Below are 138,617 nucleotides of genomic sequence, written 5' to 3'. Positions count from 1 at the left end.
CTATAAAAATTTGTAAAGTTTTGACTATTTTTAATGTGGAAGTAGGTTGGACAGCTTTAAAAAAAAAAATGGGAAATTTGCATTTATTTGAAGGATTTGAGGATGTCAAAATAAAGCATAAATCAGACATTATCATATTTAATGATTAAGATATTATTGCAGTTTTTTTTGCCTCCTCAATTTGAGAATTTATCTCATGATTATAATAGAATAGAAAGTAGATAGACACAGCCTTTTAATAAAATGGATGAAGCTTTTATTAAAGCTTGTAGAAAATAGTTTTTAGATTTTAAGAACTTTTTTTTTGATGAGTGATGGAGCTTTAATGTGGTAAATGTCAAATTAAAGGAGACACATGGCATAGAAAAGGTGATCAATCGTTCCTGAACCAATCATAACACTAGATTGAAGTCAACTCCAGTCTCAGGACAGCATGACATTGAATTTAAGACAGAAAAACTTTGATCTTGTTCTTGATTTGATCAAATATTGTGTGTTCTGTCCTGGATTCGGATTCAATTCCTAAAAAACAAAGAGCATGCTCACATTAATAAGCTCTTTGTCTGTTAGGGGATGAAATCTGTCTCCAGGTCAGAGTTATGTCGACATCTCGAGCATTCAAGGATCATACTTAAAAAATTGAGCATTCTCGATTTTATTGATTGAGTATACTCAATTGCACGCTCATTTCGGTGAATATGCAGATTGTCTATTAGAGTAGGAGACCCGATTTTCCCATTTACATAAAGGTGTATTTTCTAACTTGACAATGTGATGAAATTCGATCTTTCCCCAGAGTGAGAGACTTTCAATCCCAGGATTAAAATGTACTAAATTCCGGGATTTATCACAAAATTACATACAAGTCACTCCTGAAATTTAATGCTCTACCAGAAAGTAACACAGTCCCTAGTCAAAATTATCGCCTTTTCTACAACCATGTGTCTTCCAACCAACATCTTAAAGCATATTAATGCTCCATCCTCAATATAAAAATGCTAGGTTTACAAAAAAAAAAATAAAATTCATTTAACTTACGCAAATTCATCCTTTAAACCTCCAGATAATCAGCAAGTATTCCATCAAATAAATGTTCAGCCTTACGAAAGATCATTATACTCCTTCAATTAGGTGATATAATTGTAACATGTAGAATATATTAAGTATAAAGACCAAGTGTGTTTGAGTAATAAATTAAGAAGAACAAAAAAAGTTGTAATCCTCCTGTAATTTTATTAAAAATTAATAAAGAAATTTCCTATAAAATAATTTAATTTTTTTTTCTTTACTGGATCTTTTTATTTCAACTTCTCAAAAGGTTATTTGCCTCAAATTCTTTTCTTATATATTTTTTTATGATTTTTTTTTTATCTTTCAGGAATCATTTTACAATCAGTTTTAAATTTTTATTAACGTGAGGATTTACTAAACATTTAAAGCCATTTTTCTTTTGGGATCTATTGAGAAAATATATAGATTATTTTCATTTACTGGGGATTTATTATGTATTTTTAAATGATTTATGAGTTAGAGATTATAAAGATCACAATTTTTAAGGGACTGTCGACAATTCAGAGTGGATTTGATCCTTAAATATTCTATATTCCAATGAAAAATTACACCTGTTGTACAAGATGGCAGCATGTTGATGATGGGCCGGAAGATCTCGGCACTACAGATCACCCACATTGATTTGAACAATTTTTCGTCCCCAATCGCTAAAAACTTTATCTCTTAATAAACCATCATAACCACATAGCATAGCAAATATACACATCGTATAACATCAATAAATATGCGAAAAAAAAATATGCGATCTTTATACCTCCAAATGTCTCATAAATTATTCTAAATTTCTCTCATTTTTTCTTTAAACTTTTCTTTATATCATATATGATTTCTATATATAATGTAATGTAGGTATTTATGTATTTTTAATATGATTTTCTTTTTACTTCTCTTAATTCTTTGTATCTTTCAGGATTTGACTTTTCAGTTTATTTTAAAAATTGCTGGTCTCTAGTTTAGTTTTGTTTTGAATATTAATCAAAGTTAATTCATGTGGATTGTTTATGAGAGGGAGGGTTTTTGTTATTTTATAGGAGAGTCTCAAGTAGAACAGACAGAACTTAGTCGACCGTATGTCTAGTCATAAGCTTAACATGTAATGTAAAGTTCCAAAAACGTCATGTTTATAACTGGACAAACGGTCGACTAATCGAAATCTGCTCCATTCGGGGTAGATCGAATAGAAGTGTATGATATCGAATCAGACATTATGACTTTTTTAGGAACTTACTTTGTTAGAAGTTTAAATCAGTTGTAATCATTGAAGCTATGAAACTATCCTGTGGGTTCTCGAGATCGGAACTTCGAACAAATTCCTTGCAGTCTCCGTCAAGAATATTCATCAAAACCGAGATTACTTGAAACACTATTTTGCAGCTTATTAGCTTTGAATATAAGTATGCCGGATTGTTTGATCAATGTAACCTTCAAAAACCAGATTCTATACTTTGTTTTGAAGGCAACTGTCTGAGCTTAATGTGATATTCATTTTAAGTTTTAATGGATCTCGTATGGGTTCTATATGACTACTTTTGTCTATGTAGTGTCATTTGAGACAGTCTTCATCGAAAGATGGATCATGGATCTAGGAGTTTAGATTTTGAATATCTTTAATGTCTGATGAAGTTTTTGGGTACTTGAACGCAAGGATCATCTAAAATCTTATGTTAGAATCCTCAGCCTGAACAGAAATTGATTTTATTTACTGAATCTTGTCAATTTGAATTTTCAAAACAGAACCAATCTGTTCAGATCAATATCGTAATTGAAGAATATCGAATTTACGAATGAGTTCGTTCACTTCTATATTCCTGCTAATTAACATCTTAATTGGACAATTCTTAAGCACTTAATGCCACTGTAACTCCATCTAAAATAACAAAACCTTCACCTCTCTCGGTATTGATTTTTGTTTTAAATTCTTTAAATTTTACGGAGGACAAGAAAGGGAAAATTTCATAAACTTTCTTCTTATTATTTCATTTTAAATTCTATTACTTCTGTTGAGCTAGTGACGATTTTTAAGGGAAGTTCTTTAATTTTTTTCTTTAAATGATGAGAAGCAATAAAGTGGATTGATTTTGTATTAAATTTGAGAAAATCCTAGAAATTTTGATTAATTAGACATTTTTAGACAGTAAAGTAAGTTCCTACATGCGAATTTCGATTGGCTTTTGAGAAAATTTTTTGGAAGATTTATCCAAATTTTAAACATACTTATTGAAAGCTTTGAAATGTTGATAACTTGATTCCTATTATCATTTGGCTTACATCCACTGAAACTGACTACATAGCAAACATTAAGCCACAATCTCATCAAAATTACACCACTTTATTGCCTCTCATTAATAATAAATTTTTTTTTTTAAATTTTGACTTTTCTTTAATCTTTCACATTTAATTAAAATGCGATCGTGTTGTTTAGTTTAATAAATGAATTTTTTACGGTTTTTTTACAATTACTTGAGGCCCTTCTTCATTATCATTTTTTAATCGACTTACAAATTATTTTTTCTCTTTTTTATAATTACAATAATAAATTAACAAAAAAAATTTTTTCTTTTCTTTTTTTAAAAACTTAAATACAAAAAAAATGTTTTTTGACGAGGCTTTTTTCACTTTCATAGAAAACTTTTCATCACCTCTAAATTAATTAATTAATTAACAAAAAAAATATATATGAACGAAATTCAAAATAATATTTTTCATATAATCACTTTAAAAACTTTTTTTTTTTTTTTTTAATTCTTAAAAAGTCATCGGGTCTGGATGACATTAGCGCACTTTTTGGATTTATTTTTGATCAGTAAATTGGAATTGTTTGTTGAATTTTGAATCTTTAATTGGAGATTTTTGGAGTTTTTGAGGAGGTCTTAAATCTAAAATTCACGGTAGATAGTGGTCAAATTAATGACTCAAACTATAGGAGCATTAGTAGCATAAAAAAGATATAAATTTTTTATACGGAAAATTTGGATTTTTGTCTCCACAAATGCTAGCAATTGAAGAGTTTTGTCTCTTCAAAGGGAGAAAGTTGATCACAACTTCACTCTCCCTAGATTTGCTTTTGACTCAAACTTAATAATTATGGCCACCAAAAACTTTTTTTTTAAATTTCCAAAATGGCACAATGACAAATTTCTATTTAATTTCTTTAATAATTTTGCTTATAGTATCTCAAAGTGGAGTTTAAATTAGACAAACCTCGAGATTTTCAAATAACTTTTGAAGAATAGGATTGTCTGCCAAAATTTTGCAAATTTTAGAGCTAAAAGCTTTTCTTGAGCCATAATTAGAATTCTATAGCTTTCGAATTTATTTCCTAATATTTTGCAAACTAGTAAGTTTTCAGATAGGCAATTTTCTTGAGCCATACTATCTTACTTCTTTTTAGCTTTTGCCTGCGATTCTAACTTTCTTAGAAAATTTAAATTTAAACGTTTTCAGGTTAAAATTTTAAATTGAATTTTTTAAAAACTTTTTTAAAGTTTGGTCAATTTTAAAGGATGTTAGAAGCGTGACTTAATCAAGTTTATGCCAAAGTCATGCTCATGCCATAATCTGATGAAGAACTCGAAAAAATTGACTAGAATTTAAAATTCTGAATTTTACATTAAGTAAAGTTGACTTTTCCATTCAAAATCCCAGTCAACTTCGAGCTCTACACTGAATAACCTCCTCAAAACTCCATTTGACTTAATTCCATCCTAACTCCCAATGTTCATCCCTATCACAAGTGAACATACCAATAAGCATAAATTTCTCCAAAAAATGTGCATAAAATAAAAACTTATGTTGCGTGCATTGAGTTGCAAAGAATTTCATAATTTTTCTTTAATTATTCTTTTTTTCAAAAAGTGAAAAAGTCATAATAATATAAAATCATACATGTTTTTTTAATAATAAATCACAAGTAAAAAGTTGTGGATAATGTGTTTGAATGATAATGACTTACAAAAAAAAACTATTTAATGATGTAAGATAAATCATGTACAAAAAAAATTTGAGAGATTAATTCATTAAAGGCCTAAAAGGTTAAATTACATCATTACTAATCATAGTTTATCATCATCAATTTTTTCAATAAATTTTTTAAATTTTTATATCTCATTACATTTTAGCACATCACTCATACAAAGGACAGAATGTAGAATGTCATTAAAGAAATATTTTTTCAATTTCAAAAATGAATAATTTTTTATCAAGTTTTTAAAAATTAAAAACAGAACCACTTTTAGTGTACATTACAATTTAAAAAAATGTAAAGTCTTACAAACAATAATAAAAAAAATGTTTAATAATTAATTAAAATATATAAAAAAATTTTAATTCTTTTTGGTTTCATTTTGGAGCGCGCGGGCGAGCCGTTTATGTGCAACTTAAAAATTCTTCATCTTTGTGTGTTTCTATCGCTTGTCAACTTCCAACTTTATACTTTTATTATATTCGCAAATGAATCTTTCTCGTTATGAATGAAAAATTAACGCTTTATGCATTAACATGTCAAGATTTTCTGGGTGGTCTTGTTGGTATACCATCCAAATTTTCATAAGCTGAAATGGACAATGTTTTGATAATTGTTAAAATTTGTTTTTTTTTTTGTATATTTAATTGACGAATAAGATTCTAATTGTGACGGTAAATAAAGGAATATTTTGGTTTTTGAGACACCTGCCAAGTTGAATAAATTTGAAATTCATTGACTTTTAAGGATTTATCATCCTATTTTAGTACTTACTACGGTTTGCAAAAACAGGAATTCCCGGGAATGGAAACAATTCTCAAAATTTCACGGGAACGGAAATTTTGGAATCCCTAGTAAATACATGCTTAGTTCCTTGATTGCTAGTACAGATCAATTGCGATCCATGACCTTTCTAAAATAACATTGAATATTTTAGTACAAATTGCACAATTCAATGAAAATCATGATTTTCGAAACCAAAACCAGCACTTCTCAGTCTCGGTTTCAAGATTCACCGTTACCAAAACCTCGAATTAATTCCTTTTATCCCAAAAACATTTTTGAATGAAACAACATTTCAGAAATTGTGAAATTGATCAATTTTTATTAACAATCTTCAGGTTTTAGCTTTGAATCTGGGTTTTAGCTTTGAATCTGCATGAATCAGAATAGAACTGTTTACAATTTTGAAAGAACACTTTGAAGCTTTCTGACATGAATCAGAATTGAGATATTTACATTTTTGAAGGAACACTTTGAAGCTTACTGACATAACAATTTTAAATAATTCTTAATATAAGCAATAACAATGGAAACATTAAAAGAATAAAATACATGAAAATCCCCAACAAAAAGCCTGCTTATGAATCATGTTTATCATGAGATGAATAATTATCAGCAGCCTGAATTTATGTCACATGCATTTGCATTATAATCTATATTTGGCTGAATTAGTCATCAGACGTTCCTGATTCTGATGATTCATTCGAGTCTGTAAAAATTATGATGAAATAAAATGTGAGAAGCTTAGATCATGTAAGGAAACTGCTATATATGGGTAGTCTCCTTCTCGTGATCGAGACCAAGACTTCCGAGAAACTTCGAAGTATTCCTATGCAGTCTCAATTTCAAAAATTCATCGAAATCGAGACTTCGGGAAGCCCCAGAGCTAATCAAAGATTTAGCATTAGTCAGTAAGATCGGGAATCAGAATTTTTTGAATCAAATTTTCCTAGTCTACAGATTCCAAAACTTTCATTGTTAATCTGCAATATTCCAATGTAATTAAGTTTTCTATTTGATTCCTTAATGCAATAGCTGCAAATTGAAGTAATTTAACAGCAATTTATGGAAAATTCAAATGAAAAATATGCAATTAGCCTTAAGTTCTCACAGACTAAATAGCTAAATGACTAATTAGTTATTTTGATTGCTATTTCTTCTGGAAACTAATAAATCACACGCAGTGGAAATTTACAACTATTAATGTTTGTTCCTTCATGTGAGATATCAGTTTTGTGTAGAAAATTGCGTCTCATATTTCAATATTTAACATGAGTCATTACAACAGTGGTGGCAACCAGTGTGGTGCGACACTTTAGTGTGACGACAACATTTTTTTGGAAATTCCATGATTTGTATGCTGTGTGCGGTTTCGGTCGAGGCCCAAGATGTGCCACGAAAAATAAAAGGTTGCGCACCACTGCATGCACAACAAGGAAACATTAGAACTATCTTTGTCACAAATTTAGATGTTTAGGAAATGTAATTGAAATAGAATATATTAAAAACGTAATTAAATACCTGATGAATTGAAATCAGAGATGAGTTGTCGCGAAGGAGGAATCGGAACTACTCGATGATGAAATGGTAATGGTTCAATTATACTCGATGATTGCTGGTATATGTTACTGCTAGTTGAGTTATTATTATTATTGTTGTATAAACTCATTTGGTTTAGTTGAGGCAATGGACTACGAACATCGTCATACCTGATATGAAAATATAATGATACAAAAAAAAAAAAGAAGAATTATAGGAAATTATTGAAATAACTAATAAGAATGAATAGAATTGCCATTTTATTATTATAAAAAAAAATATATTAATGCAAATATAGCAATAGCAGCAAAGTTATTATAGAGAAAGAAAATTAAAAAAAAAAAAATGGCATTAAAATTTCATTCACATTTCATCGATCATGACAACATTAAATGCTTCCGCGTGACGAGTCAGGCATTTAAAGTCGAGGTCATTTCTCTATTTTAGAACCGATCAAAAATCATGCATAATGCTGCAATTTAAGACAAAAAAATATAAAAATTGGAAATTCTAAGCGTGACTAGAGACTAATGTATGCAGAGTTATCGAGACACAAACGATACAACAGGAAAGCTTAAAATGTCACTTGCATGCTCAAGTTTGAGGTCGTAGTCGATAATAATAAATAAAAAAACAAAGCGTGGTGACAGGGTGACAAAGAATATCATGTATGCTGCTAATTACATTTATTTTCCTTGTATAAATTAATGAATTTATTGGGATATGACTCTTTATTAATGAGCTAGAGACAGACCTTTAAAAAAATGCCATCATCATCAATATTTATTTTAACTACTTTATTTGCTAATACTAGTATTAATGACTTAAAATAACGTTAAACTAAACATAAATTTCGTGATTAAATGCAACATACTTAATATTCGTATACTCTCGTCCGACTTGCATTGATGCTTGCTCAGCCCGCTTACGTTGTAGTCTTGTCTGAATATAATGCTGTACGGCATAATACACAAATTTATATTGAGCTTCAGTCTGCACCATACCGGATCGCTGTGATCGCACCATTAAGATTGTTCGATGAATATCAATTTCACAATCGAGTCCTTCGCGATCGATTTGGTCGAGAATCATGTCTATCACAATAAATGTTCCCGTTCGTCCAATACCGGCTGAACAATGAACACATATACTGCCTGGATTAACGCCATCACTTATCAATTGTTCTTGTCTTGCATTGACGTCTTGTAGGAAGTTTAGGACACAGCCGGGTTCGGCAACACCATGATCTGGCCATACGAGGAAGTGATATTGAAAAACTTTACGTTCTTCACGTCCACGCCATGAGAAGAGCATTTCACGTAGTGTATAGTCATTTGCCGATGTCTCATTAAGACATGTCACTTTCGCATAACCCCATTGCTGTGATTGACCTGGATCCGGCCAATACTTTTCACACTTTTTCTTTGTTCTTTCAATTTCTTTTGTTGTCATAACAATTACACGTGTATTCTCTTGCCATATCATATTCCAAAAGTCTTCTATCGTATTTGGTAGACATCCTTGAGTTGCAATATACGTTTTACTTACAAACTCATCACCACCTTTCTTTAAATTACCACCACTACCGGCTGTCGATAGTGAACTAAAGTTTGTACGAATTGATGTTAATGATTCGGTACGTTTATGCTTATTATTTGCCATACTACCATTATCAATGGCACATTGTACGCACATTTTATTCAATAGTTGACAATTGACACATTTACCATTGCCATGATTACTTAATGTTGCATAAGATGAATTTAAATTCTCTAGAGATGCCATTGAGGTTATGTCTGTATTTTGATCGCCATCCATTAGTCTAATGTAATTTGCATTAATATAATCTGCTCCAGGTTGCTGGTCTACGTCTCTCAGTATTACACGCGTATGATCGACTTTATTTTTTTGTAAAGAAAATAAAAAGATTATGGATTATTAGATGTTATTTTGCAATTTAAATTAATTAACATAACATTTAAAGTTGAAAAATGTAATAAAATGCACAAACAAGTGAGACAGAATTGCATGCACAAGAGATATTATCAAGGATAAAGAAATATTTATTTACGGGTTAAAAAATCATCAGTTTTGAAGGTTTGCATGAATTTTTCTTTGTATTCAATAGTCATAACCTAAGACAATAAAACCAGTTTCCAAAACTTGACTTCGCAAGCGATAAAAGACATAAAGTTGTCAGATATCTGATTGATTGAGATAAAAATTCATTAGAAATTATCATCGATTAGTTAGCAAGGTGGAAACTCATTGACACGACTAAAGTCTACTGTAATTAGGAAGACGTTAACTAATCATTTTAGCTTCTATAAAGTAAGTTCCCTTATAAATGATTCCCATCAATTAATTATCATATTTAAGTGCTATAAGTTCAGTAAGCTAGGAATAAAAAAGGCAGCAACAAAAAAATTTTATGACTGACGAATAAGGAATTGAATAAAATGTGCAATAGCACAAAACTAAATCCAACAGCAACCTTGACATTGAAATGTATTTCATAAAAATAATGCAATTTGTTGCCTGTATGCCTCATATGTTTGTATATCTACACTTTTTTTTACAATAATCATAGATGCATTTGCAATAAAAAAAGATTGAGAAAGCAAGTCGTAGATACTCACAAGGTAGAATATTTTTGTATCGATTTTTGCTACGATTCTCTGGCTTTTGTCCCTCGTGACGCGAAAAAGAATGTCGACATTCTTGTTGTTGTAATGACTCAAACTCTTCCCAGAAGCCTCCTTTACCAAAACATGATCCAGGCCCGTGATCTCTTTGCAATATTTCAACACGTGAATCAATACTCGCCGCCGTTATTCTTGTCGCATTGAATGGATGACGAAGTTTTACGACTGTTCCGGATGTCTCGACCATTGGATTCTTTTTATAATGTTCGATTAGTTCACTTAATGTTGAAAATTGTTCACCTCCGCCCACGTCGTAATGTCGGTTGTCCTGATATGATAAATAAATTTATTAATATTGGTCAAAAAAACAATAGGCAAGCGTACGTGATTGGAATCAATGATTTTTGATGTTGTTTATTATTTGCTTGATTGAAAACAACAACGGAATTGGATGGGAAAGTTTGGTAATTGTGTGAATTATTGGAGACGCATTTGAAAAGAGTCTGTGGATTTTAAATCGTAAATGGCAAGGTCAGAGGATGTCTAAATGGATTCAGATCCTTGTGGATTCCGAATGAAGTCTTTAGTCGCATTGAATGTATTGTCTTGTATGCTCTAGAAGTCTTTGATCCAAGCACATGTATTAAAAGCGGTTTACATTAGCATTCAAGACGAAGCTGGTTAAATCTAGTAGAATTAATTAAGAATTCAAAATTCTATTTTTATGCGGAACTATAGTATCAAAAAAGTCTATATAGAATTATAATTAAATGTCTAAGGATGATCACGTTTACTGGATTTCGATGAATCCAATTATAACCCAAATGGCTACGCTCATGATTTTCAAGGTTGTCCAATAAATCATTCCACAAAAATTACCCAAATCTATTTTAAGAAGTCCAAAAAACTGTTAATTATTGTAATCCATCCAATTATCAGCTTAACAAGCAAACAATATGAAGAAATTGAATCCCCAATTTCACAAAATACCTTCCAATTTTCCATAATTGTATTAATTAAAACAATGTGACTTATTATAGTATTCGCGGAATTTCCGCACTCACCTGCCATCGAATCATCACATGCGTTACTTTATCGTCGTTTCTAACTGACAAGACATAATCTCCCGGCTTTGATTGAGATTCACGTACCAAAAATGATCCGTTACGTCCACGTTCGAGAATTAATTTTTCAGCATCACGTCCTGATAAATTACCGTGAAACCACCTATGAATGATACAAATACAGATAATACCTTGTTAATAACTGGAATTTTGTTTACAATTTTTAGTTGATCAATAAAAATTGAATATTCAATGTTATGTCAGATAATGGAAGTAGAAAGTATCAAGGATATCAATATCGTTGGGATTATATTTTTTACGATTGGAATTTAATGTGTTTACTAGCAATGGGTTGACTATTAAAAGGACAAAATATGCATGAAAGTCTCTCAAAAAATGATAAGAACATGACTAGCATGTAGTCAAGTAAACATCATTTTAGTCACATAACAAGAATAGTTCAAAAGAGGTCTAAATAACACAATAATTAATTTACAATAATTTATCTGTCTCCCTCGATACAGTAGCTCTTATTTTTGCCCTCGTCGACGTCGTTTTCGCTGTTTTTATGTCGAATAACTCGACAACATAGAACCAAAAATCCCAAAAAAAGAGATACTAAATATACACGACAACAGTTTTATTTTAATTAATATGTTTTCACTACGAGTACTGAATTGAAAATGAAAAAAAAGTTAAATAAATTCACTCTATGATGCATTTTAATGGCAAATGAGAGAAAAAAATATAAAAAATCCCCTCCGTAGAGTCTCTTTCTACTATATTTCATTTGTACTCGTCATTTAAATTCAAGTTAAACGTGAGAATTGATTGTAAGGTGAAATAGAATAGAAATATGCAGTGTTGTTAGCTTAGCATGTGCTTAGGAAAGTTGAGTTGGGGAAATGCTTAATGCATTTGAGTCGAATCAGGATAGACTGCACATGTGGGATCAGAACTTAGATTGGGGCTCATGAACTTGCTACATTTGAAGAGGGGAAAGGAAGTCAAGCGATTGCGATTTAATAAACTAGTTGCAAGTTGGTTAATCGATCCAAACTTTACCATGAGGTCGGCGTGGCTCTGGCATGGTATCAGACTAAAGCAGAATCGGATGTCAAGTCAGAGTCACGACGTTTTGGTGTTGAATTTTGGATCTAATACCCGATTAGTGCTATTCGGGCAAGCGGTAGCCTGATTCAGGCACTGACCATGGATCACACTTGATCTGTACAACCAGCGAAGTAAGTAAATAAGCTTTTCGTACTCCATATTTTTTACAGTTTGAGAACCCCTGCATTCTCAAATCCATATCACCAACTCTGCATATAACTTAATTATTAGATCTTTTTTATATGAAATTTTAGATCGAGTCAGGAGAAAATGAGAAAATAATTTATATCTACATTAAATTGCAATCTTATTCATTTCAGGAATTAATACATGAAAGAAAATAAAATAAAAAAAATTCGATCTTGACAATAGATTGCAATGATTTATGCGAACATTACATTAGAAAAAAGTATTTCGATTTCTAGTTTATTGAACTTTCGTCTCTATGTCTGATTCTATCTGTGATTGAAACTTAATAACACAAAGAAAATCAATTTAGAACTTGAGGGAGTTAGTTTTTTATGAGGTAGGTGGATGTTACTTGATGAAGATTGGGATCTACTTGACGCGAACCTTAATTGCATTAAATGTCTTTTCGAGACAGAGAGTTTTCTAATTGAATCCATAAACACATTACTCATCATTTTTGCCGACCGAATATTTATATTCATAATTCACGAATTTCCAAGTAATTCTCAAGAATATCCGCTAAATAATCTGTTGATCATTCTCGCCACATTGTCAATTTTTTTTTTATTTTTAGGAAGTGTTAATTCACAAAAAAATAGCCATCCGGCGAGTTCTCCTCTTATCATACAAGCCGATATCAAACAACAACAAAGAAGACATACATGCGTATCAAAAGTTGTTTCTTTTTTTTTGTTGTATGCAGAAATAATAAAAACATTTCGAAACCAGTTAAGTGTCTAGCTATAAGCTAGATCATCTGATATTTATTTTTTATTACTTCACATAATACGTTCACTTTTATTCCTCATTTATTTTCATGTAAATTTATTTTTTTGAAGCTTTTAAAAAACTAGCACTTTACACAACGGCATGGATCTAAGTAGCACAGAGAATACCTATGAAATTATTTCACTACTTTGCACTTGACAGACGAAAATGGATAAAATTAAGAGTTGCTAATAAATAAAATTACCATAAAAAAAATGTGTAAAGATGAAAAAATAAAGAGTATCGCGCAATATTCCCATCTTAAGTGACTTTATGTATACTGTACATTCTTATATTTCTTTGTGAAATCACAAGCAGTGAGCGATAAATGTAAGCGCTTTGACTGAATAGACATACGACTTTATTGTAGTCGTTACACGAGAATTAAATATTTAAATATGAAAATGATTAGAAACGCTTTGTGGATTGTGGAAATCAGTCCTTCAGAGTCACTTAAAATCAAGGTTTGAGCACTTGGTTGGTTTTTGGTAGGACGCATGGCTTGGTCAATTTTTTTGGGAAGTTAGAGTTTGCTTACTGGGACGTTAACATATTATGTTATGCAAAAACACGAATTTTTAGAATCTTATCACCTTTAAGTTACAAAATTCCATTTCTTAACCCTTCCAGCCCATAAAAAGAGACCCTCCATGCTCCCTAATCCTATTTAGTCTCAAGAAAACGAATCGCACACTATTCAGATCTAGCAATTCTAAAATAGCGTCTACTCCTTTAACACATGCAGCCAAAAGCTTAATAGGGTCTTATTTGTAATACAAGCAAATGCCTGATTTTCCTCGGTAGTATAGTGGTGAGTATCTCAATAATTTAATAGCTAAAAATTACAAACAGCATGCCTGATTATTTAATTCTGTAAATCGGTTATTTACCCTCACTTTAAAAACACATGCATGCAATATGTAAGTTTTAGTAATACAAATTACTTCTCTTGACATCACTTAAATCCTAACTTTAATTCTAGCAAATAATGCGTCTCAACTCAACTTAACCTTAGCTTGACACAAACATTTTCTCAACTTCATCTCTTTTTCTACATTTTTGGTAAAAAATATTTACATTACAACTTGTTAGGTAGCTTTAAATTGACTAATAAGCTGACTGCTCGTCGAGTGTCGTGCAAATTGCAATGGATGAACTCACAGGTATTGGTAATAAATCACGTGAAGCGTGATTGCAAGGTATGAGAGCAAAATTTTAAAATAAATACAAGAGAGATGGAAGTAAATATGTTTTTTTATACACATAAGGTGCACTCAACAGATCAACAGAAGCTCCGCGATTTATTATAACTTAAAGATCGTTTAAATTTATCATGTAAATTGTAGATAGGACAATACTCAACTCGTAATCAGCAAACTCCCTTATACAATTATTTATTTTCCTTAATGTTGGTGCTGATGTCTCAATTATATCACAGCCGAGACTTTTTTCATCATCCAAATCACAAAAGTTATTGAAATATTCATCACCATGACTTTCATAAGGCATTTTATGTCTGAGTATGGCACGATCTGTTTTACTGTCACTTAATTTATCATTATGAAAATAATTACGATTAATTTTCAGTCGTTCATCGCGCTTCTCGATGAGTGATTTTCTACGATTATTTCGTTTCATTGGTACATCTTTCAAGACATCATCAGCAATTGACAGACTAACTGATCTACCATGCGGTGTCGATCCACGTCCAATAAGATAATTTTCAATAAATAAATTACGATTTAATTCATTTTGATCGTAATTGCTATCGCATTCAACTGATGAGCATCTGCTACTATCACCACCATCATCACTTGTTGATGATCTGTTACTTTTTGTCGGTCGAATATAATTCATTGTATTGAATGTGTTGCTTACTTTCATTGCATACTTCTTCAACATTTTTGTGTATTTTTTTTTTTTACTTCTTATATTAATGCAGTCTTCAACGTGAAATTACAGGAAAGGAAATAATTTCTCCGCAAAAATAAAAAACAAACACCAACAACAAAGTCACTGTGACCACAGGAAATTACGAATGAATGAGTTCTGCTGGTCCACCTGCTTACTTCATACTTCTTTTCTATAGAAATTTGTCAAGTCTTGTTTTTTATGTTTTCGCTGAATTTACACAAAAATTCACTGTAAATATGCTTGATTCATTTAATGTCTCTTTTTTGTTCAACTCCTACGACAATTTAATAAATTCTCATATAGAATTTCGATTTCTACGTCTTAATCTACAGCAAGTCGAGTTACAATTTACTTTAATTCTCACTCTCGCAATGCTGGCAAAAACTTATAGACTTTTTTTTTAATATGTTTTTATAGTTTTTCGTCTCTAGTTTACCGAAATTTTATCGTGTTGGCGTTAAAAATTCAATTTAATAATCGCCATCATCATCATTAACAATAAACCATGCGGAAAGTTTAAAATGTAATTTTTTTTTATTATTATTAATTTTTTTTTTTACTTCGCGACGTTAAAAAAAGTTAATTTTCTTTTCAATTTATTATAATTTTGTTTATTAAAACTTTAATGACTCAGAAAAATTTTCACAGACAAATGCTAAAATTTGATTCCTTTTTTGTCCTTAGAACTTTTTCCTTTAATTATATTTTTTTAAGCTTATTTTTTCCCGATCCTACTCACGCTAATTTTGACGATCGACTGAGAGGTTCTGAAATATATTTCTTACTTTTTTTTTCCTTTCGCTCTTTGTCGTTTGTCAGCACAGCGGCAATTTACTCAAGTTTTCGTGAGTTTTGTTTTATTTTTTTTTTTTTATAATACACATGGAGACATGAATGATCGATAAAATTTAAAGTATTTATTTTTTTCTCCAGTTGTGTGCGCACAAAAGATAATACAACTTTTTTATTTCCTCTCAGCACCTGCGTGTGTGTAGATGAGATTACTAGAAATCATGCTCAGTTAAGCTTTGAAGAGAAACGTGAGTTAATGCTTCTAAAGCTGTGATTTCCCAAAGTCTAGTTAGGAAAATAGATTGTTTGAAAATTTTTATCTAAAAGAATGCTGTTTTGTAGATTCTCTCAGATTCTCCGGCAAAACACCAATGGAAGTATTCATGGACGGAGGAGTTTAGAATCAACCCAACCTAAATTCAATCCAATCTCAAAATATATCATTAAGCTAGTGCCAAGGGCTCTCTGGGTAGTGTACAATAGTGATTAAGCCATTTTTTCCTGGAATCTGGCCAAGGCTTGTACCGAACGACCTAGCAAAGGGAATAGAGAACCGAAGTATCGACGTGTTGATGACAGAGCACCAAAATGATAAGAAATTGTTTCGATGACACTTTGTTGGCAGTTTTGTTCGCATTTTCAGGACGAAAAATGAGATTACCCATATTGCGCCACTCAAATTAAGTCTAGACATAATCAAAAACCAAATAGCATCTAAAATATCAAACATTGCTGCATAAAATTAAGAATATTCATTATAAAAGGTCATTAAAATCGCTCTACAACAAGCACATGCTTAAAACTAGTTTTCTTCTTTTGCTCAACTACAATCAGTGGAGCAGATTATTTGGAAAATATAAGCATACGGCGACAAAAATTCTAAATAAACTTTCCCGATTTCCTCATCACTTTGGAACGATTTCTTTACAAAATTTAGTTATTAAAAAACTGTATTTAATACGTGCGATGTTGTTCATATGTCATGACTCATTTGTTAAATAATGCACAATACAAAAATTAATATTTAAAACAATATACTATTCTGTGAGATTAATAGTTGATTCATAGAACTCATTGTAACTATTACGTCGTGTATCAGATCATTTTGTGTGTAAAACAAGCAATGAAAACTATACATTAGCACATATTGTATAAGAGTTGTGCGTTATGCATATTGTAAACTAACTAACAGTGATGATGATGACGGTTAATGATGATAGTAGGAGGGATATTATGAGTATAAAAAAAGTATCAAGTCTCTCTGTTGACAGTGAGTAAAATTAAAAGTGTGAGAGAGACTAATCGTTAATCAACAGGTTTCAATGTGACAAAAAACGCACGTTCTGAATTGAATTATTATTATTATTTTGTAATTTACATAATAAAAAATATTTAATTTGAAGGCATGATAAGAATGCCATTATGCATTACTGCTGATTTATTTCCTATTTAACAAAAAAGTTTATGTCAATTCTTCCTTTATTTACAAGGAATTTCCTGTCAAAATATTATTTTATTACCCCACAAAACTAATTCAGCTATAGCAATAAAAGAAACACATAAAGAAGCAATCAATCACACTACTATTCTAGTGCACGCGAACATTTTTATATTTTGGAAAACTTTTTTTTTTTTTGTATTTTAGTTTTATTTCAGGCAACGTAAAGTGGAAAAATATTCATGAATGAATAAGAAAAAAACCAAAACTTGTTGCCTTAATTCCTCGACTTTGCGGTTAGAAGCAGCCAAGTTATCACTTTAAATTATATATAAATTTTTGTTTTTAAAATGTTAAGTTCAATCAATTTTCAATTTTAATTGAATTGCCGACGATGACAGGCTTATACTCAGGTATTTAATAAAAACATGTGAACTGCACTATCAATAGATTACAGTTGAGTAAACAGAGTGAGCAATATAATTATTTAAATTTTGCGAAAAAAAATTGTTTTTAATTTTATATGCCATATGAAAATGAGGTAATGCGGGAATAATGGAGATTTAATGAGCTACAGTGTTATTTATTGATTATTTTTTTCTGGATGGAATTCATTTAGATATTCAATCAAACGGATGCATCAAAAAGCTATAAATCGACTTTTTTTTAAAACAAAGTTTCTAGAAGGCGTTTATGATTATTTTATTTAATCAATGTTTTGACAGGTGGAGGAGTTGTACTTAAATGATGACACTGTTGTTGGTTTTGGAATTTGAAAATTCAAAATTTATCAAATTATCCAAAATGAGTTAAAATTGAGTAAAGCTGGAACAGGTTTCTCATAATTCACTTAGAATTTGCCATAATCTATATTTACTATAGGATATACTAATACGGACTAATATTAGCAGGAGGTGTGCCATGAGATACCGGCCTTCAAGGCGAATTTGGACTTTTTATTCGATTCCTTGAGATTAATTCACGTATTTAAGGGTCCTGGCATAGATAGCGAATGACTGTCGTAATCAAAACCAACTTCAGGAACCAGCGCCCCTAACAGACAATGAGTATACTTATCTAAATAACAGTGCTCATGAATATACTCAATCTGAATAATTGAGCAAGTTCAATTTAATGAGCATGCTCATGATGTTGCTCATTGTCCGTTCATTCCTTCAATTTGTGTCACCCTCAAAGACAAAATTTAAAGGAACCTTAAAAGTTTATGAGCCCACGTCAAAATCAATACTCAATAATAATTCAGGATATTTTAAAAACTTTTTAAAATGAAAATTTAAGTGGCTTTGTTTCGTTTCTGTGGCAACTTGAACGAAGTCCAATAATTGTCTTCAATTATCTAAAAAATATTCACAAAAAATAACATCTGTTTTTGCCTTTAAAGTACCGATTGTTATCTAATTTCGATAACTAATATTGAGTAATTACTTATTACCTTAAAAACAGCTATAAAACATGTTTGAAATTGGAATGCTTCTATTTATATTTCACATGCTTTGTTCCTCCAATTTCCATAAAAAAAATCTATCTTATCTCAATTATAAGCTACCTTATAGCGTTTGAGTTATGAATGAAAACTTAATTCTATCTGGTTTCAATACGGCCCACATCCATAATTACCTTACTATAAGTTTTTCCACTATATTGTCCCCTTGTTGTTGAGAAAAAAAAAACATTTTCATTCATTTCTTCATATTCGGAACAGTCAACAACGTGTAGTATCATACAAGCGAAAGCACCATGACAATAAAAAAGTTCTGTTTTATTTCATCGTGACTTATTCTTATTTGATTCAAAAAAAAAGAGACTGAGAGAAGTCTTGTTTGTTCTTTCAAGTGTATCGCCTCCGTTCAATAATGAAGAAAAAAGTATTCAAAATATATAAAAAAAAAAAAAATTCGCCGGTTAAGAATGTGATATATATCAACGTCAAAATGTTCATCAATACCACGAAAGATGATGATTCTCTTCTTCTTCATCAGAAATCAATGTGACTCTCTTGTCCACCCACATGAAATATTTTGTGTAAACAACGTAAGTCAATTGATTTTTTTAAGAATTTTGTTTTGTGTTTTATTTTGTTGGAGTAATCGATTAATACTGTTAGTTTGACTGGTTGACTATTTACAAAATTCCAGATTGTTTACTATTTAAATTATTTTTGAATGAATAATAATTTATAAGGATGGAAATTTTCCGTTCATTGGCGAACTCAGATTTTATGATGAATTCTTTTGATAACATTAGAGAATTAGAGGTACTTGGATGGTGAAGCTTTATAGTTTTCAATAAGACATTTGAGGCAAGTTCAGATTTAGGTTTATATGTAGGCGAATCAGTCGAAGCAAAAGAAAGGCTTCTTGTAAACAAAATGTTAGCCGTAAGGCTAACGTAGCACTTTTACAGACCTGTGGGTTCGATTCCTATTAGAAAGGCGTCGTTAATTTATTACAAAAAGTAAATTTTGTTAAAATCATTAGAAAATCACAAACGTCTTCTTCTAATAAATCGAATTTAATAAGTGAAGCTTAAGTACTGAATCCTAGCACAGACTTTGCCACAGCTCTAGTCAAAAATATTCGCCCAAAGTTTCTCTAACGAGTGGAACAATTTGAAAAAATAGTCGACCGCATGTCTAGTTATAAACTTGGCATTTTATATAAAGTTTCATAGACATGTGGTCGACTGATCGCTGCTTATTTCACTAAGGTGTAGATTAACTAAGAATGGCTTTTAGAAGCCAATTTTTAACTCCATTTTGCCATATTCTATATTACACAGGAATTCTATCCCTACTGATTGAATCAAGATTGTTTATACATTGATAAAAGCCTAAACATCGACAAATTGTCTATAAAAATTTAATCCATCGACCTTTGACTCAAAGGGAATTTAATTAATAGTCACAGTCAAGCTCTGTATGATTATAAATCTAATCTTAAATAATAAAAAATTATTTTCCTCGGCAGTATACCGGTGAGTATCTCATTTGATCATACACAAAACAGATGCGCTCTGTTCGATCATACAAAATGTTCAATTTTAAATTCTTTTATTCATAAAATAAAATTTCATTGACGATAATGATGATGATGATGACGACAATACATAGACAGAAAGAAAGAATTCCATGTTAGGTCCATCGACTTTAAGAACCCATTAAACTTTTAAGAGATCTTAAAAATATTATTTTTTTTTTTGCTTCTTATGGCATGAAGACCCAAAAAAAATGTTTCTGTATTTGCGACTTAGTCGTGTTGATATCAAAAAAATATGTATCGTGGAAAAGAAGGAATCAAAAGAAATTAACATAAAAACTCATTTTCAGGTTTCTTTAAATCGCATAATTTAATACATTTTAATTTTTGTGAAATTTTGTTTTCTTTGGATCTTCGCTTGACAAAAATCCCTTAGAATTAATTCAAATAATAGATCAAAATTCCGTTCATTCTTTTCATCTAGTCATGCATTGATTCCCACATTATAACCATATTCAATTCTGATATCCTTTTCACATATTTCCCTTTCACATTTTCACAGTTTAGGTGTGTATGAACGATAGTAAATTAATAAGACAAATTATTGACAAAATTCATTGTCACTATCGTTGTTATTGAACTTGCATATGGGTGGTGACATGTTCCAAAGTCTTGTACTATTATGAAAGGTAAACAGTAAATATGTAGCTTTTTATTCATTAGAATATTGGTGGAGCAAGAGGAAATGATGAATTGTTTGTATTAAGTATGTAGATTAGGGGATTTGGAGAAGCGGTTTGTTTGAAGATATGTCTTCATAATGAGTTTTGATGGTTGGTATTAGTGTATGGTTTAATGTAGAGATAGTTAATCGTTCAATCAAACATACATTCCCTAACAGGCAATGAGCATGATCAGAGTCTTGATATCCTAAAGCAGTGTTGCTCAAACTGTGTTCTCAAACTGTACAATCAAACATACATTCCCTAACAGGCAATGAGCATGATCAGACACATTACCTGGTTTGACCAAATACAATACACGGCGTGACCCAATACAATACACGGCGTGACCCAATACAATACACGACGTGACCTAATACAATACACGGCGTGACCCAATACAATACCCGGCGTGACTTGTTTTTAGTTCGTGAAAGTGATTTTGACCTGACTTAGAAATGACTTTGCTGATCCAGAAAGTCCAAAGTCATTTCCACGAACTAAAGTAAGATCCAGTAAGGTTAAAAGTTACTTTCTCAATCAAATAACATGATCCAGTAAGGTCAAAGTCACTTATACGAACTAAAATCAAGATCCAGTAAGGTAAAAGTTACTTTCCCGAACAAATAACAAGATCCAGTGAGGTCAAAGTCACTTCCAAGAACAAACTGTGTCGTGACCCTGGTGTCACTCTGATTAACTAATTACAATCACTGAACATGATCTATTGATTACAATCAGTTATGATAATTTAAAAATAAAAATGATAAGGTCACTGATTGCGCTCATCAGATAGTTAATCGTTCAATCAAACAAACATTGATGTATTGCATCAGATAATAACATGATCAAGCTATGTAATTCACAAGATGTCAATCGTTGTATTACGAGTGTTATAAGTAGCAACAACGAATCATCCAAATCATCTTATTGAGTTAGTTTTACAAATTAGTTAAGTGACTACGTGATGCTACTAAAAATCTACTGCTAAGTAATGATCATATATTAATGACCCCTTTAAATTAAATTTTATCACCAACAAATGACGCATTACAGTCTCGTTTAGATTTGCGTTGCAAAATAAGTAAAATTTATTATTTATTTTTATATATCTGTCATATTTGTCATGAAATGGAGGTCATGGCACTTAATTTTAGTTTAAGATTCAAAAACTTGAATTGATAGTCTTAAAAGTAGAACTAAACCTTCCTAAAGGACTAGCAAAATGTGAAAACAACTTTTGGCGCCAATTAATCCAAAGCCACCGGCACAATATCAAGCCAGTTAATTAGTCGGCACATCAACAATAAAGCACTGTTGTTCCCTTCAATTCAAATCTTACGTACTTGAATATCCAAATTACATTTTATTACAAAAATAGTGTGCTTCACGTGAATTCGCACCAAAATTCATAACAACAATAGACCTTAATTTATTGAGTAATCATATGCATCATACAAATTCGATGAATGTCGAATAAAGCTAGTGTAGGCAGTTCTAACGGTGCAATAATCCGTGTGCATTTTTAAAGAGAAATTTCGCCTACACTTTTTGAATGCTTTTTTTGTTTTTGTGATCATATGTTTTAAGGTTAGCTAAGAAGGTTGCGACTTTCTCTAGATCAAGTTAGAGTTTTTCTCAGACATTAGACATAGAAAGTGAAAGACGATTATTAAGGATGAGTAAAGCTGCAGGCAGAATAATCTCATTAATTGTCGACAATATTACAAATCCAAAATCACATAAATTACAAGCTTAAAGAAAGTTGTCGTCTACAGCCATCCTCCCACAACTTGCATAATATTTCATACAACTTGCCATTCCTGTACATCATGTCCAATTATAAATTCGGAAGTACATTTCTCTTTGTCAATAAATTAGGGACTTAATTAAAGATACATACATAATAATTACAGATCAGACTCATTAAAAAAAAGTTGTGCCAATTAATTATTATTCAATATTTTTTTGTGCTAATGACTATTTCAGTTCCTATCTATAATTTTCAATCATTATTCTACTTGACATTCAGCAAAAAATTCATCAATTAAGCATCAATGACGCGTTTATAGAGAGATCACTTTCATCTCATCATTGTCATTGTAAATCTCTATCGTGTGCCACACACTCGTCAATGAAAAGACACGTACAAAATTGAACATTTAATGTACATTATAATAAATGATAGTTGATGATTTGTGTAATTACAATGGCTCGAGCGTTGAAAATTGTTTGAATAAAAAGTCTACAATACATCTATTAATTTATTATGATGAAATTTGTGCTAATTTGCATAAATGATTATAATTTTTTTCATGAAATGCTCATTATTATCATTGTTAACAAGAAAAGAGATTCATCTTTGCGCATCATGTATTTGTGATAAAATGGATGGCTTGTACGCAGAGTTGCAAAACAGGCACCTGTCACAGGCAAAAACCGTACAAATTCTTGATAATTTGTGTGGCTTTGTAGAAAAAACCATATAAAATTATCAAGAATTTGTACGGTTTTCGGCTGTCACAGGCACCTGTTTTGCAACCCTGCGTACATAGGCACAGACAAAAACCGTACAATTTCTTAATAAAAGTAACAAAAACCATACAAAGTGTACGGTTTTTATCGATGCCTGTTTTGCAACCCTGCTTGTACAAGCCTATTTTACTGATAATTAAATGTTAACTTAATTTAATATTAAAAAGGGAAGCACTTTTTATCACTAGGTATGAAAAATCTCATTCCATAGCATTGACTGAGAGCTTTTTGAATATTAATTTCTAGAAGTGAATCTCTCGTCGGTGTAATTATATTAAGTGTGGTGCCTGTGTCTCAAATACGTAGAACGAGTTTAAAGTTCGTCAAATTGTAAATGTTGTTTCTAGTTTTAACAAGTTATTGGAATTGTTTATTATCTCGTTCGACTACTGGTCAGTTCCAGTTAGAATTTTTGAAGCTTCAAATGATATTTCGGAAGTGCATTTTGTTGTCAAATATAATTTATAAGTCATCAGGCACAATCCTTGGTCACGTTTTATTGACAACACGTTGTACATCCAAGGTTATCGTTGATAAACCTAGTTTATATTTTGGGGAAGAAGTGCAGCATTTGACACTGAATATGTCACCTTTGCTTTATACATAAGGATATATTAGCATTTAAATGACTTCTTTGCAGCATCTTGATTGTCAAGATTGTTGTTACTAGGTACACTGAAAGGTCAACTTGAAGAACTAAACAGGATTACGGCACTAGCATAGCTGAACAGTGCAATATGTTTGCTAAGGTACGGCTATGCCATCGTATTAACGGTAAGACACGAAGTTTCCCTGACGGTATCGTGACGGCTGATTGTTACTCTCATATGAACTAATATCATGGCACGGTACATGCAAAAATCATGTGATGGAGGTCCCGCATTGATTTGTTATTTGAAAGGATGCATGTCAGATTCGAACCTAAGCATACTTAAGAGCATTATGTTCTGTTATCTGTTTGTAAGGACATAATATTTCTTTATGAAATTAAATAACTCAAATAAAGACAAATTCTACTGATACTAGGAAAGATCTCAGTATCTCTAGTTCACCGACCATCGCGTATTATTATTATTATTATATATTGATGCATATCGATTAAAACTTGACAACAGTTAATACGAGTTCTTATACGACCCCAAATAATTTATGACTTTTAAATCATCCCAATCACCTGAAAAGCTCTTCATAAATTTAACGACCAGAACAAAGGCGTCATTTACTGACGGTATATGAGGAAATATCCACTAAAAAACAATCCCATCATTGCATTATAAATTAAACAGAATATTTTAATAATTAATTTTGTGCTTAACAATATGATTAACTCTAGGAATTTCTTGGTCTTTAAATAACCTGAATGTACGTGCTTTAGTTACATAAATGACAGTATTGGATAGAATCTCTAGCTAATAAATTTAATTTGTAGCAAATTGGAATTTTAAATTTCACTTTTTGAGTCAATGACTTTCTATAAAAGATTCACAAAGAATTTGTTTTAGTGCTGAGAATGCAGAAAAGAATCAGCAATAATAGCTGTTTAATTGTTTAGATTATTGACATAGAAATTGTTATTCAGGAGCTTTCTAACTACAGATTCAAATGACGTCAAATGTTGTGCAACGGCTTATGCTTCTCATTTAGTTAAACGATTGTTTTTTGATTATTGAATTGCTATTGAATTATGCTTCACAATTGTCTGTCGTTTGTTATTTAATTGAACAGAGTAGAAAGTTGTTTTAGTTGCTTTCTGTACGATTGAATTGTCAATAGAATTATTACGTAATAAAAATCATGAGATAAAGCTTGAATTCATTCATATTAGTGGATTTTAGTGGGGAATTTGGGAAGCCGAAGCTTCGGAGTCAACCGACCAAATGTCAAGTGTATACCTCGTGGTTTTCCCTGATCTAGCTAAATACACCTCTGATGACCGAACTATATGCCGGGATAAGTCGATTAAAGGATAGAGTAAAAGCCGATCCAAGTCACCTTGTCTGAAGGGTGGCAACCCCCCGATCAGACTAAGAATGGTAAGACTTACAACCGACCATTTCCGAAATCAACTTGTACAAAGAACGAAACTTAAGGTAACCAGAACTGAAGCAAATTTTACTAAGGATGACACGCAAATTAGTATTCATTGCCTTTTAATTAATTAATACCCCAGAATACAAATTACATTACATAAACAACTGCATAATTGACTACTAAATCTCAACCAAATATTGCATTTTAATCCCTCAACCTCAAAAAATTCAAGACAATTATTTCATTAGCTTTACTACAAGCTCATTCATTGTTTCGTACAGACATTTAAAAAAAGCTTGTATTTCATCGTCAAGGTCGCAACACGGTGACAAAAAAAAAGAGAAGACGCTTTTAACTATTTACGTTTAAAATAGCAATAAATGAATAGAACAAACAAATCCCATTGCGTGACAAGAATCCACAAAAAAAAGTGCAGTCGTTGGGGGGAGTTGAATAGAGAAATATTTTAATTGAAAGAAATTTTAATGGACATAATCGTTTCATACACGAATATAATGTTCGCAACAAAGGAGACAGAATTAATATTTTATACACACAATCCACGACAATCGGTAGCGATGATCGTAATAATAATAAAAAATGTTTATGTAAATGCACATCACGATGTTAAGAATCATTGGGAAAATTTTCACAAAAAAATTACTCACCGTTCTGTCGTTGGCTCAATTGCACAGCTTAATGGTTGTTTTAGTTCGATTATAGCGCCGGTCTTCTTTTCCCTCAATTGTCCCGGATTCTCCATGTAATATTGAACGAGCTCAGATAATGTTGCAAATTTCTCGCCTATATATATTTTTGGTCGTTAATTTTAATGGACAATCAGTTGAGAAGTGACATCAAGATTTGAAGAAGTAGAAAAAAAAAGATCGCGGCATTTACGAAAATGAATATGAAATAAGAGAATAACAAAAAGGCATACAATGTAGTTTTTTTTTTACTCATTCTTTAAGCTGTGAATTTGATTAATTGTGAGTGTATGAATAAATTGACGACAAGAGAGTCAGACTCACCTCCATAAAGATCGAAAAAATCTCCATTGTTTTGAATTTTAATATGTGTCACTTCTTGTCCTCTTCGTACGGATAATGTAAATGCACCGGGATTTGATGACGATAATCGAGCTAAAAACGAGCCATCCATGCCACGCTCTAAGAGCAGTTGTTCGGCTTCAACTCCCGAGATTCCTTGATGAAACCATCTGTAAATTAGAAAAAGACAAAAGATTTATGGTGCTGTTTTATGCTGTCTATGAGATTTATTGCCCATTTTTAACCATTCCTATATAATCACTTTACATAAAAAATCGTGAGAAAATTTTGTGTGTCACTCCCATGCTGATACATATTTTCATTTATTTATTTCATCTTCATTACAAGCTATATTGATGACAATAATACTGCATGAACTAAACTAATTCATAGATACTGTTTTTGTTGGACATTTTCTCTGAATAGTCATATTATATACATGCATGACTAGTGTGATCTGAATCATTTTCACAATTTTTAGGCTAATTTAATCATTATGTAGATTTTTCAAGTTTTCAAAGAATATTGTGCTATTCTGAGGAATGATTAAGGCGAGAAATTAGGTCAGAATTCCTAAAACTCATTAAATAATTCGCAAAAAACTTTTTGAAGTGGAGAAAATTTTAAAAAATTACAAAATTTAATTTTTGAAAGTTCGTTAAAATTTCAAAGCTGATTTAAAATGCGTTTATTGCTCTTAAAATCAAACAGACAAAGCCTACTCAATTTCTCATTAATCCAGTCTCTAAATCATGAGTAAAACTAATAACATAAAAAGTTTATTTTAACGAGATGTAAAAAGCTGAGCATTCTTGTTCATGTTTCATACATTAAAGCACATTTAAGTTCCAATTATATCTCGCGTACAATAAAAAAAAATGAAACTAAAAACGCTTTTCATGTATATTTATTATTATTCTTATTTTCCTTTTGTAAGTTGCCTCATCTCATAACAAATGTAGCAACAACAACAAAAAGCAGCGGGAAAAAAAATAGAATAGAAATTGAATGGGAAATCTAAAAACTTCATTTGCATCACATAGCAAAAAAGAAAACGGCATCATTTGGCATCGTGCAGCAACAACAACAACGTAGAAAATGTAATTAGACGAGATGTGAGAACCATCGAATTGGATCTGTGTGACTCTTTAGAATTAAAAAAAAAAAACGAAAAAGAAATCAAATACTATGTGGAGAGCATACATCCAGTAAATTGAGAATATATAAAATTTCTATATGCAATGAACGAAGCAGCTGTTGCATCGATGGCCTTCAAATTTTCAAATTTACTCCTTACATTGATTTTTATTACACAAAATGCTTTACCTTGAAAAAGTGCACACATATAGCTATGGTTGTTATGCACGATAGAAAAACATATATATGTTATGTTGAGTACTGTGAGAGAGAGTTCATATGTTCAAAATACAATTTACGTAAATAACGGCATCACACAGCAACAGTATGGCTAATTAAAAAGAAATTTAAAGCTTTTCGACTTGCATTATCTTATCAAATTTAATATTAAGTAACTGATTATGGAATAAACTTGCATTTTTTATTCGTTTTTCGGATGTTTAATTGGGGTCATGTCATGAAGGACGATATATATAGTAACAATATAGAGTAGATGGGGATGCAAGGCAGATGAAAATGAAAATTGGGTCAAAGTGTCGTGCACATATCCACAGATTAATGGCCGTATAATTTTCTGGAAGTTTATTTAATGTTTTTAATTTCATGACATTTTTCGTATGACTTTAAAGCTTAATCTCTCATGTTCTATTGTGATAAATCGTGCAAAAAAAGACGACTAGACTACGATGAGGAAAAATTTTTGTTGTTGCCTTTACGTCCAAAAAAATGCACATTTTTTCACTCACTAATTTTTTCTCATTTTACACAAAAGTACAGTATAACATTCGACTGTAATTTAATATATCCATTAAACATCATTTAAATTTACCTTCGAGTTGACATTTTTAACTAATTTGCAGTGGGTCTGCAGATTTTTATTACAAAAAATTGCAGTAAAATCTTAAAATTTACTTCACACTCAATTTTTCACATTAAATTCATTAATTCATTATGTATCTATAAGCACTTTAATATCTTTTTGTTACCGTAAATGATTAAATCACAAGGAAATTCTTTTTTAATTTTTTAAACACTAATTTTCTTACTTTACACAGAAAATAATAAGCAGGACCGAAATTGGAAGTAACTTTGAATGATTTATGGCCGTTAAAAACTGTGTTGACTATCGGAATTTTGTTTTTAATTTTTTAACGAAAACGTGACATGCTATGATCTGTTTTGATTCATAATTCCTTTTTAATTTGCATTTATTCCTTCTAATTATCATTACTGGATCTTACTGCTTCATAAAATAATACATTTTATTTGTCACCTGTTGACTGGATTTTTCATTCAAATATTCAATCGATTTTAAGAAAATTCATGCGATTATTCCATTATTTTAATACTTTGTGTATTACATTCTTTGATCAAACTAGCATTTTCGATTAAACAACAATCACTGGATATCAATTATCGATGAAATATCAGCAAACATGTGACAACAATTTAATAAAACTTCCAACGAGTTTTAATTTTTCAAATTTTGAAAACGTTTTACAACAATCAACTAAGCAGTCAGGGGAAAATCAACAAAAATAATCACAATTGTCAACAGAACATCCAGTGATCAGTGAAAAATTTAATTTTAAGTATTTGTGGCTATAATTAAATCTCAGGATGCCGCTTTTTGAAACAGTATTTCAAGAAAAACCAGCCATTGTTATGGAAATTGGTTCAGCATACACAAAGTAAGTTAAATTAAGGAAAAGTGACTGTTTTAAATTATTCAACAAAATTTAATTTTCTGGATTTTTATAGAATTGGATTCTGTGGCGAAGCACATCCTCGATTCATCCTGCCAACAGAAATTGAGTCTATTCGTGATGTTTTGATGAAAACAGAGAAGAATCTCTACGATCAAGCTGTTGACTTTTTCAACAAAATTTTCTTTGAGTGAGTCATCAATGTTGTTCTTGTACAATGTACAGTTTTGACTATTTTCAAGCAGTTGTGGATTATAGTTAGACTTTGCTGAAAATTAAAACCGTGATTAAATTAAAAAATGTTCAAAGTCATTATTTGTGTACGACTTTGGTGTTCTAATTATAACTTTTGATAGTCTTGCAAGTTAAATCAATAGTCGTAGTTTATACACGACTTTTGTATCACAAATCATTCATCAAAGACCTAATATCTCTTTTCTCTATTTTCCTCAACAGCTACCTTCTTGTTAGTCCAAAAGACCGAAAAATATCATTTGTCGAGTCAACAATTGCAACACCAACAATCATCCGTGAATGTTTTGCAAAAGTGCTGTTTCATCACTATGAAGTCGCATCTATTTTGTTCCTTCCATTGCATTTAGTGTCGCTATCAACATTGGCAATCGATACAGCATTAGTTGTTGATATTGGATATAAAGAGGCAGTTGTTATTCCTGTATTTAATGGAGTTCAGATATTAAAGGCATGGCAAGCACAACCATTAGGAGGTGAATCAGTTCATGACGAAATTAAAGCAAGTTTGATCCTTAATGGAGTTAAGGAAGAAATTTTATCAGAACGAGTAATTGAGGATATTAAGGTACGAACATGTTTCGTCACTAAGCAGTCTAGAGCATTAGCACATAGGAATAATGAAAGTCTACAGTCATGTCCGGATGTTGATTATCCTGTTGATGGATCTGATGTAATTAAAATTCCTGGAAATTTGAGAGAATTTGCATTTGAAGTTCTATTTCCGGAAGATAATGATCATTTAGGATTACCGTACATAATAATTGATGCAATTATTAAATGTCCTGTTGATGCACGAAAGGAACTTGCTGAAAATATTTTATTAATTGGTGGAACATCAAGTATCATGGGAATTAAGCCTCGATTAAGAGACGAACTGAGGAGTCTTATTAAATCTGATTTTTATAAAGACCGACTTTATATTGATGATGTCAAGTTCCACAATGCACCGGCTAAGCCGAACTTTACTGGATGGCTTGGCGGGTCCATTTATTCAGCTACAGATTTAATCTCGAATTCAATTACTCGTGAAAATTACTTAAAGCATCCGAAAATTCCTGACTGGATATTTTATGATGGATCGTCGACAAGAACTCAAGGTTGAAATTTATAAATAACATGCAATTATTATATTATTAATAAACACATTAAGCTTTTATTATTTAACAGTTATTGTGTTTTTATGCTAATCAAATTGTCTTAAAATCATTTTCATTTCTACTATATTTTCACATATTCATAGTAATTTGTTACAGAATTGTTGCTTTGGTCTTGTTATCTAGTCGTTAATGCTTTAATAGCTGCAAAATTGGAATAAATTAAACTTTTAAAATTTAACGGTTTTTTGGAATTCAAATTTCAAGGGAAGAAATAAAAATGGACAAATATTTCACACCCCGAATTTTTTCAAATTTAAAATTTAACGGTTCTGGAGGAACTAAATCAGCAATAACTTAATATTCAGTACCAAATCACCAACTCTGTAATGCTCTTTAGACTCATTTATGCATTCCCTAGACCTTGTTGGAACTTTAGTTCTGCTTGTTGTTTCTTTAATGCTTCTTGCATTTCAAGTGCCTTTTTCTTAAACTGTTCAGCCTTCTTCTCGTTCCTCTCAATTCCATCACCTTTCATATACATTTGTGATAGATTAGCACAGGCATAAACATTGTCCAGATCGCAGGCTTTTGTTGCAAATTCAAATGCCTTTTTCATGTCCTTTTGTACAGCAAATTCACTTGGATCTGGTGTAGCTGATTTCTTTACATCGTCATTTTTATATACACCGGAAATGTACATTCCAGATAGATAGAAACAAGCAGTTCCGTTATTAAGTGTACAACTTTTGGTAAGTGCTTCCATTCCTTTTGCTATGTTTCGTTCAATTATGGCTGGTTTTGTTTTACTAATCATAATTAATCCACTATGAAGACAGCAGTCAGCATCATTTAGCTCACATCCTCTTGTGTAGTATGAGAAAGCTTGTTTTGCATCGCCTTTCTCCGAACTTGATGCTTTACCTTTGCCTAAGAAACTGTAATGTCCAAATTTAAGACACGACTTTGCATATCCATAATCGTCACAATTTGATCGAAAAACTTTTCCAGCTTTCTCAAAATCCTTCTTTATACTTTCTAGATAGTCGCCGAGTAAGTGACATACTGTAAATTAAATTTTCAATATGAATTGTGTAAGATCAGAGCATGAAAAAATTAATAATTTACCATCTGGCTTTTTCTCGCTATAACATCCAAATCGATATTCTATTCCTAACTTCTCCACATATTCCTTAACATCTGATTCATTTTTCAGATCGAATGCCATTTAGTCTATTTGTTAATTTCACAATTTTTATCTTTATTTATGTTGATCACGATTTTTTTATTGAACGCGGCTTTCTCTGATTGGTAAAAGATTTTGACATCTTGGAAGGAATTCGCGTAAAAAATTTAAATTTCAATTCAGCCGTTATGTCATCTCGGAACATGCTCGTATAGTTTTGTAAACATTGAACATAATTAATTAAAATGCCGCTTTGCTTAATCGTTGGATGCCCAGCATCCTTAAAATCAACAAGAGCCAGTGAGATAAAGGAGTATTTCGAGAAAGAGAAGCAGAAAACCGTGCATATAATCAGTGAAAATGCTATAATTAAGAATTCCGGGATTCACAAGAATCAAGTATACCTAGAATCAGGCAAAGAAAAGATGATTAGAGCTGAATTGAAGTCTGATAGTTTAAGACTATTGAATAAGAATGACTTGATTATTATGGACGGATTGAATTACATTAAAGGATATCGATATGAAATTTATTGTGCCACAAAAGCTGCTAGGTAATGTATTAAAGGCTGTTGTACATCCAGTTGTGCTATATGACTGGTAATCATATCAATATGCTTCATCAGATCTAGTTAATATCATATTTTGTACAATTTGCTAAATTCACTGGATCTTATTCTAATAAATTCCATTCCTTCCCATAGAGCAACACAGTGCACAGTTCACTGTTCAGTTACCAAGGAAAAAGGTTGGGAAATAAATGAAAACAGACAAGACAAGGACGAAATGTATTCAAAAGAAATGTATGACGCACTTTGGCTAAGATTTGAGGAACCAATATCCACAAATCGATGGGATTCTCCGCTATTTGCCGTCACAGACTATGAGAAACTTAATATGGAGGAACTATACGAAGCACTGTATGAGAAAAAGGCACCAAAACCAAATCAATCGACACAAAATCCACCGACCCAAGACACTAACTTTTTATTCGAATTAGACAAATTGACACAAGAAATTGTCGCGGAAATAGTGTCGGCAAGGAAGCTTGGATCTCTTGGTGCTGTAAAAGTCAAAAATTGTACAGAAACTGTAAATATTTCATCAGACATCAATGCAAGTCAACTGAATAGAATGAGAAGACAATATCTGAATTATAGTAAGCTACATTTGGACACAGCAGGCGATTTATCGAAAGCACCATCCTTATTCGTTCAATACCTTAATTCCGTTTTAAGTGAATAATAATTTTATTTCATTATTTAAAAAAAAAATTGTTTTGGAAATACAAAATTGAAACTGCTTATTTTTGTTGTTGTTGCTGTTGTTGAGCTAATTTCTCCTTTTTAGCTGCTTCCTCTTCAGCCTGAATCTTCTCATACTTGGCAATCAACTTGTCTACTTCAGCATTTGAGAGAATCTTAATTTTAGTTTCATCACCATCACGTTGTAAAGTTGACATTTCAATCTTTTCTGATGACAATTTAGTCATGTCTAATGTCTTGGCGAGGACCTTAATTGCTAAATCCTCTGCATCGGCTAATGGAATTGGAGTTTCATTCAATTCTTGCTTGAGTACGGACACTGCAGCCTAAAATATACAAAAATCATTAGAATTACACATGAAGGAACATATAGCCATAACTTACAGCAGCATTATTTCCAATGCAAGTTGCTTTCCATCCACTGTAATTTCCACTTGGATCAGACTGATACAATTGATATCCATAATGCTTATCCCATCCCATATATAAAATTGATACACCAAATGGACGCTTTCCACCATATTGAGTATATGCTTGCTTCAAATCACATAAACTGGATACGAGCTGTTCAACTGGAATCGGCTCATCATACTGAAGTTGATAACGTTGTGCAATGACTCGCAATTCATTTGTGAGTACATTGGCGTCGGATGTAATTCCAGCAACGGAACACACCATGTCTTCATTTAATCTGTAGATCTTTTCAGCAAAAATGCTATTATCAAGCAATTTATTGATGTTTCGGCGTTCAGCAGCTAATAAGATTCCATCTTTTGCTAAAATTCCCAAACAAGTTCCAGCATGTGAAATAGCTTCCATAGCATATTCTACTTGATATAAACGACCTTCTGGTGAAAAGATTGTTGTTCTTGAATCATATCGTCGTGCCTGGAAGTAGTTTAATTAAATTTTATTTACGATGATTTTGCAAAATTTTTGTAACCTCAATCGGTTTTTGCTGATTTCATTATGAAATTCAGGGATTTTTGGGAGACACTTACCATTTTTGATGATAATGAGATGTGATAATCACTTGAAATTAATTAAATTAATGAAAATAACTTGATTTCCTTAACAATTTTAATAATTCCTAAAATTTTTGTTTTCAATTGAATTGAAAAATTGTAAACAGTGAATCTACAAAATTTGAATTATTTTTGACAGTTACAGGGATTTTGAAAAAACAGCACCGATTCAACTGTAATTTCAGGAAACTGAAGTAATTGTTGTAGAAATTGTGTATTATAAGTTACAGCTATGTTAGTTAAGTATTGTACAAGATAAATCAACTTTAATTTTACTTGAACTTATCGAAATCTCATCGCCGAAATTTAAATATTTTTTGACGATTAAACATTTTGAAATCTTAGTGATCGTTGACACTATTTTCTTGGAAATTTCAGTTTGAATTTTGCAAAATGTGTTGTGAATGAATTGTGTAATTTTAAATAGTTAAACAGTGAAAAGAATATAAATAGACGATTGACAATAGAAGCTATTCATAGGATGTTCAAGTAAGTCTAAAATCAGATCAAATTACCAACAATTTTGAATGAAAAATCATAAATTAAGATTTAACAATTTAAGTACTCTTCTTGACTCCTAATTCTCTTAAATTATCCATTAAACAATCCACCAAAGTACAGAGACAGCATAAAAGCTCATTTTAAAGCTCCAAGAATTTTATAAAAACTCCTTAGTGTAATGAGATTATGAATTATTCATGGAAAGCTGTTGTTCATAATTTGTTGCTTTTTAGCAATCACATAAACAAAAAATTTTATATAGCAATGAATATTCAGTGCTCATTGAGTCTACTTTGCATATTTTCTTGTATCAATTCTGTGAAAAATGGAAAGTTTTTTGCTTGTTTTGATAAAATTCTTCATGAATTTAAAAGCGTGTGCTTAGTTGTGGGAAACGTGATGATTCAGTAGGATATGACTAATAGGGAAGTGATATAAAGGAAGTATTAAAGCTAACAAAGGATGAATATTCTCAGAAAATTTAAATAATTAGCAGCTATCGACATCAATTGACATAAATCATGACAAATTTCCTGTAAATAATAATCCATACTTAATCCTGTCGGACACCACCCCCAAAGATAAGTAAATTACCATGCACGTCAGCTGTAAACAACAATACAAAACATCGACACGCACAAAAATTGTAATGACAGGAATTAAGTACTTCACTTCCATGTAACTGCAATTTATTCAATTAAGGATAGGCCTTAGAACCATAAGTCTGTTGTCATCCAAAATAAATGTTACTTTTATCTACGTGATACTAAAGATCAAAATGTGTAATTATGTTTGGTCGTTTAATGTGGTTGATACAAAAAAAAAGTCTACATGACAAAGGATGAGCATTAAAAAAGGGATGAGGCTGTATTTTACTGAGACTTGAATAACATCAACAAAAAAAAGTTAAATAAATTGTTGCACGACATGAAAGTGTCTGAGAATGATATACAAAGAAGATGCTGTCTGGCATTAGCTGGATATTATTTTTGATCAAATTAAATATTGTGTGCTGAAGACGTCATTGATGTCTTTAGATATATGTGAAGTTTTATTGCGATTAAATTGATTGATGAATATTTGGAGATGCTTCTTATTTTGTCATGGACATGTTGAAAGGATGTCGCTAAGGTCATGTAAATGGAAGAGTTGTTTGGGATTAGAGCAGTGATGAGCAACCTGTGTGACATCAAAAATCTAATCATCCCATGAACCGCATGCCGTATGCGGTTTCGGTCGAGGTTTTCCGCTTAGATATGCCGTGAAAAATAAAAGACTGCCCACCACTGGATTAGAGGGTGAGTTTTTACGATTTTTTTTACTGAATAAGTAAACATAGAGTAATGCAACTGTATGTTTTAGAAGAATTGTGGAGACAAGTGTGGGGTTAAGAATCACATTTCTGTTTTAAATACGTAATAAAAATCTTTATTAAAAGACTAGAGTAAAGACTCATCAAGCATGGGTTTGAAGGTTTTTACTTGACATCTTCTTGGGCTTCTATGGGAATTTGTCTATTAAAATCGATTTTTTACGTTATTTAGCAAGTGAAGGGTCCCTTGGCTAAATATATGAGATTAAAATTTTGTCGTAAATTTGTCGGGATTGGGGAATCGGGAAAGACTAGTCGAAACGACTCAAGTCGACTTTTCTACATGAAATCGATTTCAAACTCTAAAACAATCTATCCGAATCAAATCATAATAATGCATCACTTAGAGTGATTGTGTAATTCATACTGAATTTTTCATATGTTAATGCATCGATTTTAATAATCTCAAGCGTCACAAATAAAGAAGGCTCCGCCACAGAGCTTTTAAGGCTCTGCTTAACCTCCTATTAACACCAATTGGAAGCCGTCTATTTTTGGAAGCCAAATTGATGCCAAACGAAGACGGCTTATATTTGGCGATAGTTAAGAAGGTTTAGCGGACCCTCTAAAGTTCCGTTGCTTAGCCTTCTTCATTTGTGTCACTCAGAAATATTAGAATCGTCACATTAACATATCCAGAATTAACTATTCATAACATAATCACTCTAAGTGATGCATTAATGTAATAAGTAAATAAATACGTCACTTAAAATCCCATTCATAATTCCGGATAGATCAATTCATCATCCTCATTCATGTAATTCTTGACTGACCCTTTTGTACCCATCATTACATTATTATATTACAATATAGTCCATAACAGAAGATTATTTCATATAAAATTTAATAACAAAAAAATGAAGTATGTACATTGTATCCAATATGTATTGAATATATCATAAATAAATGTTGTAGAAAATTCAATAATGGTAAAAACCAATTTCGACTACATAAAATGGAAATGAAATAAACTTTACGGGCAATAAAGCTTATCTTGTCATGTTTGAATTTTCAGGACAATTTAATAACTTTATTAAACCTCCTGTAAAGTTCCCAAAAAAAAAAATATGAATGAAAAATGTAAACATGAAAAGTCAATTTTGTATCAATCAATTATGAGTGTCAGACATTGTAAAATATCAACATGGGAGATCTGAATAAGCTCTGGCGGTCAACAATGTTGAGTAATTCCGAAAATATTTTTTATCTACATGCGAGAATTGATATCAAAAATAACTCGTGGAACTAGTTTCATTAATTGAAGCTAATTGTCGTATTTATTAAGTCAGTGAATTCGTTTTTTGTGATAATATTCACAATTGGATGTAACTTTGAACTCAGCCGATCATCAATAAAAGTGAATTTATGATTTTTCTTCTTGTTTTCCTGTTGTTTTGTTGATTTTTTATGACTTAATTTATTCATAAGAGTTCGTCGCCAAAACAAAGTAATAGAAAAATAGACCTTGATTGGCCTTTGAGTACGTCTTGATGTCTCCTTTTTATGGCAAATGTTGTAGTGTGGGAATTAGTACTTTTAGATACATGACCAAAGTCTGTAAATTGATGTTAGATTCTAAATTCCAATAATTATTGTAGATCTATAAATTATAAATTAAAATATCCGTCCATTGACACTCATCCAATTCCGATGCACTCTCGAATGAAACTGAAACTGTGAAGTAAAGTTGATGCTTTCAATGCGAGGAAAGAACTTTGTTGTAAACATTTTCATTCCTTTTTATTTTCTCATCCACAAATTCACATTCGTGTCTCAGACACAGCGCATGACATAAAAATGTGTGTTCGTTGATGTTGCTTTGCTCTCTCGTTTGTCTCGTGCGACACAACAACTGAACTTGAAATTCATTCGTACGATCCAGGGATGAAAAAAAGCACAACGCGACTTGTTGCACTTTTTCATGTTCTATTTTCTCTCTCAAAATTTATTATTTTTGCCCATAACGGTCAAGGTTTCTCACAATTTTCATCATTATCGGAATCGTCATCATCATTAAAGTTTGTAAAAATATTTTCTTTAGTTTCCGTTTTAATTTGATGAGTGATTTATATGGCAACGATGAATATAAAATTATGGATGAGAAAAAATAGAACTTTTCCATTTCTGTCACCTGAATTGACAATGAAAATGCAATTATCTACGTTGTGGCAAATGTCTATGGAAATTCAAACGTAGAAATGCAGTTCTTTATGCAAAAATGATTTTTTTTTTTTCTACCCTTAATTAATGTGCTTTTTGCAGAATGTGAAAATGCATGCATTGATATGAAAAGAAGATAATGGAAAATGAGCATACCGACCCGAGCTGCATGTTAGTTGATGCATATGAAGACATTTTAATATAAATTGATGGATTTGTGCATTAATATGTCCTTAATAATGATTGATGGATGATTCATTAGATTGCCTGATTGTTGATGATAGTTTATGAAATAAGAGATGATAAAATCAATAATTTACAGAATTTAGATGCAGAATGTTGGGTTATTTGACGTCAGAAATTAGATTGTGGTATTGCATTAGACATAAGACATTGCATTAGGATTTGACAGATGGAATGTGAAGATAGAAGATGATTGAACAGTGTTGCTCAAACTGTGTGTCTTGTCACACCTTCGTGGTGAGACACGACCGAAACACAGCACACTTCAAACGTGCCGCTGCTCGCATGTTCACTACGACACATGATCATAAACCTTACGAAAACTCCTGCATTACTCGGTATTTGACATTACGGTTTCACAGCAAACAATGAAAATATTCCAATGAACAAAAAAAAGTTCTAATGTGTTTATCATTGAAAACGGCAACAGCAAGGAAAACATGTGGGGATAAAAAAGAGAGAAATGATGAAAACTTGTTGCACATTTGTTGCGCATACATAAATATATATTTAAAAATATGTCATTAAAAGCTTATGCAAATAGCTTTAGATAAGTATAAATGTATGTCAAAAAAAAAATCCCGAAAGCCCTGAAACTTTTGTTGACATTCAACAGTTGATTGGGGAAATATAAAACTTTTTTAATTATTGTCGGAAAAAAATGTGTTTGACTATATGCAGATTTGATGAGATTTATACAATATAATGTTACATTTAACATTTAATTTTTTTTGGAAGTATAGATTGATTGAAATTAAAATTAATAATAAAACTGTCAATATTTTAGTAGTTTAATGTGAATATATCAAAATTATTTAATAAGCTTGTTTTATGGTATTATTGAGAGTGTTAAAAAGGATTATTAAATGTAAACTAAGGCTTCAATAGTCACTGCTCGAATTGCACAAGACGATTAACCAATCTAAACAAAAAAACATCACTTACTCAGAATTACGCCGGAATTTTTAATCAATTAATCGATTTGTAGTATTTGAGCTGATTAGTTGTCTTAAAGTCCTTAAATCATAAATTTCTTGAATAAAAATAACGATTTAGAATAAAAAATCAAATTCTCGATAAAGTTTTTCTGTCCAAATAATAAGTTTCACACACTTAATCCTATTAATTCTAAAATTTGGGAAGAAATAACAGTTTAATAACAAAAGTTATAACAATTTATAACATATAACCACAAATAACACCTTATCTTATCTTTTTCGAAAATCGAATATTTCATGTCGAATTTCATTATTGAACTTTTAATTGCAAACCAAAGACGTATTTTTTATTTCAATCAACATGGAAGAGGGCAGTTTGATTATTATTTTATTGATTGTTGGCATTATTGCATACCTTTAGTAAGTAATCATAACTTTGTGAGAATAATATTACTAATTTGATGATTTCATAAATTTAGTCATAAAAATCAGCGTGAAGAAGTTATTCAAAGGCTTCAACCAATTGAAATAAGGGACGATATTCCCCGTGGAAATGGTGGATCACATTATGAATTAAACCTCAACTTAGGTGGGATCCGATTCGGTGGAGGTCGTAGAAGTAATCGTAATCGTGATCGTGATAGAAACGCTAACATTATTGGTGGTCTAGCTAGTAGATATGATCCAGACCGAAACAACATATTCAGTCTTCTCTAAGATACTTCTAAAAATTTTGATGATAATCATATTGTAATTCTTAATTTCATGTTTAAATCAGTGGTTGAAGTCAAGTCCAGTTGAGTCGAGACGAGCCGAATCGAGTCGAGTCGAAATAAGCGAGTTGAGTCGATACGAACTAAGCCGAGTCGAGTCGAACTAAGCCGAGTTGAGTCGAGCTAAACCGAGTTGAGTCGAACTAAGCCGAATTGAAATCGAGCTAAGCCGAGTCAAGTCGAACTAAGCCGAGTCGAGCTGAGTCGAGTATAGTCGAGCTAAGCCGAATCGAGTTGTGCTAAGTCAATCGACTCGACTTCAAGCTCTGGTTTAAATGATGGAATTTTAACAAGTATTCTCTTTAAAATAAAATCATTTCCCAAATTGGAAAATCTTAAGTACTTTGCAATTATTTTATAGAAATATGCGTCATCCCACAATCGCATATTATTACCAATATAATCAAACACTTTTCGCACACATGCATTACAGGAATCATTTAAAAAGCTCATTATAAAACACACATTAATGTAGACAAATTTTCTATTAAACAACGAAACTATTCATGCGGCTTTATTTTTCATTTATTCGCAAAATATAATGTAATAATAAAAATAATTTCTGTCGTAATTACGATTACGTCTATTCCTCTCACTCGTTCTATTTAGTAAGGCTAATTTGATTTAAATTTGTTTTGATTGACATGCATTCACATCAATGGCAATAGATGTAATTGTGAATCAGTTCATTGTCCCATGAACATTTATTTTAGAGCGTATTATTTAATTTTTTTTTGAATAGTTTCACAATGCTTTATATGATCTGTAATTTGTTTTAGTTTTATGGGTATGTTTATGAAAGATTTGATGGGTTAATTATAGATTTTGTTGAATGGCATAACATTTAATAATGAAAATGTAATGAGGCACACTAATAAAGCAAGTTTGATTAAAATTATGTTGAATTTGATCCGAAAAACAGTTGTTTGTGACGCTTTAAATTAGCTTTTTAAAATAATATTTTTAACGGTTTTTCGAAATTCAAATTTCCGAATTAAATCTCTCACTCGCAGTCAACTTCAGGTATGTTTACAAATGAAATTAAAATCATTAATTATCGAATTTAGGAATGATTACAAGATTTAAGATTATTCTTAGAGCTTTTAATGTTGTATGCCACACCAGTGTGTCGCGACACACAGTCTAGAAAACACTAAATTATAATGATGAGCGGAAAATTTCACATCTATGTCAATTATTGCTTCAGATTTAGTTATTTCAAAATAACCATAAAAAAGAAGATTCAACAAATAATAAAATTAGCATTATTTCGTCAATTGCCACCTTAATATTTTTTTTCTGTGTCCAACAAAAGCTATTATTGTGAAATAATAAGATCAAAAAATATATAATAAAAGAATATTGTTCGACGATGCTTAAATATAGTGACTCATTTCACAGAAAAATTGTTGAGTGGAAAATTTTTAGATATCACGATTGAGTTCCTTTTTTCGTACGGGAGTTTCTATATGCGACATTAATTTTTAAAATTAGAACATGCTAATTTTTTTGGAAAAAAAATTTAATAAAGCTTATAATAAAACTGATAATTTTTGTGGCCTTACTAGACGATTCACCTTTTTATTTATTATTTGTTTGCTAATTTCTCATCAAATTTTGTTCTTTGTTCGTTGTTTTGAGAGATTTTTTGATTTGTTGAGTTCTGATGGGAATTAATGATGTAGGAAAGTTTTAGGATTGTAAAATATTCAAAAAAATTTTTAACGGTTTTTTTTTATTTTTAAAAAGTAAAAATTAGGAATTTAAGAGTGATCCAAATTGAACAATTTTATTCAAAAAAAAGAGGGTTGCCCCCATCCTTGACCACTCCTTGATACACCCCTACCAACCCACCACTCAAATATTTCCAAGAATCAAACACCCAATCTAAATCATCCATCTCACCAGCTTCTGTTATTTTAATTTTCAAAAAAAATAAATACTTTTTCAGAACAAAAAATTCCATTAATTTATTCAAATTGTTTTAAAAAAGCAACTGAATGAATTGACTTTAACAAAATAGAAATCACTTAGTAACGAGCTTGGCAAAAAAAAGGCTAAGAGATCTAAAGAGATGAAAAAAAAAAATCGCGTAAATATTCAAGCTATGAGGCTATTAACATTGTAAGGCGCCTATAAAGCGTCAATCATAATTGCTGTTTGTTTATTTATAATTAAGGCCTCTATGTCTCCACATTAAAAAGACATTCTCTCCAAGTCTCAAGACAGTTCATTTAAATATGGATAGAGAAAAAAAAATATATTTAATAAGTGAATTGTGGAATGCTGCAAAGTTGAAGATTACAGCGCAGAATGCATGAGAAATGAGTGACTTTGTTGTAAGTTTGAGATGGGATTTGAAAGTTGGCTTTAAGACGCTTTATAATTAAATGGGTATAAAGATTCATAAGGGATCTTGCAGCTGCTTCTGTGATTTTTCAACCACATTTTGATAGGTTTCTGATGAGCATCTGATTGTAGTTGTTTGGGATTTCGATTCAAATAAGGCTTCGGATATGATCAATCACATTTTTACCGATTTTAGATCATTTTGATTAGTTCCACAATCCTATATTGAAGAATCTTAATCATTTTAAGAATCTGTGCAATTATTTTCTAAATCTCAATATTTGGGTTGCTAATTTCAGCCCAAAAAGTTAATGTCAATATGAAAATGTGAAGAGAATACTAATGCAGTAATTGCTCAGTTGGCAAGACGCGCGAAAGTAGATGCTTGATTCGGACTCTTTGGTTCAAATCCTACTACCATCTCAGTGACTTTACAAAAGCTTACATACTTCAGCTATCTTAGATACAGCAGTTTAAAATGTTATAACTAAGAATTGAGCAACCAGATATGCTGAAACGAGTCATGAATGATGTAGTTAATATGCGAGAAAGATATGAAACCCTAAATTCATAATTTGAAGGGCCTTTACTAGAACAGACCTGAATACGTTCGAACTGACTGAATAATTGAAATCAGTCCTGTCTTAGACACAAGCTCAAAAATCTAGAACTTCTTATACATCATAATATAGTATTAACTTATCAATGTAGTGCTTAAAAGTTGTAAAACACTATCGCACGATTTAGAATATGTAATAAATAAATATATGTAGCCATGAAGGCTATTATAAGGCTCGAACTTGGTATTCGTTGTCAAGCTAGAATCCTTCAAAATCACTATTAATTGCTCGCTCATTTAACCATTGCCTAGCAACATTTAAACCGTCATCATCCGAAATTTACTTTGTATTAAATAGTTAAATACAAAAGACATAATATCAACTTATTATTCACAATTAAATCATCATTAACCATCATTACACAAAAATTCTTATGTATTTAAATTTCAATTGTCTTGAATTTCATTGACGTAAACAAAAATAATTCTCATAAAAAACACAACATCAAGTAGGTGTTGTAACTCTTCATCATGCGTTAAATAAAAGTTCAAAGTTGAAATGAAATAAATTCTCATCATACATAGAAGATGATAAACACAGAAAAACTTGTTGAAACCTCACACTTATATCTCAATTTTTTGATCTAAACCATAAATTATTTAATTAATTATTTTTAAAAAGACAAAACGAATGAGCTAATCAATAAAAATTTATGCTAAAATGATCATAGTTATTGACTCTTATATTATAATTTACTTCCAAGCGCCACCAATAAATTTTCTATTTTTTTTTTCTTTCTTCTTCGCATATTATTCGATGTCAAATGAGACTATTAGCCACATCAATATATCTAGCTTGACGCTCTCTCAACTTTATAGATATAAATGTGGCATGTGTTGGAAGAATAATTTAAATTATGAAATGAAAAGAAAATGCAGAGTTGGGTGTTTTTACCGTTTTGAAGGTCATTTGATGTTTTGAAAGGTCTTTGGCCTTTGATGAATGAAACAGGAAAAAACAGAAGTGGCATAGTGGTTAGAGTGTTGATCGTGTTGATCTACCGACCCTAACGACACGGGTTCGATCCCTGGGAAAGTCTAGTCGGATTTTTTGTTGCTTTTAGTTACACCAGCTTGGTTTATGTATTCGCGATACACAGGATTGGGACTTTGGAAGAATTTTGAAATTTAATCTGAAATCTGAATTTGAAAGAGGTTGAGAGGTTCTTCCAAAATTGAGTTAGGAGTTTTTGAAGAGCAATTTTGCTGGGGAGTAGGGTGAATCCTCTCAAAAAACTTGGAACTCAGACATAAAACTCCAACGACCTATAGATGAGATCTCAGGGGCGTCGCCATAGGGAAAAGAGGGCTCGACTGTTTTATTGAAATCTATGTTTACAATCATCTGCAAAACAGAATAGAAGCAAGAACATGAATGTGAAAAAATCTTACTAATGATCCTTCCGGGATTTTTAGAAAAGAGGGGAGGGGGAGGAGTGTCAGTGTCCCCCAACACACTCATCCTTCCCTCCATATCAACGCTTTTGATTAGAAGACAGTTTATCATTGAATGTGAATGGAAAAATGTTATATTTGTTGTTAAAAATTAAACGTTTATGTCAAAAATCAAAACAAATCCAAATCTCACAAAACTCCTTTAAACTCAAATCATTTAATCAACAGCATAACATCTCCAAACCAACTCTGTCTAGAAAGAAAAGAAAGAGTAAATTTATGTTCATATAAATTTTTTTATCATCGTTCTTATATGCTGTTTTTTTTTCTCCTCTAGTGCTGTATAGCTGTAGTATATAGACATTAAGTGAAAAGCTAACTGAGCATTTGGTTTCATGTGGTCACAGTAAAATACATTTTAGCACATATTAATACATTTATGGCCTTTTTTTTCTTCTGTTTTTGTTGGAAAGGAAGAAAAAGAGCGGAATGGAATTTTTTAAAGCGGGTTCTGTGTTATCACTTACAACTACAACCGCATTATGTGAATTAATGCGAATATTTGTATACAACAATATGGGTTTATATATATAAAGTTTTAATTGTATGTATTTATTTATTTATTTTTTTTTTTCATTTTGAGAGATGAGATTGAGCTCAATGTACGTAAAATTCTCTTGTAAGTCCTCCTGATTAGTGATATTTCTACTCTCAATTGTGTTTGTTTTCTGCTTTACAAGCTCTTATCTTACAAGTACTCAAAAAAATTTTAAACAGAAAAAAAATTGTATTTTCGTGACGTCACGTTTGACGATTAACAAAACAACACCAAAAAAAAGAGTTCTCTGAAAATGTCAAATAGTATCAAAAAACAGTAAAAAATTTATTGAATTAAATTTCATCACTTAAAATTTGGTTAATTTTAATGAACAAGTGTGCAAATTGAAAACATTTTGCGGGAGACGTGCCAAAAAAATTCTTTTTTTTGTGTTATTTTGTTTTCTTGCTCATCGTAAGAATATGTAGAAATTGATTTTAATTTGCTTGATTAGAACAAACTTGAAGAACTATGCAAACATTTCATTTTGATCATGAAACAGGGTGTTGGGATTCAATTTGGGGAATGTCTAATCGATTATTGATAATCAATAAAAATTTGAGTAAGCGTGCATGACTCCATCATGCCGTTAAATGACGTCAGGTAGGCGCCAGATCAGGTTTCCATAAGTTGAATATTCTTTATTGTTGGGAAGTTAATCTTCAGTTTTGATTTTTTTTTTTATTGACATGTCATAAATTTTTTGATGAGAATTTTTCGTAGTAAATAGTTTTTTTTTGGGATTTCGCTCTAGGCCAGCTTTGGGTTGGTTTGGGTTTGGATATCTCAAATTTAGGATAATCAGTTTTCGGAATTTTAGAAGAGTGAAGTAGTTTTTGGGAGTAGAATTGAATTGTCCGAATAGCACATTCGGTTAATCGATCAAAAATCGGTGACTTGATGCCAGATTCTGTTTAACTCTGACTTGGTGTCGCATTCTGATTGAATTCAACACCATGCCAGTCACTTTGATCAATCAACCGATTTGTTCTTTTCGGAGTGATTTTTACATCTCGAACACCTTAAACCCATACAGTCAATGAATGCATCCACATGGTAACATGATCGCAATACTAGGATATTTCCCAACGAGCAATGAACGCACTTACATGGATTGCACCATGATCGTAGCAACGTACCATTCGAGTGTACTTATTGCTCATTAGAAAATATCCTCGCTGATGCATCGCTATGTTGGCAAGTGTACGGTTTATATCCAAATGACATTTAGGGATTATTGTAGTAATTGCTTTTGACACAATTTGACAGCAAAGAATGAGACAGAATGAGACTTATTCAAAACTCGTGCAGCACGTGTATTTTAGCAGAAATCTAACTAATTTACAGCTTTTTGGATGGAATACCCTAGAATTGCTGATCTACTTTTAACCACAAGGCACTCAAACATCATTTATAATTAATAAACTAAGCAGGAAGCTCAGGTTCCTATAAATGTTTATTAAATTCCCGAAAAAAAACAACATTTTTTTCTAATGTTTCCGCCAATTAAATTAATTATTGAACAATCTCACACTAGTACCATAAAATGTCAAGATAATTTCACGCTAGATTATTTGCTTGCTAATTAACTCTTTAAAGAAGAAACAAATATTTTAATATCAAATGATTAGAATTTTATTCAAGTGCGATTTTATACTCACATTGCCCACACTTAATTTCGTCAAAATATTTCGGCATGACGAGAAGATTCTCTAATTATTCTTTTTTAAATGATATTGACTCGCATGTCCGAGAGATGAGACAAAATAAAAACAACAAAGAATTGCGTATTTTTGATCTATTTAAGAATGCAAGTGACGACTGATTAAATAACGTGAAGGTGAAGATCACAAAAAAAAAAGATTTGTGAGTGTAATCAGCATTTTGTGAAGGTAACAAGGATGTTGTGGAAGAAAGGTGTCTGAGGCTTATGGATAAAAAAAATCAACAAATCTGTCAATTTAACTCACAACCACATGCTTCAATATATGTCGTCTGCAACTTTACATTTTTCAAATATACACGATTATTTATGTATAAATACGCGCCACAGAAAAAATATAAAAAAAAAACTACATTTAAACCGATCAGAAAAATGAGAAAAGAAAAAAAAAACTATCCAATACATATAGAGCAAGCTTAAAGTATGAAAGAATAACAATATTATTATTATTTTTTTCTTCTCACAAAAAAAAAAAAAAAAAAAAAAAAAAACGTTTTCAGTCAGTCAGTCAGTAGGGTTTCGCCACAGTCCTCTCTCCTCTGTTCATTATCACATTCGCTTGTTTGCGGTGATGATTGTCAATTTATAAATATTAAATAATTAATCTATGCACAATAAATAAATAAAATATATATAAAGTGTAATTGTGGAAAAAATTTCTCGTGTGATGCAGAAAGAATTGAAAAAAAAACAAATTTTTTTAATCAAAAAAAATTTAAAACAAAAGTGAATCATTAAATTTAATTAATCGTGTGTTAACCGTCTGAATTAAAACTCGGTGAAGGTTTAAACTCTTTTTTTTTTCGTGAAAAAAAAATGTTTTATCAAATTTGACAGGTTAAATTTGCAATTTTCTTGTCAGAACCGCCTCAATGTCGGGTAAATAAAGAGTGTCATTAAATAATCGTGTGCAAACTTCAATGAAAAGTGGAAGGCTCTATAGAATGTGTGGATAGGGTGTCTTTTGTGTACGAACTCAATTCAAATATGTTTATTTCGTTTACATTTTATTTTGATAAGAAATGACAATTGCTATGAAATGAAAGAAACTATTAAAGTTGATTTAAATTAGTCGTTTTGAATATAAAGGCAAATAACGAGCGCCCCAATGAGTTTATAATTCATTTGAGGTCAGTGTAGAGAGACATTTTTCGCAAGAATTGCGATTTTTTTTTTCATTTTTCTCTCCGATTTTTACTGTTGTTGCATGCGGTCCGCCTGTATCATGAGCTATATACAATAAGATGAGAAAAAAAGTGCATTGAAGCTTTTATAGCTGTATGTGCATGAATGTGTATAAATATATATAAAGAAATATTTAGAGAGAAATTATGCATCTTACAGATGTCGCTAAAGTGCGTGAAAGTGAATGACATTGTGATCTAGAAAGTCAGAAAAATGTTCGAAAAAAAAAAAAAAAAATCTTTAAATATGCAACATTTTCTAGTGAAAACTGTGTAAAAAGAAATCGAGAAAATTATCATAATTTTTATATGGTTTGTTACTGCAGTGTAATGTTATGTGTGTTTACATTTTTAATGTAAAGATAATCATCATGATTTGCTCTTTTTTTTATTGCGTTATTTGAATAATTTAAAGGGAGTTTTTAAGAGATTGATGGTTCTCTTTTTTTTGTAAACAAATGCATGTAATTTGATAGAATGAATAAAGTTTTTGAATTTAATGATGATGAGTTTCTATTGAATTGCTGTGAATTATAGGACAGACGAGAGTCAAATTAGCCTTTTTGTTGATCAAAATGAGCAGTTGTTGAAGTTTTTTGGCTGAATATTGATACAAATTGAAATAATTAATGTGAATTAAAATTAAAAAAAAAACATCAACAGATGCATTTGCTGAGTAAACTTTACTGAGTCAATCAATTTTACTTCAATTAAATTGTAGTGATGCGCATTTAATCGACTTTAATTGATGTTTACTGTTTGAATTGTGAAACTGTAATTAGTATTTATTTAAAGGGGAGTGACACTAAGATTGAATGATAAAATTTAAAAGGGGAGTGACACTGATCATTCAAAACTTGTTTAACCGTTATTATGTTCAAATTAAATTCAAAGCTATTGACCTTATTACAATGCAGCAATCTAAAGTTTTGTTATAACTGCCAATAGTAATTTTGAGTAGGTCGAAAATTTTCCATCCGAATCATCTGAATTTATCTGGTTTTTCGCAAATTATACAGGAATTATAAGATTAATCAAGCAAATCTTGAAAAACAAAATTAACAAACAATAAAATTCACATGTTCTAAAACTAGACAAGCGGGGAAAAATCTGACCAATTCTTTTGTCAAAAAAGAGTAAGAAGGAAATTCATAATTAGACCCTCTCGAGTCTAGACAACCACAAAAATTAACTAATAATAACTTTTAAAGAATTGATTTATAATCAAAATTGATTTTTGGGAATTTTCCATACACCTTTCTTATTTCCGAACATTTTTCTGATCATCAAGATCAACATGTGATAATAATATTTATTTATTTATATAACAGTTGTTGAACGATCAATTTTCATTCGTATTATCGCGTGCTGACAATTTTTTTTTTCACTTGGCAAATGGCAACAAACACAAAAAATTAAAAAAAAAGATATAGAATTTTTATTTTATAAACTTTAAACCCCTACATTAATCACCTTACACACATTAACATTGTGTTTGCCTTGATGATAACAAGAAGAAAAATTTCAAAAAAAAAAATTAATTGTGCGAGCGAAAAAAAAAAACATTTATTTTAGTTGCGCGTAAAGCTGAAAAAGAGTGTATGAGGACGGTGAAATAAAATATAAAAAAAATACACGACACAGAAGTGGCGAGTGGAATTGAGGAATGTGCTTCTTGAAAGATGACTTTTTCTTGTTTTTCTACTATTTTTTTATATATATATATACACAATCTTATATATGCCACATATTATTCGTGCTGATCACGAGCTAATCAAGTAAAAATCGCGCGAGACATCTTATTTCTTCTTATACCAGGCACTGCCAACACCGTAACACCGCGCGCAACAAAAAAAAAAAAAAATATGTGATGAAAAAATTCTTGTAGAAAGCCATCAGACAACCTTGATAATTTGCACAGTCGACAGTCAAAGAAGGCAAGAGAGTTATGTGTATAGTTGTGTGTCTAACTCTTTTATTTTTATTTTTGTAACTCGAAAATAATAAGAATGCTGTGAACTTAAATTATTATTATCGTCAATTTGTGCATTATCAAGTAAATTAGGACTGTAAATAAGTCAATAAAAAAGACTATTGTGAACTAAATTAATGAGAATTTATCTAATAATTTGTGGAATTTTTTTTCGTGAACATATGTACACATTGAGTTGTAGATTATTACATACATATATTCAGATATATTTATCTTTTTTTATTCATGTATACATATAGATACACCACATATGTGATGTGGAGCAAAGAAGTGCGAGATCGTCAAAATTCCGGTTAGTGAACTGTGAAAGCTTGAAACATAATAATGAAATAAAAAAAAAAAATACAGAAATAATAATAATAATATATTAAAGAAAAGAAACGTGTGTACGTACTCGAAGAGTCTATGCGAATTGTAAATTGTGTGTCTTGATATCTCATCAATTGAGTACCAATTAATTTCACTATAATTGAGGATAAATATTTGAGAAAATAAAAAAAATAATATCATATAAGTGAATAGAGAATTCAAAGATATAGCAGCACACAACAGAGTTGAATATCTTTTTGAACTGGTAAGTGAAGAACACAGTTTTTTTTCTTCTCATTTTATACATCTCGTGTGTATTTTTTTTTTGAAGAATTCTCCTTCTTATGCTTTGATCCATGTTCTATGGATTGTGTTGTGATTTTGTTAATTTTTGAAAATTCTATTTAGACATTTTTAATGTCATTTGTCATGAAATGCAGTTTCTTACTTCGCTGGTCATTCAGATCAGCTGTGATCCATGGCTTCTCTTAGTTGCCGTCCTAATCTAGCTCCATTGCTGGCTGCACTTTGTCAATTGCCAATAACAAGTGCTACACTGTCTCTATCAACAGACTTCTTCCAAGAATGAAGCTTCTTAAATTTAAAAATATTAGGGATTCTTCACTTGTCCTTTTATGAATCATGTGCATTGAAAATTCGGTTCACAGCCTTTCTTTGTAGACAATATTGAGTAATATCATCAAAGGAGTGATTTCGATCTCCATTATAAGCTGTAGGTGTACTTAGTGCAGAAATCTGGCACACCCATTAGCCATGACTCGCTTTAGCTCAGTGATCTGAATATCTAAAGCAGTGGAGAACAGTCTTTCATTTTTGGCGGCAAACTTTGGTGGTAAGCCACAACTAAAATCCTACACGGCATTTAGTTCATGACATTTTTAACCATTTTTGGCGACACACAGTTTGCCCTCCACAGAGCTGCAGGAGTTTTTCAACATAAATTCAAACAAGAGAGTCTGCTCAAAAAATTAAATTCAGGAGTGCAGTCAGAATATCTACTTTTTTCAAAAGTCACTTATCTAAAAATTTTATAAAATGTTTTTTTTTTTTTGCGATAAAAATTTTTTTTTGTGTTGTTGTTTGTAAAACCAAAAAATCCAAGTAAATTGTTTTTTGAACTCCTTAAACTGATAAAAAAAATACAAAAAACAAGATATGGATAAGAAAGTTTTCAAATTTCATTTTTTTTACGCATGTAGTATTTAATTTTTTTTGAAATGTGACGCCAATGTTCATTTCCGCATTAGAAGAATTAAGTGAACGTACATTAATTACGACAAATAATACTGTCGTAGAATTCTAAAAGCCTACATTCTAGATTATTTTTTCAAAAATTCAATCAGTTGCTAACTGCTACAATTGAAAGTAATACGTAAAAGATTATTGGATTGTGAGTAAGAATAGAACGACCATGGACTGTGATTCGACCGAAATACTGTTGATAACTTCTACCATGTAATCTCTGCTGTATCCCGACAAAGCTCCAAAATTTCTCAATCACTCGAATATTCAAGACAAATTTCAACATTTTGGATAAATAATAGAATACTTTACTCTATTCTTTAACTAATAGAATAGAATATTAAATTGGGTTTGCTTAAATCAAATCGGAATTGCGATCTGTTGAATCATCCAAACGTCTCTATAGAGTGCATATGTCCTTGATGATCTAAGTCAGTGGTGACCAACCTGTGTGCCTTGCTAGTGTATTGCCAAAATTTTTCGAAAATTTCATGAACCGTATGCCGTGTGGAATTTCTATCAAAGCTTAACACCACTTAACACGAGGTGTGCCTCAAAAATTATAAGGTTGCCCAACACTGAACTACATAATCTAACCTTTAAATAATCAAAAACACCAAATTTCACAAATGGCTCATTGTACTCATGCAATCTTGCGGGGGTTATAATTATTTTGTTTTCAAAATCCGGGATCAAGGTTAGAACAGAACATAATCTTATCAAAATTTTGATTGTTTTGACCCTTTTTTTGAAATTTTGTGACGCAGTTATTCGAAAGTTGTGACTCAAAATTGTCCATCTGTATTGACTTACTTTAAAATGCCCCAAATTTCTTCAAAAATGTCTAAATATTTTATGAGAATCAGATAGTCACCCTAACTAAGAACGCCGTGAATTATCTCAAGATTTAAGCTTATCTTGACATAATTTATTGAGTATGTCCTGTAATAATTATTGCGTATTATGTATAAGAAGTCAAAGTATGTTTAGTACTACTAATGAAATAATTTCAACAGCTGATATCTGAGTCAGCTGTAGAATAATAGATAAGATAGCTATCATCCTTAGCTTTACTGGTTCAGTCTGGTACAAGTCGGGTTTCAAGTAACATGACAAAATTTTGATTATTTTCTGACTAAAATTCACTTTAAAATTTCCACTCCAGAATATCTGGATTTATCTTATTCCACACTTTGTTAAATATTGTGAAGATGTGTATGAAAGAAATCGGAAAGAATTCCTTTCCGTGGAAAAATAACAAAAATAACAAGAATGTAAAGGTCATTTGGGAATTCTCTCTCATTTCGTGTCCGATCGAGTCACATTTTTTTTTGTTTTTGTTGCTTTGGAAATTCTTTACCCAATTGCACGATCGACTGCTTGAATCTAACGATTTAGTGCGGAATTTTTGACCTTCTTATTTCATTCACCAACTAGTTGTCATTATTTTTTATGGAATTTTTATTTATTTTCATTTAATAGATCTTGTTCGTTTATGGAATGGAACTAAGAGATCATTCACATTTTTAGTGATGAAATATTTGCGAGACTCTTTGTTTATTTTTACTGTACTTAACTTAAATAATCTTCTGTCAATAGAAATGTAATGAACTGCGATTTAATTTTATTTTCTAGTTTATTCTTCAAGCTTTAAAGTTAGTTGGATAGCCAATTTGAGAAAAATATTCTTCTGGACTTTTCTTTTAAATGCAATCAAGGAAAATCTTGAATAATATGAAGAGTTTAAAGCTCATTCATCAAGGATTTTGTTGTTGCAATGGAAACTGGGATGAGTTGAGAATGGTCTGGATTGAATGAGTGGGGAATTCTTGGTAGTACTCTGATTTCCTTCAATTTTATGTTCATTGTCTCTTGTTTGCTTACTTCGCTGGTTGCACAGATCAATTGTGATCCATGACCTTCCATGGATGGCGTCTGAAGCTGACTCTATCACTGGCTTTCATTTGACAATTTCCAATGCTTAATCCATAAGATCATGGATAACCAAAGAACTCTTGAAATGATGCTGTCGATAGAGACAGCATTGCATTTGCTTTTAAAAATTGGCAGATGAATGCCATCGATAGATTCAGCTTTATTCACTATTTGAACGAGGTCATTGATCTCAATTGATCTGTAAGGCCAATGAACTACCAGATTGGTATATTCTATATAGACTAAATTATCCATATTATCGTCCTTGCCATACAAATCATCTTGTTAAGTTTCAAACCCAGTCAATACCCATAATATAACTAAATTAACCTCCCAAATATCCCATAGAGCTTACATGTTGCTTCAATTTTCGTAATTCAAATTAAAATATTTTTCTTTACGATCTTGTCCCTAAGATAGTTCAAAAAACTAAAATTCTAATGAAAAATTTTAACAAAAATCTAGCACAACTCACAAATTACATCAATTAAGATAAAAATATATATATTTATAATAATAAAACAAAGTCCCTAAACAAAGAGTGAAAAGCTTAAAAAGCTAAGAAGATTTTAATGAACGAGTTTCATCTATCAAAAGAATCTCTTAATTGCTATACATTCAGAAATTCATTGAACTAAAATCCATAAATAAGAAATGAGGAACAAAAAACTCTAGAAAATTCATTACACTAAAAAGAACCAATTATTAAACTATTAAATTGTCAATTATCGTTCAACAACTTTTCTTGTTACAGAATTTCACAATTTTTTGTTGTGAATAAGAATGATGAGCATTTGAAAACATCACAAACATATTTTTCCTCAAAAAAAAACTTTTTTTTTCTAAACTATTTTCATTAAAAATTCAATTCAATCAGATGTTGTTGAATGTGCATTTTCAAGTTGATGAGAAGGAAAGTAGGGAAAAAAAAGTATTTTCTCTTCTCGATAGATGCACTTGAATTACTTTAGAGTACTTCGAATTGCTATTGTAGTGGAGGTTGGAGGTAAAAATACTTATTTATAGAGCTTTGTATTGAATTAATTTGTAATATTGAGTTTATTGTTACGTTTTCAAAAAGTTTTGGGTTTTTACACGATTTTATTTTTATTATTACACTATACTGATAAGCTACATGTGAGATTATCTTGACATATGACTTATTTGTAGGAGATTTTTACTTATTTTTGTGTTTTATTTTGAATGGGGGAATTATTTAAAAGCTTTGAGATAATTTATTGTTCGAACCTAATTAAAACTAAGGTTGTAGACTTAATAATACTAATACTAAGGTTCTACAGTCCTCTCAATTGCATCTTATGTGGGCTAACCTACTGAGCTAACTGGGGTTGCTAAAACTTATTCATAGAATTGAATAGCAAGTTCCCCGCGTGGCCAATCGTCATAACTTGAGTAGGAATTGAACTAGTTCTATGTCCTCTAATGAAACAATTGCATGTCAAGTGTGTCTAACCTATGCTGAGCTGTTACCACTATAGGGAAGTTTTTTGAACAGGTGCTACAGAGTGTGGCACAATGAAATCACTTAGAATTGAAATTTTCAATCCCGAGCGATAGGTTTTTAAGTTCCAGTACTCCTGTGGAGGTGACCATGCTGTTTAAAATACGTTTTGAACTGGTTGATTGCATGTTCAACTTAAATTTATCATAACTCTAAAACGGTAACAGATAGTATAGACATGTTATATATTGTTGGAATTGACATCCAAAATTCTTTTTATTTTTAACCGTCCACTCGGGTTCATATTGATACAAATGATGTTCAAATGCTCGCTTAAACTTGAAACTGTGTTCTTCTATTTCATTTTACAGTTCATACAAGTCAACAATTTATATATTTGGTACAATTTGAAAAAATGTGATTTATATGCAAAACAAAATTTTATTAAAAATGACAGTACTCCGTAATAAGCATTGAAATAGCATGTATTAAGTGAAGGCAAGCTGTTTAGTCTAAATCATTCTAGAATATTTACTTTTCTATAGTTTTTACATTTTAATTGTTTATTGTAGGAGATCAATCGAAAAAATTACAGTCCTGACAATGTTAGATTAGGGTTTGCAAAAAACATGAAGCGTCAAAAATCCAATAAGACCTCCAGTATTACTGTTCGAATGGAATATTGACTGGAATTGGAATTAGAATTATGAATATTGAATTGACAAAATTCTGAGAGTATCACGTTATGTCTAGACAAATTCTTGCATTAAATCTTCTTGTTAACTTTCATATGAGCATAGCATCCTAGTTGTACCTAGCATGCTCACTAGCTACAATAAGATGCTAATTGTCTATATCATAGATGCTCGTATGTTACGAAAAGCTGCTCGATCGAAGTCAGAGCTTGAGCTAAAGTCATTGCTACAGGACATAAATTTTCACAAATTTCATTTGAAATCTATTATTTATTGGTATAGTCTATTAATCAAGCCTATACAATCCACCCACATATCTTAACTTTCTAACTTTTTCCGACCCTTAAGTAAATCCTACTTCATTCAACTTTTTGAAAAAAAAAAAACAAAAAATTTTTGTCCGAGAGACTTCTCAGAAATCCCTAAAACAATTCTACCTTCTGATGTATTACTTCTATGATCTGTAACGACGGATGAAGATGACAGATATGCAACAAAGTTTTTTAATACTGAAAAAAGTTTAATGGCGTAATTTCTTCTTCTCGATTCTCTCTTTTTCTTGCTGTTTGCTTTTGAAAAAAAAAGTTTTCTGCTGTGCAATTTTCTAGTTTTTTTTGTAATTAAATACCTCATTCATTTCTTATCATTAAGCAAATTAATTTGCAATTGCAATACAAACTTCCTAAGTGCACAAAATGTGCAGATATGAAATGCAAATGGAAATAGAAGTTTTGAGTTTTCTTTTGTTTGTTGCCTTGAACTTACAATTTTTATGATAAAATATGAACATTCATTTCCCTTTTGTGAATATTCTCTTTGCTCGTTCTTATGAAAAATTAAAAGAAATATTTTTTTTCCTTCTGTTTTGTGGTGAAATTCACAACAACAAATGAAGAAGAATTCCACAACATAAAATGAACTTTATTTACAAGCAATGAGAAAGTATGTTGACATTTTAATCCCTCTGGTTTGAAGCAAAAATGCATGCAAATGACAACGATGTCAACAACTTTTACCTAACAGTGAAATAAAAGCTTCCTCCCTATTTTTCTCAACAACATTGCATTCTCATATTTGTTGGAGAGACTAAAACTGCATCTAATTGGTTATTTGTTCGATATAGAAAATGTATTTTAATTAAGGGAAAGTTTTTCTTTTTTATGCAAAATAAATGTTAGGGAAAGTGTTTTGTGAGTGACTTGTGGTTTGGGGCGCACTTTGTGACTGAAATGTGAAATGAAATGAGTTTGTTTTGAGTGGAAATGACTGGAAATGACTAAATGTTTTGTAAATTCTGACATATTTACTGTTGTTAACTTTAAATTCAACAAACTGGCATGGGGTGGGATTTCATGGAATCTGGGGTGAGGTCTGGATGATGTTGGCCTGATGTCAGAGTCATGCTGTCCTAGAGCGGGAGTCTCAGACATTTCTACGTTGTTTTCCTTCCGGGTTGTATGGAAAATTAGACTAAAAATTCAAGTTTACTCGTTAAATCTGCAATTTTATGCTGTATTTCAGTGCTGTCCAAACTTTATGTGGCATGGCACATCTTGGCACATCTTGGGGGCACACTTGTGTGCCGCAACACATGGTTTAGGTAACACTGTTGTATCTTGAATGTTTCAATCCGTAAATATTCAATTAATGCAATCAATTCATCAATAATCATGTAAATTGATGAATTCAAGTCGAATTTCACGAATTGGTTTCATCACTTTTCACTGAAAATCAACCAATTAGCAACTAAAAACGACCAAATACTGTAAAAAAACCTAACCTCAACCAAGCCTTATCAAAGCCTGCTCATTTTAATTTCAAACCATCAATTGCAATTAAAATTTTCCTCTTTAGTTGAGCAAATTAGCAAAAAAGTCAGTCTGCATTCGACAGTTTCCATAGACATTTGCCACAACGTAGATAATTGCATTTTCATTGTCAATTCAGGTGACAGAAATGAAAAAGTTCTATTTTTTCCATCCATAATTTTATATTCATCGTTGCCATATAAATCACTCATCAAATGAAAACGGAAACTAAAGAAAATATTTTTACAAACTTTAATGACGATGACGATTCCGATAATGATGAAAATTGTGAGAAACCTTGACCGTTATGGGCAAAAATAATAAATTTTGAGAGAGAAAATAGAACATGAAAAAGTGCAACAAGTCGCGTTGTGCTTTTTTTCATCCCTGGATCGTACGAATGAATTTCAAGTTCAGTTGTTGTGTCGCACGAGACAAACGAGAGAGCAAAGCAACATCAACGAACACACATTTTTATGTCATGCGCTGTGTCTGAGACACGAATGTGAATTTGTGGATGAGAAAATAAAAAGGAATGAAAATGTTTACAACAAAGTTCTTTCCTCGCATTGAAAGCATCAACTTTACTTCACAGTTTCAGTTTCATTCGAGAGTGCATCGGAATTGGATGAATCTGAGAGACAAATTCGGTTATCAATATTCAATTTCAAGAACTCAAAAAAAGAAATCAAAAGATTCTTATTATTCTTTTTGGAGAAAATAAATTTTGAAGAAAAAGAAGAGAAAAAAAAATTGACTTTCAGTGGTGATTGCATCTGCCTGTTAAGCTTTAAAAGTTTTTTGTGCTTTAAAGAGAAAAGGAAAAAAAAATTGTTTTCATGCTGGTTGAAGCTGAAAAGTGAAAAGATAAATAATTTTCGTTAAAGATCAAAAATTTCTTTATTAAAACATAACAAAATAAGAAACAATTTTTGACTGATCAGCAATTCAGCAAGTGAAACGAATTGGTGTGATGTTATAAAAAATAAGTTCATAAAAGTTAATCAATCGACAATTAAGTTCAATTAAGTCATGACTATCGAAATATAATAATCATTAGTTTAAAGATTGTGAGACTTGATACACAACATAAATTTTTATGCTGCTTTTGGATGAGTAAATTGTGAAAGTAATTGAATAAGGAAAAGCAGAACTTCAGAAGTTATACAAGACAATTTTTACTATAATCGATAAACATGCTTACATTATAATGCAACGGCTATGTAAATTATTTAAGAGTGGGGAATGAATTGTGGTAAGAGATGGTTGAAAGCGCATTATTGGTGGAATTATTTGAGGAATTTTAAATTTTGGCAAGACTTGTTAAGGCTAGGGACTCATATTAAGCGAGGATATCTTAATAGGCAAGAAGTTCGCAATAGGCAAAAGGACTCATAATAGGCAACATGGGCTCATAATAAGGCAAGAGGCTAAGGTATCAAAGATTTTGTTTCTATGGTTTTTGCATAATGGGAAAATTTAGAAAGCTATTTTAAAACTGTTTAATTTAAAGATTTTTTTTAATATTTTAAAATTTATTTTAAATTTTTGTAATTTTTGAAATCCTTTACAAACCTTAAAAAATTGTCAGCTCGAGAATTCGACCTAGGTCTATGTGAATTCATGTGACTATTCTTAATTCTAATGGTCAACGAAATTTCTGAAATTATCTCTTCCAATCACGATTTCGAAAATATTTTGAAGTTGAAGTATTGATACCTTTGCAATGGGTTTCTCAAAAATCAAAACTTAAAAATTAGCTAAAACGTGGTAAAATTAGTCAAAAGTCAACTGTAGTTAATTTTAAGCTAGGAATTAGAATGTTAATGATTTCCGTTGTTTAGATCGAGAATCCTTAGTTAAAATTATGAAGGTTTAAGAATCTTAAATATAAAAATTATATTATTTTGTAACTTTGAATTTTAAAAAAGCTTGCAAAATGATCATATCTGTTTCTACCATTTAGAATTCCATCAAAATATAAAATATTAAAGAATATTCTTTAAAATTCTCAAACATATTACAAAATTCATGTCTTGAAACATGTTTTCCTTCACAGTTCCCTAACTTTCCAAAAGAACAAAGACAAAATAAAACTTCTTAAAAACAATTTAAATTCTTATATATTTCAAAAAAATAAAATTCATCCAGTCAATTCAATGTGAGCTCATAACCTCATTAATCCATCAAATATGCAAAGAAAAGATGAAATAATGTTATTTCATCAGCACATATAATTTAATTCCTCTTCTTTTTATGTCATAAATTGAAATAATTGTCATTCATATTATAGCCGTTATGGGGGTCGTTTACATGGCTTCGTTTATGATTCATATGGGCAAATGCGTAGAATATAAATGAATGAGTGCAATTTTGATAGTGAAAAAAAGTGGAGTAAAAGTGTAAATTTTTGTTTGTGTTTGTAGAAATTGACATAATAAATACAATTATGTGTTAGAAAGACTAGCAAAAAGAAGTAAATTTAAATAAATAAATTCTAACTGTTTCGAATAAAAATTAAATAAAGAGAAAAATCGATAAAGTGCTTAGAGCTTGAAAAACCTTTTCATTTGAAAAGAAAAAAAAAAGTGGAAAATTAAATAAAATAATTCTTTTTTTGTGCCCGAAAGTGAAAACTGAAAAGAATTTTTCAATATTTTTTGTGTGTATCAAAAAACACATCAAACATAAAAAAGTGAAGTTTTACATTCTTTCGCTTGTTGCTCCGTCTCTAAAATTTGTATTTCTGTGGGAAAAATACGAGGAAGACAGAAAAAAGAATTTTCATTGAATGATAAGCAGGTAAAGAAAATAAAATTGTTCTTAATGTCTGCTTGATGTGGATCTATTGAAATTGGTTTCCATTTATTTTTGGGGAATGTTTGGAAGTTACGAAACGTTACAAATAGTTTGTTTGGTACTCCAAACAAACTCCGCACTGTAACTGTTTGCAATTACTATAACCCTAAATCGACTCTTGTTGACTCAACTTCCTCCAAAATCCAAGTAGACCCTAATCGACTCAACTCCATTCAAAATTCGAGTCGACTTCGACCTCAGGTATCAAAATCATGACCCAAAATTGGCTCTCTACTTCAAAATACCCCCCAATTCACAGCATTACACAATTTCCGACCGTTCCCCAATTCATTTGTTTTTATTTCATTGAATGAATTATTCAGACAAATATTTGAAGCTATTGATCTTGTTTGGGGTGTTGAAAATTGCAATAAAATTGGCACATAAATTTTTCTGGCCATAATGGAATTTAAATTTATGTCTGTGGAATTCAAATTGGGTGAAATTTTTTGTTTTTTGGTTAATTTTCAAACTGTGAAATATTTTTAATATTTTAAAAGCGAAAATCATCAAAAATCATCAATTTATGTCAATTTTGAAATTCAGCACTTAATACATCCATCACACCTCAATTTTCTTCAACATTGTCCTCAATACCATCAGAACAAAATCGTCATCTAATGCAGCTTTACTCAAAGTTTTTGAATATTCATATTTGCACACATACAATAACTTTGTCTTCTGCACAGCACACAGATATTCTTTAAAATCCTTATATCTCGCAGCAAAATTCAACAAATGCTTTTAAACTTAAACAAATTTTCAAAAAATATAAGAATCATCTGTTGGTTTTTATCTTATCCTTCTCCTCATTCAAAAGTATATTCTTGGTTTTCCACATTTTTTGGCTTTTCCTTTTTCTCATCATTTTCTAATTTTAAAGGAGAAATTTTTTCATATGTTGGCATTGAAAACTTTTTATCCCCTAAATTGTTAACTAGTTTTATAATATGTTGAACTACATCGATAAATGATTAAGTTGATAATTTTATACAAATTGACTTAAAAAATGTGTGTATTGTGTGGTTTTATAGTTGTGAAAATTTTTATGGAACCAAATTTATTTCGGGGTTTTTGGGTATTTTAAAATGAGGTTCTGATTTGATGCAATTTTGTGGGAAAATTAGATGAATGAGTTAAAAATAGAGTTTATTGAGGTCTCGGTTGTGATCAGTTTTCGTGACTTAGACCGAGACGGAAACTAAGACGTACACTTAGAGCTGGATCGAGATTATGATTGAGACTGGGAACGAGGAAGAGACCAAGTCTGAGACTGTGACTGTTACAGAAACTGTAACTGAGACTGTGACTGTGACTGTGACTGAGACTGAGACTGAGATTGAGACTGAGACTGAGACTGTGACTGTGGCTGAGACTGTGACTGTGACTGAGACTGTGACAGAGACAGGGATAGAGATTGAGATTGAGATTGAAATTGAGGCTGAGGCCCATACCGAGGGCCGACTTAAAAGCTTCGGTCTTGACAAATCTTGAGTTTCAGTCTTGATGAAAAACTACTGAATTTAAATAATTTAATTTTAAATTAAGGGTGTGGAGCTGATGTGACATTTTTATGCAGTTTCTTTATATTCAGTAAATCTTGATAATTTTATTCATCTAGATCAATTCCACACCCTTGTTTTAGATATTTATATTACTGATTTCATCCGCTTCAATATCTAGTCAATTTAATGTTCATACATCACATGTTATACCAGCACTCAAAAATGAAATTGAAAATCGAAATGAATTCTTGGAAGAAAAATTCATAACAAAAGGAGCATATTAGCTAAAGGGTAGATTTAAAAGTCCTTCTTAGAAATTTTAACAGTTAATCTTCAAAGAATCGTGTTTCTCCATAAGGCAATCAATTTGAAAGCGAAAGTTTTTGTTAAATAATTCTTATAAAATTAACCTTATTTATGAATCTGACATGAACATCAATTGATTTTATTACACATTTCATCTATTATTTTAAATTACATGTAATAGGAATCAATCGAATATAAATTTATAATAAAATCTATTGAGTTATTGAGATTTTAATTGAATTATATTTTACTATATTACGCAGTAAACTTTTCGTCAAAATTGCCAGAAGGAAAATATCAAATTAATTTACATGATTTTGATGTTTCAAACTGAATGGGGAAGTCAGAATATTAATAATATTTACATATGGAATTTATGAATATTTGTTTTTGATTGGTTGGATGATTAACCACCCAGCCAATCCAGCCTTCAAGCTTACTCAACCTACCATACCCAGCCTACCCAACCCAACCCAGTCTACCCAACCCAGTTTACCAAACCCAACTCAGCCTACCTAACCCAGCCTACCCAACCCAGCTTATCCTGCCTAACCTACCGAACCCAACCTTCATGAACTCTAAAAATAGTAAATTAATAAGAAGAAAAATGTATGAAAACAATCTGAATCATAAAAAAATGTGTAAACATTTCAATTTTACCTTAAAAATGACATCGTGTACGGCAACAGTTTACCTTTGCTTATTCTCTTATGTTCGTCGAATTTGTCAAAATAAATGTATCACATAACTTCTATTATCTGCCTACCCTTCAGCGTAAGATTGAAGTAAAATAAGAATCACGACGACACAAAAAAAGGCTCAAATTCGTAAAATTACGGTTTGGAATTTCTCAAGGATTATTATTTGAGATTGAAATAAATATCAAGAAAAAAAATAAAATTGCTTACAAGTTTAAGGTTAAAAATATAAAAAATTCATTCCACTAAAATGCGATTTGCCTTTAATTTTATTACATTAAACAGATTACTTTATGTGTAGCAATTTATTCTCATAGAAACATTTTCACGATATTCAGTTTGAGCTGGTTCTGTGAGATTATTCGATTAGAAACATTATTTTGATGATAGGTTAACTAGATTATTGACAATGATTTTGTTAGATTATTGCTATTAATTAGCACTTGGTGTTGAGATTATCTTGAACTGTTATTGATGTAATTTGTTCTCATTTGTTTAGTTTTGGTTGAAAAAAAGTCAAAGGAAAACATAATTTTGGTCAAAATTTTCAAAAATAACTGTCAGAGGATTTTAAAAAGTATTCAGTTTGATCTTTGCCATGTTTTTAAACAAAGTTGCATACTTACTTTTGCAAGAAATTCTAAAATTCTAAAAATATGCAAGAAAAACTTTTCGAGGTGAGAAAATCCGCCATTTTGTTTTTTTTCTTCTCACTTTTCTAAATATTTTATAATTTTATCCTTCAAAATGCACTTAATTCTTATGTAAATCCCAACTTTCTGACATTTTCTTACTTTATTTTATGTTATTGCTATTCTAATTAATTTATTTACAAAAATATGAATATACGTAAATTTAATTCATTGATTGTAATAAAATATACATAAACACCATAAACATCTCAATTATTATCACATGCCAGAAAATTGCAATTAAAAATAAAATTTAAGCCCTCACTCGCTAGACGGAGAGAAAAAAAATTGTTAACATTGAGAAAATTGCTATTCTCGATTCTGTCACATGATCAGCATTTTTCCAGCTATGAATAAATAAAAATATTGTATTATTTGAGATTTACTTACGTCACAAAAATCTTATTTACTTTATTTTACATTTTTTGTGCTAGAAAAGATTTGCATAAAAATCAATAAGTCAAAAAAATGTATTTTTTTATGTGACTTGCCGATAACACCCCAAAACCATTAACTCTTTTTGTTGTCTCACATAACAATACGACGAAAAAAATGTAAATTAAACTCTTTTTTTTTGTTTGTTTGAAGGCATTTGCATGTGAAAAATTTATTGGAAATATATCGATAAATTTTAAGCCTTGTGTATTAGTGTGCGGGCTGGAAAAAGAGCAATAAAGTGCACTTCCTGTATCGATAGTACAGCATGTACAGCTCGTTGCTCAAATTTCATATCATGTGAAAAATGTAAACGATACAGTTGAAAATTAATGGAAAAAATGTATCGAAGGAAAAAAAATCAATTAATCATTTAAACGTCAACCAGAACTATAAATTGTATGTTTGAAAGCGCAGATGACCTAGACGCATTTTTTGTGGGGATCTGTCATTGACAAATTGTTTGAACTTTTAAGGGTGTTCTGGGAATGTGATGAATAATTGTTTGATCTTTGCAGCGTTGATGGATAAGAAAAGTTTGAGATGAAAAATGTTGGAAAATTTAAAATTTTTGTTGAGATTCTTGATCCAGTCTAGTCGTCTTGCTGTATGACGTCTTTGATACCTCAAAAATAGTTAAAATTTAACAGTACCTAACATGCAATGTACATGCTCTTGAGAGTTTGATCTAGTGAAATATGCAAACTAGTTGAGTATCCTTGTGAGGACTGTTATGTTGCGTTACTTTAAAATTGTTCCTTCCTTGAACACACGCTCTATGCCTTCTAGCATAGTGACAGTTGAATTTGACAATATTTACAAATCACCATGATAATATCGTTTATCAGTCTCAAATTTCTATATAGATTTGGTAGATTCTCAAATTACTTTAAATAAAACATGCTGTTTAAATTTGGATTCTTTAAATTGATGGCATTGATGGTGCAAATTGAGAAGACGATCGAAAATAACAAATCAAATTTTTCAACTTTTAGTTAATTTTTGAAATAGTTTTTTGGAATTTTTAGTAATTTTTGAAATTTTTTCGATATATTTTTGAATATTTTGGTTAAACAATTTTTGACGATTTTTGATGAATTTTGATAAATTTTTGATTAATCTTCATCAATTTTTAATCATTTTCGATTAGTTTTTGATAATTTTGATGATTTTTTTTCGTTCTTAACTATTCTTGATCATTTCAATTAGTTTAACACCTTTATTCTAAATAAAAACATTTATTTTCAAATTTTTCATATGAAAAATCCTTTTAGTAGCATTTAAATCAACAAATTTTTTTTTCTTTTTCGCATTTAAAATTAGATTTTGCAATGAAAAGTGATTCAAAAAATTTTCAAATTAAGCTTACTTACTTACTGTAACCGCATTCTCTCATGTGAAGATTTGGTGGCATCAAAATCCTTTTTTCCACCTGACTCTGTTGCGGGTTACGCAGTGGTAACAAAAAATTCATTTTTTCAAGTCGGGTTACGCAGTCGGCCACCTTGTAAGGCTTTCTACCTGGCTGTTTTGTTGCCTCTATTGCTGAATCTATCACCAATACAATAAGCAACAAAACCATAATAAATACAATTGGTTAACAATTGCATATTATTTTTTTTTCAATAAAATAAAAAACTCCAATGCATCCTCTTCCTTTCAGCCACAATTTATTCACATTCTTCAACTCCCCAGCATTTTTCAATAGCACATAAAGTGTAGATAAAGAACCACTTCATCCATAACTCGAGGCTATAGAAAAATTCCACAACAAAAACGGAAATAAAAAAAACTTAAAGAGTTTTATTGCAAAATTTTTCCTCCTATAAATCGATCGATATTTTGTAAAAATGCACGTTTACGTTCTATAAATGTGACAATTGCAGAAAAAAAAGAAAAATTTGCATTTTTTAAAATGCCTTCACGTGTAATTGAGGAATCCTCAACGGGGTTAAAGAAGAAAACTTAAGAATTTTATGACAATAACTGACGTATAAGAGGATTGACATTATTTCAGTCTCAACACCGTCATTATAAAGGTATGGGTCTTCAATTACCATAAAAAAACATTATTTTTCGTCTAGATAAATGTAAACTAGAACGATGCCACTGGTCTGACGCAAGCTTTTCTCTCTTTTTTTGGTAAGGAAAAAAGAAATAACAAGACATGATGATTTTCATGTTGTGCTTTTCTCCTTTGAGTATTCCGTATAATGCTACAATCTAAATAACCCAATTAGCAATGTTTCCAAGAGCAAAGATTTCTCTAGATGACTTTAAATGTGGAAAGTTATGAAATTGTGATTTTTGATTTGGGTGGGTTTTTGTGGGATTTGAGCGCATTTTTGATTCATTCTTTTGGATTATACTATGGATTATGCAAAGCTTGAAGGCGACTAGATTTTCATATTAAGTCGGTGTAGTGTTTGAGTAAAGTGGAATCTTGGGTATCCGTAGTCGTAGTAGGCGAATCTGTCAATTGACACATATGAGATAAGGCTCTGTGGTCGAATGAGGTTAGCAACAAGATGGAAATCACTATTCAGGACTTGGGTTCGATTCCCACCAAAACATTTTAATCGACATATAGAATGTTCTGGTCCAGGTTACTAGCTTTTAATGATCATGCTCTTAGTATATGGACATTCTTCTAGTGCGAAAATCAAGGCCTTGTGGCCAAATGGTTAGTCAACAAGCTGGAGCATTCTATTTGCATGGAGGGATATGCATTCCCATGTATTATAGAGTATTCTCTTAGCTTAAACTCGGAATCTTAATTTCATGCCCTTAGCTGATATTCCAAAAGTGCTATGCCTTTAGCTAACTTTTTTTTTCTCTGATCAAGACTCAACAAATTTCATTTTCTTCTTTAAGCTATAAGATCAAATATCTTAATTAGTACGCTAAGCCCTAATGAGATTTTAAAAAGTAAATTATAAAGCAATGTCTCCAATCGGCAAAAAAACCTTAAAGCACCTTAAATTCAAAAACGAGATATTTCTTCAACAAATGTTTATGGTTGTCATGGGAAATTAATTGAGTTAATTACAGCAGAGATAATCTTTAATTTGCACTAAATTGATTTTCATTTGAAAATATTATTCCCATGTAAGAGCACATTCATTAGCCATAGATATTACTGTATAAAAAGGAGGTTTTCATTCATATTCATAAATTAATTAAAATAATATAATGAATTACAAAAGAAGTAATTACAGAGTGTAACTTTCTATTCATTTAATGTTCAGGACATATATGCATTTAGAATGAAAACGACCAAGAAAATATTGCTAAAATTATAAAAAAGAAATTATTCTCGAGTTATTCGACACTGTGTGGATATAAGTTTACCCCACATCTATTTATACGCACACACATATTCATTGCACAGATATCATTTCCAATTTATTTTATATTTTTTGGCATGAGAAATGAAGACTCATAAATTACTTAATGAAACATAATATAATTTGGTAATGATATGGATTTTGGTAGTCTTCATGTGTTATTCATGAGCACATAATGATTGGAAAGATGTTGTCAAGTAATTTAGTAATTAATATGGTTATTGAAATTATTACATCTGTCGTTTTTGTGGTGTGTAATTAATTTTTATTCGATTACATGATTAATTTTGGATGTTTTTGATGGGGTGTTAATGTTATTTGAGAATTTTAAAGTGATTTGATGAGTTTAGATTTGCTTGATTTGAGATGGTTTTAGTTAGAATTTTGATTTTTTGGTGATTTTGTGTCATTGATATGGAGCGTAAAGCCAACAAGGAGGCGCAGCTAAAATGCAACAGTTGCATAGCAACTAGAGTGTCGTCCAATCGATCCTATCGATCCGTGCTCAATCCCAGGGAAAGACTAGGGTTAGTGATTCGTGACACACAAATTGTGATTAGGTACGTTGCATTGATATATTCTGGGTCTTGAAATCCATAGAAATGGTCTTCAAAAGACAACAAAAAGCAAAAACAAGCTTCGTGATGTCTATCACACCAATATCAATATTTTATGAATAAAAATCTAAATTTAACTGCAATATCCCCTGGCTAGGTCTCTTAAAATTATTAAATCATGAAACAACATGAATTAAAATAGCCTTTTAAAAAAAATCTCATTAATATTTGATATTCTAATTTTAGAAGGGTAAATTTAACGTCAAAACATTCTTCAAGCAGAATTTTGCAATCTAATAATTTAATGAGTCCTTCCATATTTCATAAAATTAAATTTTCCATTTAATGCTTTAATTTAGCGAAGAAAAAAAAAATCTAATTTATCTTCCATCCTTCAAAATTCAACCCCATTCCAACACTCCAAACTTCCTCAGTCATTCACTTCATCTTCAATGTTTATTCTTTACCTTTTTCACAAAATAAGAATGTTCAAGATGAAAAAATATTTTCTTAAATGAAAAAAATGAAATGAGATATAAAAAAAAATTCTTTATTATTTCAGTGGATTTATTTTCATTCTATTAAACATAATAAAACAAAAGTAAAAAAAATAATGAGGTTGAAGAAATTAATTTTTTGTTTATTTTTCCTTAACTTGAGTTCTTCAAAAACATTTATAGTCATTTAAGTATTTTCAAAATGATAGGAAAGTTTTTTGAGAGATGAGGAAAATTTATTACAATGAAATGTGAGAATTAGACAAAGAAATTAAGGAAATTAGTAGTGATCAAGGAAATTAAAAAGTTGGTCAATGTCAAAAGATTAATTTATTATATCTATAGCTTCTAGAATTTATATAGATCTTAAAGTCATAAGAAATACAAGTACTTTGTTAGCTCATTTGGCAAGGCACGGATCACGGAAGTTGATGAGGAATTTGAGCCTCTCGAGTTCAAATCCTTTTATCGACTTATTGATTTTTCAGAACTTTAAATAGTTCGGATTCTCAATTGTAACAGCTTAATGAAGGAAATTAAGAATTATGCAACGTAACTCAAGAATAGATCATGATTAATGTACTAGAATTAGAATAGTGATCAAGGAAATTAGAGAGCCATAAATTTACCTTAAAAGGTTACAGATCGATTGTGATCCATGGCCTTCCTTAGTTTGCGTCTGAAGCTAGCTCTATCACCTAGCAACCGCTTGCCAATTATCGATGTCAAGTGCATTACCACCATCTCTATTGACAGCGTCGTTGCATGAGTTATCTATGAGTGCTTTTGGGCCGACAACGCGATTGCTTCAAAAGCTTCAACTGGTTGCCTTACTACATTCCAGTCCAACAGAGTTGATTGACCTTGATTCTTGGTACAGTATCCTGTACAGTCTTAATAATTGGAACTAGAGCTTGCATTAATACCGAACATAAGCTCTGAGAGCTTCCAATTGACTCCTACACGTAAATCACTGATTTAATAATACATACACAAGAGTATGCATAAATAGCACAACGGTGATGATAAAAGAGTGGCAAAGTACTCGATTTTAAACAAAGAACGAAGTACTTTAAATCATAATTGCCTCATTTTTACTCTTTGATTCACTTCAATATCAGCTGATTCTCAATCAGTATGACACAATTCCTTGGCACCATGATCAAGGGTTCAATACAATGATTGCTTTAATCATGACCACTTTACGTGCACGTGTATTCTCATGAGTGTATGAATTTTCTAGTGCAAGTGTAAGATTTTGTGCAAATATGACATTATTATTACTGAAGTATCACGTTCTTATTGAAGTCAATCCGTAAATCAACGTGTTGACTCTGAGGATTATTGATGTTTATAATTATTGAATGCTTTGAGTAGCTTAAAAATCAATTTTGCATATTAATCTTCTTTAAAAATGTGAAGATGAAGATATATTGCTTCCAAATCTTCAAAAAATCTCATAAAAGTCAAAAGTAATCAAAAAAATCTTTGAAATTTAATCAAATTATCGTAATTCAATTCAAAAAAGTACTTTTTTGCGTCAATTAAATTCTTTACAAAAATATTCGACAGAGTTCAAAATATGAACCCATAATAATGATTGATGACAATTTAATCATCCTCATTCAAGGAGAAAATTTGAATAATAAAATACAAAATTCCACAAATAATATGAAATTAATCCGCATTTTTTTAGTTTCAATGACTTCTCATCATTACGGAGCTTTTTTTGTTGTCACACAAATAAAACCCACAAAAATGACATTCTTTTTGTATTATGTCCTTTTGTGTTTTGCCATTTAAAAAAAGAAGCTTTTTTCCATTGAATTTTTATTCAGAAAATTTTTGCTTAATTAGAGAAAATTACTCAGGTACTTATTCAAAGTTTTTTTCTCGTCTTTTTGAAGAATTAAACAAAAAAAAAAAAAAACTTTTATGAAAAGAAAAACTTTTATGAATAAGAGAAAATTTAAAGTTCTTCGAATTATTGGGTGGTATGGCATTATGAAACTTGTGCAAATTTAATGAATATAATTTGACTTTGAAACTATGCTTTAAGTAGAAATTAATGTGAACTGGATGAATATTGTTAAAGCTAATTAATTAAAAAAATTGAAAATAATTATTTTAGGATGTTTTGAAAGTTCAATTTAATAATCTGTAAATTAATTAGACTTAAAGTTTGAATTTAGTTCATAAAATAACATTTTAGTGACCTAAGCTTGCAAATTTCAACTATGGTTGTTAGTACTCTTTTTTTATGGTTGTTAGTCCTCTTTATTTATGGTTGTTAGTCCCCTCTTTTAATGGTTGTTAGTCCCCTCTTTTAATGGTTGTTAGTCCCCTCTTTTAATGGTTGTTAGTGCCCTTTTTTAATGGATGTTAGTCTCCTCTTTTAATGGTTCTTAGTCCCCTCTTTTAATGGTTGTTAGTCTCCTCTTTTATGGTTGTTAGTCCCCTCTTTAATGGTTGTTAGCCCCCTACTTTTAATGGTTGTTAGTCCTCTCTATTATGGCTGTTAGTCCTCTCTTTTATGGCTGTTAGTCCCCTCTTTTAATGGTTGTTAATCTCCTATGTTATGGTTGTTAGTCCTCTTTATTTATGGTTGTTAGTCCCCTCTTTTATAGCTGTTAGTTCCCTACTTCATGGTTGTTAGTCCCCTCTTTAAAAACATTTAGTTTGTCTTCAATTTTCAAACAATTTCTCATTACAATACACAAAACTTACCTCAAAAGCTCTCTGTAAACATCATAAATCTATTTCATTTTATTTTAAATCTTTTAACTGTCACGCTAAACGTATTTAAATTTTCATCCCAACTTATGAGATATTATTAATGCACAAAACAGTAGAATTATGAAATGTACATCAACATTGAAATGACTTTTTTTTCTAAAAGAATTTATTTTTTTCAATTAAATTCCATTTTATTCAACGTTCATAATTTTTAATGTACATTAATGGACTTCCAGCTTATGCTCATGAAATCGAAAATAATTGCAGAAATGTGAATAGCTGAAGAAGAAAAAAATAAAAAAATAAAAAAATTAAGAAGCTTAAAATCGTTGAAATATTTTTTAATTTAAATATACAAATGCCAGCGATCTTAGTAATAATAATAATAAATTTAACGAGAAAAGTTTTTTTTTTCTATATGTCGTTCTCATATTTATAAAAATAAACATTAAAAGCTATGCTACACGAGCAGAATAGAGTAACTGCAGAGGAGGAAAGCTTTTTACCATGGCATAAAATTTTTCATTCCCACAAATAAAGTAAACTGATAGCAAACAATGATTTAAATAGCTTTAGTAATATGAGATTTACTTTACAACAGTCAACGTTGTATTAAGTCAATGTTAAGGCTTTGAAAGGAGCCAACGAGTCGTGGATTAATATGCGAGTTGTGGATTAAAAGTTGAGGAAATTTTGATTTTGTTGGTTTTAAGTTTGAGGTAAGAGTTGATTTTAAGAGCATTTGGGACTTATTTCGCTGTCCATACAGATCAACTGTTCTGTAAGGCCTCCCTCAGATGGTTCCTAAAGCTGGCTCATCGCTGGTTTCCACCGCCAATTATCAATACCAAAAGCAACAATGTCTCTATTGACTGTTTCCTTCCAAGAGTTCTTTGATTATTTAGGACTTATTCTGGAATATTAATAGAATAGGCATGATGGTATAACGTGTTGCTGATGAAGATAAAAATGGAGAGGAAAGGAAAAGGTTTGACTCCAAAAACGTGTTTGATACGTAATTCTGCTAGTGTGTTGGATGAAGGTTTTTAACTAGGTTCATTACAGGTTTCATCAAGTCTTATGCCATATTCGTATCCTTGTAATTTACAGTGCTTGTAAATGGTTCGAATCTCACAAATCCCACGAATCTCACTTCAACGTGGTATAATAGATTACTAATCACAGTTTTTCCAGCTCGTAACCCTGAGTCCTTGAAGAATTATATGCATAAATTCAACAAATAAACACAATTATCATCCTAAACTCCCTTAAGAATTGAACTCGATCACATCAAACCATCTTCCAACAATTCCGACTAAAAATCAATCAATCCAACGCGACATCGACACGCTCTAATTCCACAGTGAACTAGAATCCCTAGCTATCAATACAACCACATCCATAAAATAAATTGCTGACGAATTCCTTATTTTATGACGACATATCCTCGTAAGCGTTAGACACATGTATCGCTAAAGATATTTTTCAATTGGGAATAAAAGGGGAAATATGGAAAATACAGATCAAGTTGTAACAATACACTTCAAAGAACAAAGGAATGAAGGGAGAAGGAGGTGAACATTTTTAATTATTTTTTGATTGAAAGGCTGGAGCGCATTTGACGTTTGAGAAAAGCTGAAAAGTCAATTGTGACATAGCATACCATGTTGTAATATACCAGGATCGGGGAAATTGGTCGCTGCTGGGATGGAATGAACGTTGATGGAATTTTGGAAATTGATTTGATTAAGGAACCACGAATGTACTTAGTAACTACGCTGGTTGGACAGTTCAATTGTGTTAAATGGCGTCTCTCAGATGCAGTTTGAACCTGGGAATTTTGGGAATTGATTTGAATGAGAATCTCGAACATTCTTAGTAAATTGATGAATTCTGTCGAATTACCATGGGTTTTGTACCCTAAGCGCTTTATAACTGTACTAGGAAGATCAGGTGCACTATAAAATGAAGTTAGGAATGTAGACTACTCGAAAACATCCTTGAGCAAATGACAAGAAGCCCGATTCCCATCTTGCACACTGTCAAGCACTAAAACTCTAGCAATAAGCTACTCTTTTATGTATGAACAAACTAATTCATTTTATATTCTTTTCATCAACTTCCTCACGTTGCTTTCTTACATTTTTTTTTAAAACTGCATCTATGTCATATAATTTTTTTTAAAAGCACACTTTTTTCATTATTATGATTATCGTCATGGTATGGTAAAAGTTTTTTTTTCATCAAACTATGGATTATAAGTACTTGTGGAGTAGAGCATTAGCTATTCATTCTCAAGGAAAAATTCTTGGTTGAAAGCAAGCAAAAAAAAAAAAAAACTTAATGAATTTTTTTCTAGGGCTGCTTATAATCCTTTATTCGCTGTTTTAACATTTCATTGTGTCTTTTTTTTACCATTACTGTGAAAATTCGAGAAGACATTGAAGTAGTTTAAAGTAAAATAATTTTTTAATGGTGAAACAATCTTCATCGGTAACGAGATAATTTCATTTTACTTACAATTTTCCTTTACACAAACACAAAAACGAACTAACAAGGAGCACTAACATGCAATGAAATTGAATTTTTGTGACGTAAATCAAGGAAATAATATTGAATATTATGTGTATATGTGAATAAGTATCGTTGATAAGTGAGAATTGCAAAGAAAGGAAACAATAATTGTGTTTGAAGCTTTTAGTCCTTGATGGGAATATTATTGAGGTTAATGGTTTACTTCGACTGATTGTCTGGTTGATGTGGGATGAGTTAAGGGTTGAGTTGGAGTCGATATGACAGGTTGAGATACTCACCACTATACTACCGAGGAAATTTGAGTCGATATGTATCCATATGGATTTCTTGTCAATTTTGAGCTCTGGTTTATGGTTTAAGGGGTTGGTCGATTATTGCGTGACGCTCTAAGAAGAGTTTTGAAATGAGTTAGAATTCTGTTACCCCTCAAACAATATTGGAGTCCACGCTTGAGTATGGAGTGAAGGAAGATGTCAAGAGGTCGATTTTTCCTAGACGTCACATAACAAATGATCAACCCCTTTAGAAAATTCTCATAAAACTTCAAACAGCAAATTGTCTAAGAAAATGAAAACAAAATTCAATCACAACCTATATTCAACTATAATAATAGCTTGTCACATCTAATATTCATCACACTATCCATCCAAGAATCAAAACCAAAAATAACACCAAACTACCCTTTTCAATCTAAAAACTTTCTCCAGAAATCAATCATATGAAAAATCACCAATATTGATTCCCTTACTTGCCACTTTCTCACTATACTTATGTGAATGAGGTTGGAAACGGAACAGAAAAATTTGTTTACAAACCAGAAAAGATGTCAGAAAAAGAAAAGAAAAAAAAATCAATTTACAAGCGATGTTTTGCATGAGTGAGTCCTTTTTATGCCTTTCTCGTGTGTATGTGAGTCTGCTGAATAATGTAAAGTATGAATAATATTGAATGTGAAAGCTGGCAGAAGTCAAAAATGTATCGCGAAAATGATGATGTTGTAATGTTTCTCAGGTGTTTTTTTTTATTTAAAATACTAAAATAAACTTTCATTATTCCTGAGGCATTTGTAAATGAAAAATATTTTAAAGCACGACTTTAAATTCTCTGTTTAGTTGAGTGATTAAGTTTCATCATCGCAATTACTTAGTTACTCTCTCTCACTCACTCTCTTTGTCTCGAGGGAATAATTAAATTAATTACAACTTGTAATCTAGAACTTTCCAATGCTTTTTATTGATTTTTCAAATGGGAAATGGAAAAATTGAAGATTTTAATTAAATTAAATTTGAATTTAAATAAATTTAATAGTTTTATCTCAAATTCTTAATTGACTGATGATCCTTCTAAGAAGGAAGTTGATAAAATTTGAGAAGATTGCAGTAAATTGCTGGAAATAAATGATTGAATTGCGTTTTATTTGAGATAAATTTCTTAGAAATATTTATAAATAATTTTTGGAAAAAATATACAATGTTGAGGGACGAGTACCGAATCTTTGCAATGTAGATGAGAGTTGTGTAGGAAATGATCAGAATTTCCAATCAAAAATTTAAACTGCTTGTACAGAACGCAAATTTTTAAAGGGTTTTAGGGTTGTTGGATTACCTTCTCGAAAAAGTCTATTAAATTAGAGAATTAATTCCCAGTATGAGATGGTACGCTTTTTCTGGATATGTCTCTGGTTATCCAGAAGTATATGTGAAATATACACTGGCACAAAAGTTCAAGAATCCGGCCCCAGGCCAACGTGACTCTGGCAATAGGCTAGAATGGATAAAATCAGAACTTAAGCCAGAGTTAAATCGACCTTTGAACGGGTTTTGAGTAATTGCAAGCTCGGAAAGCACACGTCATTACAAAAAATGTTGAAAAAATCGGTGACTCTGTACTGAGGTTTGATTTGCTCAAGCCTTGCCTGAACTAAGATTTTTTTTTTCAAATACTTCTGAGAAGTGTACTTTGGTGATGTCTGGTCTGTTTTTTTAATTCAAGCTAGCTTTACGTCCAGTAGCTGCTTGATTTTTCAAAATTACTATACCGTGTGCCTCCAATTTTCCACTTGATCTCTGAAGAATCTTGATTTCCTCAATATTTTCATTACATTTCATCTACAACTCAATCTTGTGTACACATCACAGCTTAATATATTTCCATTTACATTCATCAATTTCACAGAACAAAACCCCATTTAAGCTAGTTAATTAAAATGAAATTTAGTTCCAGTTCAAACAAGTTTAAGCTTTTCATAAATTGATCATATTACAATCTAAATATGTACCAATGGTCAATAGTTCAAATTCTCAAACTAATTAAGAATCATTTTGATTAATTTACTATTTAACCTAAATCAGAAACTTAATTATTTACATTCTCATTGATTACATTGAATTGAATCATCGATGGGGATATTTGTGTGTAAAGAGTTCTCAATTGAAAAGACTGAATGAGGACAAAAATAGGACATATCATCATGACTTTTTTATGAGACTGTCTGATTTTAATGAAGAAATAGACTTTTTTTTGTCGACAAAATAAGAATCAATTCTATCGTTTTGATGATACAAATATTGATTCTCGATCCTAAGAACACAAAAATAGTCGTTCGCTTAATGAAAATTTCATTCATTCATTCTTTGTTTTCCTGTTTCGATGACTCAAAGAGAATATCGACACTAAAAAGCAGACAGCGATGATTTCACATATCGTAAATGTTTGATTATGTAAATACCATAGATATATATTTTTTTTGATATCGATTTGTTTGCTTCTTGTCACTTCCACTTGATTCTACTCTATTTTTATCGTAACTCAACTTCCTCGTTGCAGTTGAAAAAAAAGAGATGATATTTTTTCAAAAGAATATACTTTTTGATTCATCATGAATGAAATACTTGTGTAATGAAAAAGTTGAATGAATGGGGGTGGATTTTGATTCTTTTTTTGAAATTTCATAGAAAATCTTAAATTATTTATGATCCTTTTTGAAATGTTGAAATATACTTATAATTCTATGGGGGTCGCATTGACAGAAATAGTCTGATAAAACTTCTCTTAGTTATGTTTTGCAATCAAATTTATGTTTAAAGTTCAAATATTTAATTGACAGTCTACAAAATTGACACATTGAGTCATATATTGAATCTTAATTTTAGAATTGAGTACTTTCAAAATGGTTGTCTAAAGGGAAACTTTTTTCGTGGAATATTGCTTTAAACTAAGAGCAAGGTATGTTGTTTCTACAATTCTTTTGTCACGGTTTTATTTTTGGGAAATCGAAAGAAAACGCACACGACCTACAACCGATTGAAATGTGGATCATGTTCACAAATCTCGCAAATCACAAAATTCTTTTTATTCGGTTTAAATATGCACATTGGTTTGTGTACGAGTATTGAACTTTGAGCAAAAAGAAATTTAGTTCGTTTTATATTCGGAACTGTTAACAGTTAAGATGCAAAGTAACCTTTTGATAATTTGTATTCGAACCCATATCGCAATCTTGTTTACATGTCACTTATGTCTCCTTTCTAAGCTATCGAGGGCTATTAGATAGTGTGGCACAAAGTTATCTTAAATCTCTTCTTTGCATTAAAATCCAACATTACTAATTTTAAATCAACAAGAAGAACTGTCTCAACAATAGACTGTGAAATTCCTATAATTTTCCTACGACAATTCAATTCATTAAGAAAAAAATAACATTAAACATTCTCTAAGTTTAAACGCAGCTTTTGCTCTTACGGTTCACTTAACATGACAGAAATAATTCCAACTGAAATCAAAACGAAGGAAAAAAAGATCGCAGAGAAATCCTAATAAAATTTTTTAGGCGTTTTGCTGTTTATGGACTGAAGAAAATAAAAAAAAATCTGTAAATTTATGTAAACGAGCTGTTAAGTCTGAGTTTAATGATAAGGAAAAGTTTTTCTTTAATTTGATTTTCTTCCTTCCTCTTCTACAAAAAAAAATTAACTTTTGCTTTATTAAAAATAAAAATTTGTTTTTGTTTTGTCGCACGAATTACGAAGATGTAAAAATAGAAACAGATGATAAAAATGTCAACAAAATTTGCATTTAAAGGTTTTATTTTTTCGAGATTAATTGCCGTGCAGAAAAAGATGTTGGATTTTTTGGAAGGGGTAGTTAGTGTTGGATGTGACTTAGGTGGTCGACAGCTGATGCGAAATTCGCTTTTTCTGAAATTTAATTGTGATTTCAACCAGAATTCATAATTTAAAGCAATAAAGCAGTAATGGTAAACCTATTTTGCGTCACGGCACACCTTAGACGTAGCAAATGTTCGCGGCACAGCAGTGCACCATGACATAACACTGCAATGCACCGTGTACTACCAATGCACCGAATTTACCGTGTTACAACAATTCAATGTTCCAGCAATGCACCGTGACATATCACGGCAACCGTGCCGTTGCACAGTACTGTACTGGCACAGCAATGCACAACAATGTAATGGCACAATGCACATGACAGCAATACCACAAAAATGTAGCATGGCACAGCAATGTAGCGCAGCACAGCAATCTGTCACTGAATTGCACCGTGTCACAGCAGTGTCATGACACATAAGATGCCCACCATTGCATAATCATTTGAATTTATAATGACCAATTCAGTCTATATATTTAGAATTTCAATTGTATTCACTCGAATTCATCCTAAAATACTTAGAAGCCCCTCAACTCCAACTCTATATCCAGGACACTAAGCATTATCATCATCATAAATATCACCAACTTCATACAGTTCTATCTAATTTATTCAAATAGAAAATTCTCTCTCTATTTGCTACAACTGTTGCGCTTCCTCCCTCCCAACCCCATTCGATTTTTGCGTTTCTATGGCTTTAAAAGCATTGAAACACTTCACATACCAACACGATTGTATTTATTATCATCGTTAGTAACTATCTACACCCTCGCATTGGCAATAGATAGGAGAAAAAAAAAAATAGTTTCAAGTGAAAAAAATTGTTTCTCCACCAACTTGAATTTCTGTAACAAAAGTTGAGTTTCACAGCTTATGAAACTAATTAATTGCTTGTAAAATGAGAATTCAAAGTATTTTTTTTATGTTCCACTATGGTTAAAAGTTCTTTTTTTTTGTTTAATGAATTGAGGAATATCCAATTTATGGAAATATGAAAATACTTGGATAGTTTTACATTGTTGTTCAACTTGGTCGTTAATTAATCCAACCTGAGAGATGAAAAATGATAGCTTTGATGAGCGAAATTCTCCATCAACAATCAAAAGTTCAACGCAATTAATTTTTTTCAGTAAACAATAAATAATTCAGAATGTCAACCAGCCTTAGGTAGTCACTACTAAAATCTAATTTTAACCAGAACAAGACTAGTTATTTTTGAAATGCGCATTACTTGATAAAAATTCTTTTTATATCGTATGATATTTTAAGTACTTTTGAAGTGTTTAAAGGCCCACTTACAGTTCAGTACAGTTTCAATTTTAAGACCGAGTTCAATTTCCTGATACGTAGTAATTTTGATTGAGAATTGGGGATAAATAAAAAGTGTGGCAGAGATTTGGAAATTGCTTGATTTGAAGGATCAATTAGGTACTTATGGATTAAAATTATGTGTTACGCATGTGAGGAGCTCTCAAATTGAGATTGAGAGTTTAATTAAGATTTGAGGGATTTGATTGCAAATGAGGTATGTCAGAGACGTAGTCAGGGAGCATGATCCAACTACTAGAAAGGAGAATCTAGAATAAAACTCAAGATTTTAAAAAAATATCGGTTGCAACACCCCGACGCGAGGCTTGGCTCTTCTCTCACCTGGGCTCCTCGCTCTTCTCGCCTGCCTGGTGCTCCTCCTCGCCTGGAGCTCCTCCTCCTCGTCTGGGACTTCCTCGCTCTTCGTCTGGGTGTCTCCTCCTCTCCAGAAGCTAGGGCTCATTCGGTGCTCCTCCTCGTTAGGGCTCTCTCTCCTCTGCCTGGAGCTCCCGCTCCTTGAGCTTTCTACGCCTGATAAATTCCTTTATTTTTTATTTGAAAACACATTTTTGTTGAAATTTTTTTGTACCAAAATTTTGACATAAAAAATTTAATCAAAACAAAACACTTGTCATATGCTTCAACTCGAGCATGTCGATTCCATGGAAATAATCTAAATCAAATTCTTTTTGTCAACAAAATTCTGAAAAATTATTTAAATATATTCAAATTATTCGTGGAAATTCAATGGATATTGTTGGAAATTTTTATGGGGTTTATATTTAGATAAAGATTATCAACTTCTTCATCTTATCCATCAATCGCATTAATCATTCATGATTTATCGATGCCAAAAGCTTTTTTTTTTATTGTGTGAAATATTTTGGGGTTTATCAAAGTAAATTTTTCAATGAGGTTAAGAAACTTTTTTTTCTTTTTCACTTGTTAAATGTTATTTTTAGGACTTGACAAATTCTTTACAAAGTGAAATATTGAAAAATTTATTGATTTTTTTAGGGTTTTCTTTGATTTGGAAGAAAAGTTGTAAAAATAACTCAAATTTGGTATTTGCTGTATTAATTTTTGTCATTGTTAACTATCAGTGGTAAAAGTCGAATTGACTTTGAATGGAAAATCAACTTACTTCGTTAACCCATGACTGGATCTATGGTCTCCCTAAGATGTCGCCTTAAGCTGGCTCCTATCTGCCAATTTCCAATATCAAGTACAACTTTAAGTCGGGGATTCCAATTTTCGCCGTCAAAATTAATCGAAATTCGATGTCACGTTGTTGTTAAGGCAATTTCTCGTCCTATCGTAAAAACGGCGATCCAGCCGACCCAAGTGAACATGATGTACTATTTGGGAATACTGTCTTTATTCACATCCTCATTCCAAGGCTTTTAAGGTCGTCCAAGTGAGCCTTTACCGTCTACAAAATCAGAAAAGTCAACTTGACATGTCAAGTTCAAGTCAACTTCAACCTTTGACAAATATTTAAAACATTTTATGCTTGCTGACATCCCTTACTGTTTCCAATCAATTACTTCTTATCTTCATAAAGTAAATTTATTGACGAATTTTCACAAAGTTACAAAATGAAAAATTTTACAACAATTTTTACTTCAATTTTTTTACAATCACGACAGATATTCTTAAAACAATTTAAGATTTATTGAAATTGTTATGAAATATTTTTTTGCGTCATAAAGTTTTACGAAATATGAAATTTGTAAGCAATAAGTTACATAATAGATTTGTTAAAGCTTCAAGCTGTTTTTGAGTAAAAATTTTAATAAACCATTATTGTTTTAAAAATATTATCTTGTAATATATCAAAATTTGGTTGAATTTGTATTGATTTAATGGAAATAAGACAATATTTTGAGATAACTATGTTGATTCCTCATGGAACCATCTTCAATTGGTTCTTTGGAGATGTTGGGCTCAGAGATGGTAGGTTGTTAGCCTTGCCATTTCTATCCTGGTTGTGGGGACACTACCCTTCAAACAGAGTCGTTTGCAAAGAGTTCGGTCACCTATAGTTCATTTTGTGACACATAAGATACCACGAGACTGTATGCAATAGACCAATGGTCGACTGTGGAGTCAGATTTCCACTTTCCCGATCCCCCAAATTAACTACTATCTGCTACTACTCCGTACTTGTAGCAACTAGAATTCCAAATGTCAAAATTCAATATTCAGGTCAAAAAGACTCCAAAAAGCTCATTGCCTCCTAATATCCTGTTTCAATAAAATTTAGATTTGAACAAAAAAAAAACAGTTGTAAGAAGCTTCTGGTATATAAAACTTTATAAGTACTTTGTCCATAAAACCAAACAAGATTTTCAATTTTCCACTCCCCACCCCCATTCTATAAAAATTATTTATTTTTACTGCATAAAATCAAACAAAGCAGCAATATTGATTCAATAGATGAACTTAAAATGTAGACGAAGTTAAATTGGTGCGGTTGGTCTTGAGTAATGTAATGTGAATACCGTTCAGGAAAGTATGAGGAAAGCGATAGAATGGAAATATCTCGAGTGCGAATAGAACAACATAGCAAGAAAAAATGAGGTTGTGAATGATGGAAGAAATTGCTATCCGAATGGCAAATATTTGTTTGTTTGGCATCAAGAACCATAAAAAAGAATTATGCTATTGACCGTATCCATTCTTCATTACTCGTGAATGAGAATGAATTTTTTGTGAAATTTGTTAGACGATTGAATATTGAGGGCGGGAAGTGAATGTAGGTGGATGGAATACTAAAACAGAAATAAGTGAAATGCGAGGAACTTATTGTTGTTATAAGGATCAGGAGATTCTTATATTTTTAAGTAGTCTTGAACAACACGATTCGAGATATTTCATTTTTCATCGTAAAAATGAGCAGACATCAGCCGTCACGGTGTCGTCAGGGAAACATTGCATCTTACTGCAAGCTGTTTCGAATCAAGTTGCTCTAACAAGTCGAGCGGTGTCTTACCAAGTCGAGCGATGCTCAACCAAGTCGAGCGTGCTTAACCAAGTCGAGTTCTCAAATTGAGCGGAGCTCTAACCAAGTCGAGCGATGCTCTAACCGAGTCGAGTGATACTCTTACATAGTCGAGCGGTGCTCCAATCTAGTCGAGCGGTATTCTTACCAACTCAAGAGGACCTCTAACCTAGTCGAGCGTTGCTTTAATAAAGTCGAGCGGAGCTCTATCCAAGTCGAGCGGTGCTCTAACCAAGTTGATTCAGATGTAATTTTATTGAAATTGCAAGTTTTGTTCTTGACTGCAAAAACTGATCTCAATGAAACGTGGATTGGATTATAATTAACTTAATTATTAATAAATTGATTTTCTTGTTTCAAACAATAGCTCATTGCCATTGATATCTACCTATAAATCTCATAATTATCTAATAAGGTATTTCAGTAGCTGAGATACCTTATAATCCTAATGATCTCAATCCTTTCAAATCCAATAAACAATAAGCTTGCAGTAAGCTACTTCTTTACAAACTTAAAAACTAACAATTGAACTGCATTTGAAAAGTTATTGAAAAATGCTTCACCTCGTATCATATTGTGAAATGAAGTTGTATAAGAAAAATATGAGCTTTGATGCGAAAGCACATTGTATTTTTCCGTCTATTTATAAACTTCTGAACAATACACTCTCAACAATGTTTAATAATGGCACTACATTGTTATTATGATATATATTTCCTTTTTCTCATCATATTGCATTACTGCAGTGGTATTCACAATTAAAAAAATGTACGATGAATGCAAATGCATGTGATATATCATAAAAATAAGAAAGAGCAAGTGTGTAAAAAATGGAATTATTTTTCATCATAAAATATTTTTAATGGTTGCTCACATAAAACAGACACATCATGAGTGTCTTTTACCTTGTTGCACGACGTTTTATTTGATTTCAAAAAGGTAGAGTGAATATTATAATATTACTGTTAGTTACATTGTTACAGGGGTGGAATGTTGGTGTGGCTAGAGGGAACATCTGTGTAGGGATTTTGCAGAATTTTAAATACGTTGACATCTTAGGTAGGAATACTTTGTTAGCTAATAAAGTCGAGCGATGCTTTGAACAAGTCGAGCGATGCTTTGAACAAGTCGAACGCTTAGTCTAGCAATGCTTTGATCAAGTCGATAAAGTCGAGCGATGCTTTGAAAGTCGAGCGAGCTTTGACTAAGTCAAGCGATGCTTTGACCAAGTCGAGCGATGCTTGGACTAAGTCGAGCGATGCTTTGACCAAGTCGAACGATGCTTTGACTAAATCGAGCGATACTTTGACCAAGTGGAGCGTTGCTCTGACCAAGTCGAGCGATGCTTTGACCAAGTCGAGCGATGCTTTGACCAAGTCGAGCGATGCTTTGACCAAGTCGAGCGATGCTTTGACCAAGTCGAGCGATGCTTTGACCAAGTCGAGCGATGCTTTGACCAAGTCAAGCGATGCTTTGACCAAGTCGAGCGATGCTTGGACTAAGACTCGCCGATGCTTTGACTAAGTCAAGCGATGCTTTGACCAAGTCGAGCGATGCTTGGACTAAGTCGAGCGATGCTTTGACCAAGTCGAACGATGCTTTGACCAAGTGGAGCGTTGCTCTCATCAATTGCTTCTGAATTCACCCTGATTACTGAAAATTAGTAAAGCATGCCACAAGACCATATTTAATGTATGATCATATTAATTTAATGTAGAGCTAATTCTAATCCGTTAAATATGAACTAAATTATAAATTCATTGCCCTACAACAACCCTGAGTCACAATCTTCATCCTTTTTTTATTATAAAAATTATATATTACATATTTTATGAACTCCACATTATTTCAATTCACTGGATTACAAACTCAATTGAATATTTAAAGAAATTCCTTTTCGTCTGTGTGAGAGTAAACCAAACAAAGTTATTCAGTTAATTTCAAATTCAACAACCAGAAAAAAAATGTTTTTCATTTTTTTCTTTATCACATATTTTTTTACCTTGGCAAAGTGAGTTTGTATGGTGGAGGTGTGTGATAAATTCTCATCGCAATAATGTCAAGATACAAAATGATTTATTTATTTATCATTAGTTAATCTTGAACAAGTCTACAAGCATTTGTGTTGTTTTTTATTGAGAAGTGTGTATTATTTGATTGATTAAATCGATTTGTACATCAATAAGGTGATCGACAATGGGCTGAGGGATTATATTAATCTATTTCAGCTTTAATCATTTGCTTGTGATTTTTTTGAACAAGGTGATGTTTGAGTGCGAAGATTTATGGATTTATTGGTTCGTCATTTTACGAGATTTTGATCCTAAATGCGCAAAAATATTTATGAAAATCCGTTTAAATTTCCATTACATAAACAACAAGCAAATCAGCTTTAAAGCATCAAATTAAATAGGATTTATAAATTTCATGGGATAGGCTTATTTATTATTTTTCTTGTAGAAACAAAACTTTACCGTCGGTATCATTATCATTATTATCATAAACAATGTTTTCATTAAGCGTAGCCACGGTTGCTGACATACGGAAGTTTTCTTTTTTGGATGAAATTTGAAGAGGATTGAAAAATATTTTGTTTTAAACTTTTCGTTGTGAGATGGAATAAGTGAGGCTTTTGAGAGATTTTTTTCTGTCTTAGATGGTGTGCTTTTCAATATTTGAGAGTTTATTGTGTTTTGGGTAGATTTATGTTGTGTTTTTGAGTTGCCGAAAGAATGAATTTCGCCATTTTGTTTTTTTAATAAATTTTTAATCTTTAATAACTCTTGAACTATTCAATTTATTGAAGTAAAGTCTACTCATTCTCACTTTTGCCATTATTTTGAAGCAGAATTCGAAAAAATATTGCAAAAATTCAATACCAGCTGATTTTAATCGCTAAATTACTTTTCGAAGTGAGAAAAATCCGCCATTTTGAATTTTTAAATCAATCAAAATTTAAAATAATTTACTAACATTTTCAATTATTTCTTATCATTCCAGAATCCTTAAATCAACACTTTGTATGAGGAAATGCGTCTAAATGGACGAATAGTAATCATCAAACAGCCAAGCTTGTTTTACAACTTTCATGTATCATATTGTAAGTTTCATTGTCTTTTGCTGTACTCCAAACATCATTATTTTTTTTTCTAAAGCTCTGCAAACATACCCCAAAGGTTATTACAGGAAAAAAAAACGTATAAATATCTGTTTTCAACGATTTTTCTTTCCCTCTTCCTCCCATAATTTTTTCATCTACTCATGGGAAAAAAGTTGAAAAAAAAGTTTCTCTTGAGAGAGCAAAAATTTTATGTCTGTTTAAGGATCGTAAAGTATCAGATTTTAATAGTTACATTTTTTGGGTACTGTACATTATTTTGCTTTTGAGGTACTTTACCTTTCTCATAAAAATCGGTCGATGATGCTAATGTTTATTAAATTGTTCAACAACATATTTTCCTGTTCAGGATGCTGCTGGTGATCCCGAGCTGTAGATATGTATTAGCTAGGACACCGCTATGTTGTAGTATTAGTAGTAAGACTCGAAGTTGGTCTGTTGGTCTGTCGACTCTGTAGCGGCTGATTTTTACTGCGAAAAATGCAGTTCATCTTAAAGCTCGAAATCGACTTTAATTTTATTTTCAAAAGTTGGCTCAAATCGGCTGGATTCCTTAAAAATCCGAGTCGACTTTGAGTTCTCGTTTATTCAGTGAGCCTTTCAGTGTGTCGCTCGGGGTGAATGTAAAAATATGTTACAATCTTTGATAAAGCTTGTAGTAGACAAATTTAATAATGAATGAGCAGGTGGAAAATTAACGAGGTAAAAAGAAGCTTTGAGGGATTATTATAGAAGCTCTATTTTGGGGACAATGAGTTATTTTGGGTATATTGTATAGGATATCATAGGAATGTGGAAATAATTAACTTTTTGTTGTTAATAATAATTCCGAGAAATTAAACAATATTCCAAAAAATCTACCGAAAGCATCAAGTTACATTAACGCGCAGCCTGGATTGGGTATCCGGAAGGATGAGGGATGGGGTTAGGGTTCAAAACTTCCCATTTTTTGAACAAAAATTTTCAATTTTTTAGTTATTCTTGAGGAAAATTCCAAACTCTTCTTAAATTTTAAAGTTCTGTTCACAAAAATATCAAACCCCCTTCAAAAAAGCTTCTATCTACACCCCTGATTCCATATCCACCCCCCAATGATAATGCAAAAATCCCAATAAAGATATCCAAAAGCCAAACGTACACCCTATTTTCATTCAACTAATTGTATTAATGTCTTAAAAGGAAAATTAAATAAAATTGTTATGTGCGTAGTTTCACTTTTTACTCAGTCATGATTACCTTCTACATCTGCTAAATGGATGTATTTTAATTCAACTTTTATTATTATTAATGATGATGAAAGTGTAACAGAATGTGTGAAGTATATAATAAAAGCATTATTTTTAGCAGAAATGTGAGGTGCATTTGAGTTTATTGAAGTAAAACCAAAAATAATATAGCTGAACAGATTTTAATCTTTAATGGGGTTTTGTTGAGTGTTGAAACGATAAGATGTGAGTGCAATAAACGGTTATTGAGATTGAATTAATTTGTGGATTATGAGATTTTTTGTTCTGTGGTCTGGTTTGAGATTTTTTCTGATGTCTCTAGTTGTTTTTGTGGTAAAAGCAAAGGTTTTAAAGTAAAATGATGGGAAAATTTGAAATCCGCCATTTTGTTTTTTAAAGGAAATTTTAAAAGGCAAATAAGTCTATGAATATGCAGATTATAGCCATAAAGTGTATTATTTTTAATTGTTGCCATCCTGAATTTATGAAAACTTAATTAATTTGATTACAATTTTAAATAAGATTCATGAAAATTGAAAAATACTTTTTGAGGTGAGACGGGATCCGCCATTTTGTTTTTTCTTGTTTTTTTTTTTTTATCAAAGTTCAAAATTCAGAACCTAAAGTTGATTTGATTTGGCATTTAAAATGGAATCTTTTTAAAATTCAAGTCAGTTTTGAGCTTCAAAAGCATAAATTTTTAAAGAAAAATTCAAAAAAGCATCAAAATTCTTAAAGCTCTTTCTCAAATTTCCTTCAATATTTATTATTAATTTCCATTTCCAACATCCCAAAAAAAGAAAAAATTCGACACGAGCCATTGAAATATTACGAAACCTTTGTATAAAAATCAATATGCTGCATATCACTTCCGTTTCTGTTTCCAATTCTCTTATTCTTCGTCTTACCTGTTGCGTTTTTTTTACGATTCGAAAGAAAATAAATGGTCTTGATCGAAATCTCTTTTATATATTTTTTGCATTACGTGATGTTCTGTTTGTTTAATAAAATGAGGAAATTAAAAGGTACGATTTACTTTGCGATGGAGAAAAAAATGTTTGAAAATAATAACTTTTTTTTTTCTTGGAAAGGCAATTATTTATTTCAAAAACATGCAAATTTGTGTAGAAAAAAATTTTGAAAATTAGTCCAGAGCTCAATATATGCAGTCGACTCGACTGCTCAAGTCAACTTTTGCATACAAATTTTGAGTCGACTAGGAACTTTGAATTAGTTTAGGAGTTTTGTTAATTTTAGGGTTAATCATGAGCCTCAGAACTACATTTCCTGCATTTTAGATTCGCAGGTCCTGCAGTTTTAAGTTGTACCTTACAGTTCGTCCAAGGTTGCAGGCCTGGCAGTTTCTGTCTGAAGCTGCAAATTTGAACCCTATTAAATTTTAATGAAAATTCAATTATTTTTTGAGATTCTTCAATTAAATCACTCAATTAAATTTCATACTCACCACCACATCCATACCTTTCCTCATGTTCTAAATACAACATTCAACCCTCCTTAAAGCCCAGCAAAAGAATCAAAGTCTTTTGTTTAAATTAAAATCAAAGAGAAAAAAAGTCAACTGAAATGAGAAAAAATGAGACTCGAAGCATTACAACATCTTAAGCTATTAAATTTTAAATTAAAATATAATGAATGAACGAAGACCTTCACCTTATAATGAAGAGCTTTTGGTGAATATAATAGGGTTTTACATCAATGGTGTGCCTCGTTATGAAGAAGAAGTGACTTGGTGATGAAAAATCAAATTTTTATTGGCTCAAAGAGAGGAAATGCTCGCAAAACAATAATTTCTCATTTCGAAATTAATTTATTGCAGAAATTTTTATCATTTAATTTTTGCACTTTAATTGTGCACAAGAATGCGGTTTGCGTAAGTTTAGAAGATCTAACCTTTAAGTCTTGATTGAAGATGATTGCTTAATTTTTTTGTGTTACACGTTTTGTCAACAACAATGCGCTGTGTATGTTTAAAAATAAAATCAAACAAAAATTCTTGAGAAACTCAACCTGTTATTGCGTCTGTGAATTCTTTCACTTCCTCAGACACAAAAAAATTCTTCATGAAATTCCTCAAAATGTTGATTAATTAAGCGCCTTATGAGTTATGCTTTTTCGCTTTTTGAATGAATAATTAAGCTTAATAAATCAAATTAAAGTTGATATTTAGATTTATTTTTTGGAATAGAATATCTTAAAGTTTAGAATTCAATGGTGTATCCAGGTGGGATAGGGGGTAGAGGTGAAGGGAGGGATGTGGTAGTTGTGTGGTCACGGCTTGCGGAGTTAGCAGAATTTTGGGAGTCTGGATTCTAAGAGGACGCCTCCACAATGGAGTCGTCTCCCAAAAAAATGGAGTCGACTCCAATAGTATTAGGACCATAGTGGATGTGCCTCCACATTGGGATGCTGCCAATACTGGTCACAACCTCATCCTTCCCACTTTCGCTATCCGATTCGCTTGAGTATTTGATGAAAATCCTCAACTCAACACCACCACCTCTTCCTCTTAACCCCAATTTTTTGTGATCGAAACTCAAAATTCAAACCTAACCAACGCCCCCTTCCCCCTTGTCCTATCCCTCAAAATAATTATAGCTATCTCACAATCTCCACCAAACCTAACAAACATTTTTTGAGTGCAATTAAAACTTCAATCAATACAATTTGATTCTAAAATCAAAACAAATGACCTCATAATTTAACAGGCCATAAATTTTTGATAAGACCGCGTCAAATAATCTTGTGAATGAAAGTTGACGTTGGATTTGTCACGTTGAGAGTAACAAAGATAACCTTGTGTTGATTCAGCATAAGTCAATAACCTTGAACTTTATTAATTCTTAAGAAATCCAGACTTGTTTATTTATCAATTTGTTTAACTGAATAATGATTAAAGTTTAACGGCATTTGGCTGATTGCGGATGACTTTTGTGGAATTTTTGAGTTGTTTTTGTATTATATTAGCGATGGTCTTCACGCATTTTTTTTTTTGATTTTATTGCCTTTTTATGATGATAAATACACAAACCTGATACAAAAATGAATGACTCAATTTGTAATAGAGCAATCCCGAGAAGAACATGGTGTAGAAAAGTTCTTGTGTGATTCTAGCCTGAAGCTTGATTAGGATCGGTAATTGAACCACAAGCCACACTCACGACGGCTGGACCAGCTAATTAACTTTTATACGGCATCTATCAAATTTGACCTCAAGTCACACTCATGACAGGCTGGACCTAATCATTCACCTATCTACGCCGTCTGTCTGTTGGTTCTGACCCCAGTGGAAGCGCCATTTGAACTCCCATAGCAATTCCTGCCAACTCTGTTCCATTTATAACAATACAGTCCATACAGAAACACATAAATTTATAGAATCATGATGCTTATAGACTTAATTCTCTTCACTAAAAATCCTTATGAATAGGAATTTTAGGATCAAAGATTTAAATATTTTTAGAAAATGAATTTTTTTCTCCTCACAAAGTCATGAACGAGATTTCAAGTTCTTTATTCATTCTTGAATACTGTTCTTTTTTTACTGACTTTCTATTAATATCAACAATATGCTTTTTTACATGTTTCTGCAAATATTTTATCTTATTTTGTTCCTTTGAAGAGAGATTGTTGTGTGTAAGCAGTAAATAGAATGTCGGAAAAGACTTTGTTGTGCAAATTTTTATGTATTGTTCTTTTTAAAACGGAAGATTTGAGTCTGTTTTGGCACTGCATAATTTAGTAATGTAGCTATTTGATTTGTTTGATTTGTTGAGGTCATGGAGGCAGTGGTGGAGTGGTTTGAGTGTTGGACAATTGATTGTAATGATCTGGGTTCGATCCTCAGGAAAGTCTTGTCGGATTTTGGATGGATTTTTTATTGTTCTAGTCATATTTCATTGGTTTGTGTGATTTACGATGCACAAATTGAGGCTAAGCTCATTGCATTGATATACTCTGAGTCATTCATAGCTGATGAGTTTGAGAATCTACAAACGACTTGAACTTTGAATTGGCTGTATCACAAAATCGCATACGGCACCCGATTCATCGCATTTCCAAGCATCTTTGAAGGGACGCTAATATGCCGCGACACACAAGTTGCTCATGTCACGCGTTGTCTATCACATCAAAATCATCAATGACAAGACATTTGACCTCGTCGTTCTAGCAGCAAAACCTTAAAAAAGTAATTGTAGTGCCCAGAGGTGTGCCTTAATGTTATCAAAACGGGTTGCTCAAGTAGCTATTAGCAACAAATCCCTAAAAACAATTCCAGACCGTCTTCCTTACCAGAAAAAATTGTGAAAGCAATACTCTTAAGAAAATCATAAACATATTCAACTCCAACACACATCCTTTTGATAAATTAAATTTCATTGTTGAAAATTTTTTCCTTTCTTTTTGATCTTTTTTCCTTCATCTTCATCAACTTATTATATTATTGTGTAACTCTAGATCCTTCCATTATGAACCTCATTTCATCTCAACTTACCTTTTTGTTGAGGCTTGTGATGAAAAGTCAGATACAATGTGGATTTTATTTTAAATGGTGTTATTTTACTGTTCTTGGAAAAAATTTTTTTTGTTTTTTTTAAGTCTCAATTTCAAAGCTTTAATATGAGTCAATAATTCTGAAAGCGAATCTAAGGATTTAGGAAAAAATTTTGAGAAGCTTTTTAACAGATATTGTATATGCATTATGAAATTTCAATTGAAATTCTTTATTGACAGACTTATGTCAATATTAAGCTTAAAACGCGAGGATTTTTTTGTGATTCGTGAGAATATTTAAAAGCTTTATTTTTGGTATAAAATTCAATATTTGCTTGATAAAAGTAGAAAAATTTTCAATTTTGTGGAAATTAATTTTTGAATTTTCACATCCAAAAATGCTCAAATTTCATGATTTTGTCTATAAATTCACCTGATTCTCAGTTTCATTCAAGCTTATTTTCTTAAATTTTGCCAAAAATAACAAATTTCCATTCAAATTACTAATTAATATGCACTTTAATGATTCAATAACAAACAAAATAGAATTTAAATAATTTATTATCTTTATTTTCTGTCTTACGTCGACATTACGATGGTAAAATTAATTTTTTTGGGTCGAATTTTTGTTTACCGATGTTGTTTCTTGACATTTAAGCTTCTTGCTTTCAGCTATATTTTCATCCTACCTTTTAATGCTCCTTCTGTGTTTTACTGTTTCTTATGTTTGTGCTCATCTTTTTGTTGTTTTTGTTTTTTAATGGAAAATAGAGAATTAAATCTATTTTGGATGATGAGGAAGAGTTAGAGTGGAAAGTGATATAAAAATTTGAATGAGATTTTAAGGTCAAAAAGTAGAAAGACTTTATATTAATTTTGAAAAGATTCTGTTGTCAAGTAGGATGATGTCTGAGTTGTTAGGGTAGAGTGGATGCTAGGGTGTCCAGCCGTATATAGGGAAATCTGTCAGGAGCCATGGGGTTTTCTCAAGTTCGAAGAAGACACTTCTAAGTTTGGCACTAACGGTGTACTTTTGGGCAGAATCTTTAAGTTTCAACTATTTAAATTAGGCTTAAAAACAGAAAATAATTGAAATTCAAAAAATACTTCAGTCCTCTTCCCGGCAAAAATACAAGATAGCCGTACCTTTAGATTAGAGTCCTGTCAACTCTTGGCTAGACAACAAGATCAGATATCGTATCACTTCTTTGAGTGTGTGTGGGTTCGATTCCCACAGAGACCGATCTCTCAATTCATTATAAGAGTCGATATGACAATTTGTTCAATGTTCACGACAATTCAAGTAGTTAGACCGAATTCTCTATTGTGTTTTTGAGACGTCTGTCATGAACCCTAAATCATTGATACTCAAACTTACCAGAATGCGACACACTAAACTGTAGTTTCCAATTTACCATTAATTTATCACTTTTAAGTGGCATCTTATTCTTCAGTGTAAATGGTTTTATCCTTGCTTTAATCTCATAGAGCATGATTAGAGTAGCACTATCATCGACTCTTACACGACTAATTTTCAGTACATTCATTACAAAGAAACACAACATAAATTCATCCCCCCACCATATTCAATAAATAAACCATTAAAACCCCCATAGCACTCTCCATAGTAACAGAAAGTAATATTTGTTATCATTTCTATTAATCGATTACTTTTATGACCGCAAATACGTCATTATCAGATGACATAAAGAAGCATAGAGTAGAGGGTGGAGTTGTGACAATAATAATAAGCAATAAAACAAAAACTTTTCCTATCTCTTTTTGTGGGATGATCATTATTTATACACCTTATATCAAAATTAAATGTGCAAAATCACATCTGAGCGTAATAAAATTTGATAAGAAGTGGAAGTTGTGTGTTGTACATCAACTATGACGTTCGGTGGAAGATTAAAATTTGTATTTTTATGCAACTCATAGCCTTCCTCAACTTTTACACATTTCTCACATGATATTTTCAATTTCTTTTTAAAAATTTATTTTGATCATGCTTTTCTCATGAATTTGATTCCGTATATTGATATCAAATCTACCTTACTCATTTGATTCCTTAAAATTGGAGTGATTTGTGGAAATTTTCATATTTCACTTAGTGTGGATTTTTGTGAAATTCATATATTTGCACTTCAAGTGGTTTGATGACTGACTGAATGACGTGATAAATGAATTGAATGCTTTATTGGCACTTGAGAAAAAATTAATTTTAAAAAAATTGCTGATGCTGATAAAAATTGATTTCAAATTTATGAGTTTGAGTTTCATCATTAATAAAGCTAAATTGGAAGTTATTTGAGAATGTTGGAATTGAATTTTGAGTTTTTGCTTCAAAAGAGGTGAATTGCTGCTTCAATAAATGCGATATTGTGTCTGATAAGATGCAAATGATTGTGAATTTTTGGCGTCTTTTGATGCAAACATTTAGAATTTTAGAGGCAAATGTTTGCATCTTTTGAAAATTCTTCTCCAAAAGATGCAAACTATGCATTTTGGTATTTAACATAAATAGAAATATAGTATCTCTTTTGAGTAGTAATCAGCTAATTTAAATTAAAAAATTTTCTGCAAAATTTAGACATTGAAATTAACTCAAATTTTCAAAACAATTTTCGTTTGTTTTTATAAAAAAAGATGCAAATTAAAATCTTAATCGAAATTCCTGTTTGCTTCAAAAAAATTTTGATTCCTGAATTTTTGCATCAAAAGATGCAAACTTTTCACCTCAAAAATTCCTTAACTTTAAAACCTTTAATTTCTCATCACAAGAATGACTCACTCAAAGAATTTCTTTATCTTTGATAACCTTCAGCTTTTAAGTCATGACATTATTTACCCATCAGCGATAGCGATATGATGTTATGTGATTTGCATTTTATCTAGAAAGACTTCTAACAGCTTCTATTTTTTCATTCAAGCCTTCTTTTTAAATTCAAATATACTTTTTTTTCTCTCGTCTAAATCCTTTTCTTTCTCATCTCATGAGATTATTTTTCAAGATTCTTATCTAGCAGTCATTATGTGCCAGACCTACCGTACTTTGAATAGACATTTTCATTCACAACAACTAAATTAATTTACTTAAACTTTTCCATTACGAGAATTAATAAACTTCTTTTTTTATTTTGGATATATTCATAACTTTTCTGTGAAGTTTGGAACTGTTGGAAGTAAATGAGTATGGAAGGATGAAGAATATTCCCGAGCAGCACATCATGTTCGCTTGGGCATCGCTAAGTTGCCATAATAACGGTTAGATGCGTAGTTGTCCTGACGACACTAATTTTTGCTGCAAAAAATGCAGTTCATCTGATTCAAAAAAGCTGCTGAATGAATTCAGCTAAGTGAATATGTTTCTGAATTCAGCTCAGCTGAATAGTATTGGATTCAGCTTAGCTGAATAGTCCTGAATTCAGCCCAGCTGAATAATACTGGATTCAGCTCAGTTGAATAGTAATGAATTCAGCTCAGCTGAATAGTAATGAATCCAGCTCAGCTAAATAATAATGAATTCAGCTCAGCTGAATAGTAATGAATTCATGAATGTTTATCTATAAAGTGCTGAATTCTGCCCTATTAAATGTTGCTGGATTCAGCTCTGCATGATAATGCTAGTTTTGCTCGGGATTATTACCATTCAAGCTAATATAGTTGTCGGAATGTTTTAGACATAACATACTAAGATTATTGCTCAATGCCATTCCTCTTAACAATAATGGTCATGTTTGTGAATGCCTTTAAGTGATGATTTTAAATTGTAATCTTGTTTGATAGTTTTGAGGATGGAATTAAGATTTTCTTTGAGAAATCTTGCGCTGCAGGACAGAAATGTTCAAACATTTTGTACCCTTTATGTCGTTTGCAAACATCATCAACATTTCTACTTCCTCAAATCACAAAAATCTACCCAAATATATTATTAACAACATTTCCTCAACACGAAAGTCCTCAAGGCACCATAATTCTTCATCGTATCAATAAAACAAAGGATCTGAATATCCTTAAGCATTTCAGACATCCCACCTGTTGCTTAAACAACAGTATTAAAATGTAAAGCATGTTAAAGCATAAAAAATATCACCCATGGGGATATAATGTGTCAAAAATAATCTAAATTCAATGCATGCAATTGTTCCACTAATATTTCACCTATATATTGATATAAATCACAAAAATCCATAAATAAAGAAACATTGTTTCTCATTTTTTATTCCATTAAAATCCTTTTGGCTCCATATCTTGAGCTGTAATAAATCCTTAATCAATCTTGTTGCAACTTTAATGTGCTTCGATGAAGAGGGGTGGTGGTAATGGATGAATGTGAATATGAATTATATAGTTATGGGAGAACTTTAATGCTTTGAGAGATAAAGAGCGGTATATTCGGATAAATATGAGGAAATTATTATTTTGGGGTATCTTATGATCAAAGATGGTTTAGCCTTGGCTACAGTGGACCTTACTTACTCAAGTATCGTAAGTTGTAAATCGATCCTAAATCTGGTTTCAGGACAACGTAACTCTGACATGGTGCTGGTTTTAAATCGAATTTTATATCAAATCAGAGGTCATTCCGGTTTGCAGTCAGAATTTTGTTCAATCTAATTGATTTGTGCTAGCTAACACCGGTATTGGTAATTGGTAATTGGCAGACGGAAGTCAACTTTAGGCACCATCTGAGGAGGACCATGTATCACAATTGATATGTACGACCAGCGAAATATATAACTGATTTGTTCTTTTCGGATTACTTCGCTTGTTGAACACATCAATTGTGATTGATGACAAATCTTCGATGATACCTGCAGCTTGTTCTTTTGCTAACTTCTATCTGCTCATTTTCAATATCAAGTGCAAAATTGTCTCTATCTGTTGCTTTCCTTCAAAGCTTTTTGATCGCAGTCCATGTCACCGAAAAAGGACATGTGAAATTTCTTCTGCCGAGTCTCGAACCCATGACCGCACGTTTGGGTGTTGCAATAATTAGATACCGAAGTACTAAACCATTCCACCACCGAGCCACTACTACTCACAATCCCATTGAGCTAATATGACTCCTTGAATCTTATTATATCAACTCAAATCTCAAAAGCCAATCCGATCATCAACCCCTGAAGAATAAAAAATTTTAATGTCAACTTTTAAAAAAAGAAGCTTTTTGCTTCTCCCCTATTAAATACATATTTATCTCGCTTCATTGTTTGTCTTCCTCTTTATTTCTTTTTCTATCTTCTTCTTCACAATCCAATAAAAGTTTTACTTTTTTTTTATTCTTTGTGCTATTTTCTCATATCCTGTTGCACCTGTGAACTAACACAACTTCTCATCTGTTTGTTATACTTTACTATTAAAGTTTTATTTTATTTTATCTGTTTCTTTAGGTATTAAATCTTGCGAATCTAGTTCATGATTGTTTCTTCTACCTTTTGTCTAGTCGATATCGTGTTTCATAGCTAAAATGAGATTTGTTCTGTCCTTTTTTTATTGCTTACTTTGCTATAATATAATTTGCAGTAAAGTTTGTATGTGTTTATAAATGTTTTATGGAAATAATGATGAGATATCGTGACTGAGGTAGCGAATTGACTGGTTTTTGTGGGTTTTAGCTGTGTTTTTGGAGGGTTGTGGTGTTGTTGTTCGGTATGGGAAGATGAATAGTCAAGATCCCGTACCTTGAATGTCGTCCTGTTAACGCCAAGACATGAAGTTGCTCTAATGGTATCGTTACGCCTGATTTCGACCCATTTTTACGATTCGTCGCATTCTGTCGCTCGGGTACGGTCAAAATGATCCGAAAATTCTCAAATTCAACTCAATCTATATCCACCCAACTCAATATTACACTAGACCTGCTAATCAATAGATCAACCAAGAAAGCATCATCAAATGTCAACAAAGAACTTTGCGTCTTTCACATTTCTCACAATCAATTCACTTCCTACTTGACTGTAATATATAAAACTCAATTATCTGTTGCCGCTTAAAGAACACGTGCATGCATTTACGATGATTAACTTTGCTGACTTGCTAATAAATTTTTTTTCTTTATTACTTAATTATTTCTTTTTAATCAAACGAGATTCTCTTACTCTTCTCCGATGTGTCTATCGTCATCTTAATGAAAAGCTGTAAATTTTGAGAGGAGTAATAATTAAAATATTTAATTAAAATGTGTTAATAATATTTCTACGACTGATTTCGTGTTGAGCATTTTTAACGGGGTTTTTATTTATGCAAGAATTTACTATAAATTGAATATTAAAATATGTCTTGTGATTGTATGGAGATGTGTAGACTAGTAGCTAATTATTCAATAAACAGGAGCTTAATCCGACTGTTGAGAGATGCTTGGATTGAGATAAATAATATTGATAAAGGTTTTATTGAGATTTTTCAAATGTGGCAGTGTTGTATAAACAGTGTGTCACGGCACACAAGTGTGTTGTAGATTTGCTTTGGAAATGCTATGAACCGTATGCCTTGTGGTTTTGGCAGTGTGCGGTGTCGGTCGTGACTACTACTAAATGTGCCGTGACGGAACAAGTTTGGACAATACTGGTTTAAGCTCTGAGTCAACACAGGTTAACTGTTAGAGCAACGCTACGTTGCGTTGCATTGTTAGTAGCAAGCACATATGACAAGACTTTGGGAGTCTTTACTGAAACTCTGCTTGCTGTTAAAACGGATCTTCACTAAAAAGTGGGATTCGGGCTTCAATGCTGACACCTTAACAATGGAGTCCTGCCAACTCTAATATCAAGACTTTAATGTGTACTGACGACACATTTTCGACTGTTACGGCTATTTTTGAACCAATTTCAAGACATACAATCAAATTAAGCTATGCAGAACTTTGCCAAAATCTTTAAAATCAAGCATTTTATTCAAAATTGTCATTTTCAACAGCCAAAAGCTCACAAACATACCCCATTTAAGTTGATTGAACCTGTTGAGTCATCGCCACAAAATCCTCTTCATTAAAATATTTTTACAAGTTGCTGACAACAAAGAAACAATTTTTATGTTAAAATATTAAAAAAAAATCATAATTCTCATTTTTCATTAAGTATTAAAGATTTTTTTTTTATCTATAAGTGTGACTTAAAATTTATGTCGTTGAAATTTAAAACCAATTCCGTCATTTCTGTGACTCATTGACACCTGATTTGGTTTGTTTATCACGTTTTATGTTACGTAAAATATTTTTTTTTACTACACAGCAATAAAAATCTGAAAAAAGTAGTGAGTAAAAAAACGGCGCACATCCTCAATACTCAATTTTTGTAAATGGAATTAAATTTTTTTGAGATAGCTTTAAAATATAAGAATTACATTATCAGGTTTAACTGGATTGATATGAGGTAACCCAATTTATAATTGCGTTTTTATAAATCATTGAAATCACTTTTAAGCTGAGAAATACGGTAGCTTGTATTATCGATAAACGAGTTGAGTGTTTTCACGTGATTTAACACGTAAGCGAGAGCTTTTGGTTGGTTTTTTGGAAATTTTTTTTGCTGACTACATCGAGGTATTATAATGTGAGGTGAATTTTTGAGAGGATTTTGGGGAGAAATTTGATGATTTAGGCAAGACTTAGGGTTGAAAAGAAATGACTTTAATGATTTGAATGAGCTAAATTTTTGTGATCTAACATTGGGTAGTTCACTAATTACGTAAAAACTCGATTTTTGAATTTTGAACCCATTCTGCAATAAGTCAATGAACTTTTGAGATATTTTCTTGATAACACAGCAATTTCTCTATAGACTTTTGGCTTATAACTTGAAAATTAAAGAAAAACGTTACTTACAATCTTGACAGCTGCATTTGTGCCACTTTTTTGATCAACAAAATGATTTGAGAACATATTTAAAAGCTTTAAATGCAAAAATATTGAGCAAAAACTTTTCGAGGTGAGGAAAATCAAAGGGGATGAAACTATGAGGTATCAAAATTTTGTTGATTTATTTTGAATATTTAAAATACTTTAGCATGAAATTTTATTCAAATTTTAATAAACTAGATCGAAATCTACATGAATTTTAAATGGACTCAAGTCAATTTTTTTATACAAAATCCGAGCCAATCATCAAAAAAACAAAGAGAACTACTTTAGGTACCGAAATTGTGTTACTGTTTGGGAATACAGAATTCTTCCAGGCTGAGAAACTCCGCAATTCAAATAAATACCGCCAAATACCGCGGTATTTCATATAAATACCGCCAATACCGCCTAGTTTCTCACCCTGTGAATTCTTAAAAAAAAGTCTATCTGATTACTAGCACGTAATAAACGAAATTACCTTCCTGACTATTTCCAAGAAACCAAAAATTAGAATTATTTCTCATCCTCATGCCTGAATTGAGGCTCAAATTAATTTTATTTACCTATCTAATTTAGTATTAATGGCTATTATGGATAACATTGACGCTATAATATATTAATTAGATGATTTCGATACTCAACAATTAACAGGTCATACGCCTTTAATTGGATATCCGGTTAATTTTCAGTGGAAACAATTAACAGAAGTTCTATAATTCCTGTTTACTTTCAAATTATTTCCTGTTCTTATCACCTTTATTTATTTTTTCAAATGTTACTGAAGTAGACGACGTAAAAGGAAATATTTTCTTGTTTCATTTCTCACGCTATTTATGAATTATCGCAATTAAGTTATTTTATCATCTTTAATTTGACAGATTGCAATATCGCATGAAATTTTATTAATATTGATCGGTTTTTTCGTCTTAATTAATAAATTATTGGTGAAAATTAAGTTCGATTATCGTGTTTTATTTCTGGGGGTGGTTTAAAAATACACTTTAGGATTTGGATTTGGAATTTTTTTGGTGACGCAGAAATTGGGTTGATGATAGCATATTGGTTGATTGTTGTTTGTTGAAGTACTTAAGTGAGAAATGTGGCATGGATACAATGATGTGTCTGTTTAATGCCCTTACTGGCAGAGTGCATGCTCTCCTTTAATTTATGAGTTAGACATGCTCGCTACCATCGAGCATGTTATTATTATATTCGTTATTCTCATCTCTATCTACTCTTGAGAACATGCTCTTTGCCTGTTAAGGATGGTTGTTCAATGTTGTATTTGCAGTGGTCCTGGTTCTTTAGTTAGTTGAGTACTAGAATATCCTGGTACTCACGTTAGTTTAGTGCCCGATTTTTATTGATGCATATTCTAGACTTCTGTTGCTTCCTTTGAACATGCTGGGTTCGAAGACGAAAGATTTTCTTACCATTCCTATCTTGATTGCTGGAATGTCACCCTTCAGACAGGGTTGATTGGTTAGACTTTTAATCTATTTAATCAAGTGCATATTCCGGCACAGAGCTCGGTCGCCAACCATGCATTTAATGATAATGGAAGATGTCACGAGAAAGTATACACTTGTCATTTGGTCAGTTTCAAAGTAAAACTTCGACATCCTTTCGAGTCATCTCCTTGCATCCCAGGTTTATAGATGCTCAATTTTTGAGTTATTTATGAATCTAAGTTGTGACAATCTCATCAATTTAGATTTTTTTTTTGTAAAACTTGTATGTTCAACTGTCTAAAAATCAATAAATTCAAGCTTCAACTTCCTTATCCTAAAGAAATACAAAACTTTCCTACAATATTTCACAGAATAAAACTTAAAAATGTGCAACAAAACATCTTGAACGTCTATCCAGTTTCTTTATTGTTGCATTGAAATTGCAATAAAAAACAGAATTTATTTATGCAGTAGCTGCAGTTGTGGACAACCTTTTGTTTGTCAAGACACACCTTGGTGTGTAAGGCTCGACTAAAACCATATAAGTTGTATTGTTCATGGTATTTTTTGAAATTTTGGCAACACACTTGTGTGTCGCAGCATACAGGTTGCTCAACCACTGCTGTAGAACATTAGTAGAGGAAGGAACTGAAAAAAGTTCCACTTCTCATTGCATTTTATATCCTTGAAGTATCGCATTTGCTTATTTCTGTCTTATAAATCAAATAAATAAAATTCATTCCGTTCCATTTCTACTTAAGCTCTGTTATTCACAAAAATATTCGTTTTTTTTTAAAAAAGCGTAAAATTCTACTTTTTCTTACTATGAAACAAAATTTATTCCGAATTATTGAAAAAAAATCTCATATTTCTACGAGAAGCGGTTCTTATTTTTTTTCCTATGTTTAAATAATTTTTTGGAGATTTTAAAGACTTGTTTTGTAAAATATTTTGGTTTTGTGTGAAAATGATGATGATGAATTCTTTGGAAATATTTTATCAAATTTATTATCATGTTGCTCCAAAGATTAGTCATCATTGCGACGCAAAAATAAAATAAATCAGGATTTTTGTGAGATTTAATGATAAATCCCAATACCACAAGTCGGTTAATTCTTCCAAAATCCAGCATAAGATCGGTTATATTCTGGATTGAAATTGAATCCGATATTAAGTATGAGTCACAGAGGGATGAATTTATGAATTCTGTGCTTAATTCAGTTTTGTAGTTTAGTGCTTAATTCAGCTTTCAGCTTTGTTTAGTGCTTAATTTAACTAGCTTGTGCTAGTTCAGCTAAAAATTGCTTAATTTAACTGATTTCATAAGTGCTGAATTCAGTTGAGATTAGTGATGCTGAATTCAGCTGATATGTATATTAATTGAACTCAAAATTGCTGAATTTAGAATGCGTGCTGGAAAATTCTGAATTCAGCAACGCTGAACAATGCTGAACTTAAAACGCTGAATTCAGCCAATCTAAAAATTTCAGCAAAAAAAATTTCAGCTTTGTTTCTATTCAATATTTTTACCAGCAAACAAGAATCCCCAATTCTAATTTCATTTTCATATTACGAGAATTCAATATTTCGTCGCTCATTTCAAATCATGTTACATGTAAATCAAATTCTTATGACATTCTCAATATGCTTTATTTTTACATAGCTAATGAATATGTTATGCGAAAAAAGGATATGAAATTTGAGAATAAATAACATTAATCTCTGCTATCTTATTCCATATACACTACGATGATGATGATAGCTTAGAATAATGAGGATCAAAATCATAATTTTAATTAACTTTTTTTTGTTCTTTATGGCATGCTTTGGATTATTTTATTGAAGAGCTTTAGTTTGGGTACTGTTTGGGTTGTCTGTTGGTGGTATTGCTGACTTGGTGGGAATGTGATTATGATCTATCTAAAATTAATTAAAATTTTTATATTTTAATGCTCAATAAAGAGAAATTTGAGGTTAAATAAACACAATTTGCACTAAAATTAAGTCTCTTTTATGGAAAACCCACAAATGCGCTCCATACGCCCACAAACTGTAATAAACTTTCAACTCATAACATTTTTCCATTTATTTATCTACTTCCCTTCATTCCTTTTGACACATTGTTGCGACCCAATTATCTAATTACGTCTTTACTTATTTGATTCATTTCAGTGCAGACATTACGATAAAGTTTCATTAGACGAACGTTAAGCGACAGACGGAAGGAAGTGAGAAGGACAGTAAAGCTTTAAACAGAAATTGTCGCTGCAATCTTCATCAATCAAAGTACTACGTTTCCGGAAGTCATCAAGGTCGTGAAATTGATATCAAAAAAAGTGGATAGTGCAATACCAACACAGGAACAGGAAGTGACGAAAGAAAATTCCGTAAAAGTTGTCGAAACGCACGAATGTTCCAAGTTGAAGAAGAGGTTAACGTTGATGTTGAGCTATTAGCCGAATGTGGACAAATAGCACAACGTCTTCGTAGTCTCGAGCAGGCGTGGCGTATTGACTTAAAGGATCTCCAAAAGAAAAGTTTATGTAATTTTGGTAAACCACCACTTGCAACAACAATTTCATTAACACATAAATTGAATGATATTTTCGATATTAATGAAAATACAACGGGTGTTGAAAATAGTCCAGAATTAATTAATCATTTAAGATATTTAGAAGAAACCGTCATAAAAATTCATCATCAACAGGAATTGTTAAGACATACGACAGATCATCATAACAGAATCGCAAACGCGGCACATAAAAAAGTTTATTATAGTAAAAGTAATATGAATTATTCAGCATCATCGGGAAATAATAGTAAAAATAATAATATCAATAATAATGGCAGTAATGACCTTACGACATCACCACAAGCTGCATCAGCATCAATGGCTATACATGAGCATGTCAATACAAATATAAAAAATGAGTCAAATAATGTAAGCACTACCACGATATTATTAAACAGCAGAGACAATAAGAAATGTATATTTTCTGTTGACGATGACGAAAGTACGGATGATGATGATAAGGACCAAAGTAAATCAACAAAAGTAAAGCTAACAACAATAAATAGCAATAAACAGTCACAGAATATTTATCATCATCATCAGCAGCAGCAGCAACAGTTGAGCGGTAGAATAACAAATGATGACTTGAAATTGCTACTGCGAGAATTGAAACGGAAGGTTGACTATACTGAGAAAATGAATTGGTTATGTAAGTTGAGGTCAAAATACAAATTATTATCACATTTTGAATAATTTTTTCTCATTCGGGCCCCTTTTTAATATTTCTATAGAGACAGAATCAAATACGGTTACTTTATAGGTTAATTGAATTTTCTTGGGGCAGTTTGTCTGGGGATTGGGATCATTGATTCAAGAAATCTAATCTAGAAAAAAAATAAATTCAGCACTGCTGAACAATCTGAATTCAGCACCGCTGAATAAGTTCAATAACCTGAATTTAATACTGCTGAGTAAGCTGAATGAGTTTGAATCCGATCTTGTTGAATAAACTGAATTCAGCACTGCTGAACAAGCTGAATTCAGCACTGCTGAACAAGCAGAACTCAGCACCGCTGAAGCAGTGTCAAATAAGCTGAATTTATTTTTCTTTTAAACTGCAAAGACTCTAGTCATTGCGTTTCAGACATTAAACTCTCCAATTATTCAGCACCACCTTTCTTATTTATATCTTTTGTGTCCAACATGAACCTTTTTTTTCTTCTTGACAATTTTCCGTCCAAAAGATACTTTTTCACAAGTTTTTTTTTTTCTTGTGTCCCTTTAAATATTTTTCTTTCGGTCGTACTTCTTTACATTCTAATGGGTTCTCTGAACAAACATTTCTTTCGATACATTATTTTATGGTATTTTATTTGATACCAGAACGTGCTGTGCTTACTTAAGTAAATGAACATTCAATAGACATGCAGGGGTGATTTTAAACGTTCTTGTCTCACACATTCATTTTAGTTTGTTTTTTTTTTTTGACCTTTTGATGGATATCACGGATGATAGGTTAAAGGTCAAGGCAAGATTTTTGTTTACATGATGTTAATGAAAATTTTTGTGGCTTTCGAACTTTAATTAATGATGTTGTTAGAAAACTACATGAACTTTATATTGTTTTTGTATAGATGTGTAATGAATTAGTTCTTGATAAGATCCTGACATGAAATGTGTAGCTTAATGGAGATTTCATTATCTAGAGACTCATTCAGCTTACTCAGCAGTTCTGAATTCAGCTCATTCAACATGTTCAGCGGTGCTGAATTCAGCTTGTTCAGTAATGCTGAATTAAGCCTGTTTGATATTGTTGATTTTAACTTGTTCAGCAATACTGAATTCAGCTAATTCAGCAGTGCTGAATTACGTTTGTTCAGCAATGCTGAATTCAGCTAATTCAGCAGTGCTGAATTACGTTTGTTCAGCAATGCTGAATTCAATTTGTTCAAAAGTGCTGATTTATATTCATTCAACTGACTTAGGATTGCTGAATTTATTTTGCTCTAGATTAGAATTGGACTACTATCCTCGACATCAATTTAAATTAATTAAATACGTTAAACTCTTTCTCAAACCTTCTCGACTCCGAATATCAATTTCAATTAAAACTTTATCCTACGTTTATCAAAAAAATATATTTTTTGTGCATCTCTAGACAGCATGTCAAAACTAAGTTTTCCATTCATAACTACGTCGAATGCAACAAATAGCCAAAAATGACAACCCATATCCTCGTCCCCCTAAAAAAAAGTAATAAAATAAAATAAATTGCCTTTAAACATCCATTATGGTAGACTGTCATTTACAGCAAAATTTATACGAAAAACCATTGATTCACAATGTCACAAAAGCTATTGACAAATTGTCCCTATTGAGTATAGAAAAAAGTTCAATTCTTTCATGGAAGTGACTTTTAAAATTACTTCTTTTTAGGTTATACTAAAAATACCAACATCCAAAATATCCCTTTGAGGATTACAAAATTTTCAATTATATTCAATTCATTAAGCTTTATGGTAGTACAGAGATTTGTATGTACACAAATTACAAGGTAATGCCTCTACCTTAGTTTTACTATAGCGAATTGATAGTCTCATCGGACTTTTCATTGAAAATTGTTGCTTTTCATGTAAATACACAAAAGTATGATGGGATATCCTTTAGGGAATATTTTGCTGACGTATATGGGACAATTACACAGAATTTAAGGTTGAATCAGTGGTGGGCAACCTTTTATTAATTGCGGCACACCTTGATGGTGAGTCTGAATCGAAACCGCACACGGAATACGGTTCATTTTTTAGCTCAGCGGTGCTGAATTTAGTTTGTTCAGTGTTGCTGAATGTAATTTGTTTAGCGTAGCTGAATTGAGACTGTTAAGCATTGCTGAATTGAGTTTGTTTATCGTTACTGAATTGAGGTTGTTGAGCGCTGCTGAATTGCAATTTGAATCAGTTTTATTATGCTCATTAACCTTGTTGAATTCAGCGCATGAAAGGCACTAGTGAGCCGCAACACACATTTTGTGCACCACTGGTTTGAATCTTTACAATTAGATCATATCCTTATAATTCCAAATCATATCAGTTCCTATAAAAAATCTCCACAAGGATATAAACAACAACCTTCAAAAGCTTTTATCAAAATTGAATTTTTCATCATGTTTCTATGCTGATATCAAGTATAAATTCTCAATTCTTTGTATACATTTTCAGAAGATTTAATTATGTGCTCATACACAAAAGAGAATTTTTCCTCATTTCATTCAATTCTATTCCATTGTCTTTGTCGTTCCAAGCATCTAATGTTTATATATTTTTCCTTTCAAAAGACATAAGATATGGATTCCTATTTCCAATCTCTTTTTGCTATTTTTTAATAAACAATCCATTCGTCAATCAATTGTCGTTTGTTTGATGGAATGAGTTTGAAAAATATCAATGTCTGAGATGAGATAAACGATGAAAAATATTTTTTTGTAATTTATGCATTATTTTGATGATGTCAATTTATTGAGAAAGAGTCAATTGATAATTTTCATGTGATTCAAATCATTAATCATAACGTGTGATTTATTTTACGGAAAATTAAATTTCTGTCAATTCAGCTTATTAAATGCAGCTTCATTTAGTTTGTTTAGTGAAGCTGAATTCAAATATTAGGTTAGTTAAATTCGTGCCGAATTCTGACATTTTAAACTACAGCATTGCTGAATTCAGTTTATTAGACAATACTGAATTTAGTTTAATTCAGCTTTTTCAAAATTGGTGAATTTTGACGTTACTGAATTCAGTTTTGCTCAGCGTTGCTAATTCAGATTAGCTTTTTAAAAAGCTTGTTTAAAAATGCCTATTCTTCAGCATTCTTAACTTTGATGAAATCAGTATGTTCAGTGTTGCTGTATTAAGCTTGTTCAGCTTTGCTGAATTGAGTTTGTTAAGCGTTGCTGAATTTAGCTTGTTCAGCGTTACTGAATTGAACAACTTCAGCGTTGCTGAATTAACCTACTATTAGTATTGCTGAATTGAGTTTGTTCAGCGTTGCTAAATTAAGTTTGTTCAGCGTTTCTAATTGACCTTATTCAGTATTGCTGAATTGCTTTTTGAATCAGTTTTATTCAGCTCAGTTACGTAGCTGAATTCAGCTTCTACATTATGCTTAGCATTTCATCAACAAAACATAAGAATCCTTTACAAAAACTAAAATCCAATCCTAATTGCTTTATTTATCAACATTTAAAATTTCTCAGAACACACGTGTATGTGAATCAAGAAGAAAAAAAGTTTGTAAAACTCAATTTCATCAATAAGCCCACACAACCAAAGTTCCACTACATTTGACAATTTGTTGTTTAAATGATGCTAAAAAATCAATAGGGAGTTGATGGCATATTTATCCACTTCGTCTTATTAAATATTCAAGATTCTGTATCATGTTACAGTTCCATGCTACAATGTTATTTATCATCGTGAATTTTTAATACTCTTCTTTTTTTTCTTCGTGCTCATCGTCGTCTCCATTCATTGCGTTTTTACACAGTACTGAATTAAATATATGCGAGCCTATGGAATAGAAATGAATTCGCATTTTATTATTTTTTCCTGCTATAGAAAATTCAACAGGTTTTTTTTTTTTTTGAAACTAGACAAGCTTAAATGGCTTTATTATAGCCATATAATTCAAATATTCAGGAGAACGTTTGCATTAATTGAATGTTGAAATTGGAGATATTAAAATATTCATACATACAATTAATATTTGAACATTAGGGTTCAAGATTCTCAACATATTTCTCAACATTCATTAAATTTAATGACGAATATGAAATTTATATCAAAATCAATTGACTTTATGTCATTCATATTGAATTTATATCAAATTCCAATGTTGAAAATTGATTTTCTTTTACGAAAAAATAACTTATAATTATTGATGACTTTATAGGCATTCGATTGATCTTTGACGGGTGTCTAAAGAACATACTGAATAGGCTTGATTTATTTTGTGGTTGGGTTAATTTTAGAATATTCATGAATGACGACATTTTTGATACTTTTTGTGATAAGAACCCTGATGAGAACTTTTGATACTCAAAAGGAAGTTCGTAGCTTTGATTGCTGATTTCTAAATAAGTCGTCTCAGTCTTCTTAGCTAGAAAAGCACTTTTTTAATCAGAATAGCAAAAATAGGTTAATCAATTGGGAATCCAACACCAGGTCGGCGTGATGCTTGATTCGATTTGAATTTGGCATCTTACAGAGGCACACCAGTCTGCTCTTGGAATTTGGATCGACCAACAAACTAATGTCATTTGGGACAAGATAGAAGGGGCAATTCCTATTAAATCTTAATTGCTTTCCTGTACTCTATTGTAACTTCAAAGCGCAATTTTCTCTAATTTGTCCATGTTCATATCAGGGTGTGCTTTTCCGGTACTGACTTAGTTTAGTCACACCACTGGATCAGTTCAATTGTGCTCGTAGTATTTTGGTAAAGTGGTACAGTCTTATTATACCTCCTAGATCTGTAGCAATTAACCCCTAAGCTAGAAAGCAATTCGGATTCGGGATGGAAAATTTGATTCGTATCGACTTCGACTGTATATTAAATTAGAATCAATATGGAGTTTTGGTTTTAACTAATAAGTCTGTGTACAGAGTCAAATCTGGGGTATCGAATCATATACAGGCGAAACTGCCAGTACGATAGTAAAGTCTCTGTGGCCGAGTATTTAACCAATAGACCGCATATCTGATTCAATCTCTTGTGAGTACATAGATTAAATTCCCACCAAATCTCTCAATCCATAATATTTGCGCAACGCTCACGACATTACACCCATCACAAGCCCCTAATCCACTGATAACAATCATAAACACAGATAATTACCAAGGTCATCTGACGTCTATTTTTTTATTGAGTATAAATGTCATATTAATTTAATTAATTTCGATTCAATTATGAAATTGATAACGATGTAATGATGCTGATAACAGAAAATCACAAAACTCTGTTTTTCACAATATTTTTTTGGTGTGAACAACAAACTTGTTTGTAGTAATCACGTAAACTTTGCTCTAAAAGTTGAAGTTTTGTTGATGAATTTGAAAAACATTAAATTTTAAGCTTGTAGAAGTGAAATTTACAATTTGATTGCCCTAACACAGTGGTGAACAACCTGTGTGCTGCGATTCACAGCTGTACCGACTAAAATGTTTGGAAATGCCATGAAATGTATGCAGTGTGCGGTTTCGGTAGAGGCTTACCATCAAGATATGAGCGAAAAATCAAAGGTTGCCCTCCACTGCCCTAACATGTATCGATTTTCCTCCCGAATGACGCAAAATTTTTAATAAATTTTTATAGACACAAAAACAATTCAATTTTACATGTCACTCAAATTTATTAACAAGAATAAATTCAATAAACTTAGTCATGAAGTTATTGTTATGCTCGATTCTTCATGTATGTAAAGAGCCGTAAAATGTCTCATTTTTCAATTTTCTCCTTTATATACCAAAAATAAGTTTCATTCAGAGTTGCGAAACTGGTGTTTGTGGCAGACAAAAACCGTACAAATTCTTGATAATTTGTATGGTTTTTCTCAAGTTTTTCTTACAAAACCATACAAATCTTACCATAGGCTAAAACTGTACAAATTATTGGTAATTTGTATGGTTTTTAAAGAAAAACACGAGAAAAACCATTTAAATTATCAAGAATTTGTACGGTTTTTTTTCCTGTCACAGGCACATGTTTCGCAACTCTGGTATCACTCTCGTCAACCATAGCTTGTATACAAAATGTCTCTAAAGTATTTTATTTCAAACTTTTTTTCTCTTTTCTTCTTTAGGTTTGTCAAATCGACCAAAACCTCCGCCACATCGAAAGAGCAGCCTACCAAAGCATAGCTATGTCAAAACAAAATTTTTGGAAATTTGTAACACAACATTGTCAGATGATGTTAAAGCTGCATTGCGACTACCATCATTTGATTCATATGATTGGGAAGACTATGAGATTCTACATTTAATGGAAACGATGTTTGTTGAATTAAATTTTATTGAGAAATTTCACATATCATCGACACGATTACGTGAATGGCTGTATGAAGTCTATAAACATTATAATGATGTTCCTTTTCATAATTTTCGGCATTGCTTTTGTGTCTCACAGATGGTAAGTTTAATTAATATTTACTTTAATTTTTACTGTCAATTACTGTGGCTGTCATAATGGAAAAAAATATTTTTTAAAATGGAAAATGAAGAGGGAATTATGCTGTCTGGTATGATATTTTTGAATTATTTATGCTATTTCTGGTTGATGATGGGGATGGGAAAATGGGAAATTGTTGAAAAATTCTAGAAAATTGCTTTAAAAGTGCAAAAAAATTCACCAAATCTGGATTTTAGAACGCTGCCTTGGTCTCAAAGTCACGCTGACCATGTGTCATAGTCACACTGACCTGGTGTTAGAGTCACGCTGACCTTGTGTCAGAGTCACGCTGCCCTGTTGTCAGAGTCTCGCTGCCCTGGTGTCAGAGTCGTGTTGCCCTGGTGTCAGAGTCACGTTGCCCAGATGTCAGAGCCACGTTGGACTGGGATCAGAGTCACGTTGCCCTGGTGTAAGAGTCATGTTGCCCTGATGTCAGAGCCACGTTGGACTGGGATCAGAGTCACGTTGCTCTGGGGTCAGAATCGCGCTGCACTAGTGTCTGAGTCACGTTGCTCCTGGGTCAGAGACACGTTGACTTCGGGTCATAGTCACGTTGACCTCGGGTCAGAGTCAAGCTTGAAGGGATGACCCAAAATCCACCCCTGGGCAGCTGGGGTTAAATTTTGGATCGATCAACCGATTCGTAATATTCAAATAGAGTCGAAGACAAAACGCTCTCAAACTTGACCAATCTTCTCTCAAAAAACCTTTAAAAAAGGTAGATAAAAATGAGAAAAATACACAGAATTGGAAAATAATAACTGAAGGATCCCATCTGAATGCATCCATTATATTTGAATAAATAAAAGGAAAAAATTTTCAACGAATACTTAAAAGAGATTGAAATTAAAATTGAGTTTAATAATGAAAAGCTTCTCAACCGTGAATCGTTGAATCTTTCATGTCATATTAAATGCAAACAAGAACTGCAATTAGACGATGTGGAAATTTACCAAAAAATGTAATTTTTATTCGTGTTCTGTGCTCGTCTCTTGTCATGTCTTCCATCAAAGGTAATTCTCTGATTTTTGTTGGTTTTTCGTTCTTTACACAAGAAAAATTCTCGAAAACTTTCTGACAAAAAAAAAAGTAAATTTTCTCACTCGAGTGAATACTTTTAAAGCTTCCAATGAATTTTCCACATAATGCTGCAAGAATTTTCTTCATGAAAATCAATATTTTAATTTAAATTTTGATGGCTGCTCAGCTAGATGAGATGACGGCGAAAAAAAAAACTTAATTTACATAAAAATTGATTGAAAGTCGATAGAATTTGATTATTTATGTCATAAATCAAGTGATTCAAATATCCAATTATTTTCCTTACCATAGAAACAAGTCAAAAAGTGATGTGATTTTGAGGGAGTTTTGACCTTAAATATTGAAATTGACGTGACTATCATGCGGTGACTAAATTGCTGTCTGCGTTATTTCATTATGACTGATTATAAATTTTGTGATAATATGTGGCCATTATCTAGGTAAAGCAGCTAATGAACGGATAATTTGACATGAAAATGCTTGTGGATGGGGAAAAAAATTATGAAAAAATTTGTTTTGTTGAACTTCTAAATTATTTCATGACCTGGGTCAATATGCTGTTAATTAAGATAGAATGATTCTGATGTTTAGTGTGTCTGAGTTGTTGTGGTATTGATTATGAATTTTGCAAAATTTTGTACATTAATTTATGTATTGTTTGCAGCAGTTTAGTTATTGTGTCTATAAACTAGGAAACTGTGGGATGGGATGTGGGTATGAGGATGTTTGGGGAGGCTTGTGCTACTTTTCTTTCTCTGCAGCTCTAATCATATAATCACGGTATATTGACATGTTACCTTTAGCACGGCACCATGATAAAGCTCCAACCAGAAGCTCGAAGTTTATTTGAATCCGAGTCGAGTTCGAGTCCTTACTCCAATTTCTCATCCTAACTAGTCAATTGGAAGACTTAACCTAGTAGTATTTGAAACCCTTCAAATTGTAAGGTTCTAGAGAAAAAGAACACTAATCCACAACATAGATCAAGAGGATTCGAACTCACTTTTTCTCGATTACATGTTAATTGTGCTTATCTACTGAGCTATCGGGGGCTGTTGAGAAGCGTGGCAAAAAGCACACTTAAAGCTTATTCTCTATCCGGTGTCATTTGGATCACAGCACACATCCAAAGTGTAGATTTCTATAATTAGGTCAATATATCTTTAAAATCACTCTTTTCGAGAACAAACATCCGAAATCTTAAAAATTTATTTTTTAATCTACTAAAGTACGGAAACACGACAACATCCAACATTTCCCCAACTTTAAATCGCAGCATCAAGACTCCCATTCACAAAAATCTCATTAAAAATTCTAACCAACTCGATCTAACCACGCCAAAAACAATCAGACTTACCACATCGTGCACTTATACAACATGTATAATATAAATAAACTTCTATCACGTTACAAATCCTCGTAAATCTCATTTACGGACTGATGACAATGCAGAAAATATTTGTAAGAGCTTACGACACTGAAGAATCGCCTTAATCAATATAATCTTTAAATCAATATTAGTATAGGAGCGTCATAGAATTTGTTGTTTGAGAGGATTAATGGCTTTTTGTTGTGTAATAACTTGTATTGGAATGGGATGAATTGGTGTTTGAGGTTCTGGGTGGTTATTAGGCTTGATAATTGTTTATATTCAAATTTAGAGTTGAAATTATTCAGAAAAGTTCTATTTATGTCATGAAAATTGATTTCCGCATATTAGAATAAATGGCTTTTCACTTTTCAACTCGTGTTGAATAAAATTCGAATGATTGAAGCCTAATTTTAGATAGTAATTAGCAGAATGATTACTTTCACGTGTACTCATTAGTGAAAATAAATCAAAAGCAGATTGAACATAATACAATAATAAGAATAATAATGAATAAGAGTTCAAATGAATGATATAACTACACGAAGCAGATTGAATGATATTTTATGATTCTGGAATATGTTGATGCTGATTTTGAACTTTCAAGTAGTATTTTTGGGAGAATTATGTTAAAAACCACAAAAAATATTATTTTTTGGTGATTATTTTGAGCTGCATAATGTGGCGAATCGCTTTTTTTATGGCTACCGAAATCAGCCATCAAGATGCCATCAGGGCTACTTTGTGTCTTACTGTTAATATGATAATGTAGCTCCTTGCATCCTTCTAGCTCTTAGGGAGGGTAGAGTAGGGCAGTGTAGAGCAAAATGCATCTTTGAAGACCTAAGGTAGGGTGTAGGATATGTGAAGTCTCGAATACCATTAATAAATTGGTTATTCGATTCAAAATCCAACACCAAGCCTGAATGACTCTAACTGAGTGAAATCCGGAATTTAAACCAAATCAGGCGCTTAGTCGGTGTCATTCAGGTCTGAAACAGAATTTTTAATCAATTGCCCAGTTTGTGCTATTCGGGAGTATTATAGGAGAACTTCCTTACTTGAGTAGCCCTTGAATCCGATTTTTGGATCAAGGAACATTGCCGACTATATTGGACATCATTATTTAAATTTCAAACCTCAAAAATTCAATTTAACTCTTTATTTAAGTAAACTAAATCATCAAATTTTCGACACAATTTTCCACCTACTTGTGCTTTTAATTCCACCACAATTTATTCTCATGTTAAAGATATTCGACATCGAATCTTTAAAGCACTTCATGAACAAAAAAATTCAACATCATCTTCACGTTAAACGCTCCTCGAAAAAAAAAGAAAAGTTGTTAAGAACCCGAGAAACACAAGTAAGCTAAAAGTCACACTTGAAGTAAAGTTTAAAAGTCATGAAGTAAGTGATAACAGGCAGTCTGATGTACTGACTCAAGTCATACTTTGTCCGCGCGCAGTAATCTTCAATGCATTATCCTATAATATGTCAAAGGAATTAATGATGTTACCTTGAGGTAACTTCAAGGTAACCAAAGTCAACTTCAAGCTTGTTTATAATGATCACTTCAACCTGACTTGAAGTCTTGAAGTCGTAAATTGCATTGCCGATATATAGAATGATGTACATCATTTTTCAAATTTCAAATTCATCAATTTACACTTATAAAAAAAATTAATCCTGGAAAAAAATTCAATTTAACTCCAAATTCAAGTAAACTAAATCATCAAAGAAATTCAACATAATTTTCCACCTACTTGTGCTTTTAATTCCACCACAATTTATTCCCATGTTAAAGATATTCGACATCAAATCTTTAAAGCACTTCATGAAAAAAATTGTCAACATCATCTTCACGTTAAACGCTCCTCGAAAAAAATTGGTTGCTGTATTAAAGAAAAGTTGTTAAGAATTTATGAGAAATTTGTACATAGCTACTTCTTCCGAAACTTTTATATCATCACATTCATCCTTTCGCTATCATTTATTAATAATGGAAACAATTTTCCAATCCTTAAATGATGAGAACGAGGAACTGAAAAGATTAAAAATAATTAACAGAATTTTCTAATAAACTTAATTGGCTGTGTGCTGCCTTAATTTTCCGTAGAATGTTTGTAAAGGATTTTTTGGAGATATTGAAAGAATAAACAATTGATTATTGTGCGGCTGATTTGGTGGTGAGGGTCTGTTTTGGTTAAGTAAATTTTTTTGTTCATGATGAAATAATTGAAAGTTATTTTTGCATTAATTAATGGTTTTAGTTAGGGATATTTTTAGGAGGATAGAATTGATTTGAAGTTAAAGTTGTGGAGGCAGTCAGTATAGGGTTGAGAACTGTTGTGGTGTGTAATTTTGGGAAATTTTCCTGGAAATTTTCTTGATCTTGTTCTCAAATCCTTTAAAATTTTCAATAAATTGAACTAAACAGAGCTCGGTAGTCGGTAGTCAACGATAGCGGCCGATGGCAGGTGTCAATTGTCACCGATGACTGTTGATTGCAGATAATTTCGACTGGCTTTTGCTGATTGTCGTCGGCCAATTACAAACTTTGGAATTAAACACCAATCTTAAATCTTGATTTAGTTACCTTAATTCAGAGGTAGACACGACGTCTAAGGCTACGTTATTAGAGATTTTTCTACGGCTGAGGTGTACCGTGGCACTTCTGAGTCTAATAGTTAATAAATTAAAGTCTGTATGCTCGCCAGACCAACGCAGTTGGTAAATCCAGGACGCTGTTTGTCTCCACCCCACTATGTGGTTTGGATCAATGGCTTCTCACCACGAGAAGTAGCTAACAGTTCTTTCATGACACATAAAAAGTTACCTAACACTGTCTAATCTGAAACACATGCTTAAAATCTTATACAACCATCCAAGTTCTTATTTGTCATCTTCAAAAATTCAATTACGATTATTTTCTCATATTTTTTTTTTCCTAAAGCACATTTGAAAAGCTCAAAAATGAAAAATTCAATAAGCAGTAAGGAAATTATAAGCCAAGTGAATTTGAGAGTTCAAAGAAATTTTAATTTAAATTTTTGAAGTGTCTAAAATATTTTGAATTTTGTTAGCATTCTAAACAGGAAAATCACGAAAATCACAAATGTAAAATTTAATCTACAAATCTACAGGTTCGAATCTTAAAAGTCTTAAAAATCATAAGTCATTTCATAGAATCCTCCCAGCCAACTTTTTATTAAAATTTTAAAAATTTCTATATTTTTGCTCTAATTTATCATTAAATATGTCTAAGCTTCTCATTGCTACAGACACAAACTTCCTTGATCTAAATTTTAAATCCATTTCAAATTCAACTTTAATAACTTTTCATAACATTTACATCGTTCATCATATCCGTACAACTGTGTCAAGTATAATTCAAGTGGAGCTTAATTAAGCTTTAAGTTTGTACGCTACTCACGTTATCCACGATGTTTACATTGAGACGATGCTATATCAGTGTCAAAGACACTTTGAGATGAAGGAGAAAAGAAGGAGTGTGTTTAATAGGATAAGAAGAATGTCATGATATAGATGACTTTTTCGAGTAAGATGCGATATTTATGCTTCGAAATTGGAGATGAAAGTTGTTTACTGATGGATTTTGAGTATTGATAGTGTTTTGAGTTTGAGGGGATTTTGTGGAGTTCAAGGTGATTTTTGGGGTTCAAGGGAATTTTTGGGGTTCAAGGCGATTTTCGGGGTTCAAAATGAATTTAATAAAATTTTGAATCCGGCTTTAAAATTGGACAAAACCAGTTATTAGGGTATCACTGAGTTTTGTCGTCAACACGCCGACTTGGCAATGCCCTTGGACTACGTAGTATGGCTCAGGACTTGCTAGTCCTCATTTCCTGTATTTTAGATGCGCAGTTTATGCCACTAAACTGTTTTTTTGCCATAAAAATGGGTCCAAATCAGCCATCATGATGCCTCCATGGCCACTTCGCGTCTTACCGTTAATACGGCAACTTAGCTGTTGTTCGGGAAACCTCCAATCTTCAGCAATCTCTAATAGTTCATCCAAGGCTGCAAACTTGCATTTTTCATCTGCAGGCTTGAAAATTTGAACAAAAATGCGTCATAACCTCAAAATTCCTCCAACAAATTCCCATTCTTCCACAATCAAAGCCTTTCATCTCATAGCAATGTCTTCTATTAATGGAAAAATAAATTCAAAACTTTTTCCATCGTAATTTTTCTTTTCACAATTTTTTTATATTTCCATTTCCTTTGAAGCCACCTTGAACTTTTTATTTCCATACCTTTCAATTCTATATTCATCAACTTTGTCTTTATTTCAATCCACAGATGTATGCGATTGCATGGCAAACAAATTTAATGAGTCGTCTAGGCGATATGGATGTCTTTATACTATTGGTATCATGCATTTGTCATGACTTAGACCACCCGGGCTATAACAACGTTTATCAAATAAATGCAAAAACTGAGCTCGCCTTGAGGTATGTACGCAAAAAATAAGCATAAAAGTCTGCTTCTTTCTAATGCTCGTAACCATGAAAACATTAAACTTATTAAGCAGCGTGTCTGTCAACAGCAGCAGCAAAATCTATATACACTCTTTAATTCTTAACAATATCTGCATTTATTTTAGGTACAATGACATTTCACCATTGGAAAATCATCATTGCTCGATTGCCTTTCGATTGCTTGAATATCCGGAGTGCGATGTGCTAGAGAACGTCACCAAAGACATGTACAAGTAACATCAAGTTTGATTTATTTTATTGTTTTAATACCGAGTGGAATTTATGATGAGGGAGTCTTGTCTTGGAGGTGGAATAAAGGGGGGAGGAAGTTGAGTGACTTACTGACTTGTTAAGATCATTTGTGTGCTTCTTGAGAAGCTTTTGAGATGGAAATTATAATTGAATTTAAAGTTTTTGGATAGATGTTGGGCTTTATTTGGTTAAATGAGATTTGTTACAATGGGATGCTTTAGGAACTGCTCTGGTTCTTATTTAATAGTGCAGTTATGAGTAGTATAACGTATTACACATGACTAAATCCAAATTAGCATCAAACTTCTTCATAATGAATAGATTTTGTTTTCTATTGTTTAATCTTATTGTTTAATCAAGCTTCTCGTTTTCGATATGTTATGATCTTCAATACCTAAGATTGTCTAACTTACCCGGAAGGTACCCAACGTCGTAGAAAAGACTGAGTATTCGTCCTCAGATCTGCTTGAGTCTAGTCTGATGTCGGGTTTCATCGAATCTAGCTTAAAAACAGTCAAACCAGTCTGAAACTGGATCTTTCATCATTTTTGCTTCATGATCCTTCCTAATTATTATTCAAGCTCTTAATCTCCTTAATACTTCATTCAAAAAAACTCTCAACAACCCCATCAGTTTCCATTCAACAAGCCTCATCCTTTATTTCTTATAAAACCATCCCCAATCCACAAAAAAATTACTATTCCACTCGGGTTTTATGATTAATAGTTTTTTATACAATTCAATATGTACAATCATAATTTTCATATATATATAATTTATCATTTATGTCACAGGGAAGTACGTGAGGGCATCATAAGATGTATATTGGCTACTGATATGGCGCGACATAATGAGATACTGACACAATTTCGTGAAATTATTCCTATTTTTGATTACAGTAATGCTTCACATAAAAATTTGGTAAGTTTTTTTTTTAAATTTATGGTTGAATGTGATGGAATGAATGAGGTTTAATGGATGATTAGTTTGTTATTTTGATTATTTGTGGACTATGTTTACTATTTTGGTTGATTTGATAATGACAGGTTCAATGTGGTGATGAATAGTGACTGTTTTGTCATATTTTATATGGAAATCAATCTTAGTTTCATATATTTTGCCACTAAGCTCATAAACAGCAATTTTAGCATTGAGACAGGCTCAAATACCATTGGAAAAATTGCAATTTTCCTGATTTTTGATTTTTGGGTGACCCTGGAGTTGGAAGTTTTTCTTAAGAACATCCATTTGTTTGATTGTCTGAATGTCTAGTTCTAAAGAGGATAAACAGCTTTCAAATCTCATTAATAGTCTTTAGACTTAGATATGGAACCATTCAAGCATAAACTTGTCCGTTCAGGGGAACCAGCAACATTATCATCACTCAGATCTGTCTAGGACCATGTCTAAGAACCACAATAAATTCCCTTTAATTCCCGCGTCAAACAAACACAAACAATCTCCCCGATCAAAACATTTCTGACCTTTAAATCCATAAATAATCATGAGTTTATTATCATATATATCTTCATGGCATAAAATTACGTAATAACTCATTAACATATTAATAGAAATGCTTACTCCTACGATTATTCTTCCATTTAGAACTTAATGATAAAAAAAGAGATGATGAGAGTATACTGAGTTATAAATAGATTAATGATGTGGAGGAGGAGATGAGAAGAGAATAGAGCCCAAGGATGTAATGACTTACATGATCTTTGACATTGTGCATGCCCACACATTCTGTTTTAATTTCCTTTTTTATGTTTAAAAAAAGACTGAATTTTGGGATTTTAGGATTGTTTAACAAGGTTTTAATTGGGTTCTATGTTGAATTATATCGAAGACTAGATGCTGTGATTCTAAGAAGTTTGACAGAACACAATTTGAAATTTTGACATAACCTCAAATTTTAAGAATCAAATTCTCGAGAATGCTTGGTCGAATTTCAATTTTCGTCATCAAAATGGGTTTAAAATTTCCTTGAGGCCACGTCGTACCCGAACTGTACAACGTGCCTATTACGGCACCGCTAGATCCCCGTAATAGCGGTCACTGTACGTTTGACTTTGCTTTACCGAAATCCCGGTCCCGGAAGATTTTTGGATTTCCCGGTCCGGATATCGAGAAAGCATACGTTTGACCTGACATTCTTGCATCACTGTTTTGCGTCAAGCAGCTTTTAAATCTCTTAGTTATCGTTTCCTTTGCGAATTTCAATTAAGAACGGTGTTGCAAACTTGTGATTTTGCCCAGCAATGACAATGTGTTCGTCAGATTGTGCTGCTCGGGTTAAAGTCAATGCGATGACTTAGCGTCACCCGACTGCATTCTGTTCGGGATTTATCCGTCATCTTCATGCAATTTTCATATATCTTGCAACATAGAAGTATATGACACTTTCCTCAACACTCTACAACTCCTCAATTACTCAAAAGTACCTCCAAAGTATTTCAAAGTACAGAATCAACTCCATCTGCTACCATAATGCATACCATAAATTCTCATCTCAACCGAATGCGCTTCCGTATCACATTCACGTATAGTTTCTCACATAAGATTTCCTATTTCCGTTCACTCAGCATGTTCCTTTATGTTCTGACTTTTTTCACAAAAGCTTTTCTCACTTTACTCATTCTCATCGTTGCTTTATGTATGACCGGAGGAGATGACTGTGTGTGCGCTTGAGTTTTGTTGAACTTTAATTCACTTAAATCATATTTTTTATAGCAAAAAAATACAGTCATGAATAATTCAATAATTTTTATTAAATTTGTCATCATATTTATAGCTTTGTATGGTGCTAATAAAGGTCGCTGATATTTCAAATGAAGCACGACCAATGGAAGTCGCTGAACCGTGGCTTGATCGTCTTTTACAAGAATTTTTTGCACAGAGTGCTGCTGAGAAATTAGAGGGATTGCCTGTAACTCCATTTATGGTGAGTTTTGATACTTTTCTAACCTCAAAATATCAATTTTAACCTCAATTCCCTTCCCATCCAGGACCCCGACAAAGTAAGTAAGCCGGGAAGTCAAGTGCGATTTATAGGATTGGTGCTATTGCCTCTATTCGAAGCACTCGGTGAATTACTACCGGAACTAGTTGATTTTATCGTCATACCAGTTCGTGTTGCATTGGATTTCTATAAGTATGTATACATAAAGCACTCATTGACCGCATGGATGGATTAATTATTAATAAATTTCATTTCATTTCTCCTTCCCATCTGCTACTATTTATAGACGATTAAATGATGCCCAACAGAGAAACCGAAAGTCGCTGGTCGAAAATGAAGGTTCATCTGATGGCGGTGATGAAAATATTCCACGATCTCAATCTGGTATTAGTGTACGATCACGTCGTAGTATTCCATCACAAAAGTCAGCATCAAGGAATTCGGTTGATGAGGAGCCAATGTTGATTGCGGCTGAACTTCATGATCTTCCGGAAGGTAGCGAAAGTGGAGATTCTGAGACTGCAACGGAAGTTGATGTAAGTTTGAGTTGTTGTATGAGGGGGATGGGGTGGGAAGTTATTGGTAGGGAGTGTTGGAGCTGGATGTTTAGTTATGTATGGTGTATCATGCCTTTTGGTTATTGAATAAGAGCTATGGTCAGGTTATGACGTCTAGTAAGGTGTATAATGAGAGTCGAAGTTCTAAACCTATTTGAACTTTGGATTGCTGAGGTTATCTGCAGTCAAATATGACTCCATTTCAATCCTCCATTCCCAAACAGCATGATGCCATGAATTTCATTAGTCGCCGTAAACAGTCATCAAGTTGTAAACATGCAGAGGCGTATTCAGGGGAAGGAGGTATGGACCACAACCCCACTTCCATTTTGGATAAAATTCCTCAATTTGCTATTTTTTCTTCGAGACAAAAATCTCAAAACTGCCTCCTAATTCTGACAATTCGTACATGAAACACGGTATTGAAGCGAAGACCCTGTGCGACAATGCATCAACGGTTGCAAATGCCATTGTGCTACTCGGATCATCTTCGTTTATCGTCAAGCTTCACAACTTTCACACATTTATTGCGATGATATTCAATAATTTAATCCAGACTCAGTTATTTTTAGCACATTTAACAATAACTTGACAATTTTGTCACCTTAAAAATAGTTCAATATTTACCCAGATGTGCCCAACTCATCCAAACGCGTTTCCTTAAACATTTTCAATACTTAACTAACTTATTGTCATTGTAATTCCCAACAGGTCGCTGAGAAGACATCGAAATTTAAAGTTGACACCGAAAGTCGTAATAAATTTAATATGCAAATGGTACATCGTAAAGGTCATCATCGTGATAAACGTCCATCGATGGTTAGTGAAATAGCTGGTCGAATGCGAGGATCATACGGTAACATCTTACAAAATAATTACAATTCACGTACAACTACATTCGGTTCAAACCGTGCGATTAGTCTAGATCATTATAGTAATCATCGTCGTATGTCTGATGGAATTCAAACTGTTACGTCCGATTCCACTGTCTATTATCATCAACGTTTACATGATCAAGATATGTTAATACGTCAGACGACTGGTACGAAAATGAGTTCAAGTTCACATGGATCGAGTGATGTTAAGCTACTTGTTCGTGATGAATCATTAGTGGCAGCGGCATCAACAGGTAATAATTCAGCAATTTCATCTAAAATTCATACACCAACAATGATGGCTGCCACTGATATTAGTGATACAAACAGGGTACAATCATCAAAAAATAATAATAATAATAATAATAATAATAATAATGAAAGTAGTAATAATAAAAATAATAATAATAATAATAGCAACAACAACAACAATAATAATAATAATAATAACATTAGTAATAGTAGTAAATCAGTAAAGTCGAAATTGAACAGTAGTGTAAATTGTAGTAGTAGCCCTAAATCAATTATTACACGCTTGAGACAATTAACAGGACGTTTATCGTTCTCATTTGACAAAGAAACACGTAGAATGAGTAGTGGAACGCCACAAACAATTATAAATAAGACATCCCCAATGGATTCAATGAATTCATCATCAAAGAATAACAATATGATGCCAAATTTATGCTGTAATACGAAAGGTGCAATTGAAGGACGTGTTGTGACTGATTTAACATCAAGAAATCGTGCTTATAGTCTCGATGTACCAGCTGGACGTTATAATTATAATAGTAGTGCTGGTAGTAGCTATAATGGTAGTCATAAGAGTCTTTCATCAAATCGTAATGATGAGGCTGATGATTCAACTGATAATAATAGCGTATTTGCATCAAAGAAAATGAGTGCTGAGGTGGAACCGATGGACATATGACAACACAGGTTAGATCCTGCAATTGATAATGTTACGGTTAAAATTGATATTGCAGGCGATGAGACTGATACATATTGGACAACAATTTCTTATCTTTTGCGACGATTTGTGTGCAAATGCTGTGAAAAAGAACAACAAGTGCCAACTGCAAGCGTTTAAGGATTTTTAAAAAAAATAACATCAATTATGATGAAAAAAATTATTAATTATGATATGAGGAACAATGATAAAAAAACAAAATATAATAATTATATATATATTTAATTAAATTAAAAATTTATTCTTCTATTAGCCAAAATTTGAGATAAAAAAGCGATTCATCCCCTCCCCTCTTTGAAGATAAAGAAACTAATTAAAATTAATGATATATACATGTTATGAACATAATGAAACTGATACATAGATAGGTATGGGATTTGGGAGAGGAGAAATTGATTATTTTGCAGAGATTTATGGAGATTTTGGGAGATGGGAGGTTTTAAAGTTGGTGCTGAAGCTTCAAGTTTTTGAAAATAAAAGCTGGAAATTGTAAAATAGAAGTGAATTTAGTACTTTTTTGAAATTGTTAGAATTCACGGTCATTTAGAAGAACAGACATTAACAATTGACTCAAAGGCAAAGGAGTATGCAGGGAAACGGTTGAGTAGAGTCTAATGGACGTAGAGATCAGCGTAAAGCTAACAACATGATAGTCAACTGCCCGACTGAACAAAAAAACGCTAGAACTAGTCATCTACTGGACATTAACTGGCCATTAACTGTCCATCCTTGATGGCAAATCAGTGATCGGTGATGGCAAGTTAAAGTCCAGTTGATGACTAGTTCGATCGAATTTTTGTCCACTCGGGTGGGTTTTGTTATTTGAAGACTAGATATATTTACATTATAGTTTGGTTTTGAATAGACAATTGGTCAAATGAATAGACAAACAGTGAGACAGAGGTAATGAGATAGAGACAATGACACAGAGACACATGGGGTATACCCTGCAAGGGAGTAAAGGACGATGAACGGTAGAGCAATCAAAATAAAGACTAACTCTTAGTCGTTTTTGCTTGAAGTTGTTCAACTATTCTGATTGAATATCCTCTTGAGCACCCTTAAGAGATGAGCATGTTCTTTGTCTGTTAAAGATTTAAACACAGTTACATGGTGTGATCGAAATCAATTCCTGCAAATCATTTCAATTTCTCCTTCTCCAAACCCCCTACAAAAAAAACACAATCACAATATACAGCCACATAGAAACACAAAGTTGATAAATTTAATTCTATTTAATGTTTGTAAAAATGACAAAAAAAAAATGTTTAAACACAAAATGTGCTCTAAAAAAAAGATTTAACAAAAAATTTCTCTCTCAACAAAAAGAATTTTTATGAAAAGGAAAAGAAAATGTGATTTTTTCATTCGAAGCTGGATGATTAGATGATGGAGAATATTTTGTAGCTAGATTTGTAATAAAAGTTTTTTGCTATTTTTTGAGTAGTTTGAAGAAGATTTGTACATGCTTGAGGTGTAGAGCTAGTGCTAGAAGGTTAATCAGCATGTTGATGATTAGTTCCTATTGATTCACTGTGAATTGTAGGGCGTTAATAAAGCGGTTGAACATGGGTTGAACAGGTTTTAGTTCCTGAACAAAACGGCTACTTCTGTAGATTTTCTTGTGCATGTTGCAAGCAGAATGTTGCAGAGCTAAAAGTCAACTCGAGTTTCGTTTGTAGTCAAATCGACCTTTTCATTCAAAATTCGAGTCGACTTTGAGTTCTGGCAAGTTGAAGATAATTTAATTGTCAAAATGGGATAAAAACTGCAGTCACCTTGTTGTCAGGACAATCTTCTATTCTGTTGACGCAGCAACGTTGCAGCAACGTCGCAGCAACTTCATGAAGAAGTTTTTGGTTGGAAACAGCTAGACTGTTGACATTTCTCAATTGTTCTATTAAGTTTTAGAGCATTAAAGCATGCCGTAACTTAAAAGGAGTAAATAACCTCCAAAGTAATTTCAAAATACTAAGAAAATTCAAACTTTCTTTCCAAAATCTCAAAAAAGTTTCAAAGAAGATCAAATCTTACCCCCGGAAAATGCCTAGCTAAAGAATAAATTAATCCATAATCTTCATTACCTTCCTTTACATCAAAAAAATACTTCTTTTCCATAAAAATTCAAAGGAAAAACTTTCAAGTCTCCTTGACAGTAGCTTTTCATTAACTTCTTCATGGCAAAAACAGCTTCTTCTTGGTACTGAAAAATAAGCAAAAATTGATTTTTTTTATCATGCAAAAAATTTATCTAATGTGTAAAAAGTACGATGAGAAAAAGGAAATTACGCCAAAATTAAATTAAGAAAAATATAAAGTCTATATTGAAATGGGTCATGTTAAAGCCTAAATGAAAGAATCTATTGAACAATAGTAGATAAAATTTTGTTAGAAATGAGTCACTGGAAGTGGGTGGCTGAGACGCATTGTTGTGGAATTGAGATGGGATTGAGAGTTTTATGAAAATTATTATTTTTTTAAATATTTGAAATTAGTGAGTAGAATTAAATTAAATTTCCTTAAATTTGTTTAAAATTTGAATTTAAAATTTTTAAGTTCTTCAAAATTTGGAATTTTTTTTTAAATTTCAAAATCACTAAAGAATTCTAATTTTTTTGACATTTAAATTTTCCAAAATTTAATAAGATTTTAAATTTTTGAAAAGTTTTGAATATTTGAAAAATTCTTATTTTGAAAAGTGAAATTTGATTTTTCAAATTTTTAACATTTTCAAATATCTTAAATTTTGAAATTTATTTTTTCAAATTTTTAAGAATTCTTAAATTTTAAATTTTAGAAAATTTCAAAGATTTAAATTTTTAAAATGATTTTAAATTTTGAAAAATTCAATATAGAAAGTTTGAGGAAGAATTAGAGTTTTAAAAATTTTAAAATTTAGGATTTGTTTTAAAATTTCAAATTTTTCAAAAATTCAAAACTCTTAAATACTTAAAAATTTCCATTTGTTTTTAAAATAAGATTTTAAAACTTTCTAAATTTTGAATTTTGAATTTTTAAAATTTTGAATCTTTAAATTTTTGATTGTTTTAAATGTTTAAATTTTCAGTTTTAAAATTTTTGAAATCTTTAAAATTTCAACATTTTTAGATTGTTGAACTTCTCACAATTTTCTCCAAAAAGCTCACTTCCAACTCAATTTCCACAATAAAAGCGCCTAAAACTGTATTAAAATGAAAATCTAATCTACGATAATATAAATATATAAAAAACAAGTCTCTTAGTGTATATTATGTGGAAGTAGCTAGCTCAAAAATCCAATTATGTCTACACATACACAATCACACACATATGTCAATCATCATCATTATAAGATTAGCTAAAAGGAAAAAGTCATTTACTATGAAAATAAAAGCTTTAAAAATTTTTTTTTCTTCTTTTTTTTTTGTTTTGAATTTTTTTTTTATTAAAATTTTTTTTTTTTTAAAACATTTTTTATATTTTTTATTTTCATGTAGCTTGTGCAAATGTATTTCCGTTAAGCTTGTGGTGGGATGTAGAATAACAAGTTGATCACTTTTATGTCATTTTATCGTCGTTCGTTTCGCTCTATTTACACCCTGCATAATGGATGACTATTTTGTGATATTAAGTGCATTTTATTGAATGTGAGATGGGGTGCTGGGGGATGGGTAGTAAGTTTTAAATGGATGAAAATATGAATTATTGAAGAATTCGTGATGCATTGGGAATTTAATAAGGAAGTTTAGGAGACAGACTTTACAGTTTAATGTATTATATCAGAATATGTCAGAATTGAGGTTAGATTTTATTGATTAGTGTTTAGATCAGTGTTAGGATACGGATGTCCATGACCACCATATGTCTCTAGCGGCTAGCACTCAGTAGTCGCCATTTTGATGGTGACCACGACCGGAAAGCCAAATTTGGTTTTGAAACTGAGCTTTGAGTCTTGAAACGATTGCTTGACTAAATTAGATGTCTTGAAGTGAATATGCAGACATGATCAGATAGCGTCTACGTCAGTGCTTCTCAAAATATGCTTCACGACTCTCTGGTTCACCTCCAAAAGCTTCAGATATGTCACTCACTATGCTAAATTCATGATTAAATGATGTATGACGTTCTGAACATATTGAGAACAACTGGACTAGCCATGGCCATATCCTAAAGCATTAATGACTTCCACAGCTACTACCTAGAGTCCCTTAACTCAACCCTGCCCCATAATGCACCAAAATACTCATCCACCATTATCATAATCATCTATTAGTCAATCATCTATTTTCATACTAAGTGCAATAATTTTATCACCGAAAATAAAAGCTCAGAATCATAAAAGTCATAATTTTATTTATGTCACTAACCGTGTAGTAAGCTATAAACGTTTCCATGTCATCCATCCAGTCGTGACACAAAAATTATAATGGAAAAAATTAAATTCAAGAGAAATTTTTTAATTTTATTTATTAAATATGCATCAACTACTCACAAAAATTACATCCATCGTATCAGACCATCCAAACAAACTTTACATGAAGCACCAAAAAAAAAGTAAATGAAAATAAATAAAAAAAAGTTTTGTAAAAAAAAATAATGGAAGGAAGAACAACAATGATGAGTTTATTGTGGACGATATAATTGAGAACGAGAATTTGTTCGATATGGATGGCAGTAGGGAGTCATAAAGTTTATATCCATTATGTGTGTGCTTTTTATTTTCCATGTGCTTGTAAAATGAAATTTAATGGCCAAAAAAAAAAAGTTTTTTCTGTTTACATTTATACGGTTGAAGAATTTAATTTTTTAATTAAAGCTAACTCATTAAGAGGTAAACGATATGTAGGTGGAGGTTCTGCTGTGCTTTTTGAGCTTTTTTTCTGGAAATGCAATTTGTAAAGTTCTGGGTAGAATGTTTACTTGAGCTAGGCATTGTGGAAAAATATATTTGAGGTCGGTTAAAGCAAAACCTGGTCAGTGTTGTCTAAACTTTATTCTACCATTACACACTTTGGTGGTAAGCCACAACCGAAACCACACAGAGCATGTCCAAAACACACATGATTCAAGGTGGCACACAGTTTGGACAACACTAAACTTGGCGATATCTGGTATAAGGGTATAGTCCAGGATACATGGTGTACTAGAGTAAATCTTAGATCAGTCGTGGACAACATTTTGTGAACCACGGCACAGTTTATCCCAGTGAAGTATGTCGGTTCAAGTTGCCACTTTCAAGCTGACACTTTACCTGTTCAAAGACACGTTCGCAACACTTTTTTATGGTATGATTGAGATTCTCTAGGACAGTTCAATGTGTCGTGGCATACAAGTTGCTCACTACTGCTCTAGATCATCCCACAAATCTTTCTATGAGTTTTATCCGCAAATGGCATCAAAAAATTCAGAAATGTCGCCTAGAGACAGCATCGTGGCAACTTAGGTTCTCGTATCATCCGAATCTGTATCTATTCCAACCTGGCGCTGACATGATGCCAGACAATGTCCATTTGTGCTTTCAATAACGTGTATTTTGTAATCAAATACTGTCTCTATAGTGACTTAAAGAGCGATTTTTGATTAATTTATCGAATTTCATTGTTAAGCTGCTTATTAGCAACTTCAGCAACACACAATTCAGTTTACTTACTTACTTGCTTCGCTGGTCGTATAGATCAACTGCATCCATGATTAGGAGTTTAAAATCTTAAAAATCCAAAAAAAAAAAAATCTTAAAGCTTCTTAAAAAAAATCCATTCAAATTCTCAAATTTCCTGTCATCCCTTAACTTGTTACCCCTTTAAATTATTTCCTCTCTTTTCACCATACATTCAAAAATCATTTCCCATCTTATTTCCTTTCAACCCCCTCCTCGAACGAAAAGGTCCAGAAATCTGAAGCTTATCTGTTGATTGAGGTTAATAAACGTTTAGTCGAATGGACGGTCATAAAAATGTGAATGTCATACGTATAAAAAGAAATTGGGGGAAGGTCAAATTTAACGATGTTGGGATAGGTCTGAGGATTTTTTTTTTTTTGCTGAATATTAATGTGTGCTAATGCTTTGAGCTTTTTTTATTGACTTCTTGCGTGTTATGACATGTAAATTGTCTCTTGTTGTGACCTCAATTTGTAATACAGATAGGTGTGAAATTGTGAGGAAAATTGTAGAAATTATGGGTGAATTTTTGAAGTAGTTGATGCTAGTGTGTGGGCTATTTAGAAGGGTAAAGGAAGCTCCGAATAGCAGAAGTTAGTTAATTGATCAATAATTCGGCTTCAAGTTGTTGTGACTCTCGTTTGATGCCAGTATCGTTTTCAATCTAGTTCTATTCCTGACCCACGACGGTCTGAAGTTAGATTTTGGATTAATAAACTGATTTTAGCTATTTAAGAGTCTGGCAAGCATACCGGACATCACAATATAAGTTAATTATCCTAAGAATGTGCTAGGAATTTAAATTGATGCACTAATTAATATCTGCTAAGAGTTTTTATGAGAATTATGCTACATACAATGCTATGCTACTACAATTTCTAGGTTATAATCTTATAATATAGGGAAACAGCCTGAAGATTTTGGAAGAAATATAGAGTTAGATTCATTTGAAAAGTACAAACGCAGGACGATGAACTGAGGACAATTTCAATTTTGACATAAAAATGAGTTAAAAACAGTCGTCACGGTGTCATCAGGTCTCCTTCGAAACTAGTCATCAATGCGGTACTGTTCATGCAACCTCGATATGTTGCTCTAGCGACAACGTTATGCTGCTCGGGGAATTCAACATCAACTAGACTCTAGTCCCTCCAATTTTCATTCTCTTCAAGCTGTTTCCCAGTCACAATTCAACTTTCACCACATCCAATAAATTCCACGGTTAGAACTGATCATCACATCCACCACACACATCACAAAATCTCTCCAAAAAACAGAATATTTTAATTTAATTTTATTTATTTTCTTTTTCATTTTTTTTAGTTGAATTTATTTCAATTTAAGTTATTTTAAATCATCAGCATGCAGGTACATAAGCAGATTAAAAAGCATATATATTTTATAGGGGGATTTTACATCCATTAGACAGTGGATGTACATGACATACATCTATGAGCTCACACAATATAATTAAATTTAAATTAAACTACATACAAAGACTATGATGATGAAAAATATATATAAAGTATATGGAACCGACACCCATTTTATGATGATGATGAGGATGGAACTAACTATATTTATAGCCATGGATGCCAAGTCCAGTAACAATAAATAAATAAATAATAATATTAACAAAAAAAAAAAAAATTCTTATGATGTTAAAGAATGAAAAATTGTATAACATTTGATGATGAATATACCTTTCTATACCTGTTGTTTAATATTATCTAATGTATTATGTATAAAATCCAACACGTCAACACCATTCACAATATTACTATAAAAGCGACTGCTCCACTTTCTATAGAATGAAAATTTTATGACATAAATAATAAGATGAGGAAATAAAATAATTTGTTTTATTTGTTAAGATACAATCTTGTCATCTTGTCATGTACATTATAGCACATGCATAAAAAAAATCTGTTTATATGGAGTGAATATTTAGAGCAAAATTTTTTGAATGCACATCAGATTAAATTGTGTGTCGTCATAAAAATGAATATAAATCTGACAAATTGTTCACGTAATCAGATGTACTTGATACGGATTATTGAGAATGTTTTGGGTTGTAAAATTTGATTTGAGTGTGAATATTTAGGAATGTTTTGTGTCTTGGTCACATAATCACATGGAATTGGTAGAAACAACATATGCATGATTATGATGATAATGATTAGTTTGAATTGAGCTACTGCGAATTGAGATTGGCAACAAAAAAAGCAGTTTTGATGCAATTGTTAGAGTGTCGGACAACCGAGCCTAAGAGCCCAAGTTCGATTCTTAGGAAAGTCTAGTTCAAGTTAATCGATCTTTTTCCTGTAAAAGTAAAGTCATCTTAATTTTTGTGATACGTGATAGACAACCCCTAACAGAGAGACAACCTCTAACAGGGAGACAGCCCCTAATAGGGAGACGACCTCTAACAAGAAGGCAACCCCTAACATGGAGACAACCCTTAGACCAGGTTTTAGGCACTAAAGAGACCAGGTTTTAGGTATCATAATGGTATTTTTGAACCATGCAACCAAGCAAGCTCTTTGGCTATTAGGGAACGTGATGTTTCGACTCTGATTTCGTTTGGAAAAATTGACTTGAGTCTACTTTGAGCTCTATTTTAATCTTAATTCTGAGAATTGTCAAAGACCTCGATTTCGAGAAAGCATATTTTCAGTTCGAAATCAAGTTGATCTTCCTAGACAAGTCAACTTAAACTTTGTATGTAAAAGTCTATTCATGTTGATTTTCACTTCCAAAATCTGAGTCAACTTCAAGCTCTGAAGTAACAAATAATCATACTTGAATATCCTTGCATACAAAGTAAAGAGAGCTAATTTGGGTCTACTTACTTCATTCAATATGTACATGAGATTTGTTTCGTGACTAGATTTGCAAAAAGTTAAATGCACCTTACTTTTAGTAAACCCGAACAGCACAACGTGTTCACTTGAGCATCACTCCATCTCCATACAATCTCCGTATAAACAGTAAGACACAAAGTTGCCTTGGTGGTACCCTGAAGGATGATTTTGATCCAATTTTAGAGCATAAAATGCAGTTCATCTCTTTCTGTTAATCAGGAAGCTATTAGGTGCTGTTTGGGTAGTTATTAGGAAGTAAACAGAATGTCATGGTCATTAGTCTACCATACAAAACTCAAATGCCATTCCATATGTTTATACACAACATTCAAATCAGCTTTTGAAAATTCTCAAGCATATAAAAGAATCAGCCTACAGTCCATTCAAAAAAAGCTCATTTCCTGTCTTCTTCAACATAAGCACATTCACATGTCGACATCATTTCACCAAAGCACATCCACAATCTTCTTCATTATTCTTTCATTACACATGTTCAACATGTCAATTCAGCAGTCATGTTATTGATCTCAATTTCACAAGAGTACATAAAATGAAAGTTAAGAACAAAAATTACTCGACATGTTGGACTTGTGTGACTTTTTTTTCCCAAACATTATTGTTCTTATCTCCAACAAAGTGAAAAGCTTTTTGATTATAACAAGAACAAGAAGACATAGAAACTCAATTTTTTCATTGGAAATAATAAGAAAGTGCCGAGAAAAAAAAAACAGCAAAGTTTCGAGATTTCACGAGGTAAATTGAGTCAAACGACCACAATTGAAAAGTTTATTTTTCTTGAAAAGGTCTTCTTTTGTGTCTAATTTTTGTTATTTTGTTCATGATCACAAGACAATCTCGTTTGGTCATGAAACGATTTCTTTCAATGACTTTCAAGTAGGAGCAGATTTTGTTTTGGGGTTTTTGCTTTGTTCTGTCGACTTTTGAGGGGTTGATTGGGTGTGAAGTCAAGCATTTGAGGATAAAGATTGTGTGATGGGCTATGTGACAATTGTTGGTTATGTAGCTTATCCTTAACAGGCAAACAGCATGATTTCATGGTGCAAAAGAGAACATAGTTACTAGCTTCCATAAATGGGCGCACGATGGCCCATTGTTACGCGCAGGAAATGTCTAATGACAGGACTATCCTTTGAAACCTTCTGCCAGTTCGGGATATTAAAGACTCTAGCGTCCTTTTCAACACATCCAATCCAATCAGGATTTCTTACCATCCACAAAGTCTGCAGTTGATACTTTAAGAACTGTGGCATCACTTTGCATTCTGTATACAGGGCCTGCCCATTTCAAAGACACCTATTGCGACCTCATTCACTTGTGTTCAGTTCCATGTTTCTGAACCATACAACGCAATGACCCGAATAAGTGTCTTATAAGAGCAAGACCACTACGGTATCTAAAAGCGGTCTCTTTGACTATTAGGTCACATGCCAAACTAGTAAATATCCCCAAAATACCAATTTTCCTCACAGTCATCACTTACAAACGACCCCACAAAAGGTTGAACTTGAAATTTTATTATAAAAAATGATTTTTTCGTGTGAGGAAATTTTCGGTTGATTTAATGGGCTTTGAAAAGAAAAGCTTTGAACTTCCTAAAAGGAACTACCTTAAGGGACGATGAATGCAAAGTCAAGCCTTGAATAATTCTTTCAAAAATTTAAAAATAGAAAAAAATGATTTTTCCAGTCTTTTTAACATGAAATCTCACTTTAACTGCCACTTTAAATCACTTCCATCGTTCTTTAATATTAAAAAATATATAATCTTTACAATTTAGATCCGTGATACTTCCTTCATATTTCTTTACGATTCTTAATGTATCGTTGAATTATTTATTAGGTCACATAATGCCACCACGATAATGTCGACAATTTTGAAATAGAATTTCAGTCTATTAAGTGTTAACCTAATTTATGATACGTGCTGTCATAATTTGTTGTTGAGAATGTTATAGGAACTTTAATGCTTTGTTCAAGGATGAAAGGGGATTTTCAATGGTTTAAGTTAAAGCCAAGCTAAAGCATGAAGTTTATTAAAAGTTTATATGATGTAGAGTTGACTATTAAATACTAAAGCTTAGTCAACTTCGAGTTTGTGTTCTTTGCAGTTGTAAAGTCAGCTTTAAGACAAGTTTTGTCTGTTCACAGCTTAGAGGGGGTCTTTAATTTGAATAAAATTGGTTTCATTATTCAGACCGTGGACTCCTTTTGTCATTTTTGACTAAGATAAGCCTGGATCATACATAACTTGTAGTTTAAGATTTGCTTGCATATTGTGCAAATATGACGATGGAACCAGCACTTGGGGATGACCTAGTAATCATAATGAGGCAGAATGCTGTCAAATTTGAACTAGTTCAGCTTTCTGTTGATAGTATTAGACTAAGTATACATTAAATCAGTGGTGGGCAACCTATGTACTGCGGCAAACTAGTGTGCCGCCTAATTTTTTGGGTTATACTATGAACCGTATATCGAATGCGGTTTTGGTTGAAGTTTCCCACAAAGGTGAGCCTCAAAAAACCAAAGGCTGCATACCACTGACTTAAATACTTAATAACAATCAATAATCCAGATTATAATAACAACCCTCCTTATTTTTATGTCATAAAATTTCAAAATTTACATTAAAATTAAGAACATTAACATTAATATTTAATCACTAACTTAACAAAATCGTCAATATTTCGCTTGTCGAACTTCCAGTCTGGTACAATTTGGAAGAATATTTGACGACATTAGCTAAGTGTTATTATATTCATCAATCAGCCGATAGCTCCCAGCTTTAAAATATAGAAAATAAATTATCTTTAAACAAAAACTTCCAAGCGGACGCCTGGAAGTTGATAATATGATTAGAAATTAAAAATTTTTGTGAAACAATCCTTGCAGAACGAGGAGATCTAAATTGAGAATACCAAAAAAGAAGTAAAGCTTTAGAAATTAAGAATTTAACTTAAAATTTTAAGGAAATACAGAGAAAAAAATTTAATCATATTTTTGAATGTCGTTAATATTTGGATATATTGCTCCCTAGTGTATTTATTCTTGTAAATCAACTGAACAGATGATGGAAAAATTGAAAAATAAATTGAAATTATTGAAATCAAATGAATCCAAATTAGCTTTGTTTTATAGTATAATGGTTCTGGTGCCATTATAAGCTGTAGGTCTATTAAGTGCAGAGATCCGGCGTACCCTCAACTACGTTAAACAACCATTCAGCTCTGGATCTCAATGATCTGAGTAGCTAAAGGTTTTTTTACTGTATTTCAGACTTAATTACAGCTCTGACCAAGTATTATGGCTAGAACAACTAAAAATCATCAAAATCCCATTAGACTAAAATTGAAGATCGAACCAAGAATCTTCCGTCAGAATGTTTTAGACTTAATTACAGCATATACCTGGTTTTATGGCTTTAACAATAAAATCATCTAAATCACACTTAGACTTGAAGATTCAACCATTAACAAATTTTTGACTTAATTACAGAACAGATTAGTTTTATGGCTAGAACAACCGAAAATCATCCAAAACATTCTAGATTGCGATTAAAGATCGAGCCAAGCTTCATCCGTCAACATAATCATCAAACTAACAAATCCACACCTTCTGCTGCTTAACACAAAATCCTTAATAAAGTCGGAAACAAAAAACAAACTTCCATAAATGCACCTGAGGGAGCCGAGGCAAGAATTATAAAGCCGATTAATAATTCAGGATGTGCATATAAACGAGAACTAAATGAAAGTTTTTCTTCCCCCATTTTTTTACCTCTAGCATGTGATTTATGAAAAAGTCCTATGGCCATGATAATGCAGTCTCTTTCATCTGCTTTGTTATAAATTCCATCCCTAATTGTTTTGCAACTCTTCCGTGTATTGCGATTGAAATTAATCCTTTTTATAGCTTTTTGTGAGCTTTTTTCCGGTTTGAGTTTTTTTCTTCTTGTTCCTGTGGGAAAAAAAGTTTGTGATAATAAAGGAAGAAGGTTTTAATGGTGAGCTTTCAAGGTCTTTGGTGAGATCTAAATAGAATATTGAAGGACATGAATATTGAGAAGAAGAAAGGATGCAGAGCTCTTAGTAGTTTGGAATCGATTCTTAAATATTAGTTTTTAGTTATTTCAATATTTAATTAAAAGTGCCTTAAGAGCTTAGTTAGGAAAATGCAGTTGACAGACGGATGCCAGTGCTAGAACCAGCTTTAGGAGATTTAGGCGCTTTAGGAGGATAAGGAGGTCATGGATTACAATTGATCTATACGACCAGCGAAGTAAGTAAACAAGCAAGATGCAGAGCATTAAAGTCGATGTTGTGATTTGTCAACTTCCACGTGTAACTAGGAATGAACTTTTACACATTATCAGCAATTAGAAAGCTTTCTGGCTAGACTTAGCTTAATTTTTTTTATTTTATCTGACCTCCCAGTGGCTTGGTAGTGTTTTTGAGTTGACAAACATATGCTGCTGCTTGTTAATGATTTGTACTAGAAATTGGGAATTGACAAGCGGTAGTTACCTGTAGAGCTAATTTTAGGGGACATTTATGAGGCTTTGGATCAAAATTGATCTTCACAGCCAGCAAAGTGAGAAAGGACTAGTTAATTGCAAATGAATGTTCAGTTCATGTCCAGTTTTAGTACTTATGTACACTTAGGATTAGTTTACTTAGCGTGGTGTCTAAGTTCACTGCAAAAACAGCAATTTACATCTCCAAAATGAAGTCCAACCAACTCTGCTATGAAGTATATCAATCTGCATGTCCCAAGCATCAGCTCCAGCAAAATACATCATCCTTCAACTTATCAACATTTCTTAAAAAATTTCCGGAAGAAAATTCACTTTCAGTCGTCGTAAGAATATACCACCTTAAAAATATCTCAATTTACAGCATTGACGCAAGACTTATGCCAGTTTAAATGAAATAATTCATCAATTATTCATGAGGTATGTTTATCACATCTCATAATAAATGTCTAGTTTGTTTCGCTAAGCAGATCTAGAACATTTTTTTATTTTTTATTTCGTAAACAACTTTCTCGTACTTTGCTGTAAAAATGTAATGGAAATAAGTTTTTCCGTATTTTTAGTTTTGGCTATGGCTGTTGTGGAAATAAAAAAGCTTTTTACTACCTGTCTTTTTAAATATTAAAAAGCTTGACGAGCTTCATGTTTTCGACAACATTTCAAATGTTTAAATTAAATTTAGTTTTGTAGGAGCTTAGTTACAATGTAATGAAGTGAAAAACAAGGGATTTTAGTTGTCGATGTGATGGGGTAGATTTGTGATGACTAGTCAGGAGGATTAATAGTGTTTAAATGAGACATTTTTGACTAAATCTTGAGAAATTAATCAAAATTGCAATCTAGAAGACTAAATTTGGTGACATTTGTGATTCTTATTCTCATTTCTGTATAAGTTATTGGTTTTTGGTCAGAAATGACGTTTTTCACTCTAACAGGCAATGAGACAGCTTTTAGTGACCACAGTGGTATTTCTGTAAAATCAAAGCATGCGTTTTGTCTGCTAGGGTCAATGCAGACGCGAAATTTTAAAGTTTCCCACATAAAATGTGTAACGAATTATTACAAAATACCACAATATGTCCATTCAGGCTCGGAATCGAATGCCCTCAAAACTCAAATCTGAATTTTAAATCGACAAACTAATCAGTACTACAACAATACACATCCCTTGAAAAAAACCATCTAAGTTATATCAATTAAATTTTATTTTTCTATTCACTTCCATTTCATGATTCTTCAAAAAACCATTGATGCTTCAAATTGGAACTCCAATCAACTAAGAAATAAATATTCAGGAATAATAAAATCGATAAGATTTTTCGACTTCTTGAGTTCATATTTCTGTTTTTCATTAAAATTTGGATTTATTTTTATGGCTACCAATGATTTTTAGAAAATCCTATAAAGTTCTTAGTAGGGAATGTTATTTGATAATATTCAAATGTTATCGTAATGGCTAATAAAATGGACACGTGTTTATCCGATAAAGCTCTGTTTGGATTAATTTAAGCTTTTAGAAATTTTCGATTTTCTATATATATTTTTGTAAAATGTGATAATTTCTGATAACACATTTAGCGAATAATAAGACTCGAACAGAGTGAAGAGGGATGCCATAGATCACAATTGATCTGTACGCATAATTAATCACAGGAAACCTCAAGGAAATAAGTAAATAAGAGACTCCAAACCGATGTGTTTCGAGTTATGATACTTAATTTAACCCAAATATCTTGCCAATTATTCCACAAACGCACTTTGATGTCGTGAGAATTGTCCGAATCATTGTCATATCGACAACACTCTATGGTAAAGATTGAGATAGGTCTTTGATGGGAATCGAACCCACGTTTCATAAACTATAACTATTTTTTTTGGATACCTAAAAGAAAGACACAAATGAGTAATACAAATACCCAGTTTGTTCAATAATCGCCTCTACATAAAGGCCATAGAGTCTTACAATCATATTGATAGATTTGCCTATATATGGTTCGATATCCACTCTACTACGACATTACACGCTCCTAGCTGATTAAAACTTAATTTATTAAGGACACTACTTCATTGATAAGAAAAACAAATTTTGTATTAAGATTTTACAATGCCTGACTAATTTCCTTAAGCTTAAAAGCTTAAAAGTCAAATGAATAAAAAATAAATAATTTAGTCTTAAAATCAAACATTACCATTGAATATTAATCTTAAATAAATAACAAATTCTCTTTAATTTATTATGATCACACATAGTCAGTAATATATTAAACCTCAAAATTTCAAGAAATCAATTTTTGTCATCCACATTTCTAATGAAATCAAACAAAAATGTTTATAAAGCTTTTAAAATTTTCTCAAAAACTCATTTCAACTTAATATTTAATTCAAAGGTTTGACATTTAAGCAAATAAAAATGTCAATATACAGCTAACAACATGAAAGTAATGCCAATTGAAACAGCTGACAATAAATTTCATTATTCACAGCAACCTGCAAAAAGCAGAAACAAAAGAGATCTCATTCTCAATTTTCTACTTTGAATATTTTTTTTTTGTTTTGTCTCTCTCAGTAAATAAGTAAGTGGAAACAAGTCTCAGAGTTGAGTCATACATATTATAACATCAGAGTAATAAATGGGAAGTTATGATAAGGTTTGAGGATGAAAGGAAGGTAGCGCTTTTGAGATTTAGTGATGGACTAATGAAATTGAGAGTTTTGGATGGTTTTAGTGTCTGAAGTTGAACTACTCGATTTTGGATGGAGAAGTCAACTAGAGTCGACTTGACTTCTAATCATTGAGATCCAGAGCTGCGCGTTTTGTGGCTAATGACTGTTTAACGAGTGAGGGTGCACCAAGCCATTGCACTCAGTAGACCTACAGATCATAGTGGGATCAGAACCACTTCTTTG

The 138,617-nt window shown here is 31.6% G+C and overlaps 6 protein-coding genes across 16 annotated transcripts; 3 read left to right on the top strand and 3 right to left on the bottom strand.

Annotated features, from left to right (window-relative positions):
• Positions 1-4,486: 4,486 nt before the first annotated feature.
• csw (protein tyrosine phosphatase non-receptor type corkscrew) lies at positions 4,487-28,797 on the bottom strand. 2 transcript variants are annotated; one of them, XM_070638209.1, is made up of 8 exons: positions 28,577-28,797; positions 26,593-26,780; positions 26,230-26,365; positions 11,064-11,226; positions 9,994-10,327; positions 8,229-9,252; positions 7,337-7,524; positions 4,487-5,621 (listed from the first exon to the last, which is right to left on the bottom strand). In XM_070638209.1, the coding sequence occupies exons 1-8, from the start codon at positions 28,588-28,590 to the stop codon at positions 5,572-5,574; spliced, it is 2,097 nt and encodes a 698-aa protein (XP_070494310.1). In that variant the 5' UTR covers positions 28,591-28,797; the 3' UTR covers positions 4,487-5,571. The 2 variants fall into 2 exon arrangements, with proteins under 2 accessions (XP_070494310.1, XP_070494309.1); XM_070638208.1 differs by lacking the exons at positions 26,230-26,365; positions 26,593-26,780; positions 28,577-28,797 and adding an exon at positions 14,497-15,792.
• A 470-nt stretch (positions 28,798-29,267) lies between these two features.
• Arp10 (Actin-related protein 10) lies at positions 29,268-30,872 on the top strand. Its single transcript, XM_070638148.1, has 3 exons — positions 29,268-29,438; positions 29,509-29,643; positions 29,910-30,872. Exons 1-3 carry the CDS (start codon positions 29,368-29,370, stop codon positions 30,808-30,810), a joined length of 1,107 nt encoding a protein of 368 aa, XP_070494249.1. The 5' UTR covers positions 29,268-29,367; the 3' UTR covers positions 30,811-30,872.
• Coa7 (Cytochrome c oxidase assembly factor 7) lies at positions 30,831-32,132 on the bottom strand. 2 transcript variants are annotated; one of them, XM_070638150.1, is made up of 3 exons: positions 32,110-32,132; positions 31,931-32,072; positions 30,831-31,867 (listed from the first exon to the last, which is right to left on the bottom strand). In XM_070638150.1, the coding sequence occupies exons 2-3, from the start codon at positions 32,028-32,030 to the stop codon at positions 31,209-31,211; spliced, it is 759 nt and encodes a 252-aa protein (XP_070494251.1). In that variant the 5' UTR covers positions 32,031-32,072; positions 32,110-32,132; the 3' UTR covers positions 30,831-31,208. The 2 variants fall into 2 exon arrangements, with proteins under 2 accessions (XP_070494251.1, XP_070494250.1); XM_070638149.1 differs by lacking the exon at positions 32,110-32,132 and having other exon boundaries at positions 31,931-32,097.
• A 51-nt stretch (positions 32,133-32,183) lies between these two features.
• LOC139088834 (protein KTI12 homolog) lies at positions 32,184-33,293 on the top strand. Its single transcript, XM_070638143.1, has 2 exons — positions 32,184-32,541; positions 32,692-33,293. The coding sequence occupies exons 1-2, from the start codon at positions 32,234-32,236 to the stop codon at positions 33,230-33,232; spliced, it is 849 nt and encodes a 282-aa protein (XP_070494244.1). The 5' UTR covers positions 32,184-32,233; the 3' UTR covers positions 33,233-33,293.
• On the bottom strand, positions 33,214-34,387 carry Prosalpha3 (proteasome alpha3 subunit). Its single transcript, XM_070638144.1, has 3 exons — positions 34,254-34,387; positions 33,637-34,140; positions 33,214-33,578 (listed from the first exon to the last, which is right to left on the bottom strand). Exons 1-3 carry the CDS (start codon positions 34,254-34,256, stop codon positions 33,291-33,293), a joined length of 795 nt encoding a protein of 264 aa, XP_070494245.1. The 5' UTR covers positions 34,257-34,387; the 3' UTR covers positions 33,214-33,290.
• Positions 34,388-47,145: 12,758 nt separating this feature from the next.
• LOC139088871 (high affinity cGMP-specific 3',5'-cyclic phosphodiesterase 9A-like) lies at positions 47,146-125,178 on the top strand. 9 transcript variants are annotated; one of them, XM_070638197.1, is made up of 12 exons: positions 47,146-47,827; positions 50,365-50,699; positions 85,244-85,343; positions 102,566-103,614; positions 109,762-110,087; positions 116,863-117,014; positions 117,167-117,274; positions 118,088-118,214; positions 120,088-120,237; positions 120,302-120,447; positions 120,542-120,791; positions 121,524-125,178. In XM_070638197.1, exons 4-12 carry the CDS (start codon positions 102,804-102,806, stop codon positions 122,616-122,618), a joined length of 3,165 nt encoding a protein of 1,054 aa, XP_070494298.1. In that variant the 5' UTR covers positions 47,146-47,827; positions 50,365-50,699; positions 85,244-85,343; positions 102,566-102,803; the 3' UTR covers positions 122,619-125,178. The 9 variants fall into 9 exon arrangements, with proteins under 9 accessions (XP_070494298.1, XP_070494296.1, XP_070494295.1 ...); XM_070638195.1 differs by having other exon boundaries at positions 49,464-50,699; XM_070638194.1 differs by having other exon boundaries at positions 47,146-47,916.
• The last annotated feature ends 13,439 nt before the right edge of the window (positions 125,179-138,617 follow it).

The sequence above is a fragment of the Chironomus tepperi genome, unplaced genomic scaffold, assembly GCF_022539635.2.
Source record: "Chironomus tepperi strain 1889 unplaced genomic scaffold, CSIRO-AGI_Ctep_v1 contig_171, whole genome shotgun sequence".
In the NCBI taxonomy this organism is placed as follows: domain Eukaryota; kingdom Metazoa; phylum Arthropoda; class Insecta; order Diptera; family Chironomidae; genus Chironomus; species Chironomus tepperi.
This window is presented reverse-complemented; position numbering and strand designations above follow the sequence as displayed.

Bases quoted from the DNA above. Each gene is read 5' to 3' on its own strand.
- csw (XM_070638208.1), bottom strand. From the start codon at position 15,035: ATGTTGAAGAAGTATGCAATGAAAGTAAGCAACACATTCAATACAATG. The intron at 10,328-11,063 runs GTGAGTGCGGAA...TTATCATATCAG, and splicing joins ATGTGATGATTCGATGGCAG to GACAACCGACATTACGACGT. The intron at 7,525-8,228 runs GTATGTTGCATT...TTTTCATATCAG, and splicing joins CGAGAGTATACGAATATTAA to GTATGACGATGTTCGTAGTC.
- Arp10 (XM_070638148.1), top strand. From the start codon at position 29,368: ATGCCGCTTTTTGAAACAGTATTTCAAGAAAAACCAGCCATTGTTATG. The intron at 29,439-29,508 runs GTAAGTTAAATT...GGATTTTTATAG, and splicing joins ATTGGTTCAGCATACACAAA to AATTGGATTCTGTGGCGAAG. The intron at 29,644-29,909 runs GTGAGTCATCAA...TTTCCTCAACAG, and splicing joins TTCAACAAAATTTTCTTTGA to CTACCTTCTTGTTAGTCCAA.
- Coa7 (XM_070638150.1), bottom strand. From the start codon at position 32,030: ATGGCATTCGATCTGAAAAATGAATCAGATGTTAAGGAATATGTGGAG. The intron at 31,868-31,930 runs GTAAATTATTAA...TTTAATTTACAG, and splicing joins TAGCGAGAAAAAGCCAGATG to TATGTCACTTACTCGGCGAC.
- LOC139088834 (XM_070638143.1), top strand. From the start codon at position 32,234: ATGCCGCTTTGCTTAATCGTTGGATGCCCAGCATCCTTAAAATCAACA. The intron at 32,542-32,691 runs GTAATGTATTAA...TCCTTCCCATAG, and splicing joins TGTGCCACAAAAGCTGCTAG to AGCAACACAGTGCACAGTTC.
- Prosalpha3 (XM_070638144.1), bottom strand. The intron at 33,579-33,636 runs GTAAGTTATGGC...TGTATATTTTAG, and splicing joins GCATTGGAAATAATGCTGCT to GCTGCAGTGTCCGTACTCAA.
- LOC139088871 (XM_070638197.1), top strand. From the start codon at position 102,804: ATGTTCCAAGTTGAAGAAGAGGTTAACGTTGATGTTGAGCTATTAGCC. The intron at 117,275-118,087 runs GTAACATCAAGT...TTTATGTCACAG, and splicing joins GTCACCAAAGACATGTACAA to GGAAGTACGTGAGGGCATCA. The intron at 120,448-120,541 runs GTATGTATACAT...TACTATTTATAG, and splicing joins GTTGCATTGGATTTCTATAA to ACGATTAAATGATGCCCAAC.